Source organism: Grammomys surdaster, unplaced genomic scaffold (assembly GCF_004785775.1).
Source record: "Grammomys surdaster isolate TR1022 unplaced genomic scaffold, NIH_TR_1.0 125769, whole genome shotgun sequence".
Lineage (NCBI taxonomy): Eukaryota > Metazoa > Chordata > Mammalia > Rodentia > Muridae > Grammomys > Grammomys surdaster.
The window spans coordinates 289,214-424,676 of NW_021620600.1; the positions used below are offsets into that span (position 1 = coordinate 289,214).

The 135,463-nt window shown below is 51.5% G+C and overlaps 11 protein-coding genes across 26 annotated transcripts in view; 6 read left to right on the top strand and 5 right to left on the bottom strand.

The window, feature by feature from the left end:
* Nucleotides 1-1,039: 1,039 nt before the first annotated feature.
* On the bottom strand, nt 1,040-5,463 carry Atf5 (activating transcription factor 5). Its single transcript, XM_028788805.1, has 3 exons — nt 5,216-5,463; nt 3,826-4,119; nt 1,040-2,299 (listed from the first exon to the last, which is right to left on the bottom strand). Exons 2-3 carry the CDS (start codon nt 4,001-4,003, stop codon nt 1,632-1,634), a joined length of 846 nt encoding a protein of 281 aa, XP_028644638.1. The 5' UTR covers nt 4,004-4,119; nt 5,216-5,463; the 3' UTR covers nt 1,040-1,631.
* Nucleotides 4,846-20,814, top strand: Nup62 (nucleoporin 62). Of its 2 annotated transcripts, none has more exons than XM_028788804.1 (2): nt 4,846-4,864; nt 18,471-20,814. In XM_028788804.1, the coding sequence occupies exon 2, from the start codon at nt 18,547-18,549 to the stop codon at nt 20,116-20,118; it is 1,572 nt and encodes a 523-aa protein (XP_028644637.1). In that variant the 5' UTR covers nt 4,846-4,864; nt 18,471-18,546; the 3' UTR covers nt 20,119-20,814. The 2 variants fall into 2 exon arrangements, with proteins under 2 accessions (XP_028644637.1, XP_028644636.1); XM_028788803.1 differs by lacking the exon at nt 4,846-4,864 and adding an exon at nt 4,932-5,297.
* A 5,843-nt stretch (nt 20,815-26,657) lies between these two features.
* Nucleotides 26,658-31,236, top strand: Il4i1 (interleukin 4 induced 1). 2 transcript variants are annotated; one of them, XM_028788807.1, is made up of 8 exons: nt 26,658-26,686; nt 26,907-26,940; nt 27,034-27,269; nt 27,781-27,893; nt 28,412-28,613; nt 29,567-29,635; nt 29,740-29,876; nt 29,995-31,236. In XM_028788807.1, exons 2-8 carry the CDS (start codon nt 26,928-26,930, stop codon nt 31,127-31,129), a joined length of 1,905 nt encoding a protein of 634 aa, XP_028644640.1. In that variant the 5' UTR covers nt 26,658-26,686; nt 26,907-26,927; the 3' UTR covers nt 31,130-31,236. The 2 variants fall into 2 exon arrangements, with proteins under 2 accessions (XP_028644640.1, XP_028644641.1); XM_028788808.1 differs by having other exon boundaries at nt 26,676-26,686; nt 26,911-26,940.
* Nucleotides 31,237-31,447: 211 nt separating this feature from the next.
* Tbc1d17 (TBC1 domain family member 17) lies at nt 31,448-41,157 on the bottom strand. The gene is made up of 18 exons (XM_028788806.1): nt 41,013-41,157; nt 39,152-39,292; nt 38,743-38,841; nt 38,574-38,648; nt 37,308-37,431; nt 36,384-36,591; nt 35,726-35,837; nt 35,474-35,635; nt 34,674-34,802; nt 34,485-34,588; nt 33,843-33,937; nt 33,494-33,610; nt 33,315-33,415; nt 33,122-33,221; nt 32,700-32,797; nt 32,480-32,596; nt 31,994-32,080; nt 31,448-31,838 (listed from the first exon to the last, which is right to left on the bottom strand). Exons 2-18 carry the CDS (start codon nt 39,170-39,172, stop codon nt 31,647-31,649), a joined length of 1,941 nt encoding a protein of 646 aa, XP_028644639.1. The 5' UTR covers nt 39,173-39,292; nt 41,013-41,157; the 3' UTR covers nt 31,448-31,646.
* On the top strand, nt 39,522-45,679 carry Akt1s1 (AKT1 substrate 1). Of its 4 annotated transcripts, none has more exons than XM_028788809.1 (6): nt 39,522-39,650; nt 40,140-40,305; nt 42,863-43,251; nt 44,019-44,096; nt 44,178-44,347; nt 44,858-45,679. In XM_028788809.1, the coding sequence occupies exons 2-6, from the start codon at nt 40,289-40,291 to the stop codon at nt 44,999-45,001; spliced, it is 798 nt and encodes a 265-aa protein (XP_028644642.1). In that variant the 5' UTR covers nt 39,522-39,650; nt 40,140-40,288; the 3' UTR covers nt 45,002-45,679. The 4 variants fall into 4 exon arrangements, with proteins under 4 accessions (XP_028644642.1, XP_028644645.1, XP_028644644.1 ...); XM_028788811.1 differs by lacking the exon at nt 39,522-39,650 and adding an exon at nt 39,657-40,061 and having other exon boundaries at nt 40,178-40,305; XM_028788812.1 differs by lacking the exon at nt 40,140-40,305 and having other exon boundaries at nt 39,528-39,650.
* Nucleotides 45,680-47,525: 1,846 nt separating this feature from the next.
* Nucleotides 47,526-52,277, top strand: Pnkp (polynucleotide kinase 3'-phosphatase). Of its 2 annotated transcripts, XM_028788904.1 has the most exons (16): nt 47,526-47,739; nt 48,307-48,353; nt 48,615-48,911; nt 49,677-49,756; nt 49,840-49,897; nt 50,091-50,198; nt 50,364-50,435; nt 50,863-50,911; nt 50,983-51,053; nt 51,144-51,236; nt 51,312-51,408; nt 51,494-51,555; nt 51,644-51,753; nt 51,828-51,915; nt 51,987-52,048; nt 52,118-52,277. In XM_028788904.1, exons 1-16 carry the CDS (start codon nt 47,589-47,591, stop codon nt 52,239-52,241), a joined length of 1,569 nt encoding a protein of 522 aa, XP_028644737.1. In that variant the 5' UTR covers nt 47,526-47,588; the 3' UTR covers nt 52,242-52,277. The 2 variants fall into 2 exon arrangements, with proteins under 2 accessions (XP_028644737.1, XP_028644736.1); XM_028788903.1 differs by having other exon boundaries at nt 51,987-52,277.
* Nucleotides 52,278-52,636: 359 nt separating this feature from the next.
* Nucleotides 52,637-59,316, bottom strand: Ptov1 (PTOV1 extended AT-hook containing adaptor protein). 2 transcript variants are annotated; one of them, XR_003714097.1, is made up of 13 exons: nt 59,011-59,181; nt 56,969-57,106; nt 56,788-56,870; nt 56,655-56,712; nt 56,435-56,542; nt 55,109-55,264; nt 54,505-54,594; nt 54,355-54,428; nt 54,208-54,265; nt 53,979-54,083; nt 53,143-53,340; nt 52,962-53,027; nt 52,637-52,768 (listed from the first exon to the last, which is right to left on the bottom strand). XR_003714097.1 is itself a non-coding variant. In XM_028788888.1 (12 exons), the coding sequence occupies exons 1-12, from the start codon at nt 59,179-59,181 to the stop codon at nt 53,016-53,018; spliced, it is 1,251 nt and encodes a 416-aa protein (XP_028644721.1). In that variant the 5' UTR covers nt 59,182-59,316; the 3' UTR covers nt 52,637-53,015. The 2 variants fall into 2 exon arrangements, 1 of the variants encoding a protein (XP_028644721.1); XM_028788888.1 differs by having other exon boundaries at nt 52,637-53,027; nt 59,011-59,316.
* Nucleotides 59,317-64,955: 5,639 nt separating this feature from the next.
* Med25 (mediator complex subunit 25) lies at nt 64,956-81,004 on the bottom strand. 6 transcript variants are annotated; one of them, XM_028788943.1, is made up of 18 exons: nt 80,814-80,964; nt 80,690-80,735; nt 80,374-80,498; nt 74,481-74,579; nt 74,088-74,208; nt 73,670-73,832; nt 73,410-73,540; nt 73,124-73,211; nt 72,871-73,043; nt 72,416-72,544; nt 71,256-71,341; nt 71,126-71,183; nt 70,919-71,026; nt 69,147-69,335; nt 68,798-68,869; nt 68,489-68,701; nt 68,165-68,342; nt 64,956-66,487 (listed from the first exon to the last, which is right to left on the bottom strand). In XM_028788943.1, the coding sequence occupies exons 1-18, from the start codon at nt 80,945-80,947 to the stop codon at nt 66,222-66,224; spliced, it is 2,379 nt and encodes a 792-aa protein (XP_028644776.1). In that variant the 5' UTR covers nt 80,948-80,964; the 3' UTR covers nt 64,956-66,221. The 6 variants fall into 6 exon arrangements, with proteins under 6 accessions (XP_028644776.1, XP_028644775.1, XP_028644777.1 ...); XM_028788942.1 differs by having other exon boundaries at nt 72,416-72,547; XM_028788946.1 differs by lacking the exon at nt 64,956-66,487 and adding an exon at nt 67,614-67,743 and having other exon boundaries at nt 80,814-81,004.
* Nucleotides 81,005-83,911: 2,907 nt separating this feature from the next.
* Fuz (fuzzy planar cell polarity protein) lies at nt 83,912-88,351 on the top strand. 2 transcript variants are annotated; one of them, XM_028789002.1, is made up of 11 exons: nt 83,912-84,185; nt 84,398-84,519; nt 84,760-84,844; nt 85,103-85,171; nt 85,371-85,475; nt 86,215-86,412; nt 86,489-86,584; nt 86,719-86,825; nt 86,913-86,977; nt 87,051-87,125; nt 87,877-88,351. In XM_028789002.1, exons 1-11 carry the CDS (start codon nt 84,075-84,077, stop codon nt 88,089-88,091), a joined length of 1,248 nt encoding a protein of 415 aa, XP_028644835.1. In that variant the 5' UTR covers nt 83,912-84,074; the 3' UTR covers nt 88,092-88,351. The 2 variants fall into 2 exon arrangements, with proteins under 2 accessions (XP_028644835.1, XP_028644836.1); XM_028789003.1 differs by lacking the exon at nt 83,912-84,185 and having other exon boundaries at nt 84,404-84,571; nt 87,877-88,129.
* Ap2a1 (adaptor related protein complex 2 subunit alpha 1) lies at nt 88,117-118,634 on the bottom strand. The gene is made up of 23 exons (XM_028789001.1): nt 118,424-118,634; nt 105,162-105,230; nt 104,924-105,066; nt 104,573-104,766; nt 97,609-97,738; nt 97,132-97,233; nt 95,634-95,742; nt 94,665-94,815; nt 94,152-94,320; nt 93,912-94,049; nt 93,352-93,534; nt 92,368-92,465; nt 91,954-92,185; nt 91,706-91,873; nt 91,458-91,618; nt 90,831-90,887; nt 90,650-90,732; nt 90,427-90,516; nt 89,317-89,440; nt 89,110-89,226; nt 88,961-89,030; nt 88,702-88,836; nt 88,117-88,565 (listed from the first exon to the last, which is right to left on the bottom strand). Exons 1-23 carry the CDS (start codon nt 118,488-118,490, stop codon nt 88,488-88,490), a joined length of 2,868 nt encoding a protein of 955 aa, XP_028644834.1. The 5' UTR covers nt 118,491-118,634; the 3' UTR covers nt 88,117-88,487.
* An 11,719-nt stretch (nt 118,635-130,353) lies between these two features.
* Nucleotides 130,354-135,463, top strand: part of Tsks (testis specific serine kinase substrate) — a 15,711-nt gene continuing 10,601 nt past the window's right edge. For 2 of the 3 annotated variants that reach the window (XM_028789007.1, XM_028789009.1), the window contains exons 1-2: nt 130,354-130,567; nt 130,878-131,100. In XM_028789007.1, coding sequence (XP_028644840.1) covers nt 130,398-130,567; nt 130,878-131,100 — 393 coding nt within the window. In that variant the 5' untranslated portion in view covers nt 130,354-130,397. The remainder of the gene's footprint in view (nt 130,568-130,877; nt 131,101-135,463) is intronic. The other variant, XM_028789008.1, reaches the window with a different exon arrangement.

The window sequence follows — 135,463 nt, forward strand, 5'->3', positions numbered from 1 at the left end:
TTCCTTCCTTCCTTCCTTCCTTCCTTCCTTCCTTCCTTCCTTCCTTCAGATCTTGCTTTGGGGAACCCACTCTCAGGAACCTTTGTTTCTAATAGTACTACGTGCAGAATCTAATCTCAACCAGCTTTCTCAGGAAAGTCCTAGTAGGACACTTCTTTCTTCTGAGTCCCCCACCTCTCTTTCTCTCTCTCTCTTTGTTTTTTTCCGAGACAGGGTTTCTCTGTGTAGAACTCACTGTGTAGACCAGGCTGGCCTTGAACTCAGAAATCCGCCTGCCTATGCCTCCCAAGTGCTGGGATTAAAGGCGTGCGCCACCACTGCCCAGCCTGAGTCTTCTCAAAATGTCCTTAGATTGGGACTTCTAGCAGTCTTTGTCCCTCTAGACTGCTTTTTCAAGGCCATAAACTACCCAAGCATGGCTACCGAAGACCAAACTCAGGTCTTCTGTGAAAGCAATATACATTCTCAGCTGATAGCTTTTTATGCAGGATCTACCTTGGAGATTGAAGCCAGGTCCTATGCTCACTGGGCAAGCATTTTACCAATGGAGCTGTTTCCACAGGCCTCTCTGCCCACTACTGCAATGATCACGCTATTTTGGTGGTATTCTTCCTGGTGTGTGTGCTATATTACCTTTAGTTTGTCTTCTACTGCCAGTGTAAATATAACCAGCCTTAGTGCCAACATGGCCCTGTCTTTACTGATAGGATGGTCATGTGTCATGTTCTTGCCAAGTGGGTATACTTGACAATGAACAAATGTTACTAGTTACCTTTTGTTTGGCTTCACTGTTTTGTTTGAGATGGGCTCACTCTATAGCCCAGGCTGGCCTCAAACTTAGAGCAATCCTTCCTCCTCAGCCTCCCAAATGCTGAGACCGCATTCATGAGTCACCACACCCAACCTCTTTCTCTTATGCTGGGCATATGTGTACTGTCGAGCTTCAGCCCCAGCCCTTTGGTTTATTCTCCATTGTCTTTATGACTACTCTAAGACTCACTCTCCCCAGAATCTCCTCTTAAAGACAAGACACACAGGCCACAGGAAAGTCTGCATTTTATTTGTGCCCATAACCCCTGGAGGATCAGCCCCTACTAGATGCAACCCTTCCCCCACACCTTCACAAAACACTGATTCTTTCACAGAAGCTAAAATGACCCCCTAGTTACTGACTACAGCCACCCCTTCCTGTCCCTAGGACAGTATGTCCTTCTAGTCTGAGGGCGTGGCTCCCTTTACTTGGCTTCTCACTTGTGTTCCAAGTCCCCTCCTTAAAACCCTCCCTTCCTGACTAGGTTCTCATCTGCCCTATCACCAGAGTGGCTTTCTGCCTTACGTCCATGCCAGGCCTGGCAGCCTCCTCACTACACCCAACTAGGACTACCTGCAAAAACACACTTGTTTTAAGACTCCAGAGACCAGGGATCAGGCTGGCTCCTTGATTCCCTGAGGGGCTTGGTTTCTCAGTTGCACCGAAAGGGCACAGAAACTGACTAAGCCGAATAACCCATAATGGGAGTAGGCAGAGGGGAACCTAGACATGGATGGGATAGGAAAGTGAAATGAAGAGACAGTGTGAAGCTGGAGGCAGAGGTACAACAGACCTCCCTCCTCCAGCCTGGACCTGGACCCTAGGTGCTGCGGGTCCTCTGGCTTCGGGCCTTATACACCTCAATTAGCAGGTCCTTCACGTACTGGATCTCCCTCTCCACTGACTCGGCCCTTTCCCTCAGCTCCCGGTTCCGTGCCTCCAGCCCCTGGCATTCGCCCTCCAGGGCCTCGCCCTCTGCCCGCTTCCTCTGGCGGTACCTGAGAGCAGCTGACTTATTCTGGTCTCTCTTCTTTTGCTTGCGGTCCCCTCGGGTGCTGGCAGGACTAGGATAGGGGGCTGGGCGGGAGGGTGAAGGCAGAGGGGCCAGAGGAGGAGGCTGCTGGGGGACAGGCAGGGTTGACAAACCTGAATCCCCTGGCCCAGCCTCACTCCGGCAGTAAACAGCCAGAAGGTCCAGGGTATCCAGGGTAGGAGGCTGTGGGAGGCCAAGGGTGGGCAAGGGCAGGGGCAGAGAGGGGGCGGGGGGGGGGGGAGGTGGTGGTGGTGGGGAGAGCGGTGGGAGGAGTGGGGCATCAAGGAAGAAGTCTTCCATTTGTTCTAGCTCCTTCTTGAGTAGGGATGCCATGGCTTCCAGGTCAGGGGGGGCTGGAGAGGGTGGGGGGAGAGTGCCTGGGGGCAGAGGGGCCTCCAGAGGAAGGAGGGCTGTGAAGTCCACCCGCTCAGTCATCCAATCAGAGAAGCCGTCACCTGAGGATGGAGGATAACATAAAAGTCCCTGAGGTCTGTGCTTTATCCACTTGGTGTTCACTCATGTCCCATTTACTCAATGACAACTGACCAGCCAGCCAACCCTCAAATCTATAGGCCTGTCAGCAGACCAGTAAGTCAGGGAATAAACCAATCAAGCAACCAACCAACCAGCTAGCTAGTTTACTCTCCAAGCTACTAACCAATGAACTAATCATCCAATCAACCAGTCAGCCCGCCATAAAATTTACTAGCCAACCAATCAACCAGCCAATCATACCATTCACCAGCCAATTAACCAACAAATTCATTAATCAATGAAAAAGCCAGCCAGTCAATCAGCCAACTATAGTTTACAATCAACAAACAGACCCACCATCAATGAATGAGCCAACCAACCAATCAGCCAACCACACAGTTCAGTAGCCAACCAAGTAACCCATGAAGTAAGCAATGAACCAGCGAACCAAAGAGTTCACCAGCCAACAATCAGCTAAACCACCATCTAACCAATGATCCAGCCAACCAGCCAATCACCCAATCAGTTCACCAGGCCACCTGCTGATGAACTAATCAAGTCACTAACAAATCAATGAACAAGCCAATCAATGATTCAAATCAGTCAAGCAACCAATTTACCAACTAACCGATGAACTCACCAGCCAACCACTCAGTGAAGCATTCACCCAACTAATGATCCACCCAGCAAAGGTCGGCTCCCATTTCTGTAACCCTTCTCCTGGGCTGGTTGACTGCACCCACACCTATGTCTTCTCTCCTTTCCTACTTGTTTACTTATTTAGTACTTACTTATTGGCAATAGAGTCTTGTGTAGACTTGGTTGGCCTTGGACCTGCTTTGTAGTTTGTGACTGAGGACAATCTTAAACATCTGACTCTCCCAGAGTGCTAGGATTATACTCAACTCTCTCTCTCCTCCCTTTCCCGTGTGTGTGTGTATGTGTGTGTGTGTGTGTGTGTGACTCACTCCATCTTTATTTGTTCTTCTTTTCTATCTTTGAGATGTTTGATAGTTTACTATCTTAGATGTTTGAGAATTATGTTCTTCCTATGCTGCCTACACTGGCCTGGGCTCCAGAGAATGAGAAGCCTCTTGAACAGGGGGAGCTATGAGCATATGCCACCAGGTGCAGTCTGGGACGACCATCTGTTACACAGTCAAAAGAGACCGTCTGCCACAGAGTCTCTGAGATGGAGCACCCCTCCCCCCCCCCCCCGGCCTTATCATGGCTCCTTTTCTCCATCCCTTAGCCCTATGTTGTCTACTTGGAGAAGGCTGACTTCTCAACTATTTCTTTCATCACTTTCAGCTAAGTTTCGGTTTCCCACTTCCATCTTCTGATGTGCCAATGCGCTGAGGGACCCCTTGCTCTGAGCCCTGCACACGGAGAACAGTGCTGGGCACACTGCAGGCCCTCAGTACTGATCTTGTGAATGAATAAATTCTTCCTTTTCTGCCCACCCCCCCTCCAGCTCAACCCACCTCTCTTCTTTACCTGTTCTTACCTGCCAGGGGCTCTCCCCCCCCTGGAAGCCCGCCCTCCAGGGCTCCCCCAAGGACCTCATAGGGGCCCAGGGGGGCAGGGGCCAGGGGGAGTTTCCCATAGTCTACGAGCCAGCCCAGCCCGCTAGCTGGGAGCAGGGCCCTGTCCAGCTCCAGTCCCAGGGTCGCCAGGAGTGACATGGCTGAGGCACAGGCACAGGGCAGTGACAGCAATGAAGGCTGCACCAACAATTGGGGGGCAGCGTGGAAGATTGTTCAGCTGGGTGAAGACAGGCACCAAGGCGAAGGTGGAGGACCTGTGAGGACGATAAGGAGGCGTGGTGGGGTTGAGTCAAAGCTGCTTGATCCACAGGCTACACACACTTTCCTTCTTTCCACAAATTCCAGCACTCCACACATTCCCAAGGCAATTTTTTGAAACTCCCCAACCCCATCTCCTCCCTCAACACAAAAACCTAGTGTTTTCCCAGAGGAATTACCTCTAGTCCATTCTACCCACCTCATCTTATTCTCTTCATAAAAGTTTCAATCCCAAGGGAATTTTCTTCTAGCTGTGCCCCTCCCGCATCAATATTTTCTTTAGGCTACACCCCCTTTAGAGTCCACAGGGGTTCCCAAAATAATTCTGCATGCCTGGGCCCTTCATCAGTGTCACACACAGAAATTCCACTCTTCCCTTAAAATTTTAGGTGATTTCTAAAGAGCCTATGGGAAGCCCCGCCCACTCTTCAGTCCGTCACAGTCAGTTCCCGCCCCAATTAGCAAGTCCCTAGAGGCTCCGCCCCTGTGGTTCTAGCTCCAACTCTTTGTTAAAGTGTTTCTAAGCCTTCCCTGTCAATTTAAGCCAGTGCCCGCCCCAGCAGGTGCCTGATTGGAGGGAAGTTGGGCCTGAGTCAGAGCCTCGAGGAATACCACCCTTCCTCGCTGACTGCTCGCCTAGCGACAAGACGCAAGCTCAGACCCTGGACCCGACCCATTGTTACGCCACTACCCTCCTGGGGGACCAGTGTCGTGTGTTTAGCCAACTACCGGCCGCCCTCGGTAATTCAGACGGGGGAAAGGTAATGCGCATGCGCAACAGGGTGTATGCGTTGGAGCCGTATTCTCTGAAAAAGAGGCTGTGAGTTAGCGCGCAGGCGCAGAGGCGCGCGCGCGCCGACCTTAAAAGCCCCCAAACTTTCCGGAAGCACACCCTCCCCCACTGTTTGAGCCTAGTGCGCTTGCTCAGCGGATGCGCGGGTCACCAGCTTCCCTCTTCTGCGCCTGCGCGACCGTGGTTCTTCACTTCGTCTCCCCCCCCACCCCCCAAACGAGGCTGACCCGTGAAGCCCCGCGAGCTCTGGGAAAGGGCGGGAAAGGCGGTTGGAGAGGGAGGGGCGAGCGGTTACTTACTCCATGGCTGCGAAAAGGAAAGGAGGCGACGGCGGCGGCGGCCTCAGCTGAAGAGACGGTGTGAGCGGAGAGTGAAGGCGCGGTGAGCGCGGAAACGGGGCGGGGACACGACGGAGTCGCGGCTACAGAGCCATTGCGCGGGCAGAGGCGGCGTGGCCGGAGCGTTAAGGGAGACTGTGCTGAGAGGGTTGAGAATGAGGCGGCCCGGGAGCCTGGGGACAAATATACCGGGGCGGCGCAGCGCGGGCGCCCGGATCCCTCCGCGCCCCGCCCTCGCGGGGCCCCAGCGGGGCGGTGGCGACCCCGGGCCCGCCATGTCGCCCCTGCCCTCCCTCCACTGCTTCAGGCTGAGGGACTGGGCTCTGTCTCCTGAATCGGTCGGATCCTATTCGATCTCTGTTTCACAAACACAACCAGCTCATCTCGCTAACTCCCTGCTTCACGAATTTGCCCGGTCCCCAACCGATGTAGCCCCGGGAGACCTCGTGGGTTAAGCTCTTCGCAGAATGGCGCAAGCTAGCTTAGGCTTCATAGACGAGTTCAAGGTAGCGACAGCGAGATAATGTCTCCCAACTATTTACAGATCGCTGTATACACGCACTAATGTACCAGCTATGGAAAGTAGGCCACGAAGTCCTAACCACCATGTGGGTCCCAGGGATGGAACTCAGGTTCATTTGGCAGCCTTTATTTACCCACTGAGTCATTTTATATATTTAAAGTCATTGTATTTTAAAAGAAAACCCTGGGGACCTGATTTCACCTCTTTCAATCTTCCTACCTCAGATTCTTAGCCATCCAACATGTCCATATGATCGTTCTGTGTGTCCCACCTCCAAGGTTTCTGTTCCATCCATCCCTACTTGCCCTCGTTCTACATGCTAGTGCTCATCCCTGCCGACCTCTTAGGTTTTGCCCCTTGCTCTGACTTCCTGGCAGTTCTTGCTCTCTTGCTGGCCCCACTAGATAATTGTTTCTTGATCCTACCCAAAATAGGACATTTATATTCCATTTAAGAATCCCTCTTGTCCTACCCCCGAATGATACATAAACCCTGTTTCTCACCCGGTGTTCATGTATATAGCTGGCATTGCACGTGGAAGCCAGTCAGCCTATCATATTTGTAGCAGCTGAGAGACTGAATGGGTGGAGATGGAACTCAGTAGAATGCTTGCCTGTTTCACACAAGAACCTTGGGTTCTGACCTAGCACCACATGGACTGGGCTTGGTACTTGCCTGTATTCCCAGCATTTGGGAGATGGAGAAAAGGAATTGTGAGTTGGTCATACTAGCTGGCCTCAATGTATTTTTAAAAAGAAAAAGTTCAAAGGCCAGGCCTGGTATCTTAACCTGTTTAGGAGGCTACGGCAGGAGTATTGGAAGTCAAGGTCAGGGCTGGAGTTGCTTTGAGATGGCTTAGGTGGTAATCTCTAAACCCAGCCCTCTTGAGTTCTATTCCCAGAACCCGTGTGATAGAAGGACAAAAGCAACTCTATAGATAGTTGTCCTCTGACCTTCACCACGTGTGTGGTGACAGGTCTGCATACTGATTTAAGAGTGTAATTTAGGGCTGGAGAGAAGGCTCAGTGGTTAAGAGCACTGGCTGCTCTTCCAGAGGACCTGAGTTCAATTCCCAGCAACCACATGGTGGCTCACAGCTGTCTGTAATGGGATCTGATTCTCTTTTCTGGTGTGTCTGAAGACAGCTACAGTACTCAGATACATAAAATAGATAAATAAATCTTTTTTAAAAAAGTGTAATTAAAAAAAAAAGTTCAAGGCTTGTCTGGACTAGAAAGTGAGTTCTTGAGTTCTTAAAAGATCCTGATTTTAAAAAATTATATGGGCTGGGGTTGGAGGTTACCAGAGTGTTGGGTCTCAGCTGCTTTCCAGGCCCTGGTTTCTATCCCTGGTTCTGTAAAAGAAAAAAATCAGAGCGGGTGGGGAAAACTGATTTTGAAAGCTACAAGCAGGAAGTCCCTGCGATTTTTCCCTTGGAAAAGATTTATGTATGAGTACACTGTCGCTCTCTTCAGACACACCAGAAAAGGACACCTGATCCCATTACAGATGGTTGTGAGCCACCATGTCGTTGCTGGGAATTGAACTCAGAACCTCTGGAAGAGTGATCAGTGCTCTTTAACACTGAACCATCTTACCCGCCCGGAGTGGGCACTCTTATCTGCTGCCAGTGTTTGATCACAAGTAGCCACATGATCTGATGTGTTCAGACTCCAGCCCTTGTTTGCCAGCGTGGGCTGCCTTAAGTCTGTGTGGAGTCTGCTTAGGTTAGACAGTGACTTAAAGGCTGCCACTAAGACAGAAATGGGGTGGACTCTGCTAGACATTCTACCACCTGAGCTGTGTCTGGTCCCCACAGGTGCTGTTTTTATTTGAAACAGTATGCCATGTTGTGGTGCCTGTGATGCTCCTTTCATCAAATTTGGTATTTTAAAGTGAACGTTTGGAGTAATGAGGTTTCAAAGACAGTGCAGAGTGGGGTACCAGCCCATAGTCTTCCTCATGGCACTTCTGTCACAGCCAAAAGGTCTGTACACCCTTTTTCTGTCCTGGGGTGCTACCCAGATGCTTCCCCGCCCCCAAATCCACCTTGACTCAGTTGTGCTGAAGTGAGTGCTGGTTTTCACATTTAGCTGCCCCATTCTTCCCAGCATGTGTACAGCCATCACTTTATGGTAGTTGTGGTGGTGATCATCCATGGAGGCCTGCCACCCTGAGCCTTGGCCAGTACCCAGACTTGTGTTCTGTGTGTATCATGTGTGTCCCTAGCTCTTAACCAGTCTCAAATGGCAGCCTGGTCTCTTTCCTTTCAGAAAACAAACAAGTCCTGTGGGGAGTCAGAAGCTAGGGTGGAGCTGCTTGGAACTCTTTTCCAGTGCGGAGGGGCCTGAGCTGGGGAGTGAGGCGGCTGGTTGCAGGCAGTTGCATCAGCCGTGGCTCTCATGGTTAGGAAGGAGTGAGGGAATTCTCTGGGGACCACAGAGCACCTGGCAACAGCTCCTAGGTAGCAAAGACTTGGATAGAAGCTCCCTGGGCAGAACACAGAGAATCTGGGGCTTTGTGCTAAGAAGGGGCCTAGCATCCCAAAGGCCCCTAGCTTGGTTGTGAAAGACAAGACTGGGGTCTGGAAAGGGTAAGAAGAATTATTCATGGCCACAGTTGTCTTTGATAGAGCAGAGCTCCCCACCCTGTCCTGTGAGGCCTCAAACCTGGACTATTACCTAGGTTTTGTTGTTGCTGGTAAATTGTTTAGATTAGTACGCAAAGAGGTTTTGTTGTGACACTTCATATATATCTTTATTCTTGTTCATCCAGTTGCTTCTCATCGCCTGTACTGTTGTGGCAAGCCCTGGTTTCCCAGTTGAGAGAACAGCCCGATGTGATGGAAAAGGATTGGGCTTTATGGGTTCTTTCTGTGGCCAAGAGTTGGTCTGCCTACTTACATTTTGGTGGGGGTGGGCATGAACCTGCTAGTTGTCTTCCCAGTGTAAGTGCACTTGCCATCCTGTCTCTTCTCTTTTCCTAAGTAAAAGGTCTCATCTGGTATAGGGAGGGATGAGTCTTCATCGGCACTGTGTAATGCTTTCGGGTGGAAACTAAAGGTGTAGCTCAGGGAAAGCTCTTCTAGGAGCTCAGAATCTGGTGTAGCTTCTCTTCCTATCCTACCATACTTGTGTGTTCTGATCTGCCTAACAGGTGGATATCTGTGCCCATGACTATCTCCTCCAGCACATAGAGGACAAGGTCGAGACTTTGTTCTTTCCCAGAATCATATAGCCCCCAGCACTGTGCTACCCCCACCCAACCCCCTTGGGCAGCAGCACATTTCAGAGTCAGTTGCTTGTGTGAGGACAGAAAACTTGATAATCTGCACACAGTGCTAGGGATCGAGTAAAACTGGGTCACTAAGGCCAGTGGGGCAGGGGTTGGAGGTGTGGGTGTCCTGGCAAACAAGGACAGGAAGGCCAAGGTCAATTTGGCTGGGGAAAGGGCAATGCCACGTGGCCAGATGCTCAGAGTTCTCTGGAGCCCCTGCCCTTCCCTTACCCCCATTAGAAGTCACTGTTGTAACTTATCACAGAGTTGGCCTCATGCTTCTCTATACCAGCTCCCACATTTTGAGTGTCACCTGTACTGGTTCATCCCTCTTGCTGTTATGACAGGTTAAAACATACAGACAGCACACACTTGCAACCTTATTAGAATTCTGGAGTTCCCAAGGCACTGGGTTCCTAGCCATACCGGTATCTAGAAGCTGCCTCATTTTGAGGCTCCTTGTGTCCCCTCGGGCTTCTCTGCCTCCATCCAACTTGAAACTTCTTCCTTTGAGCTTCCTGCGTTCCTTACAGAAGCCCTGTGCTTGAGCATTGGGCTCTCCCAGATCATCCAGGATGGTTGAGTCTTGAAGGAGCCTGTATGTAACTTGTGCACACTGACTGCTTTGCCATGGAATAATGTTCACAGGCTGACGTGGGCACCGACTGATGTAGAGGAGTCTGGGTGGCCAGTATCCAGTCTGCCACGTGTGTTCTCTAATTCTTTGTCCTCTAGGAGGTATGCTGTTAGCCTGGATACAGGGAAGATAGTGGAGGGTTAGTCATGAAAGGGCTGAGTTGTTACAAAGAGACAGGAGGGCTGGGCAGCTGCTGCCTGGGAAGTCGAAGTCTAGATTTTGTCTGAAGTTCAAGTTTGAACTATGAATGAGTACTTCTTGATTCTTCTTTGTGCACAACTAACCCAACTGAGACCAACAGCACACCTCTAGGAACTTTAAAATACCAAATGTACCCTCTGAAAAGTCCCCCAAATTCTAAACATGCAACCACAAACTATCTGCAGCTGTCAAAATCAAGCCCCTGCTAGAGCATGAGGGCAAATCATAGGTGCTGTGGACAATCTGAAGCAGCCCCATATCCTACACCTGGAATTAAAACGAAAACTTATTTTTATATATTTCTGTGTTTTTTTAAGGAAACCAAAATTCTCGTACACCCAACAATTTGTGTCTAGCCCCTTAGAGCTTTAATCTGGGTGGTTTGGAGTCTGTATTCTCTCTGGCTGCACCTCAGCAGGGCTACATCCACAGCAGTTGGGAACAGGAGATGCTCTCTGTTCCTGCTCAGTTGTATTTGAGAGTAATGCTTAAGCAAGACATGGGAGTGATTTGGGATGTCATCTGAAACTAGGATTGGGAGACTAGAGGTGTCTTCTGGTGGGTGGAGTGGCAAGGGGGAGAGAATGGCTTGTAGGAGAGAGGTTCAGCAGGCAGCTACTGAAGTTCTCTTGGCTTCAGTGAAAAGATAGCAAGTTTCCACCTCATTTGCTGGGAGATAATCCAACAGATGAGGTGCCAGCCTGGTGGCACAGGCTCACAACCATGGTGCTCGGCGATGGAAACAAGCATTGGAAGTTCACTGCCAGCTCGAGTGACTTAGAGGCCTTGACAACTTTGAAACTCTGGGTCAAAAATAAAAATTTTAAATGGGCTTGAGGGTATGGCTTAGTTCAGTGATGGGCTCCTCTTGGTGTGCAAGGCACTGGTTCTCCCAAAACCATAGGAAGGAAGGGAGGGAGGCCACAGCTTGCTGTCACCTCTGATCCCCAGAGAAACCATTCCATACAGCCTAGGTGAGTCTTGCCTTCCCTCAATGCTGAGAGAAGGACCCAGAAAGTGCACAGTGACAGAGGAATCCTCTGGACACACTGTGGTGCCTCCTGGTGTTCAATCAGAAGAGCCTAGCCTGGCCTGGCCTGCCCAGCAATGGTCTTTTTGTCTTTTTTTTTTTTTTTTTTTTTTTTGGTTTTTCGAGACAGGGTCTCTCTGTGTAGCCCTGGCTGTCCTGGAACTCACTCTGTAGACCAGGCTGGCTTGAACTCAGAAATCCGCCTGCCTCTGCCTCCCAAGTGCTGGGATTAAAGGTGTGCGCCACCGCTGCCCGGCTTCTTTTTGTCTTTTGCTCTTGGTACTTGTACTGAGCTGTATGGTGTTGTGCTGTCTCTGCTCTTTTTTTTACCTTTTTTTTTTTTTTAACAGCCCAGTCATTACCCCCCTCCTGGTCCACCCTCCCACAGTTCCTCCTTCGTTCCCAAGAGGATCCTCACCCCTCACTTTTTAAATTTTTTTTTTTTAGAAAGATTTGTTTATCTTGTACATAGTGTTCTCCCTGCATATAAGCCTGAAGGGCAGAAGAGGGTACCAGATCAGATTACAGGTGGTTGTGGGCCACCTTGTGGTTGCTGAGAATTGAACTCAGGACCTCTGGAAGAACAGCCCCTCTTAACTTCTGAGCCATCTCTCCAGCCCCACTTACTTATTTTGAAACAGGGTCTTACTGTATAACTTAAGCTGGCCTCAGACTTTTATCAGCCCTCCTGCCTTGGCCTCCTAAATGCTGGAATTACATGTGTATATCACTAAGACAGGCTACCTTACTCTCTTTGAGGCTGACTTTCAGTCCATGAATGGATATGTCAAGTTTGTTTGACCCTTCATTGGTTTTGATGAACTGATGGTCATTGGTTGGGCTGTTTTTACCGTTTGGGCTGTTCTGGGGTGAGGTACATGTGTGAGGTAAGTTTGTGTTGTGGCACTGAGGCGTGGGTACTTCATTGAAAGAAACTAACTTCAAGGCATTTCCAGGTTTGTAAAGTGGCTACTACACTCTACAGCACCAATTCCTCTCTTCTCTGGCCACCCTAATGGTTGTGTAGTAGAGCATCTTTGTGGTCCAACTTGAATTTTCAGGAGGCTGTTGGTGATGAGCCTCCACAAGGAGCAGTCCTTTCTTAAAATGATATTGTGGCCTAAGGCCACCACCCCTTCCCACCCTGAGTAGGTAACTTCTCCATATGTCCTTAACAGTGGGCCCCTCTAGTAGCTTCCCTGAACCCTTCCCTAACAATCTCCTGGGGAAGCCTGACACTACCTCATGGGGCTTCTGGTACTATCAAGGCAGAGCTTGCTGTTGTCTGGTGTATTGTCCTGTGTAACTCACTTGTGTCTGCCTCTTGGCACTAAAGAACAAGTAGTTAGCTGGAGGAGTTGGTTTATTTTGCTTGCTTGGGAAAAACTTGCCTACTGGGTGGCATCTGAGGTCTGAAGTACTTGGGTTGCAAGACACATAGACTTGATGGATCAATGCCTTTATCACGTTTAACACTAGGTGTTGTAGACTGAGCCTGTGCCTTGCTGTTTTTGTTGGACACATGGATATGTTCTACTTACTGAGGTGGGTGCTGAATGGCAGCTCATGTTTATTGTTGTTTTGGTATGGTGGGTGTGGAAGTTCTGACCCCCTCCTCTGATGGGTGACGATAGATATCTGAGATCCTGATAACTAAAGCAGAAGAGTGCAGTTGCTGATCCTTGGGAGCAAGCTTGTGCTATATAACCAGTCAGTAGCTTCCTCCGAAAGAGGGCTTCCCAATCCTGTTGGAGGGGATATAATGTTTGTGACTTTAGCTTGAGCCACTATGTGTCATGTAGCAATATTCTGTCTCAAACAAAAAGGTACATCTTAGAACCCTACTTGAAAGCTAGATGGATGTTGTACCAAGTTCATTGTCCTAGCCCACTACAGGACTCAAAAAGCTGTTCTTTAACCCTCTCTGCTGTAGGCTCCTGGTTGAAGATGAGCTGATTAGGTTTTTGCAGGTGGTATCTGTTTGTCACCTGAGCTGGTGGAGGCCCTAGGGAGTAAGAAAGGATGTAATTGCTAATTAGCTGTGGACTGATTTCTGAGGTAAAGAATGTTTTCCACTGGAGGAAGGAGGGAGAAGACTGAGAACCTACAGGTACAATCATCAGACACACATGGACAGGATTTAGTCAGTACCTTTGAAAGCCTCATGCCCTTCCTCTATCCAGGGAGAGACTATGTCTGCTTCAAACAGTGTCTTCCTGTTGTTATTATTATTACTTGAGACAAGTCATTGACTGGGTAATTGGCGGGGGGGGGGGGGGGGGGGAGGCGTAGAGGGTGGATTAGCCACATGGAAGTTAGGAAGTGGCCCAGCCATTGAGTTGATTAAGGCATATCAAAATATAAAGGCTGTGTGTGTTTCTTTCAGGAACTCAGAACATTGGGATGGGTAGGGAGGAACATGCTGCCAGAATTTGATTATTTAATACTTCAATTGAATTTTGGATTCTCATAGCTTTTTTCTTTGCTTTGACATATGGGGGAAAGAAATATGGTGACGACTACGTGCCTGTTGCTAGGGGATGATGAAACAAAGGGAGCGATGGTTCTCCTTCCCCATTTCCAGAATCCAAACCAACCTTGTTTGCTTTGCACTGGAGAAAATGTGGAGCTGATTTGTTCCCCGAGGTCTAGAGGAGTTTCTTCCATGAGAGAAGCTGCTGTGGTGATTTGTTGGGGTTTGGGGTGTGGCCAAGGAATCAGGTTCCTCTTTTTCTTGCTTTGTCTTCTCTTCCTCTCACCTCTCCAGAGGTCTTCCATCCTACTGTGGCCCATTTTGTCTCAGCAAGGCCAAACTTTTGGTTAGAAGCTCACAAAAGCAGAAGAGCAAGTACCCTATTTTTTTTTTCTTTCTTTTTTTTTTTTTTTTAAGATTTTTTTTTTTTTTTAATGAGTACACTGTAGCCGTCTTCAGACACACCAGAAGAGGGCATCCAATCTCATTACAGATGGTTGTGAGCCACCATGTGGTTGCTGGGATTTGAACTCAGGACCTCTGGAAGAGCAGTCAGTGCTCTTAACCGCTGTGCCATCTCTCCAGCCCCCCTATTTTTTTTTTTTTTAAGACAGATCATATAGTCAGGCTGGTCTCAAATTCATTGTGTAGCTGACAGTCCTTGAACCTCCTATTCCGCATACTAAGTGCTGCAATTACAACATGTGCCACCATGTTCATCTTGTTGGCGTTCTTAAAAAAAACTATTAACTGCCTCACACTAAGAGTTTCCCCTCAGCTAGCTGATACTCAGTCTTTCCCTGGTTCTGCATTGTCACAGCACCACCTGGTGGCCATTGGCTGTATACCAGGGACAAACCCTAACAGATTGTTTCTCCAGCCAGCACCTGACAGAGGTCTGATTTCCATCCATTATTTAATTCAGATGGAGAACCTGAGGCAAGACTCACAGGTTTCAAGGCTGGGAGTGCTGGGTTTGAGATGGGCTGTGGGATCTGTTCCTTGTCCTTGTGCTATGTTGTGCTGCGGCAGACAACAGACAGGAAAGTTTTTATGTTCTCCTTTTGGACCTCCATGATAGGTTGAGCACTGTTTAAAAAAAAAAAAAAAAGTAGGGGCCTGGAGTAAGGATGCCATTGGGCTTCATCTCCATCAGGCTTGGGCAGGCCTCTGCTGAGTTGCCTTAAGGGGGTTACATCCCCTCTTTGATGCTGTTTTCCATTCAGGAACATTCCAGGGCTGGCTGAGTCTAGTGCTCTGTCTAGTGCTGTGTTGTAATATGGTAGTTATCTGTCTTGTTCAGACTAGCCATGAATACTTACATAGTGCCCAGAACAAAACAGACAGATGCCATCTATGGTCAACCTGACACAGGTGACTTGTTGCTGCTGAGGTCTCTTGGTAGATAGTGTTCACTGTACTCTTCACATATGGCATACACACCTTATTCTTGCACATTGGTCACGCACATACACACCTGTCTCCAGCCCTTCTTGACTCTACATTAGACCTCCCAGCCTCTTGATAAGTGAGCTCTGTTCTGCACATGGCTTTTGCCCAGTTCCCTCTAGTTGCTCACTGACCACTACAAATGCGGGTTTTCAACTAGCAAAGATAGGTTGACACCACTGTAACCCAGCTTTTGGCTTGTGATCTCTTCTGCATCCAAGGCTATGTAATGGCCTTGGGTTCACGTGGGTCATCCAGAGCCATCTCTATCTTGAGTCAGTTTTATGTCTGTCAAGCCTTCTAGCCACATAAGGCATACCCTTGTTTTTCCCCAGTCTCTTAAAATATGCTGGTTATATCTGTTGCTTTGTTGAGGACAGCAGTGCTACCACAAGTGCTCAGCTTTTATGTGGATGAATGTCCAGGTGGAGTTTGTTTGCACTCTGCCACTTGGTAATTCTCTGCCTGGTAGCCATCTCTAGTTCAGAGTAGTGTTCAGTGTGAAAAAATAGTTTATGTGACTTGGGCAGGCCAGTGGTGGTAGAATGCTTAGGTATTTGCAGGCTAGCTGTGACTAGGACACATGGATGATCAGGAAGTAGGAAGGACCTTCCATTGCTGTCCAGGCTCTCACATCAGAAATCCCAGCACTCAGGAGGCAGGAGCAAGGTGGCCAGCCTGGCTCAGAAAACTAACCAAGAGTTGGATGGAAGGACATTGTGGAGTGGGGAGAACACAGCAGCCTGGGTGACTCCTGTGGCCTCAGTGTGGCTGTCTAGCCCACATGCCATGTTGCAAGCCTGTTACTGTCTGCTTTCTCACCCATGGGCTCTGCTGTGGTGAGGATAGAAGGGCTATAGTTAAGGTAGCTGCAGCTGAAGAGCTCCCAGGCTTTAGGGAGTCATCACTTATTTACTGGGTCAGACCCTGCCTCTTCATCTCTGTCCCAGAGTTGAGTTAAAGCTTCTGACCTGGCTCATCACCCAACCTTCCTCCCAGCCACTTGCTTCCAGCTTCCTTTGCATTTAGCTCCCTATTTGTCAGTCCCCTGTAGCTGCTTCAGCAGAATCTGAGCCACCAGAATGTAGTGGTACCCTGGAGAGGCAGAGGTATAGGCAGATAGTCTTCAGAGCTAGTGTACATAGTCGGTTCTAGGCTATATGATGAGAATTTACTTATTTTTTAAATCTGGGTTGTTGGCATGGTGTTTGTGGCTATGCCAGCACTGTTGCCAGTAACTAAGACCATAGAGTCTCCTCAGTGTTTGGCAGGAAGGACTCTATTATCTCCAGACTCTTTCTCTCCCCAGCTCTGGCTGGCCGGATAGTTCACATCCTATAGCTGCACTACCAAAAGTCCTGACACTGTCGTCTGAGCTGGTGACTTAACAGTGGGTATCACAGCATCTCTTGGTACCATGGAAGCTTGACATATGGTTTTTGTTTGTTTTAAGTAATTTTTAGAACTCTCAACTGTAATTAATAGCAAAAGTTTTCCACTGAGTACTAAAAATTGAGATATGAAGTGTAGTTGATTGGATGATTGAGCAGCTATAACTCATTCAGTTCAGGTGCTCACCAGTGAGGAAGTCTCCGTCATGCCAGAGTTGTCTGAGTGCTGAGAAGGGCCATAGTGAACCTATTATGACCTTTTGAGATTAAAATAACTTTCCCCTGAAGTTCCTCTAAGCTTGACACTGCTAGACCACAGGAAGGAGGTGGCCAGAGAAAACAAGACTGAAGAGACAGGCACAGTATGTGGAGAGGGAGGACACCAGACACTTGACTTCTCAGTTGGGACCTTGTTGATTCTTCATAGAGGACATTGGGAAACAGTTGCTATGGGCTTCCAGACCCACACAAGTAAGAAAGGCAAGGCCAGAGGTCAAAGCAAGCTTTGGCTGACTTCAGCAAAGAAGGAAAATGGAATCTGATTTCGCTCCCTCCTAAAACTCTTTACTCTTCTGTCTATTGTCCACAAACTCATCTTTCCCAGGATATCTGGGGCCAGGACATGGTGCTGTCCCCACAGTGGAACAGAGTCTGCTGCCCAAAAGCCTCTGGACTACTTGTCACAACCCAATGACTCATTGAGCAGGGGACACAGACTAAATTCATAGTAAACCCGAGGTTAGCCACACCCTGGTCTTCTTAGGAAATTCACAGTTGGGTAGTGGTGTTACCCTGCAAACCACCTTCTTACCCTGAAAATACCAAGGGACAGAGAGTACCCCAAATCATGTCCTCATGTCAACAAGCATCTTTTGCTGGGGCAAAGGCTGAGCTCAGAGAGGCTAAATGTTCTTGTTAATATTGAAGGAAGGACAGGGTCACTCACATCTGCTACACTCCACGACTGTGTTTATTTCCTCTGGTTGTCACAGACTTAGGGCCTCAGAACATCAGACATGAGAAGGTGTGACAACCTGTGCCTGTAATATTTACATTTGAAAGATTGGTACAAAAATGATTGCAAGGTTGAAGCCGGCATGAGCTTCATACTGATACCCTGTACCAAAGAACAAAATGTCAATAGCTGGGGAGATAGCTTAGTCAATAAAGCCTGACCACACAAGCATGAAGTCCCCAGCATCCACATGAAAAAGCTGGACATAGTGGCCAGTGCCGTAATCTTGATGCAGGAGAGGTGTAGTAGGTGGGTCCCTGGGGCTCTCTAGTCAGCCAGCCTGTCTAGCTTAATTGGTGAGTTACAGGTCCCAGTGAGTGACTCCACCTCAAAAGATAATGGAGATAATAACTGAAAAGGACACAAGGATGACCTACACACACATACAGGGGTGTACAAGCAGTGAGGAAGCCACTGGTACTGCTTTTTCATTATGGAATGAGCCTTTCAGCAGTGCAGCCCACAGAAAGAATGCACCATCCCACCCTCATCGTCTCAGAAGCTCCAAGTAGAGGGCATCCTGCTCTGAAGGATGCGTTCTGACACACTCTCATTCCACATGCAGTGTGGTATGGGCTATTGAACTTTGCATCTTGGTCTCATTGTGCCACACCAGGATAGTGGAAGTGCCTGGTGACTCCATCAGGTCCACTGAGCATACTCCTGTCTCTCCACCTACTAGCTTGTGGTCCTAGGAAGATGATGCAGTGCTCCCTGTCACCTTCCTCTCCATATAAGCTTTGGGGAAAGTACCTGGATGGCTCTACCTAGAGCGGCTTCAGTCAAAACTTCTAGAAGTCTAGTGCTCTTACATGGGATGGACTGTGGCTGCTCTTGGCTTAGGGAGTGCTTGGTCTCGTTTCCCTTTGTCCTTCCCCCCCCCCCCCCATTACTGGTTTTCACCTACAGGAAAATCCCAAGTAACATCTGATTAGCTGACCTGGGTCGCCCCTTATCCCTAAGCACTGGGCTCTCCTGCCCACCCTTGTGGTTCTAACTGACTAGAGTGCCTTCTTGTGAACTGGCTCAGATCTCCTCCCTGATAGTGAGAGCTGCGCATGCCCAGGAGCACTCAACTCCCGTTGGTTTACTGGAGTTGGTCAGGTTAGGAAAGGAAGAAGCAGGGCTGCTGCCAACTCTGCATCCAGCCCACTACCCTCCATATCACTGAGCTTGCCTGTCCCAAACTGCCATCTGACCATGTCACTTCCTCTGCTCTAGAAACCTCCCCAAGGTTGCAGACGCTGACGGATTTGCCCCAGAGTCGAAGTAGCTGCCACCTGGAGATTCCACAGCCATGAGTGGGTTTAACTTTGGAGGCACCGGGGCTCCTGCTGGTGGTTTTACATTTGGGACCGCAAAGACTGCGACCACCACGCCTGCCACTGGCTTTTCCTTCTCTGCTTCTGGCACCGGCACCGGAGGGTTTAATTTTGGGACTCCCTCCCAGCCAGCTGCGACCACCCCTTCCACCAGCCTCTTCTCACTCACCACACAGACCCCAACCACACAGACCCCAGGATTCAACTTTGGAACAACGCCTGCTTCTGGAGGAGCGGGCTTCTCCCTGGGGATCAACACCCCAAAGCTCAGCCTGAGTAACACAGCTGCCACACCAGCCACAGCCAACACTGGCAGCTTTGGGCTTGGCAGCAGCACCCTCACCAACGCCATCTCAAGTGCCAGCACCTCCAGCCAGGGGCCAGCCCCCACTGGCTTTGTCTTTGGCTCTTCTACCACCTCTGCGCCATCCACTGGCTCCACGGGGTTCTCATTCACCAGTGGCAATGCATCCCAGCCCGGAGTCTCTGGCTTCAGCATTGGCTCTGTGGGTAGCTCAGCCCAGCCCACAGCACTGTCTGGCTCTCCCTTCACTCCAGCCACTCTGGTGACCACTACAGCAGGAGCGACACAGCCAGCTGCTGCTGCACCCACTGCTGCCACCACCAGTGCAGGGTCTACACTCTTTGCTTCCATAGCTGCTGCTCCTGCCTCATCCAGTGCTACAGTGCTCTCCCTCTCAGCTCCGGTGACAACTGCAGCCACTCCTAGTTCTGGGACTTTGGGCTTCAGCCTCAAGGCCCCTGGAGCAGCTCCTGGCGCTTCCACCACCAGCACCACCACCACCACCACCACCACTACTACCACTGCCGCCGCCTCTACCACGACCACTGGCTTTGCCTTGAGCCTGAAACCCCTGGTGCCAGCTGGCCCCAGCACTGTGGCAGCTACTGCTCTGCCTGCCTCCAGCACGGTGGCTGGGACTACCCCAGGGCCAGCCATGACCTATGCACAGCTGGAGAGCCTGATCAACAAGTGGAGCCTGGAGCTGGAGGACCAGGAGCGGCACTTCCTGCAGCAGGCCACACAGGTCAATGCCTGGGACCGCACGCTGATTGAGAATGGGGAGAAGATCACCAGCCTGCACCGAGAGGTGGAAAAGGTGAAGTTGGATCAGAAGCGTTTGGACCAGGAGCTAGACTTTATCCTGTCACAGCAGAAGGAGCTGGAAGACCTTCTGAGCCCGTTGGAGGAGTCAGTGAAGGAGCAAAGTGGCACCATCTACCTTCAGCACGCTGATGAGGAGCGTGAGAAGACCTACAAGCTGGCTGAGAACATTGATGCTCAGCTCAAGCGCATGGCACAGGACCTCAAAGACATAATCGAGCACCTGAACATGGCTGGTGGCCCTGCCGACACCAGTGACCCGCTGCAACAGATCTGCAAGATCCTCAATGCACACATGGACTCTCTTCAGTGGGTGGACCAGAGCTCTGCCCTGCTGCAGAGGAGGGTGGAGGAGGCCAGCCGTGTGTGTGAGGGCCGGCGCAAGGAACAGGAGCGCAGCCTGCGCATTGCCTTTGACTAGCCACACATGAATGGGGGGGAGGGGCTCTTGGGTTTCAGGGCTGCTGGCTTTCCCGGTGGTTGTGTTGTTGAGAAAAATGTTCTTTGGTTTGATTCCCTGTTTTCAGAAGTGTTTTGCAAAGGCATGATGTTCATGGCTATAGCCTGTGTGCTCTGGAGACAGGGGAAGGTCATTGCTCTGGGCCAGCATTTAAAGAACAAGGGCAAGTGGTGAGTCCAGTGCTCCCTTGTACCATCAGCTCTCTTGTTGGCCGCACTCCTCCTTCAGCCACTCCAGTATGACTTGTGACCGTGGGATAGGGTGCTCCAGAGGAGATGCTGGCCGAGACACTCGCCTGGGATGGAGACATGGCTTCTGTGCTTCTCAACACCTGTCTAACCCCTGGCCTCCAGAGCCTCTGCCACACAAAGCAGAGTTACCAAGGCACACTGAGCTTCTAACACTGTAGCAATGGCTACCTCTCACCCATATCTCGTGAGCTTCTGTTGCAGGAACTGACTGCTGATATGTCTTCGATGCCAAAGTGGCTACAGACTTGTTTCTGAATATCCCAGTGTCAAACCTATGTCAGATCCACAGTTTTGAAGACCAGCAGTCTTGTCTGGTCTATTTTATTTCTCTGCACTCTACTGTAGCCTCGGTGGTCCCTGATCGAAATGTTGCTTTTCTAAATAAAGAGAAATTTGTGAAAGGAGACTTGCTGTGAATGTGGGTAGTGGGACCAAGATTTGGTGGGACAGGGTAGGACACTTAGCGTGATGATACTCCTGTGCCACCCGGTTGGAAGCGCTGGCTGGGTGAGCCACAGGGCCCAGTCTACCTTCATGGGGCGGGCAGGCTGCAAGTGCAAGAAGAGAGTCCTGACTACCAGTGTGCATAAGTGGTAAGTCATCCATTACCCCAATGGGTGCAGGCGTCACTGTAATGTTGTCAGCAATGGGAAACGGAATACTGGATCCAGATGCTGGGCTCACTCGGCTATAGGACTGGGGAACCCTGGACCAACAGTGGAGCCACAAGTTGTTTTCTTGGATCACGTTGATGAATGAGAAAGCTGGTGGTGGGTTGACGGCTAAAGAGGTAGTAGCTTGGGGGCTAAGAACACTGGTTGACTACTTTTCCAAGGACCCTTGTTTGATTCACAGCACTCACATGGTAGCTGTAATTCCAGTCCCAGGTTATCTGGTATCCTCTTCTGGGCTTCTTGGGTACTGTATGCACATAGTGCAGAGATACACATGTAGGCAGAGTCATAAAGTCTCAAAGAGTAAAAAGAACCCTAGTACTCCAGAGTTCCAGGTCATCTTCAGCTACATTGCTACATAACCCATAACCATATAGAGGCAGGGCCAGTAAACTGGGGTGGCGGGGGGGGGGGGCAAGTCCTGAGGACCCCGGTGGCCTTTCTGCAATATGGGACATTTCATTGGTTTAAGACAGGGTCCCTTACTCTAGCCCAAGTTCTTGAACTGGTGTGAACTTCCCTTACTTAACCACCCAAGCACTGAGACTGGCAAGACCACTCCAGCCCAGCCCTGTGATACTCCATGTCTTGACTCCCAGTTGATGATAATGCTTAGGCCTCAGGTCCTCTCAAACACACATTGGTCTTACATGGGTGTCATTGGCAGGCTCAAACAATAAAGACGATCAGTGTGCATGTTAATGTGTGTGCTCACCCGGGATTGTATATTGGACATAACGCTGAATTCTTCCATTTTGGAGGTAGGGGCTGCATGCATGCTAAGGGTGCACTCTGTCCCTGCATTACTACATCCTAGTGGCCATGTAGTTTGAAAACATTGACATTAAGCCCTGTTGTCTGCCCCACTTTGAAGAAAACAGACTAGATGTCTGTGCTGGGGGAATTGGGGAGGGCTGCCCAGAATGGCAGTGTTGTTGGCACCCTGTCGGGCATTGTTGCCCAGGTTACACTTACAATTGCAGTTTCCTTCTCCAGGAAGAACACAGGCAGATGCCTTGCTGATTGATCTCATCATTAAATCACCATGGAGACAGCAAAGGTGACTACATGGGGAGCCTATTCCACACCTCTCCCAGGACAGCCAAGGGCCAGCCTGTGACCCAGCCTGGCCTAGTGGGAAACTCAAGAAAAGAGGGGGGAGGGAGTGTAAAATGTCAAATAAGAGGAAGTTATGTCCATGTCACACTAAGGGATGAAAAGGCCAAGAGGGAGCTCAAGTTCACATCTCCACTTCTCTGTCTTTCCCTGTTGTCGGCCTGTATTGAGCAGCATAGAAAACACGGGATGGGGAAGGAATGAGTGATATATTTTGTTTCTGAGACCTGGTCTATATAGACGAAAGATCCACCTACCTTGGCCTTCTGGGTGCTAGGATTAAAGGCAAGTGCCACTGCCACCACTACCCAGCTACTGATAACGTTTTTGGTTTGCTTTTTGTTTTTTAACAGTATTCTATAAGTTTTCTTTCTTTTCTTTCCTTTTTTTTTTAAAGATTTATTTATTTATTATACACTGTAGCTGTCTTCAGACACACCAGAAGAGGGCATCAGATCTCATTACAGATGGTTGTCAGCTAGCATGTGGTTGCTGGGATTTGAACTCAGGACCTCTGGAAGTGCAGTCAGTGCTCTTAACCACTGAGCCATCTCTCCAGCCCCTCCTTTCCTTTTTGACATAGGGTTTCTCTGTGTAGCTCTGGCTGTCCTGGAACTCACTCTGTAGACCAGGCTGGCCTCGAACTCAGAAATCCGCTTGCCTCTGCCTCCCAAGTGCTGGGATTAAAGGTGTGCACCACCACCGCCCGGCTTGCCCTTTTTTTTTCCCCTAAAAGTTTTCTAGGAAATGTCAGAACAGCACTTGAAAACTGCACAAGGATGTGACCAATCTATGCACAAGCTATTTGTAGAATTCCTGGGATGTTTTAAGGTTGTTTTGAACCAGAATCAAACCCAGTCAATCTGGGTCCCAGGCCTTAAAGAGAACAATAACGTGTAGCTAAGTGTGCTTAAGTGACAACTGATTGGGTGGGGGAGCATGTCTACACAGGAAGGCTGGTTATTTTACTATCTTTAAGGACCAGTCAAATTTGAAGAGGCTGAGGGCAGTTTTAAAGGTCTCAGGGCAGTTACTGATTTGATTAAAGGGTCTGGCAAAAGTTCGGCTTCTGAAGGAGAGGCACTCCCAGAACAAGTGGTCCCACAGAAAGGAAGCGCTTCAAATAGTCATTGGTAAAATTCAATTGTAAATACTTTTTATTGTTTTTTTGCTTTTCAAGGCAGAGTTTCTCTGTGTAGCCCTGGCTGTCCTGGAACTCACTCTGTAGACCAGGCTGGCCTCGAACTCAGAAATCCGCCTGCCTCTGCCTCCCATGTGCTGGGATTAAAGGCGTGCACCACCACTGCCTGGCAATACTTTTGAAATGAGGTGCTGGCATCATAACACTGCACCACCACAACTGGTTTATATGATGCTGGGAATGGAACCCAAGTTTCGTGCATGCTAGACAAACACTGCCAACTGAACTATATCCGTAGCCTGTAAGTCATCTATGTGATGCATGCCTCCCCCTCCCCATATTTTTTGAGACGTGGCATATAGCCCTGACTGGTCTGGAACTCTATGTAGACCAAGCTAGCCTTGAAATCAGAGATCTGCTTGCCCCTGCGTCCAAGTGCTGGGTAGTTCCTATCTTGGAGGCTAGAAGTTGGCTGTCTGTAGCCTTACCTTCTGTTTGTCAGTAAAACTTTTTTGGAACACAGCCACAATAGTCCCTTATCAGAAAAGACAAGGTGAGCAGGGGGTGTGGTGGCATACCTGTTAGCCATAGTTTTAAGAGGCAAGGGCAGAAGAATGACCTTAATTTTGAGGATATCCTAGGCTATAGAGTGAGACCCTGTCTCAAACACACACACACACACACACACACACGCACGCACGCACGCAAAACAAAAATAGGCATTCTCTAGAAAATTCTGCCACAGCCTACCAACTGCTCTTCCTATCAGGACCTGGCTTCTTTGGCCTAACAAGGCAGTAGGAGAAAGCTATCACTACTCATCCTGGTTCTGCCTGTGCTTGAGGATGACTTCTGTTCCAGGCTGACCACAAAGGCCATGGGCGCCAGGAGAGCCCCCCAAAGACCAACATGCAGTAAGTGTCCCCTTTCTAGGGTGGGGAGACAGGGTGGAGGCCACAGCTGTTCTGTTCCTGTCCAGGCTTGGGTCACCCTACCTCTTCCTTTGGTAACAGTGAATTCAACCCACTAGACTTCAGACTGAAAGCTATGTAGTTAGGTCCCAGGGCCCCTCCCACCATCCCTGTCCCTAGGATTCTTGAGAGCCACTGCCTACCAGGATGTGGCCCAGACCTCATAGCACTGTTCCTATGGATCAGAAGCATGCCACAATGAGCAGGGGCTCCCCAAAGACCATTTCCACCTAAAAAGCCCATAATGAAGCTGGGTTTCCCAAAGCCAGCAGCAGCTGACAGGTGTGTGGCTATAACACAAATTACACTAGTGTCTGGGGTCCTGCCTTTGCCATAGGACACTTAGCCTTGCTTGCGCCTAAGCTTCTGATTCCTTTCCACATGTCCTGCCTTGTTCCCAGGACCTCAGCACAGCCAGAGAAGGACAGTCTATTCCAACCGTGCCCCAGTCCTCAGCATTCCTAACTTAGGTTCAATAATTCTGTTGGTACTAACATGGGATTTGGGAGTTTTAAATACTTATATTTTTGAGATAGGATCTCACTGTAGCCCAAGCTGGCCTTGAACTCCTGATGATGGGACTAGACTGGGATGACAAACACATGCGTGGCCATATATACCACAGCACTGAATGACCACACCACTGAATGACCAGCTTGGGATTTGGCAACAATACCCATTGTTTGCTCCTCAGAGCTCCCTAGGGCAACAGGACTATCTCCAATCTCCTCTGACGAGGGACCCAACAACTGTTCTCATGAGGCTAGAGGTGCTTCAAGGGTTAAGAACACTGGCTGTTCTTTCAGAGAACCAGGTTCTAATTCCCAAGACCTTCCTGGGGGCTCACAGCCATTGGTCACTTCCATGCCAGCCATCCCAATGTCCTTCTCTAGCCTCTTTGGGCAACTGATAGACACACATGCTACACAGACATTCATGAAGGTCAAAGACTCAACCACATCAGTGAATTTTTTTTTATCTTTTTTTATATGTGAATTTTTTTTAAAAAAAATCAAAGCTATGGTCCCCGTGTGCCAGGCCCTACCTTTACTCTTACCATGGCAACTTAAGGTTCTCTTATTGATGCTGAATGGAATCCAGAAGCTGAAGAAGAGCACTGGCAACAGATGCTGTCATTCTTGCATTCAGGGCACAAAGGCAGGAGTATCATAGGGAGTTTGAGGCCAGCCTGGTAAACAGAATGAAACCCTGACTATAAATAAATAAGCTGAAACATAATGGCAAACACCTTTAATCAAACCAGCACTCTGGTGGAAGGGGCAGTCAGATCTCTGAGTACCAGGACAGCCAGGGATACACAAAGAAACCATGTCTCGAAAAGCCAAAAAAATTCCAGGCTGTGATGCCCTGTTGCCTACCCACCCCCTCCCAGGACTTTCATTTGTTACTATTAAAGTGGGGTTGTTATTATAGTGTCAATTCCCCTGTAAGGTTGAGACCAAGTACTGTGCCAGGGTTCTGCTGACCTGGGGCCTCCAGCCTGCATGGCTTTGCACTTCTGGCCAGTTTGGCCCAGGCCACAGAGCATACACATACACCGACTACCATCCCTTTAATGGGCTCTGGAGTTCCCCAGTCTGCTGTCTCTGTGATTTCCCGCCCTAGCTGTTCTCCTAACCCATCTTTCCCCAGCCCCAAGGAAAACCCCCTGCATCCTGTTGCCTCACCTCACCAGTTTTGGGTAACCCTGGTGTCATCTGCTCATGGCCTCCTGCAAGCCAGAGACAGAGGCTTCTAGGGTCATTTCTCTGAGGTGTCAGTCCAAAGTCTGCTGCCCAGCAGTTCTTAAGACAAAGCAAGAAGGACAGGTGGCCACTCAGCCATCACCAACTAGTCCTCCCCATGTTTCTACAGCTGCAGCAGCAGGTTCTGGACCTGGCCAGGTGCTATGTGCAAGCCCTGACCTGACTCCATTCCTGCCATTTTGTGCTGGACCATGTGACATTAGCAGACCTATATGGACTTTGAATGTGTAAGACCCTATCCCAAGAGCTGAGGGCCCAGGCTTGTGTGTGCCCATTTGATACAGTTGGAGACAGGCCTGGAGAGATGGGAGGGATGGGCAGACCCAAGACAAAAGTCCAAGAAGCCTAGAGCACCGGGTCCACCATCAACAATGCCACCTGGATGGGTAGTCCCCACCTCCAGCTTCCCCAAAGCTATTTGGAGCAGGAGGAAGAAAAGTAGACTGTGTTACTTCCTCCTGCCATCCTCTTCCACCACCTCCCCCAGCATCTGACCCTAGCTCAGGAAAGCACTTTTAATTCCCCAGGGAGGTGAGTGGGCGGGGCTGGCTGCTTTTAAGGGGAGAATTGCAGAGGTTCTGCTCTGCTGTCCTGTGCAAGAGAGCTGGAGGTAGAGCTACATGGAGGGTGGTGGCAGTCACTTTACCCCAGAACCCAGGGCTGGGAAGCAGGAGGGGGTGGGGAGAGTTAGGCCAGATGTTGGAAGAATGCTCCCAGGCTCTCTGAAGGATCAAGATTAGGTCTAGGGAAACACATGGCCAGAGAGGAAGGAGGGAGACAGGCTGGGGATCCCTGGCCCTACCACGTTGACCCCCAACTTCTTCACTCAGACAGCAGCTTCCACTTGAGCCATGGCTGGGCTGGGTAAGTGAGCAACCAACAGGAGGAGGGGGTGCTGGGATGAAAGCTGACTCCTGCAGTCCTGCTGCCAGAGCGCTGACCCTGTCCTTTTGCCAGCCCAGTGTCTTGTCCTGGCGGCCACCCTCCTTGGTCTGGCAGTCTCTCTGGACTGGAAGGCAGCCTCCAGCCTGAACCCCATCGAGAAGTGTATGGAGGACCACGATTATGAGCAGCTTCTCAAGGTGGTAACCTTGGGCCTCAATCGGACTTTGAAGCCCCTGAAGGTGATAGTGGTTGGCGCAGGCGTAGCTGGGCTCGTAGCAGCCAAGGTGCTCAGTGAGGCAGGACACAAGGTGAGAAGTGCTGCCTGCAGTCTACAGGGAGCCGTTCCTGCTGCCTGCCAGTGGGGAGTCCTGGGTAGTGGGAGGTGGAGAAGCTACTCTTCCTCAGAGCCCCCACTTCATTGACCCACTGCACTCCACTTCCCCCCATCCTGGAGGGAAGGCCTACTTCTTTTTCTTAATGTAATTGTCAAGAGTCAAGACAGGGATTTGGGGCAAGGGGACTGAGAAATCCTCAAGGGGAAGTATCCCCTTACCTAACCCCAAGAATGAGAATGGGCCAGCCCCAAGTTTTCTGTACAAACTAGGAAATCTCCTTCCTTAAGGTGGGAAGTCCCTCTACAGTCCATCTGGTAGTCTTCCTGTTACAGTCTTGAAATCTTACTTCCTGTTATCCTAGCAGCCCGTTGTACCCGGAAGAAAAGTCCTTCTAGTCTAGGTGTGCCTCACTATGAGAAGCAGGCCAGGAGCTAGCGTGAATGGAGTGAGGGTGCTGAGGTCCCTGTTTGCCCCTCATCTTTAGATCACCGTCCTGGAAGCAGATACCAGGATTGGGGGCCGTATCTTCACTTTCCGAGATGAGAAGACAGGCTGGATAGGGGAGCTTGGGGCCATGCGAATGCCCAGCTCCCACAGGTGAGGTCCCTCCCACCCAGGCAGCAGAGCCCCACCTCTGCACCAAGGTTTAGCCAGAGCCCAGTTCCATACCCACTCCCATATTCCACCAACTCCCATCCCAGATTCAGGATCAGCCAATTCCAGCCTCATTCTCGGTCTGGGCTCCACCAGAAGCCAGCTCTGTCCCCAGTCCAGGCACAAATATCTTTGTTTTGAGGTTCTGCTTCTGGAACCTTGGGCTTCAAACTACACCTCCAACTCATCTTGAGTGTCACCCATATTCCCACCCAGTCAAAAGTTGGGTCTAGACCTCACTCTCTCACATTCCTCAGTACTGCCTTCTGGAGGGCTGGGGTGATCACTCTCTACCTGATCAGTTCCCTAGCCTGCAGGCTGCCTGAGCTCTGCCCCTATTCCTACCACCAGCTCCTGAGCCAGCAGCCAGCAGGTCCCCAGTGAGTAGCTTGATGCCCATTTCCAGTGGCCCCTCCTGTGGTGCCAGGCCAGGCCTCTCTCAAGCAGCCTCCCACTTCCAGGATCTTGCACAAGCTCTGCAGGAGCCTGGGCCTCAACCTGACTCAGTTCACACAGTATGATGAGAACGCGTGGACGGAGGTGAATGGTGTGAAGCTGCGAAACTATGTGGTGGAGAAGATGCCAGAAAAGTTGGGCTACAACCTGAGCCACAGAGAAAGGGGTCATTCCCCAGAAGACATCTACCAGATGGCACTCATCAAGGTGGCCACCAGCTTTCCTGCTGTGCTCAGCCCTGCCCCCAAGAGTCTTGCCTCTATTCTACACATCTGCTGATGGCTAGCTGGTGTTTTCTACATCCCTCCAGCTCACCCACTACTGTAGCCCCTGGCACTTGCAGAACCCTCCAGCAATAGTGCTAATCTGTGTCCCCATCTGGTTGCCTCAGACAGTGCTGTCAGATATCAGCCTCTTCCTATCCCGAAGGGATCTTTCCAACCAGATGACCCTGCCCACAACTCCATGTAGCTCCCAAGTGCCTCTCAGGCCCATGGGCCAGACCTGCCAAATAGCTTCCCCTCCCCTTAGTCCAGCTGGCGATCCAGGCATACCCTCCTCTGCTCCTGGAACCCGACCTTCCTCATCCATCACCCCTAAGTGTGTATCCTCGATGTCTCTCTACCTTCCACCTCACCCATGACAAGGAGGTCTGGGTAAAGAGGCTGGAGGTCATGTTTGGAGCTCAAAGATCACTAATTGACAGGAGAGCCTGCATGCCGTGGGGGAGGTGGCCCTGCTCTCCATACTTTACAACTACAACTGCCTTCTGCAAGAAAGGGTGACTGAGGCCGCCAGAGGGTCGGGGTGGGGCTCTAGTGTTTCCTCCTGGGGCTGGGGAGGGAGCTAAGGAAAGCTATGGATGAAAGGGGACTTTGCTGAGTAGGCTCTGCTAGTAGCAGCGCCCTCTTGTGGTGTAAGATGCCCTCACCTGCTTGTGTCCACAGTGGTCTAGACACAATGATCTCTACCGGCTCACACTCACTGGTCTGCACAAAAACACAGGCTCCTGCTGACTGGGTGGGCAGACAGGGAAATCCAGTATTTGGAGGACTCGCAGCTTCAGAGGAGGTGCATGTATCATGAGCGAATACCTGGGACTTGAAGTGAGGTGAATTGCTGTTCCTGCTGCAGCCAGGGTCCTCTGATTGTCCCCACAGGCCTACAAAGACCTCAAGGCCTTGGGCTGCAAGAAAGCCATGCATAAATTCAACAAGCATACGCTCCTGGTGAGTGAGGCAAGGCAGTCTCCCTCTCCAGTCACAAAAGACAGTTGTGATACAGGGCTCAGCAGGAAAGAAGGGTCTGATTAGTGCCCCTGCCTACTGTACAGGAGTACCTCCTCAAGGAGGGCAACCTGTCCCGGCCGGCTGTGCAGCTCTTGGGAGATGTGATGTCCAAGGAGGGCTTCTTCTACCTCAGCTTTGCAGAGGCATTACGTGCGCATGCTTGCCTGAGCGATCGACTACGGTGAGGGCGCACGGATAGGGGAAGCTACAAGGCGGGGCATCCTGGGAGGGGACAGGGCCTTAAGAGCTGGAGCTCGGCTGGGGTCAGCGTGCCCGCCCTTCTTTTCCCTGCCCTGTAGGTACAGCCGAATCGTGGGTGGCTGGGACCTGCTTCCGCGAGCGCTCCTGAGCTCGCTGTCGGGGCCGGTGCTGCTGAACGCGCCTGTGGTGTCGATCACTCAGGGGAGGCACGATGTGCATGTGCACGTTGCCACCTCGCTGCGGCCTCACAGCTTGAAGACGCTGACGGCGGACGTGGTGCTGTTGACTGCCAGTGGGCCCGCGCTGCAGCGCATCACCTTCTCGCCGCCGCTGACTCGCAAGAGGCAGGAGGCACTACGCGCGCTTCACTACGTGGCAGCCAGCAAGGTTTTTCTAAGTTTCCGTCGGCCTTTCTGGCACGAGGACCACATCGAGGGCGGCCACTCCAACACTGACCGCCCATCGCGCCTCATATTCTATCCGGCGCGGGGCGAGGGCTCACTGCTTCTGGCCTCGTACACGTGGTCGGACGCTGCAGCCCCCTTCGCTGGACTGAGCACCGAGCAGACCCTGCGTTTGGTGCTCAAGGACATGGCGGCCCTGCACGGGCCTGTGGTGTACCGGCTGTGGGACGGCAGGGGTGTGGTCAAGCGCTGGGCCGAGGACCCGCATAGCCAGGGAGGCTTCGTGGTGCAGCCGCCATCGTTTGGGCAAGGGGCCGAGAACTATGACTGGTCAGCCCCCTACGGCCGCATTTACTTCGCAGGCGAGCACACAGCTCTCCCTCATGGCTGGGTAGAGACCGCTGTCAAGTCCGGGTTGCGGGCCGCGGTGAGGATCAATAATAACTATGGGTACGGGGTGCTCGACCCCGAGATTTCAGAGTATGCACATGCAGAGGTCAGCTCCGCAAAAGACGGCTTCCAGTATCTGGAAGGAGACCAGCTGGAGGAGCAGCAGGTGCCGGAAGACGTCAGCCCCGAGGGGCAGGAGCCCTCAAAGAAGCACTTCTTGGTGGAAACAAGCCCCGAAGGGCAGCAACACGTGTTCATGGAGGCCATACCGGAGCTGCGGGGACACGTGTTCGTGGAGACTATCCCCCAGGAGATGGGGCATGTGCACCAGAATATATATCCTTCGGAGCGTGTGCATGGGGAAGTCATCCCAGAATTACAAGGGCATGTGGGACCTAGCACCCCGCAGCATATGCACCAAGAGGCGGACCACTCTTAATTTTGTGCAAAGGGGAATTGGGCACCCAGCTCCTAACCAGCCCTCTTCAGGGCAGACAGACCACCTACAATAATAGCCCACAATAAAGTTATTTTTGTTAAACCAGAGGCTCACTTCCCTCCCAACTGCTCTGGTTTCCTGAATATAGCTGCCCTGGGTGGGGCGACACGAGTAAACGAACACTACTGTGGTCAAGAGATCAGAAGTCATTGGAGGCTGGGGTGCTGACAGATCCTGACTAGAACAAAAACCTGGCAGCCTTGCGACAGGCCTGGGCTAAAAGCGAGACGGGAAAAGCAAAGCGTCCTGATGCCAGCATAGTCAACCAAGAACGGTTTATTGCCTCACATTGGCAGCAGCTGGTGGGCGGGCACTCGGGAATCCCGGACCTCCAGGAGGACCTTCCTCCATTTCATTGGCCGGCTCACGGTCTCACTTTCTCCAGGCCTCCTCCATGGACATGGAGCTCAGGACCTGGCAATCTGCGGGAACCGGGTCAGATGCACTGGGCAACGAGTCAGGCACCATCCTCGTCCTCAGGCAGAATCTCCAGACTGCTGTCAGGCTGCGGGACCACTTCCTCAGGTGGCGGCGGAGGCAATGGGGCCCGAGTGGGTGATAAGGGCATTGGAGATACCGGAGGAGATGGGCTACTAGGCTCTTCTGGCTGTGCCAGCCCCAGGATCTCCTGCACATTGTGTGGCAGCTCCTGTGGGGGGAGGGGTGGTCCAAGAGGCTAGTTGATGGGTGAGGGTAGAGTCAGGAGGAGGAGGAGGAGGAGGAGGAGGAGGAGGAGGAGGAGGAGGAGAAGGAGACCTTGGCTGGAGAGCCATGGGGTTTTTCGGGAAAGAACTAAAGACTCACTGGGCAGGCGCTCAGCTGCCTGTACAGAGCCTCTGCCCGGGTAAGCACATCCTCCACGCTCAACTTCATGGTCAGTTCATTGATGTGCTGTGGGAAAGGGAAGGTCAAGTCCATGCCTGTACTCTGGTGATGGACAGAAGCAGAGTGGTGCTAGGGGTATAGGGCCCAGCTAGGGGAGGCCTTCAGGAATCCCAGCCTGCCACAACAGCACTCCCTGCTAGCACTCCTGAATGCGGAGCACAGTAGGAAGAGCCCTCCGTAGGGGAGGGGCAGGGAGGGGCAGGCTCCACTACTTCACTGCTCTATAGGTACAGTGGGGAAAACAAATAGTTCCAACCCCACCCAAAGTGATCAACAGTCAATCCCAGGGCTAGCACTGCCCACTGCAGGTGGACAGACCTGGAGGTGGGAAGTGCCCTCACTCCCAGGGCTAGCACCGCCCACTGCAGGAGGACAGACTAGGAGGTGGGAAGTGCCCTCACCCACCTTAAGGATCTCGTTGGACCCAAAGCCAGACAGCATCAGAGTATCCCGTTCCATGTCCAAGATGGCACAGGCCACCAGCAGGTGCAGATTGGGGCCAGGAAGCCCAGTCCAGAGCACCTGGGGTGTCAGAAGGAACCCCTAAAGCCCCATCCTGACCTGCCCATCTGCCTTCAACCTCCCAGCCCTTCTACTAGCCCTCTGACCCCAACTGGCTGCCCACCTCCCACAGCCGAAGGACATCAGGAAAGGGAAATTCCCTCTTGAACCAGATGAGCAGCCACCGGAAACAGAAGCACAGCGAGCCTGAGTCCTGAGAATCTAGAAGAGGACCGCAGGCAGTCAGCCTTGCCCACAGCGAGTGACGGAGCTACAGCCCAGATGTGCCAAGCAGTGGGACAGGCATGACTACACACATGAATTTTCCTGCTATATGCAGTGCCACCATTCACTCCCTACCCACTGAGCCATAGCCCCTTCTGCATTTCTCATATTCAACAAGCAACAAGGAACTTAGCTAGAAAGCAGTGGCCCTACAAGGGTCTAGAGAAACCTCACCTGGCCCAAGATGGGCAGGTTTCCCCATCCCCTAGGCTTTGTATGCCAGGTTTCTTGGGATGTTTTTCTCATTTACACAGGACCTACCCAGGAAATCACAGAGTGGCTGATCCAGCACCCGCAGAAGCAGCAAGAGCTGCCCAAGTTGTCGCTTCATAGTCTCCTGACTCTCTTCAAAGTTCCCATGCTGCAGAGCAGGAGGTAAGCGTGAGGGCAAAGTGCAGACTGGACACCTTAGTGGCTGTCCCTGACCACTCCCTCTCTCCTATCCTCGCCTCACCACAAGTTCCATGAAGCCACAGAAACACCAGAAAGCATCTACTTCATTCTGAACAACGAAGAGGATCGGGGACAGGAGGTCACTCATGCCCTGAACGTAGCCTGAAGGAACACAGGGTCAGCTGCAACACCTTGAGCACCCGGAGCCCTTAGCCCGCTCCCCATCAGTGCAGTGCTCACCCAAGTCAAAGTGGTACATGCAGTAGGTAAGAAGAATGTCATGGAGCAGGCCCAGGCCTGGGTTCTCAGGGCCTTCGTAGAACTTGTTAGTCCTGTCAGTGCGGCTTACATCTCTCTCTGTGGGAGTCCATCATAGCAGGAACATGAAAAAGGTCAGTAGGCCTCCTGGCTAGTCAGAGGTAGCAGTGCTACTTCCCTGTATGCTGGCAGCCCTCAGCTGCAGGGCTCATGCTAGGGTGAGGATGGGGCTTCCCCCAATCTCCAAGTAAGAGCTGACAACGCCCCAAGACTTCTTCCCCTGCCCTGCCCTCCCCCACTGCAGCCCACCCGCACCCCAACTCCCACCCACCAATGAGGCTTCGGTATCCATGCAGCAGTGAGTTCCTCCGCTCCTGCTCAGGGCTCACAGACTTCCACTGCAGCTTCATCCGGAAGTACTCATCCCTGAGTAGCAAGGCACGCGGAAGCTGTGGCCCCTGCCATCACAGCACCCAGGGGACACCTGGAAACACTTGCCCACACCATCACTCCTCACACCCTGTTCTGCCCTCTCCCTTTCCTCTCTCCCCGATGTTTCTCTGCATAGAACACCCCGTGGCCTTCCGGTAATATGTGTCACCACCCCTCTCTCTGCTGGAAAAGCATGCCCAGGGCATTAAGGCACCTCAGGTCCTCACAAGGGGCCAGACACAGCATATGCATGACACCCACAGGAAGGATCCAACACCCACTGCAAAGCTGTAAGAACTGCAACAGTACATCACTGGAGTGAGGGGCACCTTGTCAGGAGGCAGCCACACGAATGGTCACTGCATATAGTGTCTCCAAACCAGCATTTGTGGAAGAAGCCCCAATACAGCGTACACTAGTCCTACAAAACAGTAGGGGGCTGGTGCTGGCTGCAGGACACCATGATCTTGAAGACTGGGAGAATGTCAAGCCCTAGGGCTGAGACAGCCAAAGGATGTAAGAGCCACACTTTCTCACTCACGTTTTCTTCCGCACGTGGGCTTTGTGTTCTTCAGCTGAACTGTCCCAGCTAAGGTACCCAAGAAGGAACTTCCAAGCCTCCCGCCGAAGGCCAGGGCTGAGACCCTGAAGGTATAGTGGAGCAACAGGTCAGAGGGCTTCCTCCTAGCCGTCTACCAACCCATCCTAGCCTACAGCCACTGACACTCACCCCTGAGAAGATTCTATTTTTCAACTCAGGGACATGCTGCAGGCGACCCTCAGGACCCACATGGCAGTTCCATTCTTCCTCTGTGACTGGAGGAGCACGCTCGACTGTGGGGCGCTGCCCTAGCTCCACCTGCAGGACACAGGGCAGGTGAGTCCTAACTGGGCAGGGGAGGAACCCTAAAGACCAAGGATAGATAACACCTTCTTCTCTGGCCAGCAGGAAGCTTCTAAGAAAGGCACCTGAAAGCCACAGCCTCAGCCAGGCCTGAGGCAAGAGGACCACACGGTAAGAGGCCAGGCTAGAAACTGGAGACATCCAGTCTCAGAAACGGCTGGGAAACTAGTTCAGTAGGGGAGTGCTGCTCCAGATCAACAGTACGGGGCTGGAGATGTGGCTCAGTGGTAGAGCATCTGCCTAGCATGAAAGATCCCCAAGGTTGGACATCCTCAGCAAGGAAAAACATCCCCCAGAAATACCAGGCAGCTGGCCCAGCATATAAAAGTGACTTCTTTTTTGGAGTTTTGGGGCTTTTTATGTTTTTCGAGACACAGTTTCTCTGTGTAGCACTGGCTGTCCTGAAACTCACTCTGTAGACCAGGCTGGCCTACACAGAACTCACAGAGATCCACCTGCCTCTGCCTCCCAAGTGCTGGGATTAAAGGATGTGCCACCTCAACCCTGTGTGAAGTCACTTGTTAAGCAGCTCCATATACTGCTTCCATGTCACCAAGGAGAAAACGGAGGCCTTGAAGCCTGTGAGGCACAACAGAAAGTCTCACACAGGATCACTTGACACTCACGCAAGAGATGACCTCAAAGCCAGGCTCTGGCTCATCATCTGGTAGAGGGGGTAGGTCAGGGGAGGAGGTGCCCTCAGGGTGCGGCTGTAGGGCTCCCCGGAAGAAGTTGGTCACTCGAGAGAAGCTACTGAAGGTGGTGGAGTAGGGGTCCTGAAGGAAACGCTGGGGACAGACAACAGGTATCAGAGCTGTTCCTCTGGATCTCACCCATCACACCCACACACGCCCTGCATCTGCTCCAGGGACACTCACAGACACTACATTGGAGCTGTCCTGATCGAAGAGCTGCAGGTGCTGGAAGGAGTCGGAGAGGGCGGAGGGGTCCTGGGGGAAGACCAAGTAGAGGCGGGCGTCCTGTGGAGAGCTAGGAGGAAGGTGGCACATAGGCAGCTACGGTGAAGGGCCCCGTTGTACTAGGCTAGCCTGGCGGCTGCAGTGAAAAGCCCCATTGTACTGGGCTAGCCTGGCCATGCTTACTCCTCCAGGTGCTGTAATCCCTTTCCTAATTAATGAAATGCTACTACAGGGAAAAGCCCAGACCAGAACTGGACCTTGGAGGCCAATGAGGCCTTTACACTTCTGGACCAGGTTGACTGACTCAGGGAGGTGCCAATGAGTGAGCTTCTAGGCATGAAAAGACACTTCCTGTGTATCAGGAGACTACTACTTAAGTCCCATAAAGATGGGTCAGTTCTTCCCTCTCTGTCCTCACTTTCAGTCTCATGTAGCCCACATTGGCCTTGAGAGCCCTCCTGTCCCAGCCCTCCAAGCACTGGGATTGCAAAGAGATGTCCCTGGATCTTCTTAGCACCTTCCACCAGAACTGTGCTTTGATCATTGTCCTGAAGTCTCCAGTTGCAGCTGCAGAAGAACATGCTGGCTCACAGGTCCAGCTCAGGCAGAAGCTTACCTGGCCAACAGCAGGTAGCGGCTAAGGACTCGGAGCAGGGCCCGGGTACCCCCTCTGTGGAAGTGCAAGGCAGGCAGGGAGCCTCCGGCCTGTGTCACAAGGACCAGGTAGGCCCAGCTGAGGCCTGGCTTGGATCTGCGGATGGACTTGAGCTCCCCCAGGCTCACAGAGAAGGCCCAGGAGCTCCGGGGGGAACTGGGCTCTGCACCTGGGAGGAAGCAGAGTTATTGGTGCAGTGAGAGAGATGAAGGGTGTGCAGGCCAACTCAGTGTAATCAACAGCCTTGTGTTCGGAGGCCTTGATGGAAGCTACATTCCCCCAGGCCTCTGAGGATTCTGGGTTACTTGGCACTTCCTTAGAAGTAAAACTGCCTATAATCGGAAAGAAGCCTGGTGGGCCATGTGTCTGTCCCAGAATGTTCCAGAACCTTCTGTCTGAAGACTATATTCCTCTGCTTGGCACTAAAAGACAAATCTGCCCCTAGTCCTCTGACTGTCTCACCTCTAGTGGCCTCTTTGCTCCAAGTTCCTACTTGAGCCACAACAAAAGGTTTAGAAGCTGAGCATGGTGACCCACACCTTTGAGCCCAGTACTTGACAGGAAGAGGCAGGCAAAACTGAATTCAAGGCCAGCTAAGGCTACAAAGTGAGGCTACAGAGTGAGACCACATCTTTAAAACAAGAAGGAAAAAGAAAGAAATTACCCTGTAGTTAGCTGTTTGTCAGCCCTTCCACAACCCACAAACCTGGAAACCTTTAGGAGGACAACTCACTGGAAACACCCAGAGCCAAGCCAAGCCATTCTTTCCTAGGCCAGAAAGGAAGTATTTGGAAGCCATGTTGACTATGGGCAAGAAAGCCATTGGAACCATGATCATGAAGGTTCAACTACGGTCCCCTAGACCACCATGGAAGTTTCACCTACCTCTCCTGGGCTCTGCCAGGTGGGGCCGTGACCGCACTGTGCTAATGACAGCCCAGTCAGGTTCATAGCCTGGATCAAAGGTAGGTTCCTCCTCTGAGGTGCTGGGCTCACCTCCACTTGCGTCCTTGGGAGAAGAAATAACAGAATGAAGATCTGTGGTCTCTAGGGTTTTCACTTTGGAGCCTGCAAGCCCCAGTGAGAAAGGGAGCTTCAGAACAAGGAGGGAAAGAGGCAAGAGGGGTAGAAAGCCTGCTCAGTGTCAGCTATGGTGGCTGACAGAGAGCCAGGCTAGAACCCTACATTCATGGGTTCAAGAGGCAACTGCTGCATAGGTAATTGCTCAGAGACCACCTGCAGTCACAAGACCAATAAATATTCAGTCCTGACTTCAGTGACAAAGGACAGGCTCACACCCCTGCTCTCAGCCCTTTCTGTGTTTTTGTCAGGGTTCCTTCTGTGTTTTTTTTGACTTTTCACTGTAAATGAATGAAGAGCTTCAAGTGGTGGCCATTGTCATTGTAACTAGCTGTGAGTCTCCAGGGGGGCACTGATGATGGACAGATAGGGGATACCATTGTGCAGGACCAGACAGATGGCTCAACAGGTAAGACAGATGACCCGAGCGCAGTCCACAGAACCCACAAGGAGAAGTGAATGACTCCTCCAAGTATGAATAAGTCAGTCAGATAAGGCCCGAAGGATAGTTTAGTGCTTAACAAGGTTTGCTGTACAATCCGAGACCAGATCCCGGCACCCACATAGCATCCCAAGCTCCAGCATGTCTGTAGTGCCGTCTTCTGCACGAGCTCACATGTAGTCCACACACATGATCAGACACTCATACCACCTCCACCCACCCCTCACAAACTAAATCTCTGAGCTTAGTGAGATGGCTCAGCACCTGCTGCCCAAACCGACAACCTGAGTTCAATCCCTGGGGCCCACTTGGTGGAAGGAGAGAACGGCTCCCACAGGTTATCCTCTGACCTCCACACACCCACACCATGGCATGTGAATGCACGCACACACAATAAATGGAACAAACGTGAAGCAAACCGTTGAAACTGTAGAACCAAGGGGAAAGAAAGCTACCTCAGACCAAAACTAGGCTATACCCCTTAAGAAATTTGAACCTAGTCTTTCACACAGCAGGGACCCCTAAGGAGCCAAGAGGATATGGGGTTAGATCATTTCACAAAGCAAACAGGCTTACAGGTCCCCCAAGTACTTCCCCACTAGGGTGGGGAAGAGGAGCTGGGCGCCTACCTTCTTGGAGAAGAGAATCTGCGTTGGGTCTCCAGCCTCCTCCACCGGAGCCCAGTGCAGGAGGACGTCGCTGTCCTGAGGGACATGGGGAAGACTTGGTAGAGTCATCCGAATGCCCCTTGGCCCTCAATTCGAAGTTCCCACACATGCCACCTCCATCCCCGCCCACCTTCTCCACCACTCGAATGATGCCTGCGATGAGCGAGTCCGGATCCTGGTGCTTCCGGGCGCTGGTGTGCAGGTACACGCCTCCCTTCTCAAACACCACCTGGAGAAAGCCAAGGGTCTAGGGAGGCGTTTCCCGAGCGGGCGGGGTCTAGAGACCCTGACTGACAAGCTAAGATGGGGCGTGGCAATCCTACAGTCCCGCCTCGCACTCCGGATGGGCGTGCATTTCCCCAGGGGGCGGGGCTAAGGTAGAAGCTCCCTAAGGACCGTGGAGAGTGACTTCTCTTTACTAGGAGACGGTGTTTGCCAAGTTGACTCTGCCTAGTCCCTGCACAGCAAAAGGTGGAAGCCGACCACCAGTGGGGGGCGTCTCCTATAGATAAGCGAGGGAATGATTTCCGAAGTCTTACCCTGTAGCTGGATCCTTCCATTGCCGCCGCGGAGGTTCCACTGCCCCGATCTCCTCCTTTTCCGGGTCAACTTGGTGTCATATCCGGAAAAGAACACTCCCTTCCAGGCCAGATAGTGGTAGGGTCCCTAAAGTTGTAGAGCTGCAGTGGGTGAAACCATCTGTTCTCAACAGGGTAGTTAAAATGCTAACATTTAGGTCACGTGTAGTAGACTGCATAGTTGGCAAGGGTCAGCGGGATGGCGCAGGCGCAGTGCGACATTCTCGCCACGAAGTAAACAAGTAGGCGGACCCATGTTCGCAACCCAACTCGTGATCGCTCGGGAACGCCTCCTTGGCCCTCTCCATATTTTATACTGGCATCGAAGCCAATACTATGCCGTTTTTCTCGAGGACAAACCATAGCGGCTTGGTGGAAGCCATGTTAATGCGGGGCACTACCATCTCTTTGCGGGGCACGACGGCGAGGTGTTGGAAAAGCGAAACGGAGAAAGGGAAAGGTGAGAGAAGCTGTCTAGCACCAGAGGCGCTGAGGGGCTCGGGATAAAACGTGAAGCCGGCAGTGCTTGTACTCCTGGAAACAAAGCTGCCCCAAATTCCTGAGTCACCGTGGAAAGAGGGCTGCACCACCATTTTGAAACTGGGCAAACCGAAGCAAGAAATGCTGCCATATTGAATCCTTGCCAGCTTTGTGCTAAAGGGAGCGAGCGAGGGCCTAGGGGAGGAGGTGTAGAGTTTGGACGGAAGGAAGAGTCCATATGCTTTATAGGCATATGAAGCCATACTGACTGCCACGTCGGGACGGAGCAGTTTTCCTCCACTTCTGTGTTAGAAGTTGATTACGAACGAGGGACGTCATGCCGCTTGCCTTCGCTTGTGTGAGCATGGGCATGCAGTCTTATTTGTTGCGGGTAAATTCCAAAGAGTAGCTAAAGTCTTTTGCCATATTTTCCATCCGTGAGCACTCTCGCTGTTGCTATTGCTCACAGCTCGCCGACGTAGCTTCTGGTTGCTATTTTGATTTGAGGCATACCGGATAAGGGAGGCGGAGTGTACACAATGGAGGAGGGGCTACCACACGGAAGTGACGCAAGAAGCCGCCATGCCTTTTGAGGGCGGTGACGGCGCCTAGCCGGCCATGCTGGCTACGGGCACGTGAGTGGAGGCGGCGTTGTGAGCTGGGGTTTGGGGAGGGTCTGGCCTTCCTGAGGTTGAGGGGCAGTGGGAGGGCGAGCTGCCATGGGAAGGGTATGGTCTGCATTAGTCAGGGGGCAGCGATCGTCCTGCGACCCTTGGCTGACTGCTGAAATGGCTAACGCTCAACCCCATGTGTCTGACTCGCGACGAATTGTAGACGAGCGTCAGTCCGGGGGTGCAGACGGGCTGGAATCCTCACACCGGCGGTGAACCATATCCATATGGCTGTGTGTGTTGGGGGTCGCGGATGGGCGAGGGGGCGCCCCGGGCGGGACTTCCGGTCCCGATCTTCACCGGGGGCGGGATTTCCTGTTTTCTTCCTAGAGAAGGGGCCTCGCTGGTCTGCGGGCGTGGTGTAGCCCGGGTCGGCGGCTTGACTTCGGTGGTAGGCTCCTTCTTGGACCCTTCCGTGTCCCGTGCTGCAGCCGTTTTCTTTTCTGTCTCCCTCCACACCAGTCCTGGGAGGCCTGCACCTTCCCGCTGGACAGCTCCCCCTTTCTGGTTTGCCCCCTGAGTCTCACCTCATAGGCGGCCACAGGCCTAGGAGGTTTGAGTAAGTTGCCCTCCTTTCAGCCGCCTTCACAAGCCACTCACACGGTAACACACTGCTGCTGTGGCTACCCCCGAGATCTAGTGCAAAGGAGCTAGGTCTTGCCATAACTTACCCTCTCATAGTCTCACGGAAGTGAGAACCGAAGCTGTGCCATCTTGGACCAGTCACTTTCTTGCCCTTAGCCATAACCGTAAACTTCCAGCCGTCTTCATTAGCTAGGAAAGGTGGAAGGTGTGTGTAGGAGTCGCTGGCCACCCTTTAAAGCTGTAGGTAGGACTTTGAGGCCCAGCAGACAACAGTGTCAAACCACTACAGCGGAAAGATAGGGTGGAGAATATAGTCTGCTGAGGTAGGCAGCATGGAGCTCAGGATTGGCAGAAGGCTCTAGACACAGACTACCCTTCTCAGTGGTCATTAGTAGAACAGTCAGGAGCCCATCTTCCTGGGTTCAGAGTTAAGACTGTAACATGGGGTGCCCATTGCTGATTCATGTTGGAAGTGAGAGGTTGCTTAGGAGTAGTGATCGTCTTCTGGTCCAGCATATGAGTAGTTCCCACTTCGGTGAGTCAGGTGAAGGGGAGGAGAGTTTAGAGTCTGTGAGCAGACTGGCTCTTTTAAGTGTGAGTGACAGGAGCTTGCAAATTGTGTTTGTATTTCTGTTTCTCTTCACTACGGTCCTGGTGGGTTTGAGTCCCTCTGGTGACGAGGTGCTCACTACTCTCAGTTGCCTAGAAGCTGTGATTCACACACTGCTTAACGGGGAAGACGGGCACAGAGAGCCAGTGAGTGTTCCAAGGTCACACTGAAGGCTGTCAGTCATGGTGGGGACCCAGAGCCTTGTGCTCCAGGAGTTCTGTCTGAGGAGGAGACAGGTAGCAGAATAGCTGTTAGAAGCTCTACCAGCAGCACAGAGGCCTGCACAGCAGGACTGAGGAGGTGTGTGCTGGTGCTGTGATTGTGGGCACGGAGCAGCTTGCATCCTCCTATGCCCACCTTCAGTCCAGAGCTCATCTCTCTCCTAAAAGATCGGTCCCAGGGAGACTCAGGGAAGGGGCCAGCTCCCTTCATCTGGTGATGGGAAAGTTGGCAGCGACCTGAGAACCAGTAAGCTGGGTGTGGGGTCCACCTGGTCCTGGTCACTCCACTGCAGTGGGAGAGGACCTGCTCGACCAAGTAAAAGGGGAAGGCATACCTCTGGCCAGTCAGCTGTGCTACAGAAGCCATGCAAATCTGGGTCTCTGTATCCCAGGCTGACTTCAAAGCAATAACAGTCTTGCTTCAGTCTCTTGAGTACTGTGATTTCAGGTATGTGCCACCATACCTGGTTACGTGTGTGTTAACATCCTACACACCGTGGGAAAGGTGCACATGAAATTTGTGTAAGTCTTCAAAGACTTCTGTTAGGCAGGGCGTATGGTGTTCACATCTCCAATTCCAGGTATTCAGGGAGTACAGGAAGGTTGTTGGATTTCAGTCCTATCTTAAAAACCTACATGGCTCAGTGCTTGCTGGCATTCACCAACTCTTGGGTTTGGTTCCCAGGACAACATAAACTAGGCGTGTGGTGTGCATATGTAACCCGAGCACTCAGGAATTGGATGCATGAGAATCGACTCCAGAGTTACTTTTATACATATAGTCAGTTTGGGGCCAACTTGAGTGTTTGATCCTGTCCCAAAAGTATTAGAACCCAAACTAAATAACCACAAACCAGTTTGACTCCAGTGTTCATAGCCAAAACAGACTCCCAAGACTTTGGGTCGTTCCCACGTGGAACAGTATGGGGCCAAGAAGAAAGTTAGGGCTGGGCAGGGTTCCAGGAGGAACAGGTTTGGGAATTGGGGGAGCCCAGCTAGGACAGCTTCATGCCATGGAAGGGAGTCGCTTTGTGGTAGTTGACCCTCAGGGTAGGTAGTGATGGTCGCAGCCTCCTCAGCCCCTCTGTCCTGCTCTGGCCCACAGGGCTCGGATGGCGTCTGGGCGGCCAGAGGAACTGTGGGAAGCCGTCGTGGGGGCCGCTGAGCGCTTTCGGGCCCGCACTGGCACAGAGCTGGTGTTACTGACTGCAGCACCGCCACCACCACCCCGCCCGGGGCCCTGTGCCTATGCTGCCCATGGCCGCGGAGCCCTGGCAGAGGCTGCCCGTCGCTGCCTCCACGACATTGCACAGGCTCACAGGGCTGCCACTGTCACTCGACCTCCTGGTCCCCCACCAGCACCACAGCCGCCCAGCCCCGCTCCTAGCCCACCACCTCGGCCAGCCTTGGCCAGGGAGGATGATGAGGAAGATGAGGACGAGCCCACTGAAACAGAGACATCTGGGGAGCGGCTGGGCGGTAGCGATAACGGAGGTGAGCTGATAGAGCTGGCACTGGAGTGGGGTTGCTGGTCCAGGGTGTTCTGGAGCGTTACTTACAGGCTTCACACAAGGGCCAGCCACTTGATGGGAGTAACAACACAGTATGTTGAGCAAATAGCACACCGGGGTTGGGAGATTTCCTTGAGGGCTTCTTGTCTAGCCAAGGAACTGGTAAGAAGTGCAGGCCTTTCTGGAAAGGGGTGGGGCTGCCATCCCACCAAGGGAGGCGGAGAAGCTTCCCAAGAGTGGAATATTGCTGTATCGGAAAAAGCCAGGCCAGAGACCCTTACCAGATCTCATTACATGGCATGTAAGGCTAAAGCCGGCATTTTCTATATCCTATGCTATCCCACTTTGGGCACCTGGATCTAGAGACTGATGTGTGGGGAAAGTAAGGAAGTTGGGTGTTTCTCAGAGAAAGGACTGTAACCACAGGACTTTGAGGAGTGAATAGGAATTACTCATTTGCCATCATTGCCTATGACTGGCAGCCTCATCCTTCCTAAAGAAGCCTGCCTATCAGAGCCAGCTATTCTGCTATCAGATCTTTAAAACTTCGGGCAAGTGACATGGTATTAGGGTCTTTTATTTGTCCCCACCAGACTTCATCTTTCTTTTGGAGCTATTTTTGAGCCATGTCCCAAGCACCATGTTGAATCTAGTAATCCCTGAAAGTGGAAGAGACCCTAAGTGACCAGGGAGGCAAATGAAAAAGTGTTGAGGCACAGGGACCAATTGCAGGGCCTGTCCCACCCACAGGTCTCTTCATGATGGATGAGGATGCCACCCTCCAGGACCTGCCCCCTTTCTGCGAGTCAGACCCGGAGAGCACAGATGGTGAGGATCCTGGGTTGTCCCAGCTCTAGGAGGCCAGGCAGAGGGTAGGGGGACAGAAGCTGAAGCTTCCTTGTATCACAGACGGCAGCCTGAGTGAGGAGACACCCGCCGGTCCCCCAGCCTGCCCCAAGCCCCCGGCCACAGCCCTGCCTACCCAGCAGTATGCCAAGTCTCTGCCCGTGTCGGTGCCAGTGTGGGCCTTCAAGGAGAAGAGGACAGAAGCCCGATCGTCAGATGAGGAGAATGGCCCGGTGAGGGGGGGAACGAGACAAGTGGGATGGCCCGGAGTGGTCTGCTGCGGGGAGACCCACTGCAGTTTAGAAGAAAGGCCCCTCATCTGTCCAGAATCGTTTGGGAGGGAGTCAGGGAAACTGAAGCTCCGGGTCAAAGTATCTCCCAGGATTCATTTCTCCAATACCATCCCGTGTTCTTGGCCTGACCTGGTCCCCGCAGAAAACTCCCTGAAGCAGAGGGGGAAACAGGGCATTGAATGACCATGTGACACACACCCACGCGGGGCGCCTGAGCCTTCCATAGCCACTATCCATATGGCGCCCCGCTGGATTCACGTGGGATGCCTGCTGTCTTGGCTGAAGTGTGCCCAGACCGGGGGTGTTGCACTGGGCCCCTGCTCGGCAGTGCTAGAGTTTTGAAGAAGGAGGCGGGATGTGGAACGCCTGGTTCACAGCCTGCAGGACGGTCCGGGTCAGAAGGCTTCCGGGACGCGGCCCCTGCACACTGACCATTTCCTTCTTCCACAGCCCTCCTCGCCCGACCTAGACCGAATAGCGGCTAGCATGCGCGCGCTGGTGCTGCGGGAGGCTGAGGACACCCAGGTCTTCGGGGACCTGCCGCGGCCGCGGCTCAACACCAGCGACTTCCAGAAGCTGAAGCGGAAATATTAGGCGTGGAGAAAGCCTCGGCGCCTCGGCGCGCGCGGGAGGCCACTGTCTGCTCTGCCCAGCAACAGAACAATTCTTTATGGGATTGGCTCGCTCCGGTTGGGCGGAGCTGGTTCTAGACGCTCAGAGGGTCAACTCCGTTTCTTGCCTAGCAACAGAAGCTTTGCCCGCACAGCCTTGACTCGCGGCCCCAGGGCGGAGCCCAGCTGCGGGAGCTGGCGCTGCTCAGCCAGTGTCCGAAGAGTTGCCAGCCGCCCTTCCAGGGTTCCCCTACCCAATCGGTCCCGGCCTCCTGGGAGTGTGGCCAAGCCCTCCCTAACCCAGAATTGGCCCGAGGCCTTGAATTTCTTACACTACTAGGGCTGTTAATGGATTCTTTTTGTTTTGTTTTTCTTTGCCTGGGTCCTGACACTTGTATCCCGGTCTCCCAGAGGACAGTCTCTGCGTCTGACGCCCCAATAGGTTCCACCGCACGACAGCCTGTCCATCAAAACTTGTCCTGTACCCAGGACGGTACCAGCTTCCTGACCCCGACCCTAACAGGTGCCTTAAAAGGCCCTCTCCCACCCAAGGTGGGGGGGCCAGGGGGCCTCACTTTCCGGCCCTGGACTTGGGTGCGGGAGAGTGGGAAGGGGATCGGGAGAGGCGCTCTGAAATTAAAGTTTTACCTCTGACAAGTGAGTCCGTGTTGTGTGGGTGTGATGCTATGAAACATTCATGGAAATTAAATGAAGTTCAGGGTTCGAGACCCTGTCTTGGGGACTTGACTGTGGGAGTCACAACCAGGGAATCTCCATCTCCCAACATCCAAAAATGAGAAAGGGGGACAGAGGACTGTCATCTTCAAAGTAGTAATATGGATTGCCTCCCTCTAGTTATTTTGCTTTTTGGGATGATTTCACTTTGTAGCCCAGGCTGTCTCCTCAGTCTTTGTGCTGGGATTTCCTATCTGCCCCATCATACCCACCTTTAGTCTATTTGTCCCAGGAGGAGAAGCGATTTTCCCACTTTATTGCAGTGACTGGCACTGTAGAAGCAAAGGAAGAGTGTATAGTGGCGCCACGTGCTTCGAATACTAAGGACAAATGCTGCTTGCTTTCTGCTGCTGCCCAAAGGAATAATAAAGGCACGCCTGTCATTCTATCTGCAGGGAGATGGGTAGGGGGCACAGGAGTTAATGTCACTCTAAACTTCTTGAGACCCTGCCTCAACAAAACGCCTTTAATTCTAGCACTTGGGAGACAGGGGCAGGTGAATCTCCTGGTATAAAAATAAAACAACCCCATCAATGGCCAGGTGTGGTGGTATTTTCCTCCTTCCTCCGCACCCCTCTTTTCTTTCTTTTGGCTTTTAGAGATAGTGTTTTTCAAGATAGGGTTTCTCTGTATAGCCCTGGTTGTCCTGGAACTCTTCTGTAGACCAAGCTGTCACCAAACTCGAGATCTGCCTGCCTCTGCCTTCGCTTCCCCAGTGTTAAAATTAAAAGCATGCACTGCCAACCACCAATCTGTAGAGCTCTATTTTAATACCAGCATTTGGGAGGCAGGCAGATCTCTTAAGTTTGAGCCCAGCTAGGGTGTTATGGTGGATTAACGTACAAGCCAAAAAACTTCTCTGGGCTGAAAGATAACTGCAGCTGGGCTTGTTGGCAGATTTCGCTCATAGGAGGAGGGACCGTTCCTCACAAACAACTATATGCAATTCTGCCCTAATCGCCTGTGGTCTGGGGAGGGGCTAGAGGATACTAGCGAGGAGGAAGTGTAGGGCAGGCTCTGTCTGTGAAGTATGGAAAAGGCTTCATTTTTGCTAGGTAAAACTGCCCGGTGGTTTTTGTTTTTTTTGTTTCTTTTTTTGTTTTGTTTTGTTTTTTGTTTTTTTGTTTTCGGGTAGCAACACGACCACCATGACCTATGCTCTGTAACCCCAATATAGTCAGGTTTCCCAGAATGATCTGTAGTGGAATCATATTTCGGGTTATCCTTCAGGCCTTTGGAGAAGGGTAGACATTTTTGAGATCTTCCCCTAGAGAGCAACTTCCTCTTTATTTGTATTTTATTTTTGCGGTGGGGTAGACCAGGCCAGACTCAAACACAACCGAGCTCTGCCTGCCTCTGCTTCCTAATATTCAACTCATGTGCCACCATGCCCGGGAAAGAATTTTAACACGGCTACATCCAGAGACCCTATCTCACTAAGACAAACACACAAGAAAAAAGAAAACAAAAACAAGTAACTCTAGCTTATGGATCAAGTGCCGATGGATACGTGTGACCGTTATCCGCACAGTCTCATAGCACCTCAAGCAAGTCAGGGCTGCGCATGCGCTGTGAGAGGAGCCAACTCTTTGGACAGACTTTTCCACTGCACAGATATGCTTTGGAATGAATTCAGAAGTGACTCTAACTCTATGCAATCCTCACTGCGCATTGAAACCGTTGTGGTAGCCTGGGAAACGTCGAACCCGCCCATAGAGAAGGGGCGGAGTTTCCGGTGTGACTCTATTGGGAAATCAGAACTTCCGGTGGCGGGTCCGTAGCTGGCTGCTGAGCGAGCGCCACAGTAATTTCATTCCCCTTCACAGCATCCGAGGATGTCACAGCTTGGATCCCGGGGCCGCCTGTGGCTGCAGAGCCCCACCGGTGGGCCACCCCCTATATTCCTGCCATCGGATGGCCAAGCCCTGGTCCTCGGTCGGGGACCCCTGACCCAAGTGACAGACCGGAAGTGCTCCCGAAACCAAGGTGGGCATGGGAGTGGAACTGCGGCAGCGAGTGGGACTGGGAGCAAGGGAGCTTATGCCTAACCAGGAGCAAGACGAGGCATTATGGGAGGGACAAAGAGGATCTGGGAGATTGTCGCGGGAGGTGGAGGGCGGGGAGGATACAACAGAGAGACTGTCGCTGAGCAGGATACATCAGGCCGTGATGCATCAGGCCATGCCCAAGACCTCGGTCTACGCAATGTATCTCATGGAACAAGCCGACCCTACAGATTAAAAACAAATTATCTGTTCTGGGCAAGTCCGGGTCTCTGGCAATCCTAAGGATTCCGAAGGACCGGTCTTATTGAGGCATAAATACCTCGGACCGAGGGTGACACGTCATTCAGTTGGGTGGTAGAGACCGGAGAATCAGTTCAAGCCCAGCCGTTAGTACGTGGCGCGTTCAAGACTATCCTGGGCTACCTGTGTTAGGGGATAGAGGAAGGAAGGGAGCAAGTGCCTCTTCTATTGAAGTCCAAGTAGTAGACTGTAGTTGGCCACGCCCCCATACGTGATGTAAACCCTGACTCCACCCCCTTACCCTCAGTGGAGCTGATTGCAGACCCTGAAACCCGGACAGTGGCAGTGAAACAGGTACCAGTGTCTCAGCGTCGGGTAGCAAGGACTTGGGAGAGGGGCCGGGTAGATCACAACCCTTCAGAAGGCTGGCCAGCTTTCCCCTTTTCCACCGTGCCAGGCTTGAAGCCTCTAACCTTTCAAAGTTCTGACTGGCCACATGAAGTGAATAGGTGGGAAGATTAAAGGTCTGGTTGGGAGATAAGGTATTGGACTTGGTGGGGAGGCAGGTGTCCCATGAGGGGTTGGTGCCAACCCTAGCTCCTCCTTTGTCTGCAGCTGGGTGTTAACCCATCAACCGTTGGGGTCCAGGAGTTGAAGCCAGGGCTGTCTGGCTCTTTAAGCTTAGGGGATGTCCTTTATCTGGTTAATGGCCTATATCCCCTGACCCTGCGTTGGGAAGAGATCAGCACACCAGGATCCCAGCCAGATACTCCACCATGCACTCCTGTGGAACCGGAGGAAGGGGAGGATACTGAACCTCAGAAAAAGCGAGTTCGGAAGTCCTCCCCTGGCTGGGAGAGCGTAAAGAAGTTACTGGTGTTCACAGCATCTGGAGTGAAGCCCCGGGGCAAGGTGAGGCCACTACCACAGCCTAGCCATTTAATTCAGAATTTCCTGTGCAGCCCTGAGCTAAAGTCTCTGAGCCTTAGCTGTTCTGTGAGGAGACTGCTGAGACACCAGTGGTGGCTGCTACCACTGAGGTACAGGGTGCAGAACAGCCCTGTAATGAGTGGTGACCAGACCTTTCTTGGATGTTTTCACGGGTCAGTCTGAAATGAGGCCACAGAAAAGCGTGTGGTCTGCTTCCCTGTGGCACTCAGCCAGCCGTGAGGTTTGTTTTTTATGCAATGATACCTGCTTGCATGATTTTATGTGTACTGTATGCACGCGGTGGCTGCAGAAGCCAGGGAGCACTGGGTCCCTGGAGCTGGAGTTACAGGAGAAGGAGCCATTTGGCATGTGCACTCTTAACCATTGAGCCTCTCCAGCTCCTCCAACAAAGCCATTTGCTCTTTCTGGGCTGTTAGTCCTCCGGGGAGATGCTCAGGGAAAAAGCGTTGGTGAGACTCTGGTCCCTTCTAAAACATGGAAATGGAGGGCAGAGGACACAGAAGGGTAATACTGGTATTAAAAGGCTGGTGTCGCCAGGTGGTGGTGATGGCACATGCCTTTAATCCCACCCAGTACCTGGGAGTCAGAGGCAGACAGATCTCTTAAGTTCAAAGCCAGTTTGGTCTATAGAGTGAGTCTTAAAGAAGAAGAAAAGGCCAGTGTTGATTAGCCTCTAAGGAAGGTCAGAGATGAGAGTATCGCTGTCCCTGTTTTTGGTGACACCAGGTGGCTGCCTTTGACCTAGATGGGACCCTCATCACCACCCGCTCCGGAAAGGTCTTTCCCACTAGTCCTAGTGACTGGAGGTGAGGTGGGACATGGGAAGAGGCTGGGATGGGAGCCTAAGTCCTTTACATCACAGTCACCTGTTACTTCCCATCAACCTTAGGATTCTGTACCCAGAGATTCCAAAGAAGCTCCAGGAGCTGGATGCTGAGGGCTACAAGGTGTGTGTTCACATGGATAGGTGTGGGAGCCTGTGCTTACCCTGTGCTTCCGTGTGCATGGACACAAGGTGTGTGTATGTGTGTGTGTGTGTGTGTGTGTGTGTGTGTGTGTGTGTGCATGGATAGGTGTGCGAGCCTGTGCTTCCACTGAGTTGTGGTGATGGGGCTCCAGCGTATCCCTGTCTATCCCCAGCTGGTAATCTTCACCAACCAAATGGGCATTGGGAGAGGCAAGCTGCCAGCAGAGGTTTTCAAGGCCAAGGTGGAAGCTGTATTGGAGAAGCTAGGGGTTTCATTTCAGGTACGGCCAGAAGGGACGCTTAGGGACTATGTGGGACAGGGACCCAGAGAGAACATGTCAATGTGTGGGGTGGAGGCCTTGGCTGGTATCATGCTGACAGGAACTGTCCTCTGAGGTCTTAAGGGGACAGACACTAAGGACACTGTGTCCTGGCCATCTCCATAGGTGCTGGTCGCAACGCATGCAGGTCTAAACCGAAAGCCAGTGAGTGGCATGTGGGACCATTTGCAGGACCAGGTAAGCACTCTCCTGTCTTTTATGCTGTCCTTCCCAGCCCTGCACCTCACTGCACAGGTGGCCACAGGAAACACCTAGAGGTGCTGGGGGCATCGGGTAACCAGGTCCAGCCTCTGAGAGGTCTGAGGCAGTGTTAGGTAAACAGAGATGCTCAGGCTAAGGGGGAAAGCCTGGTAGGTAGCAAGGACATGGGAAACAGGGTGAGAAGGACGTGGCCTGTAGTTAGAGGCATACAGATCCAGGAAGGCCCACCTTGATTAGGGGTACAAGTTGGAAGAGCAGTGAGTCTAGGCTGCTATGGGATGTGCGCCCTCTGGAGGTCACTGGGGGAGCAGGCGAAACACTCAGCAACAGTGCCTCTGTGTGTGGTCCAGCCAGCCCCTCTGCTGTCCCATATGGTGGGACTTCTCACTGCCTCTCTTTGCAGGCCAACGAGGGCATCCCCATCACTGTTGGGGACAGTGTCTTCGTGGGAGGTAAGAGGCACAGGCTTCTGGGGTTCAGGGACTCTCTCAGAGCTCAGTGTTGGACAGGGTTGTCCTTACAGATGCCGCAGGGCGTCCAGCCAACTGGGCCCCAGGGAGGAAGAAAAAGGATTTCTCCTGTGCAGACCGCCTGGTAAGCCTGGTGTCTGTCCCCTGTCCTGTCCATGTGACACCCACCCTCACTGTACTGCTGAACTCACCTGACCTCTGCTTTCCCTCCCAGTTCGCCCTTAACGTTGGCCTGCCCTTTGCCACTCCAGAAGAGTTTTTCCTTAAGTGGCCAGCAGCCCGCTTTGAGCTTCCAGCTTTCGACCCGGTGAGGCCCAAAAGGAAAGAGGGCGAGAGGCCCTTTTTGGCTCCCTGGGCTCACACCCCCTTTTTGCCCCCCTAGAGGACCATCTCCAGTGCTGGGCCTCTCTACCTCCCAGAGTCCAGCTTCCTCCTGAGCCCCAACCCAGAGGTGGTGGTCGCAGTAGGATTCCCTGGGGGTGAGATGCCACAGCCCGACCCCTGGCTTCCCCTGGCACTCATTTGGGTCCTAGGCATTAGCTGATGGCTACACTGCCCCCACAGCCGGCAAGTCCACTTTCATCCAGGAGCACCTGGTGTCGGCTGGATATGTCCATGTAAACAGAGTGAGTGGGGCTGCACCCTCCCCTTCCTCCCACCATTCCAAGGATGGAGGCTCCCCAGACTGACTGTTATCTGCCCTGGACCCCACAGGACACGCTGGGCTCATGGCAGCGCTGTGTGAGCTCATGCCAGGCAGCACTGAGGCAGGGGAAGCAAGTTGTGATTGATAACACCAACCCAGATGTCCCAAGTCGGGCCAGGTACAGGAAACCCATGGTGGGCATGGGGGCACTGAGTGTACCAGGCGGCAGTGACAGCAGTTTTCCCTCTACAGGTACATCCAGTGTGCCAAAGATGCAGGTGTGCCCTGCCGCTGCTTCAACTTCTGTGCTACAATAGAGCAGGCACGCCACAACAACAGGGTGAGCCACTCTCCACACCCAACCCCACTCTCATCTAAGCCCAGTGCCCTCTGACCTTTGCCATTTTGCAGTTCCGTGAGATGACCGACCCTTCGCATGCGCCGGTGTCAGACATGGTCATGTTTAGCTACAGGTACGGGGGTTCTGGGGTTCTGGAGGTGGGGAGGAAGGGTACTGAGCCTCACACACCCCCACCCCACAGGAAGCAATTTGAGCCACCCACGCTGGCTGAAGGCTTCCAGGAGATCCTCCAGATTCCATTCCGGTTACGGGAGCATCTGGACCCTGCACTGGGGCGACTATACTGCCAGTTTTCAGAGGGCTGAGTCCTCAATAAACACTGCTGCCACTCTGCTCACAGACATCTTGCTGGGGTTGTGAAGGCAAACCAGGTGCCACGGTGTTCTGCATTGAGCTCTGGCTTACAAGTGGGCTCTTGTGCACCCAGCATACTTGGCCCGGGGACTTGAGCAGCCACAGCCATTTTGTGGTGGGGGAAAACCATGGCCTGATGGTCAGCAACAGGTATCAGAACCCAGTTGTAGGACACTGGACCTGAGACTGGAGTCTCAGGATGTTAAGTTTGACCAGGTACCGGAAAGGCTGTCGTGTGGGTAACTAGCCTGATGAGCCTGCCTTTCCGTCTACTTAGATACATCCCCAAACTTTAAGACTTAGCACAACCATCTTGCACTGAGCACAGAACAAGCAGGCACAGATAGCATGTGGGTTAAAAGGCTTTATTAGGGAAACATAACAGGGCAAGGACCATCCTTGGGAGACCTCAGGACGATGTCCTCCAGGTTGCTGGGCAGGTACAGTCCCCAGGAGCCCCTGCTCAGAAGCATCTGACCTGGGAGGCAGTAGGGTGACTTCTACTAGTGAAACTGCAGCCTACCCCCTGGCCCCCCACCCCCCAGTACTTAAGCTGTGGCCCTGGCACCCATTCCTTGCCAGAGATACTGGTAACAGGAGGCAGTGAGTCATGCAGCAGGTCTCTGAGGCCAGGGCCACCCTGCTGCTTCCCACAGACACATGCTGCTCACCAGTCTCCATTGGGGCCTCGTCTGGGACTGTGGCCTGCCCAGCCTAGGAGTCCACTAGCCACCCATCTGCAGAGGAAGAAGCCAGGGAGGTTTCAGAAGTGGGCACCCAGGGGCAGGGCCCAGTGAGGCATGCATGGTGGGCCAGCCTCACCCCTCGCTATGCATGGTGGGCCAGCCTCACCCCACGCTGCTGCTGCTCCTGCTCCAGGCTTCGCTGCAGGACCTGCTGCTGGTTGGCAATGACACGACGAATACCGTTGACAAAGTTGCTCTGGTCATGCGGGATGAGGCCAATGAAGATCTTTTTCTCCGAGGAGTACAGGAGCATGAGCACGCGTACTTCACACGAGGCCTTATAGGAGAAGTGCACACAGCCCGCCTAACAGCAGGCCCGAGTCAGGACACGCATTCACCCTCAGCCATGAGCCGGCCAGCCCAGCTGTGAACAGCCAGACCCAAGACTACTGGCCCCCTAATGGCAGGTCCCAGAGGTCCAGGGCATCCCAGCTAGAGCTGCCAGGCATATGGTACCACCCTGGGCAAGTCTCATTCCTTTACACCGGACAAGACCTACAAGACCCTTCTTCAACTGTCAATAACCATGGGCTCCCCAAGGTCCTGAGGCACCTCACTAGCTCCAGCTCAGGTTACAGGGAAACTGAAGCTCCAGAGCTGGTGGATATGGATCTTGGGGGCTCCAGGCCTCCCAAGTTCCCTGGGAATTCTGGGCCAAGCTAAAACAACATGTGTAGGTTAGTAGCCTAACTCTGGGGCAGGTCTCTCTCCAGCTGGGGGCCTATCTGGTACACTGTCTCCAGGTAATGACAAGCCTGTGTCCTCAGTTCTCCACTGGAGGCCATAGTCACCACTGGGTGGGATGGCACATACAAACATAGGAGGCCCTGGCGTATAACAGGGCTCAGTGCATCCTATCTGCATAGGCATGGCAGAGGCCCCACCACTTTTTCCACAAGCAACTGCACTAGTCTGTCTCCTTGGCTGCTGCCCTCCACTCACGAAGCCATTGTCCATGATCCGGCACAGGCTCTTCAGAGTCTCCATGTCCTTAGTGAAGTGGAACTGTACCAGGCGTGAGTTCCGGAACAGTGGCACAAGGGTGGTCTGTGGGAAGGTCAAGGGTCACTTTAGGGGATCCTAGCTTGCTGTGGAAGCCAGGCAGCACTCTCGCACCAGTCCGCCACAGGGTCTCCTGGCCCACGCCCAGCCTGGCATCCTGAAGCCTCACCAGCAGCTGTTGTGGAATGAGTTGCATGTACAGCCTCCGAGGCCACTGGTCGGTTCTCCTGCCACACAGGACAGCAGACAGCAGTCAGAGAGTCCTCCCCCAGGGGCCTGCACTGCAAATGTGCCCACCCGGCACCCCACCACTCACAGGATCTCCCCTTGGTTCACGTAGACGTGGGATGGCAGCCACCGCTTGGACCGGCAATGGGGTTCAGGCCTGGGCTTTGGGGCAGAGCGAGAGGGCACTTCAGGAGAGGGCAGCTTAGGGCCAGCAGCCCATACAGCCCCCGCAGCTCACCTCCTGCCACTCCATGACACCACTCCATGCCAAGAATTTGTTGTTGACAATCTGAACAGGTCCAGAGTGTACACCTCCAGGGCCCACAACCTGTGGACAAGAAACCACCAGGCTGTCAGCAGCTTTAACTCCGAGTTCCCCACTAGCTGGCTTCAGCCATGACTTGAAACCCCAGGCAGGCAGAAGGCTGACTGGTCCCACCTTCGCTGCTGACATTTCATGCTCCCAAGTGGCTCAAGTCTCAGCCCCTGGGTGGTACTGAGGACCAAAGCTCTAAGCAAGTGGCAGGCTTCTGAGAAGGATGCCATCAACATCTGACAAGTGCCAGGATACATGGTCACCTGCCGGAGGCTTTGGGCCTCTTGCCAAACCTGCCACCCCGCTCCTGCTCTGCAGGTGACTCTACACCCAGGCCTCACCCTCTAGCTGTGCCTCTTCAAAGCCTATGAAGCTACGTTTCCCTCAAGCCCATCTGGGTATGGCACTGTCTCTTCATAGCTCCTTCAGTGCTCCTTCCTCTGCCTCGTGCCACTCTCCACACCCGTCAGACACAGTTGGTCTACCAATGGTAGGACCAGGACCAGGCTACCCTCAGCTGGCACACCTGTTTGCGGGTGGTGATGACCTGCCGGATAGCATTGACAAAGCCGCTCTGGTCGTAGGGGATGAGGCCCATGAAGATCTTCTTCTTAGACGAGTACAAGAGCATGAGCACGCGCACCTCGCATGGGGAAATGTGGGGGAAAAGCATACAGCCTGCCTGTGGGGACAGGGGCCAGGGCTGCAGGTCAGGGGACAAGCCCTTCACACTCAACAGTTTACCTGCCTGGGGAGGCCCAGACTCACCAAAACACAATCAAGGCTTTCCCCAGAGCAGGTGAACTGCTCTTGACCACCTAAGCACCTGACAACTTTCTAAGGCAGGGAGAGGTGTGAGCCAAGGACCATGTATGGCTGTGCCCTCCCTTCTCTGCCAACTGCAGCCCTGCTGCTGGGTTAAAGCAGGCACAGGGGCTGGAGAGGAGGCTCAGGAGTGAGAACTGGCTGCTCTTGTTTGGTAACCAGCACCCACATGGCAGATCACAACCTTGCATTCAATCCCATGAGATCTGACAGTTTCTTCTGGTCTCTGCAGCACCAAACACAGACACACACATACCATTTTAAAAAAAAAAAAATCCTTAAATTTTTAAAGAGCAGATGGTAGGCCAGGCCTCTGTGGCACCCAAGGCAAGCCACTTAGAATCCCAGTTTCCCCATCTGTAAGACACCGCAACGGCATAGGAACAACTATGTAGCCATGACTACGCTACACTAGCTAAGGTGCCAGTCCCTCTTCAGTGGGAAAACAGCTATCTGTAGGCTATCCTGTTCTGTGCCAGGATACATTAGCACCTATACCTAGCTGGCCCGCCTTTTGGACTAATTCTGCAGACCCTGGGCCCAGCTCTGGGACACTACTCCAGACGAGCTGCTACTGGCACAAGGTTGCAGCCACTCCATGTCCCCAGTCTGTGGGGCCCAGAAAAGGGACAAATCCTTGGAGGTGGCCAAGTAGGAGGAGTAGAACAGCCTAAGGCAGAGCTGGGGTTGAGCCTGGAGTCCAATCCTCTGCATGCACGGGCTGGTGACTTCCTCTCACCCTGTACCACCACCTGCTGCAGTCCAATGAGCCCAAACTAGGTCCCCAGCAGCAGAGGTCAGCCACCAAACGATACCACCACCCCACACACAGGGCCCAGAGAAACCATGCCTGCTGGGCTCCACTTCACAGGCCGGAGAAGGGAGCAGCATGCACTCTGACCAACCCACAGGCTCGTGTGCCTATTGTATTACAGTCCCACCCACCAGCACCTTGGAATGACCACTCTAGAGGCACAGGAAGACTCCCACTACAGGGCAGAACTAGGTCCCCCCCACCCCCACTCACGAAGCCATTGCCCATGATGCGACAGAGGCCCTTGAGGGAGTCACAGTCTCTGTTGGTGAAGTGGAACTGAGCCAGCTGAGAGTTTCGGAACAAGGGGCCCAGTGTGGCCTGTGGATGACAAGCGGGGCCACTGGTCACGGTAAGGCAAGTGTGGGGAGATTCCAGGGTGGAAGTCTGGCTCTGGGGGCAGGGTCTGGGGGCACAGCCCCACTAATCTCACCAGCAGCTGCTGAGGGACGAGCTGCATGATCAGCTTCTGGGGCCACTGGTCCGTCTCCCTGCGGTAGGGGGAGCATCAGAAGCCATTCCCTGCATCCTAGGCCGCCCCAGGCTCTGCCCACTCCCACACTCACAGGTTCTCGCCCTGGTTCACATAGGCCTGGCAGGGCAGCGTGCGCTTCAGTTTTGCTGTGGAGTCCGAGAAGGGTCTACGCTTCTGCAGGCGGGAGGTAGGGGTGGGGGACTCAGCAAAGTGCCCAGGCCACCCATGCCCTCCACCTACTCAGTGACTTGGGTGGGCCAAGCCAGGCTCACCTCCTGCCACTCCAGCACGCCACTCCAGGCCAGCAGTTTGTTGCTGAGCCGGTGCTCGTTCACTGCAAGTCCACCAAGAGTCAGCCCAGGTGAAGAGGGCCCGATAGGCCCCAGGGCCCCAAAGACTCGAGCACCTTCCTGCAGCAGAAGGGAGAATTCTTAGGTCATTCAAGGTTAGGCCATTCCACACATCCTGGAGGGATTGTCCTCAGGTCCAGACTCAGTCCCTGGGTACACACTTCAGGTCCTGATGCCTTCACCAGCAGTCCAGACCTCAAAGCTTGACTCTTAGACCAATCTGTCAGAAGACTGTTGGCAGCATTCCCAGTACTCAGAGCCACCCTAAGGCCACTGTCACCCCCTAAGAGGAGCCTCCCACTAAGGATGGCCTTCCCGGAGAACCTCAAGGTGGCAGCAACTAGAAACCAAGTAAAAAGAGCATCCTGGAGGAAAATGGAGAGTCTAAGGAAGCCCTGAGTCTACCCTGAACCAAAATGTTTGACCTGAACGAATGCTAACTAGTGGTGCCAAGCATGGCCACACACACCCTCTCCCCGCACCCCAGGGTGCAAGCTAAACTCTTTTCAGCCAAAACGTTTCCAAAAAACCAGTCAGCCTCCTGGCCCAGTCTTTAACCAGACAGACTTATGTATGCCTCCAGGCCGGAGACCCTTCTGATAGTCACCAACACATCTGCTGCTCACTGCTAAGCTTGTGAGGCCTTTCTACCCTGCATGATGACAAACCAGAAAGTGTTCTCCTGGTGATTTAAGTAGCAGAACAGCCTAGGTCTTCAGTTAACACTGCTGAGGGGGCCTTCATGATGAACATAGCCCTGCAGACCCAAGCCCTCAGGACTACAGCAAACAGACCCACTGGTGGGTGTGCCTTGAGACACCACAAGTGGCCACACGTGTCAGCATGTACACCACCACACAGTCGGGCCTAAATGAAAATCAGCAAACACACTTAGGAACCTAAACAAAATCCAAGACTATTCAAGCTTGGGATGAGGAATAACCATTAAGATGCTTACGATGTGTTTGCCTACACACCAAAAACCTGAATGCCCACAACAGCAGGGGAACACACTAGGAACAAGCAGCCCACTAAGCGCGGCTCCGAAGTTAAGTTCGTGTTAAGTTAGTGTCTACAGATGCCTGATTTGCTGTGCACTGCATGGCAAAGCCAAGTCACATTTGTGAGAAAGAGACACATCTGAGGACCCGCGGAGCAACTCTCAACACCAAGAGAAAAACTTCAAGCCTAGGCTGTGCTACAGCGAGGGGTGTGTCTGTGTTCCTCAGGTGATCCAAGTGGCAGACCTGTCTCAGCTCCTCTGAGAGCAACGTCGTCCTAAGTCTGAGGTGGTCAGAGCCACGCCAGGGAATAGCTCGCAGCAGGCCAAGCATGCGCAGGTGTGGCCACGAGTCAACCATCACAATGGGAAATTTTGTTGCCCCAAGAAAACCTCAATGTTTCTAGAAAGTGCGTGCACGTTTATTGAGCGGACAAAAAGGTGACAGCCCCATGAACCTATAGGACTGAATGTTTACCTTAAGCTTTACCTTAAGGCTTAAGGTCTGGGCTCGCTGCGGGGCGGGTGGGTATGCAAATAGAGGGACTGTCCACAGTCGCCATCTGGCCCCGGGGGACAACGCCCCCGCGAGCAACAGCTGGGCGCGCGTGTATGCGCCGGGCTCTTCCGCCCGCTGCCTCGCGCATTTCCAGACCCGGAGGCCGAGGACCAACTTTGCAATTAGAAAAACAAGCGTGCACCCCAGGCGCCCCCCGCGCGCGTGTGCAGCGGGCCGCGCAGTCAGCAGTAATTCGAGCCCGCCCCGCCTCCGTACCCCGCCCCCAGCCCAGCCCGCGGCGCAACAAAGGGGAGCGCCCAGAGCCGATCGGGGACTGCTCTCGGACCCCGGGGTGCGCCCTCCCGCGGGAGGCCCATGGACGCTGTGGACAAAGGCGCCCGCCAGGGGAGGGGTGGCGGGGCGGGGCGTGCGTGGAAGGCTCTGGAAACAGGCCGTGGGACTCACCATGGGAGGGGCCGAACGAGCCCGGATCCGCGGCGGCTGCGGGCCTCGAGGACCAGAGGGCCAGGAACGTGAGCGCACGGCGCGAACGACCAGGGGCCGCGGTGGCCGGCCACGACCTCCGAGGGGGCCCCCGGCGCCGGAGCGGTGCGGGGCACGGCGCGGGCGGACCATGACGGGCGGGAGGCCGTGGGCCTCACGGGGGGCTGCGGGGCCGCCGACCGACGGGCGCGCGGCTTCGGGGAGAAGCGGAGCGGGACCGCGGCGGGGGACGCGCCGCTGAGGGGTCGCCGCGGCTGAACCACTGCAGCGAACAGGGGAGCCCGGCACCAACCAACGCGAAGCAGGGGGGGAGGGGGGGGGGGGGGCCGGCGCCTACCAATGTGGACGAGGGAGAGCCCGGACCAACGCTGTGGAGAGGAGGAGCCGGCGCAAACCAACAGACTATGGAGCTGGGGAGCCAGCGCTGACAAACGGGGATGGAGGACTGTGAAGGGGTGTGGCTGGAGCGAACCAAGAAGGTCAGGGAGGGAGGATTTCAGACTTGGAAATGACTAGAGGGAAACTGTGCTACAGAGTTCGGGCTAGTGAGACAATACCAAGTCCCCACTACTGGAGGGACAGAAGGCGGTAGACAGGATAATGGGTGGCGCGACGGAACCTACCACCAGACTGTGGGGTAAATGGAGGAACCAGGCGTTCTTGCGTCTTGGAGGCGGTGACGTGGCAAGGTAGCAAAAAGACTACAACTTCCAGCGGGCCTCTCGCGGCCTGGGCGTGACCTAGAGGCCAGGCGTAGCTGCGAGCCCATTTGTCCAGGGTCTGCCCATTGTCCCTTGCGCCTTCCAGCAGTTGCCACTTCCAGATCACGTTCTTGATCTGAAAGGACTGTGCAGTGGTTTCTTGCTTCAGTTTGTTTTTCACCTGTGATATTATCAGGCCTTATAATACCTGAGCTCAATATAAGTGGCATTGTGTCTACTCAAATACTAGCTTATGTCCCCAGGCTGACCTGGAACTCCTGAGCCTCCTGTCTTCACTTTCTTTTATTTGGGTGGGCACTACTACACTTGGCTGTCGAACTATATATCGGGTACTGAGTTTTGAATTTAAAGCCCTTTGGATACTAGAAGTTCTCTCCTGCCTTCTTTTAAACTAGAAAACCTATTTGTACTCTACTGTGTTCTTCCTGGCTGATTCATACACTCCTTTGAACAAATTATATCCCTGACAGCACACCACAAGCTATGATGCCTGTCAACTGGAGCAAGTGTCCTGGGCAGTAAGCTGTTGTTTGTTTTGGTTTTTTTTTTTAAATCTTACGTTTTATAATTGATATTTAAAAAAAAAGATAATTCAGCGTCGTCTTGCACTTCAAAGTGAGCTCAAAACCTGATGGATGGCCTTGCCTCAGAATAAATAATAATAATAATAGAGACTGGAGAATCTAGGAGTAGTGGCATTAAAGGTGAGGGGAAAGGGTCAGGAGTTCAAGGTCATCCTCAGCAGCCTAGTGAGACTGAAGCCAGCCTGGGCTACACAAGAGTGTCTTAACAGCAACAACAGTAACGAATCCAGGCAGAGCCCAAGGCTGCAAATGGAGTTGGTGGCAGCAGTGGCAACAGCTGATTTTGAAGCTGAGCCCAAAGGATTTTGGAGGGTGACCGGGATAAAGGGTGAAGGACAAAGCCAGGACGTCGGAACTGTCAAGGACAAGCAGTTTTGATTTTTTGTTTTGTTTTGTTTTTTTGTTTTTGCTTTTTTATGACAGGGTTTGTCTGTGTAGTTCTGGCTATCCTAGAACTTGCTCTGTAGACCAGGCTGGCCTCGAACTCACAGAGATCCACTTGCCCCTGCCTCCCAAGTGCTAGAATTAAAAGCATGTACCACTACCTTCCAGACCCACTACCAATTTTATAATCTTTGCAAGTTTGTGGACAGCCAGGGCTATGTATTTGAGAGACTGTCTCAAAAAAGGGAGGTGCTGGAAAGACGACTCAGCAATTAAGAACATTTACTGTTCTTCCAGAGGATCCAAGTTGGATTCCCAGTACCCACATGGCAGCTTCACAAATATATATGATTCCAGTTCCAGCGGGTCAGATGCCCTCTTTTGGCCTCTACAGGCACCAAGCACATAGAGACATACATACGGGCAAAACAGCCACAACGTAAAGGAAACATTCAAAATAAGTAAAAGGAAAGAAAGCAAGGGAAAACCGGGTGTGATGGTGTAGTTACAATTTTGGAATTTTTTAAAACACTAATATAAGACTATGTTTTTGGTTTGGGGTTTGTTTGTTTGTTTGTTTGTTTTGAGACAGGGTTTCTCTGTGTAGCCCTGGCTGTCCGGGAACTCACTCTGTAGACCAGGCTGGCCTCAAACTCAGAAATCTGCCTCCCAAGTGCTGGGACTAAAGGTGTGGGCCACCACTGCCCAGCTTATGTTATGGAAATCAGATGGCAGAGTGCTTAACTGGCTTGCAGGGAGCCCTTGGTTTAATGTGAGCACCACATGAATCAGACGTGTTTGTGCAGGCTTCTAATCCCATCGCTTGAGAATAGAGGCAGGAAGATTAGATCAAGGTCATCCTCTGCTACATAAAGAGTTTCTAGGCCAGTCTAAACTACATTAGACTATCTCAAAAGAAACAGGGGTCTTGCCATGGAAACTGTACAGGAGTAAATCTGATCGCAGAGAATGTGTGTTGTGTGTAAACATTAAGTGGGTCGTTCTGTCGGTGTAGCCATGGCCATGAGGAACAAGGAGAAAGACAGGCATGGCCAGCTTCCACCCAGAATACATCCTGGACTAAGGCCAGATGACCGATAGGGATTTAAAGACCCCACCAGATGTTAAGGAGGTACCCCAAGGGTCTGTCATTAACCTGTGTTGTGAGCACCCCTCAACAGCAGCACTGAGGAGAAAAGCCTGACCTGGATCTCCTCAGCACCCCCTACTCCAGCCCTCGGGATTCCTAACCAGCCTCGCTGTTCTAATCAAAACCCAGAGACCTAGGAAGACTAGTCCTCATGAGTCTCATTCTTTTGTTCCTTTAAGACAAGATGTCATCCTCCCAAGTGTAATTACAAGCCAGCATCACTATGTCCAGCACAGTTCCCTTTATTCAGCATGAAACCCTGACTTCTCATTAAACTCTTAAAGGGCTCTTCAGGGGTCTGGCTGTATGGCCCATCTGGTAAAGGCGTTGGCTGCCAAGCCTGAGGACCCGAGTTGGACCCCCTGGAGCCCTATGACCACCACATGCATCTTGGCACACAAGCAAAAAAGGCACAAACAATGGTAAACAAAAGACTCCACCCTCAATCTCAGCTTAATGGCCTTCTACCTTGAGTTGACAGTAACAGGAGTCAAGTGCTGCTTCTGGCCATGCCTCTGTCCCTTCCAAAGCCCCTGTGGGCCAAGTGTCTTTGAATCATGCCTTACACACACCGTCATGGAGGAAATGCACCTGCTAATCTGAGAAAGGGTCACCATCTACAGCCTACCCTAGATCCTGGGAATGAGAGCAAAGCAGGCCTTCCATAGATATGCCCTAGACCTGGCTCCACTGGAGGGAGAGCTGGTGCCTGGTCAGCATCAGTATGTATATATGTATGTTTGTATACATTTTTTCTATCTGTCTGTCTGTCTGTCTGTCTGTCTATCTATCTATCTATCTATCTATCATCTATCTATTCCTTAGGAAAAAAAATAATTGCAAGTGGTGGAGGAACACCTTTAATCACACCACGGGAGGCAAAGACAGGTGGATCTCTGAGTTTGAGGCCAGCCTAGTCTACAGATTGAGTTCCAGGAAAGCTAGGGCTACACAGAGAAACTGTTTCTCCTTTCTCAAAAAAACAAAACAAACCAGTAACTAGCAAATAATACCTCCCAAACACCTCTAGAGCCACGAACTTGACAGTTGTTATGTTACCCGCTTCCCCATATCTTGATGTGGGTCCCCTGGAGATGGAAGCTAAGACCTTGTACAGACAGTTCAAACTACACAACCATGCCTTCAGCTCCTCAAGGGGGATCACAGGCAGTGGCTCTACACCCCTAACCTGAGACCTGATTGGTTGTTTGGGTAAGAGAAACTGAGGGGGGGAAGAAGCCATCACCTTTTTTGGTTTTGTTTTTTCTGTCGTCCTTCCCCACCCCAGGACAGGCATTCTCTGTGTAGCCCTGACTGTCCCCTGTAGCCCTTAATGCAGACCAGGCTGGCTTCAAACTCACACCAATCTGCCTGCCTTTGTCTCCTGAATACTGGGATTAAAGACATTTTCCACCACTATCTGGTGAGGCTGTCACTTTGACCCTTTTTTTTTTTTAGAAGAATTTTATCGGCACTTTATGCAACTTAAGACTTTTCCGATGAAAGAAAAACATGTTTTAGAGACTTGGAGTGTGTTAAAACAAACATTCCTCAAATCTCTCTCTCTCTTTTTTTTTTTTCCTTTTGTTTTTGAGACAGAGTCTCCTTGGCTGGCCTGGAACTATGTAGACTGGTCTTGCCTTAATCTACCTGATGCAGGAATTAGGACAGCACCAGGGACCCAACATGCCTTCTTTTTTTTTTTTATCTGTTTTCAAGTCAGGGTTTCTCTGTGTAGCCCTGGCTGTCTTGGAACTCACTCTGTAGATCAGGCAGGCCTCAAACTCAGAGATCTGCCGGCCTCTGTCTCACAAACGTCAGGATGTGTGCCACTCCATCTGTCCTGCTGGAGAGTCAAGGAGGCAGTGTAGGTAGAGGTCTAAGTTCAAGGTCAGCCTGGTCTACATACAGAATGAGACCACATCCAAACAAATCAAGCAATTGCAAGGCTCTACCAGGTCCCCTTCCCAGGCTGGCTCCCAGCTGGAACAAACTGGTTTGTGTTGTGAAGTCTGACCTCCATTTGCTTGAAGAGTGTGTTTTGGCCAGGGACCACAATCCCTTGTTCTCCTGTGTGGGGTGGTACAACCTTTATAGAGTTCTGGGGCAGGGAATGCTGACACATGGGAAGGGGACCCTGGGAGGCCAGACTGGGGAGCGGCTGGGAGGACAAGTCTGTGCCTCAAGTATTCTTTTCGTGTGTATGCACGTGTGCAGGTGTCCTTGGAGGCCAGAGGCTGTTCCTCCTGGAACTGAAGTTACAGGTGTTTGTGAGGCCCATGACATGGGCTCTGGGAACTGGACTGGAGTCCCCTGCAAGAGCAGCACCCACTCTGAACAGCCCAGCCCTTTCTCCAGCCCACCACAACCATGCTTCACTTGTTTTGAGGACAAATCTACATTTCCCTAGAACTTCTGCCTGGCCTACATATAAAATGCTGTCTCTCCTCTACTGATGACTTAATTCATCTTCAGAAAACCTGTCTGCTTCACCAGCCCCCCTCCCCGCCTACCCCTCACATATGGGTCTTCACCGGACCCCCTCCCCACCTACCCCTCACATATGGGTCTTCACCAGCCCCCCTTCCCGCATACCCCTCACATATGGGACTTCACCAGCCCCCCTCCTCGCCTACCCCTCACATATGGGTCTTCATTGAGGCTGTGTCTTGGTTCTGGAGTCTCCTTCTTCCAGAGGTCGCAAAATGGTGGCCTAATGGCCTCATGAGACCCACAGCAGATTTTGTTTGGTCCTCAGTGTGTGTGGTGGTTTTGGTTTGAAGGCCACCAGGCGGGGCACGCACTCTCCAGGTTCGCCACAGTCCCTAGCACCCCACGACTCAGAGCCACGGGCACACATTGTCTACATGGCCACAACACCACCTTGCCTTCATGTCTTCAGCTGCACCTGGGACCCTATTCCTCTTTTACTTTCTGAGAATCACCCAGGGGAGGGGCCTCCCAGCCAGGCCCCAGGGCAGGGGCAGAAGTGAACCAGAGAGCAGGGCCAGGCTGTCACACAAGTGGGTGGATCAGTCAGGGGGAAGGAAAGCCCACGGCCAGAAAGATAATCAAATTGGATCTTTACTGAGCTATGGTGAACGCATGGAACACAACACAAACATGTATGACACTAGAGTTCATACTGTAAATTCAAAATTGAAAAAATACAAATTGAAAAATAGAAATATTTAGTTATTAAAATTTCTCTCTTGTAATTCTCTTGTGCCTTTTGAGTGGAAGGTTGACACCTGCCCTTCTACACCCAGATGTCAGTGCTGGCACTGGCTGGGACAGAGAGACGGGCAGGTGAAATTTCAACCTTAATCCTTAAAACGGAGTTTTTGATTTAGGTATGTAACGGAAAACAGTGACTGTCACAACCATGGGCAGCCACACACTCAGGACACTGCTGGGCAGAGGCAAAGGAACCTCACCATCTTGCAGAATTGCAAGCACCCTGTTGCACTGCAACTTGGACCAGGGTCTGCGTTCACATCATCATAAGGGCGAGCTAGTCAGTGTTAGCTCAGGTTCAAGTAGAATATGGCCCTCGGGGGACTTGGTCATGGGTCTCACAGTGTGGGTGACTGGTCCTGGCCGCCTCTCATTTCCAGAAACCAGCTGCAGCAAAGGTAGGCAGTCCCACGGCTCCTCACAACGGAGCACATCTGCCGGACCACACCACTCACACATTCAGGAGCTGCGTGAATGTCCCTTCTGAGACAAAGTCCATGTTCACAGGGTGGGAACTTCATCCAAAGGTTTCTAACTGACCTCCAGAGAACCAGGGCATGGTTCTGCATGATTTGAAATGAACCAAACATGCCAGTTCAGACTCGCTGCATGTCCTGGTCTCAGGCAATTGGCTCAGTTCAAGGACAGGAATGCCAGAGTCAAGGCGTCATGGTGTTTCTTTGAGCATCTCAATTCCTGGTTACTGAGACTAGGACTTGACCTGGGCCCTTGCAAACAGGGATCGCGGTATGGGACAGCCCTCATGATGGACAGCCTGATGGGACTGTAGTTGTGCTTATGAATTCTGTGTTTGCATGCACAGGAGCAAGTCACTGCAAAGTCAGAGGCTGGCTTGGTGCCACCTCACAGACTGCCTCGGTTGCATGGAGATCACCACCACCACAAATAAATAAAGCTAACCATGTGCTCAGAGTTTCTGTGCAGCCACCAAAAGGCCACAGCTGTGCATCAGGCAACTGGATCTGTAAGGCCTCTGACACCTGTGCGCTTCAGCCTGCAAAAGCTTGTCAGACGCACAGGACAGCCTTGATGACAGTTCTTCAGAACACAGGAGTTCTTCACTGCACTGTATGGCTATTCCCGGCTCTCCAGCGCCTCGCTGGCTCTGAGGGCCCTTTTCAGTTCCTGCAGGAGCGTGTCGCGGCTCTGCGCGGTGTACTGATCGTAGCTCTTACTGTGCTGGGACTCATAGTGACGCTTCAGGTTGTACTCTTTCAGCACTGACACGTTTTTTTTGCATATTAAGCACGTAGGCATGCTCTTCACTTCCACAAAGAAATAGTCTCGCTCCCATTTTTCTCGAAACACGCGGCCCTCTCCTTCTCTCTTTCGTTTGGCCACTTTTGAAGGAGACATGGGTACAAGAAAGATTTCACTTTTCTCTGAATGCTACCACAGAACCACCATGGTGCCAGCCCCGTGACTGAGGCAGGACCCCTGCCTCACCGTGGAAGAGCAAGAGAGAGTAGTGGGGACTGTGGCGAACCCAAGAGCATGAGCCCCACTGACGGGGCTACTACTGCCAGGCAGAAGGGTGGGCCCAGTGTCAGTCTCTGACACATCAAGAGGAGGACTACACTGGGTGAGCTTCACTGGAGCTTTACAGCTAACACAGGGAAGGCCAAACAAAACCCATCTGTGCTGGCCCATGGGCCACTAGACTGCAGCCTCTCTCCTAGGATGGGTGGGTCACCTGCACATTAACCTGCGTCCTATACCCAGGCAGTGGTGGTCCAGGCACAGACCACACTCAGGGCAACATGTCCCTGTGTGACAAATACCTCACTCCATCTCCAGGGGAAAACACCTGCACACAAGCCTGAGGGCACCCTGCAAGACAGAAGCTACCCAATTTATCCACACCTGCCACTGAACCCAGGGCCTGCTCCTTGTGAACCTTGACTGCTATGGCTTCAAACACAGCACACAGTCCCATGGGGACATCCTGATTTCCTGGTGTGGCATGTGTCACCAAGACACTCCCATGACCTTGCCTTTTGCTTGCCCTGCTCCTACAAACCACCACGCCTTCCTGACACCTGCCCAGCTGGCAGTCTGCAGTCCTGCATCCCCAGGACAAATCTCCAGTTTCCCAGTCTGGACTCTCCAGCCTTGGCTCCTTCCTGAAATGCTCATGTTCCAGGAGCGTCCACCTCCTGGCCCTGCATGTCCCTTTGCTGTGGCTTTGGCTATCTGTACCTAGGTCCCTTCTGGCTCCCAATTACTGCTTCTCCTTCCAGGCTCCTCGGAACCCTGGCTGGGTCAGAGGCATTCTGGGCTCTGTAACCCCTTTAGTGCACATGAGCTGTACACTACCTACCCACTGGCCTCCAAGTTTCCCAGAACCAGGCACACCATGCTGCCTCAAACTCATCCCAGGGCCCAGCATCACCCAGCCGGGGCCTTGGGGAGTCTGCAAGGCGAAAGCAAAGACAGCCCTAAGGGCGTCAGTGACGGGAGCCGGGCATTGTTAAAAGGAACTTTATTGGGTGTTGGGTTCAGATGAGGTCCATGAGGATGTCGTCCTCCATGACGCTGGGCTGCAGGCCCGGCTGGGGGACCGGGCCCCGGGGACCCCCGCTCAGCAGCATCTGACCTGGGGGGCAGTGGGAAGGGACTGCATCTCCCAGTGGTCCCTGGGGTCATTGAGGACCCTGGGCCTCTCATTCCACTTCCTCTGGGAACCCAAGGCAGTAAGGTTTCTAGGAAGCTTCAGGGAACACCAGAGGTCCTTCTAAGCCCAACTGGATGCAGATACTTTCCTTTGACCCTTCCGGAGGCCCTTCCCCCACACGGGTAGCTTCACTGACCCTAAGACATCTTCCAGCACCCCAGAACAGAAGATAATGACCGTGGGACGTTTTCACCCACTGAGGTCTTGCTCCTATGGCTGAACTTCCCAATGACCCTTGAAGTCCCTTTAAGCTGTGGGAGGCCCTTTGGTAATAGGGTCCTTACCAGTGGCTTCAGGGACTCCCACTTTAGACCATTGCCCCTCCCCCCCCCAGCACCCTTACCTGGCAGTGGTGCCCGCTGGGGAAGCTGCGTGGGCCAAGACTGGGCAGGTGGAGGGTGCAGGAGTTGTGGCCCCAGCTGGGGCTGCCCCAGGCTCTGATGTGGTGGCAACAATGTAGGGGCCCCTGGAGGCTGTAGGTGGTGTAGGGAGGCCTGGGGTGGGGGTACCCCAGTCTGGGGCTGAGGAAGACAAAGAATGACTCAGAGGACCCAGTCTAAACTCCAGGAAGACCCTCTGCCCTGGGAGCCTTGTCCAGTCTACCACTTCCTCCCAGAAACACTGGGTCAGAACCTGCAATCCTTGTTGATTTAATCCCAAGTCTCACCGGTGCTGGGTTAAGGAGAAGGCTCCGCAGCTGGGGATTGGCCCCAGGGTTCTGAGGCCTCAGGATGGGTCCAGAAGGAGGTGGGCCAGGGGCTGCTCCAGGAGGACCTTGAGGTGCCCCTGTGGGGGCCTGGGTAGTACCCTGGGGCTGGGGCTGCCCTGTAGCCGCAGAAGCTCCCACAGCACCCTGAGGCTGAGGTGCACGGAGCTGTAGCTGGGGAACAGAAGCATGAGGAAGGACAGTAGGGTGGCTGCCCCAAGTCCACCCACCTCCATCCCCAACCCCATCAGTCCCCACCCCAGTCCTCACTAGATTCTGCGGGGGCCTCGCTTGCTCCTCCAGAATGGGGCCCAGGCCTGGAGGTGCCTGCTGTGCCCCCATCTGCACAGGGACAGAGAGGACAGGTCAGATGAAAGAAGGTGACTGATCCTGTCGGGAAGACCTGGTGTGCAGATGCAGGGTGCCTTTTTCTGAGGGCACACCATCTAGGAGGCACATCACACCCTGCCTGGCTGTAAGGTGGGCCCTGGGTCAGGGATTTGAGGTGGACACTGAAAGGGACTAGAGCTGCTCTGCTAGGACACAGGGGACATGGACTCAGGTGAGATGCCTGGAGACAGCAGGCCATGGTGACAAGCTGGCCGGGCCCCACACTCACCCCGCGCTGCTGCTCCAGCTTCTGCTGCTGGACCTGCTTGTGGTTGGTGATGACCTGGCGGATGCCGTTAACAAAGCCGCTCTGGTCGTAGGGGATGAGGCCCATGAAGATCTTCTTCTTAGAGGAGTACAGGAGCATGAGCACGCGCACCTCGCATGGGGCTGTATGTGGGAAGTGCACGCAGCCTGCCTGTGGACAGAGACTCTTCAGAACCTGCCTACCAGGAGGCCCCAGGATATCCCTCTTCATTCTATAACACTCTACAAGCCCTGTGGGCAAGAGGGAAGGAGGTCTCACTGCACAATGCCAAGGAAGGCAGGTCTGCTTGGCATCTACCCCAGAAACAAAAACTGAGAGCGACAGGCAATGAACTGGGCATTCAAAGGGCATAGCAAGATCAAAGCACCTGCTGACCACTGAGGAGAGGGAAAGACAGTGGCCATATCAGAAGCCCATGGTGACCCTGACTGAGCACCTCCACCTCCTTGTCTCACTAATGCACAGCACGGGATCACCTCCCCAGATCACACTGGAAAGGGCTCTGCTGTGGGGATGCCAGAAAGATGTAGTTAGACCCCTAAGGGTGGCTATATCTCTCTGCTACAGTGTGCGCCAAAATGAACCAGGGAACAGCAACATCGTAAGATACCCATTTTGAGAGTTAGAGTGCCCCTCAGATACTCAGGGAACTGGCTTTGACTACCTGGGTTTACTTCTCAGGACCGGGGTTCCCTCAGCCTGCAGCTGCTACTCATCAACACACACCCTCTCCTGCTCACTGTCCAGTACAGAATAGGGCAGTGCCACCAGAGCCAGCGTGCTGGTGAATGCCCTCCCCTACAAGGGATGCAGCCTAGTGACCCAACTCTGGCCCAGATTAAAGGAGACCTGGCCCCAAGTTGTGGACATTTCTCATTTTCTAAAGAAGGAGATCCCAGCCATTGCCTCTTCCACATGCTTAAAGGGTACCCAGAAGCTGAGGTAACTATCTTGTACCTACAAGGGGTCTAGGCATGATGTCTCTGAGGTCCCTGCTTCGTCCTGTTCTACAGCAAAACATAAGCTCTGCTACACTATTGGAGCATTAACTCAGAACTCAGCGTCGGCACTGATGGGCCACAGAACTGAGGGCTCTGTGCCCAGCTCAGCTTCTTTCTGACAGCCCAAGCAGAATTCCCAAGTGTTTGACCCACACGCCTGAGAGAGAAGACATCAGACAACAATGCTCACTAAGGGGAAAAGGGCCATGAGGCTGATCCGACGACCAACAGAATCTCCTGCCTGGGAAAAGGCAGGCACAGAAGCCACTGTGCTAACCCCATGTGCACAGGCACTTGCGTCTTCCCCAGACACAAATTTCACCCAACTGGCACCCAGGAAGGTGAGATGATTCAGGAAGATACCTCTACGACAGGTCGGATGAGTCAGGAGGGCAGGCCCTATCCAACAGAGAACAAGAGGGGCAGAGAAGCCAGGCTTGACCGCACAATTCTACAAATGTGGCCTCAGGAGCCTGAGGCAGCAGGACATCCACGGGGAGGTATTATTCCACAGCAAGACTTGCCTGAAATCATCATCAACAACAACAAGCCAGCACCACGGAACAGGGACTCAGCAGGCCCTAGGATACCTGTAGTTTTAAACAAGGACTCGGTGCCATCTGCAGCATCACAAATAAGGCACAGGAGTATCAGCAGCCCCTGGGGCCTAGGAACCCGGGGTCCTCATCAAGTTGGCAGAAAAGGGAAGAGGAACTAGTGCCCACCACTCACAAAGCCATTGCCCATGATACGGTAGAGGCCTTTGAGGGACTCCAGGTCCTTGTTGGTGAAGTGAAACTGAACCATTCTCGAGTTCCGGAACAGCGGGCCCAGGGTGGTCTGCAAACATACGGGCATTACATGGGGCAACACGGAAGGGAAGCATCACGTGGGGAGCACATCTGAGAATCAGGCCGGCCTTGGCCCGGCAGGACGCACCAGCAGCTGCTGAGGGATGAGCTGCATGATCAGTTTCTGCGGCCACTGCTCGGTCTTCCTGGAAGCCAACACAGGGAGAGGAGAGTCAGGGCGGTCAGGCTGAGCCTGGCCCACCCTAACAAATACCTACAGGTTTTCTCCATGGTTCACGTAGACCTGGCAAGGCAGAGACCTCGTCAGCTTGGTGTTGGCATCCACGGACGCAGGCTTGGGTTTCTGAAACAAAAAGGGTGTGTCAGCCAAGTCCTGGTGACTCAACCCTCACTACCTCCTACAGCCCCACGACTCTCCCATCTTCCCAACAACCCCACACTCAGGTGCCCTAATCCCACAAACTTTGGGTCCCTCGTCTGAGCCCCAAATCTTATAGTCACTATCCTCCAGGGTCCAATATTCAGAAACCTGTTAAGAGCCCAAATTCTGGTTTTGGCTACGTGTGTGTGTGTGTGTGTGTGTCAGAGAGAGAGAGACAGAGAGACACTGGTTGATTGACTGGGGATGGAGGCCTGTGCCCAGTAGGCAACTGCTTAACCAATATAATTTTTTGTTTTTTTTTGAAACAGGGTCTTGCCAGGTGGTGGTGGCGCACGCTTTTAATCCCAGCACTTGGGAGGCAGAGGCAGGCGGATTTCTGAGTTCGAGGCCAGCCTGATCTACAGAGTGAGTTCCAGGACAGCCAGGGCTACACAGAGAAACCCTGTCTGGAAAAACCAAAAAAAAAAAAAAAAAAAAAAAAAGAAAAGAAAAAAAAGAAACAGGGTCTCTCTGTGTAACCCTGGCTGTCCTAGAACTCACTGTCTAGACTAGGCTGGCCTTGAACTCAAATCCACCTGCCTCCGTCTCTCCAGTACTGGGATTGAAGGCACATGCTACCATGCCTGGCTTCAACACAATTTTTTTTTTGTTTTTTTCGAGACAGGGTTTCTCTGTATAGCCCTGGCTGTCCTGGAACCAGGCTGGCCTTGAACTCAGAGAAATCCGCCTGCCTCTGCCTCCCAAGTGCTGGGATTAAAGGCGTGCGCCACCACTGCCCGGCTTTCAACACAATTCTTTTGTTTTTGTTTTTGTTTTTTTTTTCGAGACAGGGTCAACACAATTGTTAAACTCCAACTTGAGACCTGGGTCACACACCCCAGACTTCCTCTGGACCAACCGGCTGCACATCCTAAGTGCTCTGGGAGCCCCGGCTGCACATCCTAAGTGCTCTGGGAGCCCCACCCCCCCCACACCCAGAAAGCTCTCAAACACTCACCTCCTGCCCCCCCTCCCAGCAAGCTCTCAACCCCTCACCTCCTGCCACTCGAGGACGCCGCTCCAGGCTAGGAGCTTGTTGGATACGGACTGTTGCCCACCAAGTGCAGGACCTCCAAGCTGGGCTGGTGAAGGACCACTGACCCCACCTGGGGCCACAGTGCCTGCCTGCTGAGGAGAGACAACAATGAGGAGACCACGATCGGTCAGGAAGTGGACACCTTAAAGGGGCGGGACAAAGGTCCCATCCTTCACACCTCCACGACCACTAACCATGTCTGGGACGATCAATGCCAAGCATGAGGAACCAGACTCCCAAAATTACGGGATACCTGGGTTCCTCAGAAAAGCCCTGCCCCAGAGCTGCACATCACAGCTAGGAGCCTTCCTGTGGTGCTCAGGCCCCTTGCAGGTGACTGCATGCCTCCTTTCACCTGCTGTGAGCACACTGTGAGCAGTGCCATGAGGCTGGGTATGAGGACGGGGGCACCTACCATAGACGAGGCCCCAGGCTGTGCAGGGGCCACAGTGGAGACCAGGCTAGGCTGTGAGGCAGGAGGTGGCTTGGGAGCTCCAGGGGGCCCAGGAGCTAATGGGGGGGCTGGGGCCTGGCTGAAGGGGGGCCCCACTCCTGAAGCGGCTTGCTGGAGAGGGTTGACGGGTGAGACTGCGGGAGAGACACATGTGAGTGGAGCAGGGTCAGAAAGCCAGTGAAGCCCCGCCCCCTTCGCCAGCTCCAGGACTCACAGCGCGGGCCCAGCCCGGCCTTCTGGCTCTTGGCAGCCTCCACAGCATTCTGCGCAGCCACCTGAGCAGCACTGAGGTTCCCAGGGACCTGTCACCGGAGAGAAGACCTTGTACCCCTAGAACTATGTACTTCTGCCCGCATGAAGCAAACTATGTGGTTCTGACAACCCAGGAGCTTTGACTCCATTCCCAGAGGCCATTCCCTGGCCCCGATGTTTCATGAGGTCCTCCCATGAAGCCATGGCTCCACAAGGCCCCAGGAGCTGGCCCCTAACTCCATCCATACCTGGTACTGTGGAGGAACAGGGGGCAGAGCCTGCGGGGGGGCTGCTGAGAGTGGGGCAGCTGAAGCTGGAGCTGGAGGCAGGGGGACTGCTTGCTTGGGCTGCAGAGGGCCTGGGGCCGAGCTGCCACCAACTGAGCACAGGAGAGACAACCGAGGCCCAAGAGAAGAAGTTGGGGGTAGAAAAAGGAATATCCAAAAATCCATGTTAAGAGAGTACCAAAAGAGAAGTCCCCCTTCCGTGAATGGTACCCAGGCCTCACCAGGCAGCACTAGCCCACGCACAAGCACCATGTGCCTAGGGTCCTGACTGACAACTGCTGGTGGCTGCAAAGGCTCCAGTAGAGCAGGAGGAGCCGCCTTCTCAAAGAGAAGCCGAAGGGCTGGCAGCTTCCTTGGGGAAACGATGGAGAAGTGGATACCTCGCTGCAGAAGGAAAAAGCAATAGTGGGCCTCCATGAGTGTGCTGGAGCGAGTCTCCTCCCTGCTGCTGGTGGGACATCAAAACCCGGCCTTAATTTACCCAGAATTCTGAGTATGGACAGTCATGAGTAAACACAGAGATTTTGGCTATTTTCTGCCTTGGGTTTTCAGACCCCAGCCAGCTTCCTAGGATCCAGGTGTGGGCCCATCCCCTCCCTCACACGCAGGGGCGCAGGCCTACTCAACAGTCTACCTCACCTCTCCTATCTTCTGCACCAGGCTCTCCGTTGTACAGCCTGAGTACGTGGTGCTCTCCACAGCAGGCAGTAGGTATGGGGGCGAGTTGCAGATGAGGAGACAGACTCGGTGGGTCTGGCCACTGCCAGGGACAAAGTCATGGTATAGCAGGTACTCCAAGGGAGTGGCAACTGAGTGTCATGTCCTCACCCTCTGAGATCATTTACAGCCGACAACACTGAGGCTCTCAGATTTAGTGACAACTTTAGCTACTGGGCAAGGGGCATAGGAGGGAGGATCCCACCTAGTGTCTGGTCAGGCACTGGCCTGCCCTGGCCTACACAGGGACCTGTTTCCTGTCCCCCATCCAGGGTGAGGATTGAGGAGGACTTTCCAGGAGGCAGGCACACTCACATCTGTTCACGCATCTTCTTGAAGTCATCAAAGAGCTGCAGGGCAGTGCTGAGCCCTTCAGCAATGAGACTGCAGCTCTCACCACCCCCGCCTGTGAACCTGTGGGGGGACAGTCAGTTAGACCCAGAGCAGACCCCACAGGCAGCCAGCCAGCACTCTTCCTGACCCCTCTTACACTGCACTGGATCCTCTGACAGGACACTGTCCCTAGAGTTTTACTTGGTGACAAGCGAGTACCAGGCAGGGAGAGACGCTAAGAAGGGAGGACATCAAGAGGGAGCAGGGGCCAGGGCCCTGAGCATGGCCCCTGTGCCTCCTAGTCCGGGTGGCCCAATGCCCTGACCATACTGATAGCTCCTCCTGAATGGGCCATCTGCCTCATTGGTTTGCTTTATTTTTTTCTCTTTTTCTTTTGTTTTGTCAAGGTATCATTTACTATATAACCTGGGCTGCCTTATGACTCACTGTGTAAACCTGGCTGACCTTGAATTCACAGACCTCTGCCTGCTTTTGCTTCTCAAGTGCTGGGATTACAGTGTGTGTCACTAGATTTTCTTTGTATTTTATGCGCATGGTGTTTTGTCTGAATGTGTATGCGTACACCACACATGTGCCTGGTACCCTTAAAGGCCAGGAAAGGGAATCAGATTCCCAGAAACTGGAGTGACAAGTGGTTGTGAGCCTCCATGTGAGTGCCTGAAATCAAACCTGGGTCCTTTAATCCCAGCACCTGGGAGGCAGAGGCAGGGGGATTTCTGAGTATGAGGCCAGCCTGGTCTACAGAGTAAGTTCCAGGGCAGCCACGGCTATATAGAGAAACCCTGTCTCCAAAAACAAACAAACATACAAACAAACAAACAAACAAACCCAAACCTGGGTCCTCTGGAAAAGCAGCCAGTGAGTGTTAACTATTGAGCCATCTCTCCAGCCTCTTTTAGACACAGGCTGGCAATCCTCCTGCCTCAATCTCCTAGTGCTAGGAGAAGCACTATCATGAGACTCCTGCTTCCTCCATAGTGCCATGGGTGAACTGTACTTCAGATCAACATGTCAGGTGGAAGCACGGGAGTCACCTTCCTAGAAACAGGCTCTCTACACAAGTCATGAAGAGACAGAAGGGAACTATTGACCCCAACCCACAGACACCCCATGTCTATGAAAAAGGGGAAGGTGGCAAGCAGATGTGGACAGGCCACAGGAAGGTCAAGCCACAGGGCTCCAGGCCACTTGCAGCTGGAGAGGTCAGGGAGGAGCCTTTCCCCAGAGTTTCAGGCCCCTCCCACTTGGCCAGCACTGTGACCTTGGACTTGCAGCTGTCATATTGGTTCAACTTTGGTTGCTAGTACTTGTCCATGGCAGCCTAGGAACCCACGAGATGCCCTCTGCATGGCGTCCTGGGAAAGGCTTCTGTTCTAGCACAAGTGATGCTACCACAACCTCTGGGCTGTCGTGTGTAGTTGCCACCGCTAAACTGTGACCATCTCATGTCTGCCCCCATTTCCCACACAGGCAGGGACAGGGGCTGGGCCCTCTCATTTCTTGTCCCCAGGATGGGCCAGACAGGTGTCCCACCTGTCTGGCCCATAAGAGGTGTATGGTAGAAAAAAATTGGTAAATGAATAAAATGGCTGTCCAGCCAGCAAAGCCTTTAGCTGGGCCTACCCTCCTGCTCCTGTCCTCTGCCTGTCAGGCTTGCTGAGGAGCTGATGTACCTATCTCTGCCCAGACTCCCCCAAAGCTACTACACTTTGGACTAGGTCAAAATACAACTGACCCATCCTGACATGTGCCCAGCATGCCCTCCTCCAGGAAGTCCACCTGCTTGACACCACCAACTCAAACCTTGGCTGCTGGGTCTAAACATGGCTCAGCAGTTAAGAGCACCTGCTACTCTTCTAGAGATCCCAGGTTCCATTACCACACAGCAGTTCACAGCCATCGTTAACTCCAGATCCAGAGAATCTGATGTAGAAGGCAGAGATAACAGTGACTCTGAGGCCAGGTACATGTGTAGTACATGGGCACACACAAGCAAAACAACCATAAACTTAAATTTAAAAACAAAACAAAAAAACCTAGGTGGGGGCACAGCCTGTACTGGAGAGGCAAAGGGGTTTGGAGCCAGCTTGATTGGTTCTCCAGCCTGCAGCTCAATGCAAAGTGGCTGCTTAGCCACTCAATGCACGCACAAAGCAAATGAGTGGTAACACACTGAGCTTCCCAGCACAGCAAGATGAAATCAGGGCTGCCAGGCCTGATAACCCGAGTCTAAACCCTAGAACCCACAGCATTAAATCAGAGCCAACTCCTATAGGACGGGAAGTGGTACACACACACACACATGCGCACTCCCACGCACACATTTAAAGAGCACCCAGGTGATTCACCTGCCTTTGCCCGCCATCACACCCTGCCCCAGAGGCCCTGTCCTGGTGAATGTGACCAGCAGCTCCACAGGGGCCAGAACAGTGCCTGAACCTCATGACCACTCAGCATCTGTGCCACACACCTTCTTGAGTGAGTAAATGAACTGTCAGCTGAGGAACCGTAGGACAGACACCCTGTTCTTTCTGACTCAAGACCACTAGCTGTGAAGATTGGCTCCTGGCAGGAAGGAGATGTAACAGGAGCAGCAGGCTTCTCAGCAGTCTTAACTGTCTTGCACACCCCGCCCAGTCTCATCAACAGCAGGTGAGATTTCTCAAGCAGGGCCAAGCCTGGCTGGCCACTGTCACTCCCATTCCTGCCCTGCCCAGAACATCCTGAACATGGGTCACAGGCCCTGATCAGCACAGCCATCCTGGCAGAGACAAATGATGCTGACGTGCCGAGCAGCAGCAGCAGAGGCCTCCAAAATGGGGGCACTTGTGTTTACCAGGGTTCTAGGTGCAGAAGTGGGAGCCACTGGCTGAAGCTTTCCCCCATAGCTATCACTCATGGCTCACACAGCTAAGATCGCCGGAAGCCTTAGGTCACAGAAGCAGAGGACAACTGGCTGATAAGAAAAGTCACAGAAGGTTCCGCACAAGGAAACATGCCCAGAAGATTTACCAGCCAACAAGAACGGAGCTGGCTGGCACTGGCTCCCAGCTTGCATCTGACCAAATGTGGTGTAAGCCTCATATGCACCAACCCTGACGTACAGCAATGAGGACCTTGGGGCTTCACAGAACTCCAAACGGGGGATCCTCTGTCTAGCTCAGTAATTCTCAACGAAACTGCCACTGGCCTTCTAGAAGCCGCCTGCAATGCCTGAAGAAAACTTTCTAGGGGTGCCATTGGCAGCCAGCAGGTAAAGGCTGTTAGACATTCTCCAAGGGTCAGGATGTGGCTCAACACCCAGGACAGGCCTTCCAACAAGATGGCTCAGAGGTTAAGAGAGCAGCTGGCAGCTGAGAACTGTCTGTAACTCCAGTTACAGCGTCTGGCACCCTCACACAGACATACATGCAAACAAAAACATCAAGACACTGTTTTTTTATTTTGGAAGGGAGGTTGCAAATGTTGAAGGTGGATATGAGGGGACAGAGAGATGAGTGGTATTAAAGTCACAAAGAATCAATAAAAACTAAAAAAAAAAAAAATGTATATATATATATATACAGTGGTGGTGCACGCCTTTAATTCCAGCACTTGGGAGGCAGACGCAGGCGGATTTCTGAGTTCAAGGTCAGCCTGGTCTACAGAGTGAGTTCCAGGACAGCCAGGGCTATACAGAGAAACCCTGTCTCAAAAAACAAAAACAAAAACAAACAAGCAAAAACAAAAAAACAAAAAAAAAAACCAAAAAACCCTAAGACAAAAAAACCAATGCACATAAAAACAAAAATCTTTAAAAAATAAAAGCCTGGTATAATCTGGGCTGGAGAGACGGCTCAGCAGTTAAGATCACTTAACTTAAGACCTCTTCCAGAGGTCCTGAGTTCAATTCCCAGCAACCACATGGTGGCTCACAACCATCTGTAATGGGATCCGATGCCCTCTTCTGGTGTGTCTGACAACTGCAATGTACTCATATACATAAAAGAAATAAATCTTAGAAAAAAAAATGTATAATCCAAACTAGGTATAGCAGCTTAGACAAGAAAACCTAACACTGATAAGGCCGAGGCAGGAGGATGGAAAGGACTGTGTGGCTAGCCTGGAAAATCTGACAAGACACTGTCAGGTGGTTTTGTTTTTGTTTTGTTTTGTTTTGTTTGTTTGTTTGTTTGAGAGAGGGTTTCTCTGTGTAGCCCCTGTTTGTTTGTTTGTTTGTTTGAGAGAGGGTTTCTCTGTGTAGCCCTGGCTGTCCTGGAACTAGCTCTGTAGACCAGGCTGTCAGGTTTTTAAACTGGATTGGGAGTCTAGAAATGGACCAGTGTTCAGAGCATTGGCTGCTCTTCCAGAAGACCGAGGTTGGGGTCCCAGCATCTGCATTGTAGCTGACACTGTTTAACTCCAGTTCCAGAAGATCTGATAGTCTCTTTTGGTCTCCAAGGGCACCAGGCACAAGTGTTGTACACACATGCATACAGACAAAACCTCATACACATTAAATTTAAAAAAAAAAATCTGTTTTAAAAACTTGAGTGCAAAGTATCAACAATGTCAAGAATGGGAAAGCATGCTTTACATTAACCCTAATCCTAACAACTTCTGGGGAAGAGGGGCGGTGCTTTCCATGCCACCTACCATGTGTCACACACACAGACACACACCTGGAACACAGCAGACAAGCAGACATTCAACACACACCTGCTTCATCAAAGCAGGAAGAACCAGCAGGAACTAGATCGTCACCGATAAATGAACCTTGACCACAACCAGCCAGTAGAATCCACATGGAGAGATTAGCATCAGCGACCCTTCTGGCGCCCACCAGTCTACACTGTTACTCATTTGCAAACCAAGAACAGGATTAGAACAAGCAGTAACAGCAGGCACTGGCACTCTGCTTACTGTGTGCCAGCCACCAGCACCCTACAAGGCTCTGGTGGTCTGTCCCCAGGGATTCCACTGGTCACCCATTCTTGTCTGGAACAGGACAGACTCACCTACCAAACGAGTGGTGACAAAAGTGATGGGGTGTCACTTGGTTATCAAAAAGCCTGGTGGCTTCCTCTTTGGCCTCAGGGTTCACTCATTCCCTCTGGGCAGAGCCAGCTGCCAGTCTGGGCATCAATCTGCCATGTGCCAGGGCATGATGGCAGATAGCAAGGAACTAAGGCTCTGACCTCAGCCACAGAGCAAGCCATCATGGCTGTGGCTCTTTCAGGCATGCCAGGGAGTGGATGACCACAGCCCTGTGAGACCAGACCAAACACACATGGCCCCACTTATCCTCCCGAGTTCCTGACATAGAGATGGCTTCACAAGGAACAACTGTTCAGTCTGAAATCCTTAAAGTGGTGTGGGGGGGGAAGGTGGGTTACAGCAACAGACATCCAAGAGCACAAAGAACAAATACAAGTGCTACAGATTTCTCCCTTTCAGAAAGGAATGGACAACGCAAAGGATCCTGGGACCCAGCAGTCGGAGAGTTGTCTGGGAAGGAGCCATGACTCTACTCCAGGCTGTCTGGCTCCACAAGCTGGCAATGGTGGCAGGCATCTGTAATCTCAGCAACCAGAAAGTAAAAGCAGTTGGATCAGAAATTCAAGGCTAGCCTCAGCTACACTATAAACTATGACCCAACCCACATAAGGAACCTTCAAGGCTCAGACCCATCCTGCAGACTCCTCTGGAGTAAGTAGGCAGACAAGGAGAGAGTTAGAAAGATGAGGAAGCCGGTGGTATGGCATACTCGGGCACAGACTGTGGGGACCCAAGGAGTTCCACTGAGCACAGACCACCATGCCCACAGTCTTTCCTGGGGTCCCCCCATCCTGCCACAGATGGAAGCAAAGCTCACTTGATGCCATCGAGCCAGGTGACAAACTCGTAGGCACTGCTGGTAGGAGCATGACACTGTACATAGGACTCGGGAGCGCAGTCCACTGTGTTGAACACCACAAGGCTGTACTGGGTTCCACCATACTGGGAAGACAGGACAAAAGAACTTTAAAACTGAGATCTTTGGCAAGGAACAGACTCTCCCAACCTCAGATCATTTCAGAAATAAACTGTGAGTCCCTCTTCCCTCAAACCCAAGACTAAGGACCCCATCTTTCCTCCCTCAGACATAGGGGTCTACCAGCTTCCTCCCCGTGACTCGGCCGCACACTCACGTCTCCTCCGAAGTCCGTCTCTGCAGGTGGTCCCCCGTTGAAGTACCTGCAAAGACGGAGGAAAGGCGGGGTCGGCACAAGCCTCAGGTTAGGGCAGCGGGAGGCGACGTGGGGTCTCACTCACTCTATGGCGGGCAGCAGGTAGTGCTTGCGGAGCTCCTCGAAGTACGGCCCCAGGTTTGCTGTCCCCTCGATCACAAACACCACATCGGCGACCAGGCCCCCGGCCCGAGCCGGGCCTTCGGATCCGGGGACCATGCCCCGCGCCGCCGCCGCCAGCGCTGCCGCCGCCGCCGCCGCCTTCCCGGGACGAACAGAAGTGCGCTTGCGCGGTGCGCGCACCCCCGCCGGACGTCTGGCAGCTTCAGCTGATGCTGATACGGCCATGTTTGTGCGGGGCATCCTGGGAGCGGTGGTCTTATCTCTACCCTGGCGCATGCCAACAACAGGAAACTCTCAGAATAGGCACAACGAGCTCCTTTAAGGGCCTCTTCAGATCGAGCAAACTTTTGTGCACAACATCAAGCACGAAATAAATCGAAAAACGGCATATCCGGCCACCATCTTGGAGTCGAAATCTAGTTTCCGACTCCGGGCTAAAGGGAGGTTCGGGAACCCGGTTGCTAGGCAACGCGTACCCAGCCGTTGTGGTCTCACACAGAGATTAAGTTAATAAATTCTGCTCTTTCTGACCGGGAATCGATGAGAGAGAAAGTGGTCCAATCATCTCATCGGAAATGACGTTGCTAGGCAACACTGTAAAGTTGCCCATGACTTGGTAGCAAGGTAGTTGTTTTCGCTGGGAAAGAAGGGAATTCCAATTTAAGTGGAGGTTGCTAGGCAACATCTAATCTCTGTTTTCTGGGAAAGAAGCCAGAAATCCAAAGAAAATACATTCCTTTTAGAAAGAAAGAAAGAAAGAAAAAAAGAAAGAAAGAAAGAAAGAAAGAAAGAAAGAAAGAGAGAAAGAAAGAAAGAGAGAAAGAAAGAGGAAGGAAGAGAAGGAAAGAAAAGCAATAACAAAATAACAATAAATATATTTAAAAATGTAATAGGAATATGTGGTATAGTCTAGGAAACTGAGTCTCAGCATTGCAGCTAATGGTATAAACCAAAATGAATATAAAATGATCTGGAGATGTGTGTGGACAGAAATTTACTAAATAAACCTTACTAATGTAGAAAGATACAAAGCCGTGATGGTACACGCCTTAAATTCCAGTTCACAGCAGTTGCAAGCGGATCTGAGTTACGGTCCCATTCGAAGAGAGAGTTCCAGGACAGACAGGGCTGCACAGAGAAACCTTGTCTCGAAAAACAAAATAAGAAAAAAAAAAAGACACAAGCATTTTTTCAAAACGTAGGTGGTGGGGATCCGAACTCAGCCTACATACTTGCACTGCAAGCACGTTAGTAACTGAGACATTGTCCCATACCTTGATTTTTGGTGTGTCTCTTCCCCACCCCCCACTCCCAAAGCAGGCTTTCTCTGTGTTAGCCCTGGCTGTCTTGCTCTGTAAATTAGTGGAGCCTCCCGGAACTGAGAGATCTACCTGCATCTACCTCTGGAGTGCTGGGATTAATGGCACAGGCCACCCAACCACTTGGCATAAACAAGCTTTTTTTTTTAGGTTGTTTGTTTGTTTGTTTGTTTTTTCTAGACAGGGTTTCTCCGTGTAGCCCTGGCTGTCCTGGAACTCACTCTGTAGACCAGGCTGGCCTCGAACTCAGAAATCCGCCTGCCTCTGCCTCCCAAGTGCTGGGATTAAATTTAGGCGTGTGCCACCACTGCCCGGCACACAGCAAGATTTTTGTCTCAAAAAAAATTCTTTTGTTTTACTGTATCATTTGAAATTCACCAGGAGAAATCTAATATTTGTCAATGGAAAATTGTTCAATTCCTTGCACTAGTAGAAATTGATTATGAAAAGACATTAGAAAGGTTGAGATGAGCCGGGCAGTGGTGGCGCACGCCTTTAATCCCAGCACTTGGGAGGCAGAGGCAGGTGGATTTCTGAGTTCGAGGCCAGCCTGGTCTACAGAGTGAGTTCCAGGACAGCCAGGGCTACACGGAGAAACCCTGTCTTGAAAAACCAAAAAAAAAGAAAGGTTGAGACGCTGGAAAAGGAATCAGAAGTTCAAGGCCACATACCAAGTCCCAGGACTGCAATGGGCTACATGAAACCACACCTTGAAAATACACTAAACAGAGAAAAAACAAAAAAGAGAAAGGAAGACAAAGAATGAAAACAGCTGGCGTTTGGCATTCCAGGCCAAACAACTGTTATGAGTTCTATGCCAACCTGGCCTATAGATCGCAACTCTCCCAGAAAATAGAAAATAAAGACATAAAGCTGTAGACATACTATTTTAATTAGAAAATAAAATTTGATTATTCTAGCGAGTGTGCCATGCACGTGCATGAAGGCCCGTGTACGGAGTGGGTTCTCTACTTCTACCATGAAGATTCCAGGGATTACAGGCAAGGTTCTCAGGCCTTCGTGGCAAGCTCTGTGATGTGCCGAGCCACCTCTCTGGCTCCCAGCCATCCTCTGGAGGAAGAAAGCTTTGGAAGTGATAGTACCGGATCATACTTGTGAAAATCTGTCCTGGTACTGCGGTGCTAACTTGTATTGTTGCATGGAATGAGGTTTTCCGTGCCTTAACTTTCCACACGATACACCATCATAGGCATGAATTCGGTACAGAAATTATGTGGTTTTCATAATTTTGGAAAAGAAAGGGTCTCTTTTCTTCTGCCTTTCACTAATAACAAAAACAATCAGCTCATTTGGTAGTTACTAGGCAACACTGCCTGGATCGAACCACTCTGAAAAAATGATAGGGAGACCGTGGCAGTTTTGAAACAGAAATCATTGTGTATGGTGGTTGCTAGGCAATGCCTGAGCACACCGCCATCTTTGACCAGGGCAAGGTATTTACCACTATGGAATGAAAAAGCCACGCTGACGTTGCCAGGCAGTGTCTTAGCACTGTCCCCGTCTTCAACCAGTTGTTAAAAAAAAAATAGTACGTAAATTATTACAGCACACAAGAAGGTTGGTAGAAAACACCTTGGCAACATCACCATCTTCAAGCTTGATTCTTCATTCTCCTTATACAAAAGATGTGAAGCTGTCCGGCAACAACTTTAACGTTTGGCAAGCAGTACGTGCCGCCATCTTTGTTACGGTCATGATAACTTCCGGCCGGGGCGGAAAAGAATCCTGTTGGCCGGGCTGAGTTGATGAAGGCAGGATTTACTCATCCCGCTTCTCGCCCACTGGCGGCTCCAGACAGCACAGACTTACTCTGACTACTCGCATGCTCCCAGATCCACACCGAGAGTCTCCAGGGAGGTGACTTATCGTGCGCGGGCTTCCAGATGGGAGATGAGGGGCCAGGAAGCACGGTGCATCTGCTGTGCCTCGCAGCCTCTAGCGGGGTTCCCCTGTTCTGTCGCAGCAGCGGCGGCGGCGCCCCCTCCCGTCAACAGGTGGGGGCATTAGACTCCTCAGTAAGGTTTGGGAAGCTGGGACTGCGTATCATGTAGGGAGTAGAGGTTCGGGGCCTATTAGCTGATATGGGGGACTAATAAGCCTGGTTTCCTGAAGAACTTTGGAGGAATATGAGACTGCCAAGTGGGGCAGCAGGGTCTCAGTGGGGAGGTCTTGAGAGCCACTGCAATGCTTCCCCACTCTTTCTCAGCTCCCTTTCTCTGTCATCGGCTCTCTCAACGGAGTCCACATGTTTGGCCAAAATTTGGATGTGCAACTGAACTCTGCAAGAACGGAAGACACAACCGTGGTGTGGAAGAACTTCCATGACAGGTCCCCTGGCAGGAGCAAGGGAACAAGATCCGGGCAATGGTTCCTGACTTAGGTGATCCCAGAGTCCTGCCAGTGATAACTTGGCTGTGGGAATCTTCTATAATCCTCACCCTCTCTGATCCCTGATTTCCCCTGTCAGGATGTAGCCAACAGTATAGGAATAGCTGGGAGACCGGGAAGCGGGTGGCTCCGTTTCCTGGGCCTGACCTCATTCTTGCTTCTCATCTTTCACCCCCACAGCATCACCCTCATCGCTATGTCATCTGAGGAGGGCACCTCTGAGCTGAGGCTGGAAAGAATGCTCCACATGGTGTTTGGGGCCATGGTGAGACTGGGCCCTCTTCTCTCCAAAACTCAAGAGAGTTGCACTCCCATCCCATTCTCCTCAGACCTCTGCATTTTTTTCTCACACCCAGGCATCCAAACCTCACCCCTCCTTCCTCATACCTAGGAATCCAGGAACCAGCCCTCCTCCTTCAAATACAGGGATCCAGACTTGGCCTTCCTCTCGACACCCATCCAAGTACTGTCCTCTCTGACTAGATCCTGTTAAGGATTGCACTATCCTATGTGACTCTTCTAGGTTCTCATTGTGGGACTTGAGGAGCTGACCAACATCCGGAATGTAGAGAGACTGAAGAAAGAATTGAGGGTGAGGCTGTGGGACGTGAGTGCAGTTAGGATCCCTAAACCGTGCCTGTTTGTCTGGAACTACAATTCCCAGTAGGCACTGGGAAAGCATGGGCCCATGGGTTCTTGGAGAGCTTGTTTAACCCTGGAGCTAGCCCCAGTTTTCTCTGGACTGATCTGGGCCCACTTGGGTCCTAGACACCTCCCTTTTCTTCTGCCAGGCCAGCTACTGTCTCATTGACAGCTTCCTGGGAAACTCAGAGCTCATCGGGGACCTGACCCAGTGTGTGGACTGTGTCATTCCTCCAGAGGGGTCTGTCATGCAGGTATTGGGGCAGCTATAGAAATAACTGTCCCCATGGTTCTGCTCAGCCTTCCTTTGTTTTCTCGCTCTGGACATTGTCCTAGCACTGTCTTATCGTCCTGGAATCACGGTTTACCTGAAACTCTTTCTAAAAGAACGTTCCTCACCAGGAACTGGAGTACTGGGATTAAAGGCACACCCTGCCACAACCACCTACTCTTCCTTTCTTAACGTTATGCCTCCCCTGGCAGTATGTCCTGACCTCAGAGCTTCCATAGGTCAGGATTGTCCCTTCTCAACAAGAAGGGGATCGAGTTGTAGATGGTGTTGTTTAAACTATGGCATTGCAGGGCCTCCTAGTGCAGGCCTGGGGCTCCAGCTACTCTGGAGGCTGAGGCTTAAAATTTAAGGCCAGTTTAGGCAGCTCAGTGAACACATGACTCAAAAATTCACTGTGGCTCGGTAGGAGAGTTGCCTAGCTAGCATACCCAAAGCCTTAGTTCTCATTTCCATAACTGAAGGAGAAATAAAATTTTAAAAAATAAACAGATCAAATAAGTAAGCACTGTATGGAGAATTGAGAATGCTGACCAAACAGGAAAGTTAAAGCATTCCCATTCACCGAGAGGGTGTGAAACAGGAGCTTGGCAGCCTTGTATGCTGGATGGAGTGTCTCTGGTCTCATGGCTGCTCTTCCCCTCCATGCCTAGGCGGGAAGGTCCCTCCTTGCACTATGACATCTAGTTTGACCTTTTCACCAGGAAACCCTCTCGGGGTTCTCAGAGGCCACTGGGACGGCCTTTGTCAGCCTGCTGGTATCAGGCCGAGTGGTGGCAGCGACCGAGGGCTGGTGGCGCCTAGGCATGCCTGAAGCTGTGCTACTCCCCTGGCTGGTGGGGTCCTTGCCTCCACAAGCTGCTCGTGACTACCCGGTGTACCTGCCACACGGGAGCCCCACGGTGAGTGGGCGGGACCGGGGTGGGGCTTCCAGCGTAGCGGGGTCCATGCTTAGTCCTCTGTTGCACCCCTGTACAGGTCCCGCACCGGCTGTTGACCTTGACGCTGCTGCGGGGCCTGGAGCTGTGTCTGCTGTGCGGGCCGCGCCCGCCCCTCGGCCAGCTGGACCCACAGGTGAGGCGAACTGTTGCTGTGCTGCCCCTGCACGTCCCCTCCCTGAGCGCCACCTGCTGCATGCAGGCTCCACCAGGGACCGGCCCTGATCTCGCCCCTCCCACCCCCCCCCCCCCCCCCCCCCCGCCCCGTAGTTGCTGGAACGCTGGTGGCAGCCTCTGCTGGAGCCCCTCCGGGCCTGTCTGCCACTGGGCCCTAGGGCGCTACCCGAAGGGTTCCCGCTGCACAGCGATATTCTTGGGTAAGGTTCGGTTCGATGGTTGGGCCCAGGGCTGGGATGGCCATTTGCTCTGCCGGTTCCCCACAGCCTAATAGTGCTTTCCCCCAGTCTGTTGTTACTCCACTTGGAACTGAGACGCTGCCTCTTTACTGTGGAGCCCTCGAAGGACAAAGGTGCGTGGGGAAGCAGTGAGTGGGAGAGTCTTGAGCCCGAGGCCACCTAGTCAAGGTGCTCACTTTTCTCTAGAGCCTTCCCCTGAGCAGCGCAGACGCCTCCTTAGAAACTTCTACACGCTGGTGGCCACCACCCACTTCTCACCAGGTGAGTGATAGGCACGGATCCCACATGGCATGTACACCCTGAAGCAGAGAACCCATCACATGCCTGAGTTGCCCCTGTCAGTTTTACTACTTAATTCCGACTTCTTCTCCAGCCAGTGTTTTTACAGTAAGCACTGGTTCTGGGCTGGGTAGTTTATCCCACACCTGGAAGTTCAGCCTTACGGTGGCCAAGGCAGAATGACCACGCGTTTCAGGCCAGCTTTGGCTATCCAGTACCTCAAAAGAGCTGAGAACTTACTGCGCCATCCTAGGCAAGGACTATCAGTTCCGTCCATCCTAAATGCTGAGCAATGCTAAGTGGCAGCACTCAACCAGCCACTCCTGTCACCCTCCACAGTGCTGGACAGAGCCTTGCTCAAGCTGAGGCAAGTGAGGAGCTTGCAGACTCCACATTGGGAAGCTGTCCCAAGTCTCTAAGGCCCCAAGAGACACAGGCAGGGACCTAATAGTGCCCAGCTGGATAAAGACCTCACAAGTGTGCAAAACCTGGAGGTTCACACTTTCGAGTAGGGTGTGATCCTCAGGAGGGTGACACCAGTGCTGGTGAGGCACTTGGTGTCAACTACATGTTAGGTCTGTCTGAGTACACATAGGGATCATAGGACAGCAAGACTAGGCAGGAAGAGGCTGAGCTGGGAGTTACTGTGAATGAATGGCCTGGGCTGAGGGGGGTACTGGGCCCTGACGAGGACGCTGTGCTGCTCATCACAGTCCTCCCTGTCCTTCCTCAGAACCAGGGACTGCAGAGAAACAAGAGGATACAGTCCACCCAACCCAGACGCCCAGAGCCTGCTATCTTGTGCTAGGGCCAGACATGGGGTGGCAGCTGGTGGCTGTGCAGCTAGGGCTACGGCTGCTGCTGTTGCTGCTGTCCCCTCAGAGCCCCACCCATGGGCTGCGACACCTGGCCACCCACACTCTACAATCCCTCAGCCCCCTACTTTGATCACTAAGGGTGAGCAGTCAATAGATTGGGTAATATTAGCGTCTCTCTGTTTATTCGCTCACAATAATACACAGCCCCTGGATGGGGAAAGGGAGGGAGGGGGAGGGGGACAAGGTGGGAAGGGGAGGGGAAGAGGTACCTACTTCCCCAGCCCCTCTCCCCTCTGTGCTTCAGGGGACAAGGGAGGGAGGGTGCTTCCCTTGACCCCCCTAGAATGTAAACAGCAGCAGATGAACAAAAATAAAATACAAAAGGCCAGAGGAAGCTCCCAGGCATGCCCCCACCCCAGGGTCTTTGCTGTCGCCGCTGGAGGTCCCCTCGCTGCCCCCCTCCACCACAGCTGCCTCCATCCCAGGGCTGCCTGGCACTGGCCATTTCCCAGGGCAAGTCCAGGGCTCAGAACTGCTGGGCCAGCAGCTCACACAAGTGACGGGAGACAGGCTCTTTGCTGGTGCGCAGGGTTAGGCGGTACATCTGTGGAGAGGAGAGAGCCAACAAGGGGACAAAGTCAGAGGGGTGAGGTAGGTAAAGAGAAGCTAATGAGAGACACAGGAGAGGGGCTGGGTGCAAGGAACGTGGAGTCACAGGGAGGTCCACGCTCAGCACTCACTTGGGCCTGGGCATTGGGCTCCAGCCGAAGCAGACACCCCACCTGCAGGGCTTTCGTCTGGATGATTCCAGCACCCACAAAGTTCTCAGGGTTGGGATCCACATTGTCCAGAAGAGCAGAGCCAAACCCCAGAAGCTAGAACAGAGTGGGTATTAGAGAAGCAGAGGTGAGAAGCCTCCAGCCTACTGCAGGCTAAATTCTCATGTGAGAACTGGTCCATCCAGTGGCCAGCACCCCTTAAACACCCAGTCTCTCTCACCTTAGCCTTAGTAACTTCAGCATCCATGGGGTGGTTGGCTTTGAAGATTTTCTGTGCCTCCTGCAGGGGGCTGGGAGGTTGAAAGCACTTGTCAGGCATTTGGAGCCCTGCCCCTCAGCCCCGCCCCGCCTCTCAGCCCCGCCCCTCACAGGCTCAGCTGCTTCCAGCGCTGGAAAAAGTCTTGGGCCGCCATCTCTGTGGGCTGGAAGAATTTGTTGATGGTCACTGGGAGCTTCAGAGTGAGGGACTGGGCAGTGCCACCGTACCTGAGCAGATGAGGAGCAGCTCAGGCAGGCCCCATCCCTGAAGCGCCTGCCTCACTGCCCCACACCCCACACTGTGTTGCTCCCACTCACCGGAAGCGCACGGACAGCAATGGTGGCGTCAAGAAGTCTCGCAGACACTCAATGTTGAGTACTTGCTGCACCTGTGCGCCACCGTCCACTTGTGCAGCCACACGCTTGGTCTGCACCGCCAGCTGTGGCCCCATAGTCAAGGAAGCCAGGGACAGCCAGCAGTGGCACAACTGAGGCAGCATGGGGCAGCACAAGCCCGAGTCCGCTAGAGGCTCTGGGCCAACTGCAGACTCACCTACCCCTCCTTCCTCCTGTGAGATGTGGGACACTAAGGAATATCCTCCAGCCTCCACTCCTGGCTCCAATGGGCAACGAGCCACATGGATCCTGGTGGGCAAGCTGGTATTTTCTTAGCCTCTAGTGTAAAGTAGGTACATGAAAACGTCCAGAGGGCTGGATGACGTCATCCAGCACCGCACCGGAACATGTCTGTTAGAGGTGGTCATGCAGCCAGAGGGAAGCAAGTACTGTCACCATCTGTACACAGGCCTGACTTCACTGGGACGGCTGGTATCTATATACTCACCTACCCTGTCCTACTTCAGACCAAGTTGTCTAGCCTGGACTTAGGCCCATATAAGGGAGAGGGGCCTGGCTCTGCCACACACCTTCCAGGACATCTCAACTGCTCTTTCAAAAGGCCTAGGAAGCCAGACTCACTGCTGCACACCTATTCTCACAGCACCTGGGAGGCAGACAGAAGACTCACCTTGACTCAAAGCTAGCCTAGTCTGTAGAGTGAGCGGAGGACAGCCTAGGCTATATTAACCAAAAGATCCTCATCAGCAGAGAGGGAGAACCTACTTCTTAGAAGGCAAGTCACTCAGCGGATGCACTGCAGGGCCAACACTGGGCATCCCTAGTTAACCTGAGTGCAAGATCCCCAAACAGAAGCACATCAGCAAAGGTAAGGTGCCTGGTGTGCTGGGAGTCATACATCCTGTATACTGGGTTGCTGTCACCTGTGCCAGAGGAAAGAGGCCTACCTACTATGCATACAGCTTTATGAGTGACGTGCCTAACTCAGTGAGGGCTCAACAGCTGTGGACCTGCTGAGTCTGTTTCCCAGTGGCCTACACGGGTGGGTTGGGGCTCAAGAGCACAGGATATGAGTCTGGAGGTCCCCAGGGTGGACCACAGTGGGCAAGAAGCTCTGGAACTGCACGGAAGTCTTGTTGCCATAGAAGAGATACATGCGGCCTGCAGCGGGTGGGTGAGGGCTCCATTCAAGCTCCTCTGATCCCATACCCTGCCACCAGCCCAGCCAGGGGATGCTGCCAACAACCCCACCCCTTCAGTACCCCCATTCCACCTCTGGGCCACCAGGACACACCCAGGTTCTGCCGGAACTCAGACTTGACTCCAATCTGCAGCAGCTGGTTCTCAAACAAGACCCCACTGTTCTTGCACACGAACCTAGGTGGGGTGGTGGGAGTCAGAAGGGGGAGCCCTGCCCACCCATCTCTGGGCTCCCTTCCGTTCCCCACTCCCTGCCCACCTCACCCAGAACTCACTTATTCAACAGTTCATCCGCTTCTGGAATGGGAGGGCCTATGTCCTCAGGACCTGGGCTGGGGGAAAGGAAGAAGTGAGGTGTGTAGGGATTGGGACTGGAGGAGAGAGGCACAGGCAATACTCTCTTTGAAGGCCGATCCCCAGAACCTATAGGCCAAGCTTCCCCAGAGATCCTCAGTTATGGGAGTGGGACCCCAGCAGAGGTCTCCTAAGAACCCCAACTTTCACTATTTTCTAACCCTGCATTTGCCAGCCATCAGGAACCCCTAAAGCCCACCCTGGGGATATCCATCAACCCAAAGCCAGAGGCCACCCCTTACTCAGCAGCTGGAGCTGGGTCAGCCAACAAAGCCATGGGGCTCTCAGGGGCAGGGGGCTCCAGCTCGCTGGGCCATCCAATCCCAGGGTAGACAGAGAAGACAGGTGTGGCAGGCAGCCAATCCCAGAGAGGCAGCAAGAGGGCCAGGGAAAGAGAGGCAAGAGGAAGGAGAGAAGGAAGAGTGGACTGAGACACAGCTATGGGAAAAGGACAGCAAGAGTAGCTAGGGCAGCGGAGTCCAGAGTGGCAACCAGAGCAGGAGGGAGACGGAAGGGGTGGGACTGAGTAGGACAAAGACAGGAGGTACCTGAGGAAGGCCTCCTCAGGAGTGGGCCCCAGGCTGGGCTGTGCAGTGGGGCCGTCAGAGAAGACATCCACCAGGAGGTTCCCGCCTACAGGAGCCGGGGGTACAGCAGGGGGAGGGGCTGCCCGCAGCCCCAAGAGGTCCGCGGAGGGTGAGGGGGTTGACTGCAATCAAGGTAAGACAGGGTATAGGTGAGACAGGGCAAGGCAGAGTGGACCCAGCCTGGGCACATGGTCCATAACTGGGCTCACCACAGTACTGGGGGTGGGCTCCACGCCTCCATTGATGTCATTGCTACTGGTGTCCCTGCGGCTGTCATCCAGGGCACTGGCTGCCCCAGGGCCCTTCTTGCGCTTCAGTTTGGCCAAGATGGACGACTCCCGCTCAGGAAATGGGGGCATTTCTTCTAGCACCGTGGCCTGTGGGCAGGATAGGAGGTCAGGGGCACTTCTGGCCCTAGAGGGTGGGTGGTCCCAAGGACGGGGGCATTGGCTCTGACCAGAACATCGGTGCTGGCTACGGAGCTGAGGGTGAGGTACTCCACTGCCCGCTGCTGTAGCTCCACGTCAGCGTTGCGCAGCTGGGAGCCGGCACGCAGGACACCTTGAATGGTGGCCTTGGTCTCAGGGAAGAGGTTGATGAACTTGATGTAGGTGGAGAGCAGCAGAGCGCGCGTAGCCACGCTGCACAGGTGGAACTTGGAGTGCAGCAGCGAGAACTGCACGGGCGGGCTGTGAGGGAGAGGCGTCAGCAGGCGTGCCTGTTACCCACACTCCCAGATGAGGCTGTGTCCTCATGCAGGGGTAACTGGGATGTGTGTTGAGAGGGTCCCTAGGAATCCCATCTTTCCCAGCTCCCAGGCTCTTGGTTTCCCCAGGCCCCTCAGAGGTCCCCCAGAATGAGGCTCTCTCACCTGGAACGTGGGTCCCCAGCAATCAAGTTCCCAAACTCCCCAAGGATGTAGCCACCGACCTTCACCATGTTCTCATGACAGGCTGGGGCCTGGAGGGCCTGTGAGGGGGCAAGAGAGGGCAGTGTGAGGACAAGGATAGGAGAGATAGGAGAGTCCTTATGAAACCAGCAAATGTACACAGGGAGACTGAGGCCCGGGGAGCTGAGGCGTGATTAGCCCAACTCAGTGTTACAGTGTGATTGAGACCTCCCACACGGACCACATGTCTAGTGTTGGTCCCCAGCCGCTGGCACTGTTTAGGAAGGTCCTAAAAACTGTGTGAAGTGGAACCTACCTGGAAAACGGAGGGCACTAGGGGGTGCATTACCCTTGATTACTTCCTGGACAGCCATGAGTAGCTTTCACCCCATGCTCTGTGTGTACACGTGGGCACACACGACTGCATGCCCATGTGCAAGGATACGAAGGCCAGAAGGTGTCAGGCGTCTTCCTCAATCACTCCCTACCTTATTTTTTGAGACAGGGTCTCTCACTGAACACAGAGTTCCCATTCTGGCTAGCCTCACTGGCCAGCCAGCTCCCAGAACCTACCTGTCTCTGCCGCACAGTGCTGGAGTTACACACGCACACACACAAACGCGCACACACACACTCAGCTTCTACATGAATACTTGCACAGCGGGCACTTTACCCTCTTAAGCACTGCCGCCCGTGCCCTGTCACGACTGACTGCGACCCTCTGAGCCTGGGGAGCACTGCAGAGGGAGGAGTGTGGGGCAGCTCTCCTGCAGAGACTCGACACACATGCTGTGTATGCTTCACACCCGGGAAGGTCCCAAAGCTGCAGCTCCCCTGTTCCCTGGGTAACTGAGCCAAGGCTGGAGCTAAGCAGATGCTGGCCCCTGCCAGTAGGGCATAGGATTGCCCAGCTGCGCTTGACTGGCAGCCAAGCTCCATGATAGGGTCAAAGTGAAGGCTGCTCACCTCAAACACTGTCTTGGCGGCATAGCCCTGGACATCGTCACGGTTGGTGACGATCTGCAGCACTCGGTACCACACCTCCTCGCTCACATAGTCACCCGCAATGCGGATGAGGTTAAGGATGGTGTCCACATACCAGCTGTAGTCCACGGCGTACTTCTCAGCCAGAATGGCCACCTTCAGCACCTGTGATGGGACGTGGCAATGTGTGTGTGAGTGAGTGGACAATTATGCCCATGGGAGGCTGACTATGATCTATGGCTGGCCCCATCTTAACAACCAGAGGCCCTCCCTCCCCAAGCCCCTCCCTCCCCAGGCCCCTCCCTCCCCAGGCCCCTCCCTCCACAGACCCTTCCCTCCACAGACCGTTCCCTCCACAGACCCCTCCCTGAGATCCAGGATTCCTAACTCTTAGTCTTCTTCCCTTAGACCTAGAGGTTCAGTCTCCACACTCCTCCTTCGACCTAAGGGGCCAGAGCCCAGCCCTTCTCCCTTATACTGTGGTCCAAGTGCTAGCCCTCCTCCCTAACACTCAGGGGTGTAGCCCTGTCCTCTAGGCTCACAATCTCTTCTCGGATGGCATAGTCGGCAGTCTCCAGGTACCGCAGCATCTCTGACACAATCTGCTTGGCGTTGCTCCGGTCACACATGGCATACAGGAGGTCAGCTGCTCGCTGCCTCACACTGACGTCACGTTCCGTCTGAGGAAAGGAGAGCAGGAACAAGCTGGGATCTATGCCACATTGGGCCCAGTGTAGGGCCACCAAGCACCAGGCCACACGGAGTGGGGCAGAGGGCTGTACCTTGAGGGCATTAATAACAGTATCAATGTGGGTCTTGACGGCCTCGTGGGAGAACTCAGAACTAGCCAGTGTGCACATGCTCTCCAGGGCCAGGTAGCGCAGGTTCGTCTCCCGGTGCTGCAGGAACTGGCCCAGCTGGTTGCAGGCACGGACCAGGAGGTTGGGCTCACTGGCAGGCACAAGTGGAGTATAGACGGAGATGAGATGTGAGCCTAAGAACCAGGCGCCTCACTTCCGCCCACCCCAGCAACCTACTGTGTCCCTCCAAGGACCCTCGGGAGCCCAGATAGAGATAAGCACTAGAGTTGGGATATGGCCAGTAGAATCCAGCCCTGACCTCAGTCCTCTGCATGCAGGACTGAACAACAAGATACATGGCGATTCAGCATCCACCTCAGGGGACCATCTCACACCTGTCCTCTCCCAGGCCTGCTGTCCCTCAGACCAGGTGTTAGACGTCAGCCTCCCTCCCTCAGGCCAGGGCCCCACCTGCCCACGCTCTGCCCACAGCACCTGTCATAGTGAATAATGAGACTAATGGTCTCAAAGAGGATAGCGTTCTTGGCATTGGAGTGCTGCACCTTCTTGGACTTGGGAGGCTCCTGAGCCTTGTTGAGCACAGTCTCAAGACACTCCACTAACCGCCCTTTCACAGCCGCATCCTCTGGGGGGAAGGGAGAGGTAAGGGGCTGAGCCCTCTGCTCAGTGGGCTCCAAAGACTGCAGCCTGTGCTCATCCTCCTTGGGAGGGCCCAGTGCCCTCAAGCCTGGCAGGCCCGGGCTGGGCTCCCCCCGCCCCCAGTACTGACTCTGCTGGAAATGAGTCTCCACTCTCATGAGCCTCAGTTTCCCCTTCTGCTGCACTGATGTTCCTTAGGTTTCTCACAGAAGTATGGAGAACCCAGGAGCCTATCCCAGAGCCACCATGGAGCTCGAGCGTTCCCACAGAGCTATCCACAGAGGTCAAGAGACTGGACTACCAGCCTCGAAGGCCACTGCACACTACTTGGAACCAGGGGTTCTGAGTTTCACAGCAAACAAGGTGATCGGCGTCTCCAGAGCGCCTCACTACTGTGGTAGAGGGGTCCTGTCCCCAGAGCGCCTCACTACTGTGGTAGAGGGATCCAGTCCCCAGAGCGCCTCACTACTGTAGTAGAGGGGTCCCGTCCCTAGAGCGCCTCACTACTGTGGTAGAGGGATCCCAGCCAGACCCCAGCTGCACAGGCAGCTGCCAGGCAGAGTGAGGCAATGGACCTCCTCTGTAAAGCAGGCATGGTAACCAGCTCACTCCACAGGATGGAGGCTATGAAAAATTGCTGGGCCTAAGACAGGACGAGCTATGCCACCCCAGGTGCACACAGGGCAGGGCATCAGGTTGAACCCCCCCCCCCAACACACACACACTCATCCAAGGCCTCCCATGAGTCTGGAGGCATAGAGTTGCTCAGGAGAAGAGGGAATGCTGGCATTCCACAGACCTTACCTGGCGGTGGGTAACACTGTAGCAGCCGCAGTAACTTCACAGAGAGCCAGGGTGCAGGAACGAAGTAATACGTGTAGTCCTGGAGGTCGGTGGAGGCTGAGGAGACAATCTGTAGAAGGAAGGAATGATGGGTGGAAGCAGCAGAGAAGCCTGTCCCCTGAAGGACACATGGTCACACCAAGACATAGAGTAGCCTGAGGATGGGACCAGAACTAAGCCTGATGGTCTCAAAGATCCTCCTGCTTCAGCCTCCTCAGTGCACTGTGCCCCAGCACCTCACTCTGAATTTTCCAAGCAATGCTGGTAACAGTGGAGAGAACAAAAGTCTGTACTAGTTCCCTGTGTGACAGTCGCTAGGACAGGCAGAGCCTCTCTACTTACTCCTGGGCTCTGCCTCTTACAGCCTTAACCACCATGGTTCCTGCATCCTCAGCACAGAGAACTACTGAAGGGTCAGGAGCTGGGTCTGATCCTTCCTCCGTCCCTGGTCCAGTACAGGTCAGAAGATCGTATGACAATCACTCCTCAGGGTAACTTCCGACTCCACCTCGAAAATCCTTCTGCAAGCTGGGCAGTGGTGGCAAAAGCCTTTAGTCCCAGCACTCCAGAGGCAGAAGCAGGCAGATCTCTATGAGTTTCAGGCCAACCCAGATCTACAGTGCTAGTTCCAGGATAGCCGGGACTACACAAAGAAACCCTGCTTCTGACAAAAAAAAAAAAAAAAACAAAAAAACAAAAAACAAAAACCCAACAACCTTCAGGAAGCCTTCCCCACAGTGCTCTGTGCCAGTGGCATGACCACGTGTCCTACGCAACAGTGACCTCATCTCTGTACCCTGTCGGGCCTGGCACCTAATACATTCAGATGTGTGGTAACAAGAGGCTGGGGACAGAATGAATGGTAGGCATACGTGTTCCTTCTCCCTAAAGACCTGAAACACTTATGGCCTCCCCAGACAGTATTTTCATTTTTTTTTTTTTCTGAGTCTCCATTGGATTGCCATTCCCAGAAGCTCTCCTGCTTCCCAAACTAGACCAGGGCCTCCACAAGGTGCGCATGGTGCTGAGCTCAATCCACGGTCCACAGCCCTTCTTGGCAGTCTGTGACTGAGTCACCATCCCTGTCACACTCCCTCTCAGCAGGACAGGGCCGCCTTAAGGTCTGACTCAGACATAGAGAGCCAGGCACACAGAAGGTTTGGGTGCTCTGAGGACAGGGATGGAGGCGGTGGGAGGCAGAGGAGGGGTGTGTAGACAGACAAAGACAGAAGAGGAGCAGGCAGGGAGCTCTCAGCATCTTAGCCACAGTAACTATGCTGCACACCACACTGACACTAGCCCGAGCCAGGCAGGGAAAACAGCACAAAGAAGTGAAACCAATGCAGAGCCTTAGCTTTTAAGCACAGACTGGCTTGCCTTTTAGGGAAGGGAGGAGAGACAGATACCACAGACACAGGGGAGCCTGACCCTCCCACGGCCAGTGTGACAGCACACTCACCCGGCTTAAGCGAGACACGGCCAGGGAGATACAGGTCTTGAAGTCATCCGGATTCTTCTTGCAGAGACAGGTGATGAGGCTGACAGCAGCTGTGACCACTCCCTGCAAGGAGCTCAGGCATGAGGGACTTCATGCTGGGTGTCACTGGGAAGGCCCTGGCATCAGGGTAAGCACCTCGGGAGTCAGTAGCAGGTGGGCTACTGGGAGCCTTGGGTGGGATAAGTCTTTGTAAGACAGTCAACTTGCTATGGGATCTCTAGGCTCAGAAATATGCAAATCTTTTTAAGGTGCTGCATCAGAGATGAGGACAGTCCTAGGCAGCCAAGGAGTTATCAAGGAAGGAGGAAGGTTTCTTGAAAACCAGGCAGGGCATACACACTAAGAACATGAGATCTGGGTTGGAACGTCAGGAGAGAGATGGGGCAGAAGTCAAGACAGGGGCTTCAGGCATGCGGGCGGGGCAGCCGGGCACCTCACCATGTGCTGATCATTGAGCAAATGCACCACACGTGCTGTCCACTCGCCCATGGGCACCAGGTCAGGCGAGGCCTTGTAGAGCCTCAGTAGGCACAGGGCTGCACTCTGCTTCACGCTGTCCATGCTGTCTCTGTGGGGACACCGAGGGGCAGTCAGGGCTACATGGCCCTGGGGCACCCATCATCCTACCTGTTGCCATGTGACCAGGATAGAACACAGGCAGCCAGGGCAACCCCAAAGCACCTGGACACTACCCTGACTGCTCCAGGGACTGTCTCCTCATCTACAAAACAATTGGCAAGGCCAGGCAAAATGTGCAGGCTAGCTCGGCCCTGCGTCTTGAGCCCCTTCATGTTACCTGCATTGCTGTAGATTATGAAGAGACTAGCAGACACATTATGGAACACATCTGAGCTCTAAGACCTTGCCGACAACCGATGAGTCGGGAACAGAACAAATCAGAGGAGATGGGGAAAACCGTTCTCCTTGAAGTCTTAGAGGTCCTGTCCTTCCCATCCAGTATTCTAGGCTGACAATTTTGAACTTTAGCCTCTTGCACTGCAATCAGGGCCTCAAGAGCCAAGGTTGCCCTTCAACTTCTGACCCTTTGGCTGAGATTACAGGTGTGCACAATTTATAAGAAGCTGAGGCTGGAACCCAGGCAAGTCCTCTGCCACCTTCCAGCTACACCTCAGCTCTGCGGCTTTCTCTTTAACTTATTTATTAGTTGACTGATTGGGTCTTTTAATCCATGCTAGTCTTGATCCCTCCCCCCTTTTTTTGTTTCTTGAGATAGGGTTTCTCTGTATAGCCCCGACTATCCTGGAACTGACTCTGTAGACCAGACTGGCCTTGGACTCACAGAGATCTGCCTGCCACCCGAGTGCTGGGATTAAAGGCGTGTGCCTCCAGGCCTGGCTTGGAACTCACTCTTTAGCCAAGGAGCACCTTCAACTCCTGACCCCTTCTCTACATTCAGACTGAGACATGCACTCTCACACAGGTTTATACGGTGCTGTGGGTAGAAACCAGGGCTTTAGGTTTGCAAGGCAAGCACTTAGCCAACGGAGCTCAGCCCCAGCCTGCTTCCTGTATCAACTCTCCAGTGAAGAGGTGGGCTTCTTTGTCTTCCTGTACACTTCCTGCTCAGTAACTGTGAAACTACACAGGAGAAGACAGACCAATGTGCTGCAGCCAGGTAGGAAAGATGGACACAACTGTGAATCCAGACGATGATGACTTCAGGGAAGCAGGAAGGGAGAGGGCAAAGTCAGAGGACATGCAATAGTCTCTGTGGTGTCCTGTACATATCCAGTACACATAAGCACACATTCACAGAAAAATAAATATGTTTTAAAGTTGGGATAAGTTGGGGCTGGTAACACATATCTGTGATTCAAGCCCTAAGGAGGCTGAGGAAGGATGACAGTTAAATTCAAAGGCAGTCTAGACAACAGAGAGTTCAGGCTCCGGCTGGCAATAAAGCAAGCCCTTCGCCCCACCCATTTTGAGACAGTCTCTTACCATGGAGCCCTGGCTAGCCTAGAACCCACTGTGTGTTTTAGAGTAGTGTCACATTCACGTAAATCTGTCCTGAGTGCTGAGTAACAGCACATGCCCCCATGCCCAGTAAGACCTTGTCTTAAAATAAAAATAGAAGGGTCAAGGCAAGAGTGGAGGCGGCTCAGTGGTTAATACACACTGCTCAGGACCCAAGTTGGCAGTTCATAGCCAACTTGTTAACTCCCAACAGTGGGGATCTTATTCCCTCTTCTGACCTCTAAGAGCATCTCTACTCAAATGCATGAACTCAAACAGACACACACACACACACACAGACACACACACACAGACACACACACACACAGACACACACACACACAGACACACACACACAGACACAGACACACACAGACACACAGACATAGACACACACACACACGGTTGCTATGTATTGTAATGCTAAATACAGGACCCCAAGATCGGGTTACCACCTATGAGGAGATCCTCACATACATCAAGTAATGATGCTATGTAACCTTGCCCTCCAAGTTATCCCTGATTGTTAATAAAGATGCCTACAGCCGTAGCTGGGCAGAAGAGAGACATAGGCAAGATTTTGATTCCCAGGGCTTGGGTAGGAGTCTTAAGCAGAGGCCATGAGGAGAGGGGAGAGAGAAAGACAAAGTAGGGGTAGGTGGTTCATGAGCGCATGGCCACGAGGGATGGCCCCTTGGAGTAGGAGTGGCCCAGGCAGAACATGGAGAGTCCTATCTCAGAGTTATTGACAGAAGTGGACAAAGTAGCATAGAGGACTGACGTCTGCCCAGCTGCAGTGCTTTAAGGCTCATTGTAAATATAAAGGTTTTGTGTCTTTTATTTGGGAACTAAATGATCTGAGGTAGGTGGGAACCCCCAAATAATATTTACTGCAACACAAATCTTTAAAATAAGGTAAGAGGAGAGTCTGCAGATAGGTTTGGTAGCTGAGCCAAACAAACAACTATAACACTTGTGAGACTGGGGCAGAGGCTTTAAAGATAATTATGGGCCACACAGTGGCTTCAAGGTCAGCCCAGGGTCTATGAGACTGTGTCTCCCCCACCCAAACAAACAAACAAACAAACAAAATTCTGTCTCAAAACAAAATCAACCCAGGCCAGGCATGGTGGCACATACCATTAATCCCAGCACTCAGGAAGCAGAGGCAGGTGGATTTTTGTGAATTTGAGGTCATCCTGGTCTACAGAGTGAGTTCGAAGACAGCCAGGACTCCACAGAGAAACGCAGTCTTAAAAACCTTGACCTAGCAGTTTCACAGCTAGGAGCCAACACAAGAGTACTAAAGACGCCACTCAGAAGAGAGCAGCATGTCTGCCAAAAGGTAGAGTTTTGTGACAATGGACACATAGAACATACTCTGTCAAGCTAGTGTGTGTGTCCCTGCCCATGTGTGTATGTGTGTATATATAGTATATATGTCTGTATAGTGTGCATGTTTATAGTGTGTGCAGTGTATGTGTATGCTGTGCAGGTTTTGTGTATGTATGTGTGTGCGTATGCACATGAAAACCAGAAATCAACACCAGAAACCTCCTCTGTAGCTGTCTATCTTATTTTTAGATAGGCTCTCTCACTGACCTGAAGCTCACTGAGAAGGTGGCTGGGCAGGCCTCAGCACCCTTCCGTCCTGGCAGCCCATGGTTGGGATTATAAGTAAAGATGCTGAGCTGTCGTATGTGTGCTTGTGGATTCCAAACACAAGGTCCTCATGCCTGTACCACGAGCACTCTACCAACTGAGCCATCTCCCCAGCACCAGACATCAAGTCTGACAGCCACCACAGATGAACAAACTCAAACACACCTTACTGAGAGAAAGCCACAGACCTGGTCACTTCACATTTCACGTCACTTGAGACAAAGCCTCAGCATGGACCAGTGGGCTCCAAGGCGTGAGGGAGTGACGGAGTGACAGACCTGCCCACAGCACAAGGCCCGCTCCCTCGAGGAGTGACAACAGTGCCCTGGAATTGGGTAGTGGTTAATGGTCGCACATAAGAGTACATAAAAAACCAGTGCCTCGTGCACAGTTAACAGATGTGAGCTAGGCATGGCGGTCCATGGCTGTCTGGCAACACTCAGGAAGCAGGACTCACCACAAGTCCACACCAGCTATGGCTGTACAGTAGATCCTACCTCACAACAAACAAACAGATAATAGACACTGTATGTCTGTCTGAATTCAGAGGCTAAGGAGCAGGAGGAACTGCTGAAGGTCACGCTCAGCTACTAAGTGAGTTCAAGGCCAGACCGGGTCACACTGGACAATCTCAACAAGCAAATCAAACCACAAGCAGCTAGCAACCAGCCTGTGCTCCTAGTCAGAGCCTAGCTCAAACTTCAAGTTTTAAACTATTACCTTCGTAAATTCTTAAACCTCCTACCTCAGTTTCCCCAGTGCTGCACTCATAATGGCCTTTTAATCCTTTTCCTCCTGGATGCAAGCCCATCCTCTAGCCCTGCCTGGACATAGCACATTGGGTCACCTCAGGGCTCACCTTCGTGCTGCTTCTCTTTTCTGTTCACAGCCTTCCTCCTTGGGCACTACATACATGTACATGGGGCATATACATATGTAGGCAAAACACCCATACACATAGAATAAAAATAACAGATCTTTGAAGGACCCTCTGGGACAGCAGGTGCTTAGCCTTGCCTGGTTACATCACTCCAAAGGTGAACTTGGGGGTGTTTGGTGACCCAGGCAGGATGAGACAGCTGTGGAGGTGTGAGCCTGCAATCCCAGCATTAAGTCTGAGGAAGCTGGAGGATCAGCTCAAGGCCAACCTGGGCTACATGATACCCTATTTCAAACAAAACACACAGAGCAGGCTGGCAGCCAACTCTGGCTGCTCTGTGACAAGGATGGAGACAGGTAATTTTGCATACAGTTCCCAGGGGCGTTTATTTCTAGGACACCTACACTTTGATGTGTGGTGTCCCACGGCCTCTACTAGGACAAGCTTTTCTCTACTCCCAGAGGCTACATTCCTCCCTTACCCAAAATACAACACTCAGCTCCCCCAGATCACAAAAGGCCTTAGAAGCCCAGGCTGCCACCTCTGTCAGGGTCGGCTGCTCCTGGCTGGGCCTTCATGCACCTCACTTACTGGCTACCTTAAGACTCCATTAACTAATATTAACTCTTGCTCCTCTGTTCAAATCAAAATAAAGTCTTTCTTTTCTTTCTGACATAGGGTCTTCCTGTGGAGCCCAGGCTGGCCTCAGATTTGTCACAGTCCTTCCACTTCCGACAGGCTTCACTGCACCCAGATCAGCCTCCCTGTCCAGAACGGCAGCAGTGCCTCGTCTACTGCCAGGATAGAAATCTCACCTCTGGGCATGGCAGCCACAGTGATTCTTCTAAAAAACAACACTGCTCCTGTTATTCACCTGCCTGACAGACAGGCAGACCCCTCAGCCTCTCGCACGCTCACACTCCTCCACCCAGAGAATCCCTGGTGGACAACACACCTACATCCAGAGCCTTGGAACCTGCTGGGCCTTTTGCAGAAGGCCCCCAGATCCTCAGGTGATCACTGACTCTTGACTGTTCTAGAACATTATCTATCAAATCCTGAAAAATCCCTTCTAATTTGTTAAAGAAAGCCTTTTTTTTTCCCCCAGAACTGGAGAGATGGCCCAGTAGTTAAGAGCACTTGCTGCTCTTCCAAGGATCCAACTTTGGTTCCCAGCACCCATGTCAGGTAGCTCTCAACTTCCTGTGACTCCAGGTCCAGAGAGAATCCTTTGGCGCTGGCCACCTGCACCGATGTGCACCTGCACACAGACACACACACCTACACATGATTTAAAATGATAAAAATAAGCCTAGGGGGCTGGAGAGATAGCTCAGTAGTTAAAAACACTTGCTACTTTTCCAGAGGACCCAGGTTCAATTCCCAGAACCCACACCTGTCTGTAACTCTGGTTCCAGAGGATCTGACATCCGACCACAGACATGCATGCAGGCAAAGCACCAATCGATGTTCATAAAATAAATTATTTAGAGGGAGAGAGAGGAAAAGAGAGTGTGTGTGTTAGAGAAAGACTGCCTCAGAAAATGTTTGTTCTGGCACACACACTTAATATTAAATTAAGATGATGCATTTATCTTTATTTTTCACTTTATGTGCCTGGTGTTTTGTCCACATATATGTCTGTGTGAGGGCATCCAATCTCCTGGAACCAGAATTACAGACAGTTTTGAGCTGTCATGTGGGTGCTGGGAATTGAACCCTGGTCCTGTGGAAGAGCAGCCAGTGCTCTTAACCACTGAGCCAGCTCTCCAGTTTCATAAATAAGTTTAAAACCTAGAAAAGGCTGGGTGTGGTGGTGCACACTTTAACCCCAGCACTTTAGATGCAAAAGCAGGTGGATCTCTAAGTTCAAGGCCAGCTCAGTCTACATAAGTGAGTTCCAAGATAGCCAGGGCTATACAGAGAAACCCTGTCTTAAAAACAAAACAAAAACAAACAAACAAAAAGAAGAGTTTGTTTCCACACAGTATCTTATGTAGCTCAGGCTAGCCTAGAAACTACTGACTACCAGAATATGACCTTGAACTTCTGTTCCTCTTGCTTCCATATGTGGTTTACAGGCACCAAGGTGAAAGGACCCCACGGTCCTTTGCATGCCAGGCCAGGGCTCTATCAGCAGAGCTACAGCTGCAGTCCGCCTGTGCATCTCCAGGTACCCTGGCACTTGGGAACACAGGGTCTCCTGCCACCGCTGCTTTGAGAATCAGAGCCATGTTACAAACAGATGGAAATGCTCAGCAAACACCAGCTGAGAAGCTTCCTGAGGTAGTCAGACAATGCAGGGCCCAGCTGACCCAGCTAGTTTAAAAGCCCTGCCTTTCCTCCCCCAGCAGACACTGTAACCACAGGACACTTTCCTGGTGGTGACACTAAGACTGTCCACCTCTGTTGGTGGCACCAGTGTCAGCCATCAGTGCTGCAGGCACAGGACAGATGCTGTCTCTTGAATAAGATGAGGAAATAAGTCATTGTTTCCACAGGAGATACTTTGGGTTTTTTGTTTTGTTTTTTGTTTTTTGTTTTTCAAGACAGGGTTTCTCTGTATAGCCCTGGCTGTCCTGGAACTCACTCTGTAGACCACGCTGGCCTCGAACTCAGAAATCCGCCTGCCTCTGCCTCCCAAGTGCTGGGATTAAAGGCATGCGCCACCACCGCCCGGCCCCACCGGAGATAATAATGCTGTGTCTCAGACACACGACCACTGGGTGGGTGGGTCCTTACACCCTCTAGGCAGCCTGGTGACATGAGGGACAGACACACCGTGGTCTAAAGCCCAGGTGGGAGGACATAGGCTGGTGCCATAAACAAAGCTGGCTCTCATCTCCTGCTTTTACCCTTTCGCTGTGGCTCCTAGTGTCTTACCCAGCCACCAGGATTCGGGGGATGTCCGCGGCAAAGGCCTCGCCCATCTCACGGCTGCCCACATTGGCAATACAGTGCAAGGCCAGGCACATGAAGGTGGGGTTGCGACTGGCCAGGTCATTCTTGATAGCGTTGTTGATCAGCCGGATCAGCTCAGAGTTCGAGTTCACCAGGACTGAGATGAACAGGTACCCCTGTAGGGCAGAGAGGAGACAGCTGGGCACCTGTGACTAAAGGACACTAGACCAGCATGCAGTGGTGTAGACCGGAGTCCTCCTTCCTGCAGATCCAGGGGTCCAGACCTTAGCCTCCTCCCTCTGCCCCAGCGCCCACCCGGTCTCCTGCACTCACTATCTGCTTCTCCGTGTACTTGTTGGAGCTTAGCAAGTTCACAGCCTCCATATGTCCAAAGTCAATGTCATGGCCGAGCAGGAATATGAAGAGCAGCTTACACACATACTTCTTTTTACTATAGCCATCCAAGGCCTTGTCCCCTGAGGCAAAGGAAGGGACAAGGAGCAGTGTGAGGAAGCTTCTACTAAGCACCTTGGGCCCTGGATCCCCCCCAGACCCTGGGCCAGCTGCCTGCCTTTGAACTTGGAGCGGATGTTGGCCAGTTCCTTGTTGATCCTCTTGATCTCAGCCTCTTTGCTCTTGCCTGTGGAGAGAGGGCAAGGCACACAAGGCCACAGGGAACCACCAGCGACAAGGTTATAAGCTTTCTACCACCCCTTCCTCCTCCCGGTGGCCCATGAGCTGCAGGGTGCTGGGGCTGGTTTTGGAGGGGTCTACACCCTGCCATGGGAGCCCAAAGGCCCACGTCTCATGTTCTGCCTGAGTACCACATGGTAGAAGCTGTGACCAACCAATCACTGAAGAGCTCTGCTGGCTCCTGTTGCCTCCCTCAGCAACAGCAACTAAAAGCACCCTTTCCCACCCTTTCCTTCCTCATGTCCTAGCTCACCTAACCCTTATGTCTACACTATCCCTAAACCTCTGCTATGACAGAAGATTCCCTTTGTGATACCAGGCCCGGCTGTCTGCTGCCCCATGTCTGTATGCTACCTGTTTCTGACCATTCTCACTGCCCACTGGAGCCTCCAGGCCACACCTCCAGACTCCACTGTCCACTCACCTTGCCCTACACGTGCCCCTCCTCAGAGATGTCCCTGCACTGCAACACACCATCACCACCTCACCTGAACACAACCTGCACACAACGGTTCCTCTGGCAGTCTTTTCTCTGCTTCTCTGCTCCTTCCTATCCCTGGACATCGGCCTTGGCCTCTGGCCACTCCTGTGCTCTAGCCCTTTGGTCCTGGCGCCTGTAACTTCCTTAGAGAAGTGCTTTCCACTCACTTTTGTCCAAGAAACTCAGTATTGTTATAACTATAATGTTTTTCATGGGTATGCTATGAGAGCCTTCAGGGGCTGCAGCCCATGCCTGGCATACAGCAGGCACTCTATTAACAGTTGGTCAGTTCCAGGATTCACTAAGTGAATGAGGAGGGTCTGAGAAGATAAACGTTCACACCATTCTCCTCCACAAATCCCCTCACCTCTGCCCTTAATTCCCAAGCAGTTCTACAAACTCCACTCAGACAGTGACTCTAACAGGAAGTCCCTGGAATTAGCACTCTGATCTCAGAGCTACACTATGGCTGGCAATGGCAGACAGGCAGCTCCTGAGCAACCAGGCCAAGGTTACTGCAAACTGAAATAGGTGGTAAGAAACAGGAACACACGGGGCTAGAATGCTATGGAGTGTCCATCATGCGGGCACACCTGTGACTCCAGCATTGGGGATACGGACGCAGATGGACCTGGAGTATGAAGCCAGCCTGGGCCACAAAGCTAGTGAGGTCCTATCTCAAAGAGCCGACAAACCAAAACCAACCAATCCCCAAAGGGATAGGGGCAGGCTCAGTGTGGGCAAGCTTGCCTAGCACACCCAAGTCTTGGGCTCCATCATTAGCACTGGAACCAGAGGAAGAATTTTAAGTCACTGACTCCAATGACAGTATTCTGAATGTGTTGGGTTATATAAACAAATAGCTAAAATTAATTTTGGGGGTGGAGAGATGGCTCCACGGGCAAAGTGCTTGCTGTGTAAACACAAGAACCTGAGCCTCAGTGTCTAGCACATACACTGCTGGGCACAGAAGCACACATCCACAACTGCAGTGCTGGGTAGTGGAGGGCAGATCCCCCAGACAGGCTCCAGGATCAGTGAGACCATTTGCATCAAGTAAGGTACAGAGCAACCGAGGAAATACCTCTGGCCTTGATATGTGTACCCATGTGTGCATGTGCACATGGCCAGAAACACACACACACACACAGAGAAAATAAATTTGACTGCTTCTTTCTATCAGAAACATGTAGCTAGCAAGTCACATCAGCAGCAGCTATCATGCCTGCCTGTGTCCAGCCCTTCGAGGGAGGCCTCCAAGGTAAGGTAAACCTCTTCCCTAGACAGAGCCTTCTCTAGTAAGAGCTCAGTAAGGCACCAGGACAGCATTGACTGCCACTGGCACAGGCCTGCCATCCCAGGCTTTGGTTAGTTTTTTATTTGTTTTCTTTTCCTCTGAGACACCTTTTCTCCATGTATCCCTGACTGTCCTGGAACTTACTCTGCAGACAAGGCTGGTCTTGAACCCAAGAGATCCACCTGCCTCTGCCTTCTGAGTACTGGAATTAAAGGCGTGTGCCACTACCACCAGGCTTTGGTTACTTTCTTAAATAGGGTCTTGCTAGGCACTGGTGGCACAGATAGTGGCATTTTGGAGGCAGAGGCAGGTGGATCTTGGAGTTCAAGGCCAGCCTGGTCTAGAAAGTGAGTTCCAGGACACCCTGGTCTATCCAGAGAAGCCCCATCTCAAGAATCCCTCAAAAATATAAGAATAAAAATAAAAATAAACAGGGTCTTGTATAGCCCAACCTAGGATCAAATCAGCTCCATATCTGAGGACCCTTTGAACTTGTGATCCTCCAGCTTTCAACTCCCCAGGGCCAGGCCTAGATCCACAGATTCCCACCATGCCCAGTTTAGTCAGGGTTGGGGGCGGAACCCTGGGCTTTGTGCACACTAGGCAAGCACTCTACTAAGGCACAGACCAGTCTCTTCCCATTTTTGCAGGAACAAGGTAGGAGGATCTAGACTTCAAGACCAGCCTGGACAACTTATTAAGACCCTATCTCAAAAGAATAAAACAAATTAAAATTAAAAGTGGAAAGGGCTGGAGAGATGGCTCAGCATGTAAGAGCATTTGCTACATTCACAGAGGAGCTGGGTTCAATCCGCCACCTTGGCAGTTCACAATAGTCCGTAACCCCAGCAACAAGAGATCCTGAGCACTCTCGTTTCCTAATCAGTCTCCTGAGTTCTGTGGGTCAGCACTTCTCATACATGCCACGGGAACTCCTGACCTGGTAAGGGAGGGTAGGGACTCAGCCACCCCTGAAAGGCTACCTGGGCTCCACTGGGGCTCTGAAGAAGCAGCCAGAAGAGGGGACATTGGAGGAGGAGCTGGAGAGATGAATACGGTTCACCCAGGAGGCTTGAGTCAGACCACCAGCAACTGAGCCAGGCAGAGTTGCCTTGAGGGTGCTAAGAGGGTGGGCAGTGCCTCTCTCAGCGGCAGTGAATGCTGGTGACCAAGATGGTGCCAGGTGAACAGCAGAGTGTAGGCACTTCTGTTCCTGACCCTGTGGAACTCCTGACATCACTCAAGTGCACTGGCACACAACTGGGGTCGGGCACTAGGAAAAAGCAGGCAATCAAACTCTGCCTAACTCACAGACAACCAGACAAACTACCCAGCTCCAGAAGGCAGGAAACAGACTCTGTGGCAGAGCCCTTGGCTGGCAGGCATCAACACCGAGCCCCTGGATACACACACACACACACACACACACACACACATACACAACTTGTAAATCTCCCTAAAATGTTCCTAGAGGGTATGGGCAGGGCTCATTGATGAAATGCTTGCTGCCCAAGCAGGACTTGAGTTCAGATCCACAGAATGTGATGCACACACACCCTAGCCCAGGTGAGCTCCACCAAGAAATGAATGAGTGGTGAAGCTGGGCTAACTGCCTGAAGCTCACAAACCAGGGAGCTTGGAGACTGTAGTGGTGAGCAAGAGAGCCTGTCACACACAAGGGGAGAGTGAGGACTCACACCCAAGGGTGGCCTCTGACCTCAACACACTCAAATACACACCGGCGCGCGCGCACACATGCGAGCGAGCGCGCACACACACACACACACACACAGAGTGGATTTAGATATAGACATAAATATACCCCATGTACTAGTTTTCTTTTGCAACAGTATCTTACTGTTACTAATTCCAATTCCTATCCCCACAAATGAAGAACAAACACGTGCATTTAAGTGCTGACCTACTTCTCTATGTAGGCACCCACTGATCTGTAAATTAATACGTGTATTTGTGTTTCTGAGTTCTGTAAGGAACTAAACCCAGGGCTTTCCCAGCCCCTCAAATGGATTCTAGGCAGGGGCTCTACCACGGAGCCACGCCCCCAGCTCCTCACAGAGTGACGCTAAGCAAGCTCGCCACACTGAGTCACAGCATCTGTCCTAGATAACAGTTTTGCAGGGAAGGGAGAATGTTTTTGGTCTATAGCTGGTTGAATTCACAGATCTGAACCTCACCAATACAGAGGGTCATCTCTCTGTGTGAGTGTATGTCTTTCTTTAAGCTTTAGTCCACAGCTATCAGATAGTGGTGTTGGCGTAACTGATACACTCTGCTCTTAAAAGGAACTCACAGGGGCTAGAGAGATGGCTCAGTGGTGAAGAACATTTGCTGTTCTTCCTGAGGGTCCAGGTTCAGTTCCCAGAATCCACATGGTAGCCCACAACCAACTGTAACTGCAGTTCCAGGGGATGCAATACCCTCCTCTGTCCTTTGCAGACACCAGACATGCACACTGCGTACATACATACATGCAGGGAAACCTTGCATGCACATCAAGCCTGGTCTACACGGTGAGCTCCAGGGCAGCCAGTACTACACAGATCAACCCTGCCTCAAACAAACATAGCAAAGATAGATATACCTTTTATTTAAGAAAAGAGGGGTTAGGGAAGCCAACAGTTAGAACACCGACTGCTCTTCAATTCCCAGCACCCACATGACAGCTCCTACCATCTGCAACCTTGGTCCTGATGCCCTCCTCTGAAGTCCAGAAGCACCAGGCAAAGTGCTGCAGACACACATGCAGGCAAAACACTCAAACCCAAACATTTTCAAAAAGATTTATTTATTTATTTATTTATTTATTTATTTATTTATGTACATTAGTGTTCTGCCTGCATGTCTGTGATGGGGATGGAATTCTGGGCCTCTGGAAAAGCAGCCAGTGCTCTTAAATGCTGAGCCATCTCTCCAGCCCTGTTAAATATACATACATACATACATACCTACATACATACATGCGTATGTGTGTGTGTGTATATATATATATATATATATATATATGTATTTTTTTTTAATTTAAAGAGTGAAGTATGGAGTCTCCAAAATAGCCGTGCCTCGCAGTGGAGGCATATCATCCTTGCTACCTGGGAGAGTAAGCAAAGGCAATCACAAGCTCAGATCCCAGCGGGCAGTGGTGTTGCATGCATTTAATCCCAGCACACAGGCAGGTGATCTCTGAGTTCAAGGCCAGCCTGGTCTACATAGAGCCATAGTTATATAGAGAGACCCTGTCTGGAAACAAACAAACTAACTAACAAACTAACTAACTTACTAAATTAAAAAAACAACAACAAGTTCAAGACCAACTAGGGTCAGAGTGAGTTCAAGGCTAGCCTGGAATAGTTAGTGATGCTCTATCTCAAAATCAAAAGAAAAAAACAGCCGCCGCTAAGTAGAGCTCAGCGCAGTGGTTCCAGCCTATAATCCTAGCACTTTGGAGGCTGAGGCAGAGGGATAGATATAAGCTCTAAGCTAAACCGGACTACAGAGTGAGACTCTATTTCTAAAAAGTTAAACCCAAAAGGCTGGGAGTATAGTTCACTTGGTAGAAAGCTTCCCCAGCACAAAGCTCCTAGCTCAATCTCAGCACTGCAGAGGACAGGTGCAGCATCCCTGTAATCCCTGCAGACAGTGAGTGGAGACAACTAAGAGTTCACTGCCATCGGGCTAAATCTACGCTATAAGAGACTGTCTGGGGGCTGGGGAGGGGGGCTTGATTGTGCTTGGGAGCAGGGCTCAGTAGAGACCCCTTGCCTAAGACCCTGGTTTCCATTCCCAGTACAAGGGGGAAAATAAAAGCAAAAGGCAGTCCTACAAAGAGCATTCAGCATTTAGCACCGAGGCTCTACAGGAGGAATTGCCCAAGGCCACCTGACAGACTGAGCACTGGTTAGCTTGCCCATGCAGCCTCAGGATAGACAGGCAGTCATCTCACCATCACAGGATGCAAGGTGAGCCTTAAAGCAAATCTCTCATTCATAAAGGGATGGATTCCTTCCTCCCTTCCCCGCGCCCCTTCAGACGGTCTATGGGAGGGAATCAGCACTCAAAGCTATGTAGTCTTGGTTGTCCTGGAACAACTCATTATGTAAAGGAGGGTAGCCTTGAACCCATAAAAGATCTGCCTGGCTCTCCCTCCAAAGTGCCACATCTGGCACGGAGGGGTTTCTGAGTGGGCGTGGGAATGAGCCACTCCTGGTCCTGCAGAGCTTTGGCAGAGGGGTAGACAAGGAGAACAGTGGGTGTTTTGACTGAGGCAAGCCTTGGGGAGACTGGAACTCCAAGAGGGGAGGAAGGCCTTCTGGTTAGGAGCAGAGACAAGGCAATGGAAGCAGCAAAGAGACTTGCAGGGGGCCAGGCAGGTAGCTGGGAAGATGGAGGGCAGAACAGATCCGTGCTCAAGCTATCCAAGGGCTGGAGTATGAAGAGGGTCAAGAGTGAGGGCCGTTTCCCCAGGAACGGATGCCTGAGGTTATCTTCCTTCATGACAGAGACCTACTCTAGCATGAAGTTTCCAGCTCAGAGGTACGCGGGGTTGATGACTTCTGTAAGCAGCTACAGAAGCATCAGCATCAGGGTGAGTCTGTAATTACCCTCAAAGGAATTTGGGCCAGCTTGGCCCTGCCCTGGAGGACCCTGTGGGCTTTCATGGAGAAAGTGCAGAGGCCCGAGCCCTGACACCTGTGGACCCTGACCAAAGCGCCATCAGCCATTACTTTCAGAACCTGGATTGCCACGAGATGGATTGTCCTGATCCTTTCATGGCCAAAATATATGGTGTGAGGCACTAGAACCAGGACAGTTTTTTGTGTGTGTGTGTGTGTGTGTGTGTGTGTGTGTGTGTGTGTGTGTGTTGTAGAGTCAGTTCTCTCTTCTCTCCTTCAGGCCCAGGACTGAGGTAAAAGTCACTGCCAGAGTAGATCTAATTTGGGGCAGGATGTGCTTCTTCCCATGCTGTAGCTTTAGGCAGAGGGAGTCAGCTCTCCAACCCCAAGGTCTTCTTCAAGGATCTGCTCCAGAGGAACAAGACTTTAGATAGGAGACAGCCCTAGCCTGCAGCTCCCCTGATAAGGCTTCCCTGCTCAGGGAGGGAGCACTATGCCTTCACAAAGCCCAAGCTCATTAGCTGTTATCCACAGAATCTGCACTTTCCTACTCACAGGCTGTTTCCTGTGCACCATGGAGCTCCCAGAGAGAGGGCTTCCTTCTCCTGAACCTGACTCTATCCTTTCGTTGCCCATAATTCTACCTGCACCCCTGCCACGCTCTCAGGACACACAGCAGCCTGACCCCTGCCACAACCCCCTGATCTCAGGACCTTTGCACCACCCTTGGCTTGACTCACCCGTACTTCTACACCCCACTGCAGCGTGTTCTGAAGCAGAGCCCAGACAGAACCCCACAGACCTCTCCCCTACTGGGCTTACAATGTTGCACATGTATCTTAGTTTGAAATAAATAAATACTAAGATATGAATCACAAATCCGTCATCTCAGTACTTGGGAGGTAGAGGCAGACAGGTCAGATGTTGAAGGTTATCTTTATCTACATAATGAGTTCAAGGCCAGTTTTAGTTAGTAAATGAATCCCTGTCCCCAAAAACCAAAAGCTAAGATAAACTTCAGTTAAAAAGCAGTAAGAGATTAAATTTACAAGAAGCAATGTCTACAGTGAATTTCTCCTCAAAATGGGCAACTGGAGGCAGGTGGTGAGTTAAGAGTAGTTCAGATTATACATGCAGTTTTTAGTATCTGATAATCTGACCCAGGATGCTTATGGACTATCCAGAACTGAGTGAAAGAATAAGATAAATTGAAATAATAATGTCCACGTATTTCAACTAGAATTTTGAAGTTGATAACAAAAAGAATACTAGCCAGGCAGTGGTGGTACACACCCTTAATCTCAGCACTCAGAAGGCAGAGGCAGGCAGCTCTCTGTGAGTTCGAGGCTAGCCTGGTCTACAGAGCCAAGTTCCAGGATAGCCAGGGCTGCATAGAGAAACCCTGTCTCAAAAAAACAAAAAACAAGCAGAGAGCTGCACACTGTGAAACTCTCTTAAACTCTCTGTTCACAGAACCGTGCAATCAGCATCAGCATCTAATCCCAGAATATTCTCTTTTACAAGGAATCTAGAATTGAACTCTGGTCTCCAGGCTAGCCCAGCAAGTGCCTCTACAACTATGAGTCTCAGCAGTTCTACTTTGTTTTGTTGGAGACAAGGACTCCCAAAGCCCCGGCTTGCAATGAACTCGCTTTGAGCCAAGGGTAACCTCAGACTTTTGATCCCCTTGCCTCTACTTCTCGAGTGCTAGGATAACAGGCTGGCCCCAAGACACCCGGTTTTCAATATTCCTTCTCGAAACCCAGCACTAGTTGGGGGGCAAGGACTGGCTTATTTGTTCACCCACTCACTTCCACCTTCATCAGACACCTGCTGAAGGCCTGACCCTTGAGCAATGGCTCCCCATTCCCTCCCAGCCCTGACCTCAAAGCCCCACTCTTCTCTGGCTTCCTCTGTGGTCCAGCTCTTCTAATATTCCATCCACATAGAATCCTAGATCTTGTTGTTCTCACTTCAGACAGTTCTATCCATGGCTACCTTTCTGAATGTATTACATGTGTTATGTATGTATAAGCACAAGTGTGGTAGTCAGAAGACAGTTTGTGGCAGTCAGTTCTCTCCTTCTACCATGTGGGTCCCCAGGATCAAATTCAGGCCCTCAGGCTTGGCAGCAATCACCTTTATCCACTGAACCACCTTACCAGCCCTGTTACGGTTTTGTTTGTTGGTTTGTTTTGAAGCAAATTCTCACTGTGTTGCTTAGGGTAACTTCAAATCTAAAATTGTCCTACCTAGCAGATCTCAATGAGTTTGAGGCTAGCCTAGTCTACAAAGTGAGTTCCAGGATAGCCAGGACTACAGAGAGAAACCCCATCTCAGGAAAAGAGACAAGGGGGGTGGGAGGGGGAGAAAATCATCCTGCTTCAGTGATGACAAGTGTGAGCCATCATGTCTGGCTCTTTGGAGATGGAACCCAGGACTCAACAGTGTGAAAAAGTACTCTACCTCTCAATTAAGCACTAGCCTTTTTTTTTTTCTTTCTTTCTTCCTTTCAAGACAGGGTCTCACTATGTAGCCATGTAGTTTTGGCTGTCCTGGAACTCATTATGTAGACCTGACTGGCCTCAAACTCATAGACACTGCCTGCCTCTGCCATCCAAGTGCTGGGACTAAAGGCATGTGCCAACACTCCTGGTATATGTGTATGGGTGTTTTACCTGCACATATGTCTGTGTGTTCAGTACCTACAGAGGCCAGTAGGTGTCCCCTGGAACTGGAGTTACAGATGGCTGTAAGCTGCCATTTGGTGCTAGGAATGGAAGCCAGGTTGTCTGGAAGAGCATCCATGCTAAGCCATTCCTCTAGACCCTACAGAGTTTCTATATGTAGTCACTTTAGTCCTGGAACTGGCTCAGTACATCAGGCTGCCCTTAAACTCAGAGATCTGCCTGTCTCTGCCTCAGTGCTGTGATTAAAGATGTGCACTACCACTGCTTGGCTCAGTGGCTCAGTGGTTGTTTTGTTTTGTTTTTTGAGCAAAGTCTTGGCTACTTCTCATTTTAAGTTGTTTTTAACTCACTCTATAACACAAGGTAGCTTTTTTTTTTTTTTTTTTTTTTTTTTGGTTTTTCGAGACAGGGTTTCTCTGTGTAGCCCGGGCTGTCCTGGAACTCACTCTGTAGACCAGGCTGGCCTCGAACTCAGAAATCCTCCTGCCTCTGCCTCCCAAGTGCTGGGATTAAAGGCGTGCGCCACCACCACCCGGCTCACAAGGTAGCTTTTAAAAATTGGTATTAATACATTTATTACATATGTGTATGCATGTGTGTGGTGCACGTACCATGGTACGCTCATAGCAGACACAAGGCAACTGGAAGAGTCGACTCTCTCCTTCCACCATGTGATTTCAGGAATTGAACCCATGTCAGGTTGGGCAGCAAGTGTCTCTACCTCCTGAAATATCCAGCCAGGGCCAGGTTCACTGTGAACTTGAAGTCCTCCTGTCTCAGCCACTGGAATAGCTGTCATGCCAGCTATTCCTTGACAGGCCTGAGCTCTAGTCGTGGTTCTGTTTGCATTTTTTGTCTGATTTGCATCAAGCTACAGAGACAGCTGTCCTCACAGCTGTATTTCTGTGGGGACAGCCGTGATCTGCTCGAAGTGCCACCCCTCCATGGAGTCTCAGCGGCACAGGAGCACACACTCCTCTGTTATTTGTCACTGTGTTCCATGCTGTCACAGGGCTTGAAACACACCAGCCACTCAGCAGCTGGCTGCCAAGGCAAGGGCAGGGCAATGCTAGGTGCTCCAGCCACTAAACCACCCCAAGGTCTACACTTGTGTCTTTACTGTCCCTGGCTGTTCTCTAGGGTCATACGATGTAGTACCTACCTATCTTCTCTTCCTTCCCCAATCCATAAATTCTCTTTGCCAATCCTTCAAAACTGACCTAAGACCTGGCCAGTCTGTTTATTTTGTTTGAATTATTTATGTGTATGCCTGAATATGTGAATGCACATGTCCTTGGAGACCATCAGAGAGTGTGAAATCCCACAGAGCTAGAGTTATAGGCATTTGTAAGATAACTGATGTGGGTTCCAAGAACCAAACATTGGTTCTCTATAAGTATTTTTAACTGCTGAGCCATCTTCTCTCATCATCTGAGCCCCCTTGGGGTTGTTTTGTTTTGTTTTTTGAGCGAAGTCTTGCTATGGAGCCCAGACTGTCTTTATACTCACCATCCTGGCACTGTGGCCTTCCAAACGCTATGCTGACAGTTCTGAGCAATCTTGTTCACACACTTGCCCTAAACGTCTGTGCTACCTTTGCTTTGGTTCCCGGCTGCTATCCTAACTTCTCAAGTCTATCCTCACAGTAGACAGCAATCATTCAACAGTTTAGACTTTTTCCTTGACTGGCCTAAGCCAACCTAAGCTCACCAGCCTCCTGTCAGCCGGACCATGCCTGGTTCTAGAGGAATCCAGTGAGCCACCTCCTGCCTCTGCTCAAAAGCATTCTACAGCTCTTAGTTTAGCCTCAGAAAAGCTACAGTGCCCAGAGCCCTTCAGCCTTCATGTCTCCTCAGTCCTCACTCAGGTCCAACACTTACATGTACTTGGCCTAAGCATGCTGCATTTGCAGCACCTCTGAACACGTTACCTCCCTGCATGGACCCTGCTCCTCTCAAACCCAGGACTTACGAACTTTCCAGTCCTGACACTCCCCACAGCATCAGCCCTGTCTACTCTCTCTCTCTTAAGGAATAAATACCCAACCATGGAGTTTTGTTTTGTCTTTGTGGTGCTAGGGATGGAACCCAGGACCTTGTTCACCCGAGGCAGATGCTCTAACATCAAGCTATGGCCTCAGCCCTTCACTGAGAGCTGCTGGGCAGGTGCTCTACTGCTGGACACCAGTCCCAGGTCCAAGGGTAGGAATTCTACAGAGCTGTAACCCCAGTACTTCAAATAGGGACTGATATACAGGAGGAATCAAACAGTATTCAACACATAAATGAGCCATCAAATCTCTGTGGGTGACATACTATTAGGAATGGAATTAGCCAAAGGGGCTAAGCGTGGTGCAGAGGGTGATCCTACCAGTAGTTAACAGAGATAAAATATACCCATTTTTAACAGGTACCCATGCCAAAGTCTACAACCCTTTCTAGATCTATCTCTTCACACTGGGTCCGAAGCATCTGTCATGTAGGGGAGCACATAGCTTCCCACTGTCCTCCTGCTGACACCTACTGAGCTCAAGACCCTCCCCTGAGCAGTGTGGAGTCATTCTTTAGATCTTAGCCAATGCCAACAGCAGCTACTAAGACCTGGCCTCAGGCCTCACCCCACATCAGCCCAGCCACCCCTCATTAAGAAGTCAGCAGCAGCCTCTCCTGACATGAATAAACTGAGAGGTGAGGTCCCTTGTTCAAGGTCACACAGTGATAGAGTTCTATAACACAAAGATGATCACATCCATGCATGGAACCTCTGAAGGATCCTGACAGCTCCAGATACAGCATCTGCTCCCTGGAGTTGTGAGTGACAGCAGCCAGGTCATCCCGTCATTATAGTCCTTCCTAGAAGGGATCATGGCCTCAATATTGTCAATACTGCCATGATATGCAAAGGAAAGCTTGGATCGAGGTCTCCCCTGTTCCCTTCCTCAGGGTACAAACTTCCCCTACCCCCGGCCTGCTAGATCTCTTCCCACAGAGCGTTAAGATGACTTGCTTCCTCCTAGGAGTCTGGTTCCATCAGAAACACTCAATTCATAATCCCTTCCCAGGTCCTGCTGATATCTAGGGTACCCCCAAGACTTTATGTCTATATTCCCTCTTTTCTTGTACGTAGCCTCTTCAATGCCTTCCATGTTTGGGGAGAGGGAGTGGTTAGGGAGGCATTGGCTTTTCCAGACAGGGTCTCTCTGTGTAACCCTGGCTGTCATGGAACTCGATTTGTAGACCAGGCTGGACTTGAACTCACAGAGATCATCCTACCTGTGTCTCTTGAGGTGCTAGGATTAAAGGCCTGCACACGCACACCTGGTGCCTTCCATGTCTTTTAACCAATCTTCCATATAGAGTCTTTTCATACATCACCCTCTGGTCCTCTGTCCCCAACCTCTTCATCTCTGATCCTTCTGCTGTCCCCTCCCTTATCTTCTCTCATTTCTCTGCTATGCCCTCACCTTATCACCTCTGGGCCCTATGGCGGTGTTCCCACCTTATCACCTCTGCTTCCTCTGCAGTTTCCCCGCTTCCATCACTGATCCCTCTGCTGTCCCCTCCCTTATCTTCTCTATCCTTCTGCTGTCACCTCATTTCTATTTCTGATTCCTCTGGTATCTCCCCACTTCATCATTTCTAGTTACGCTGATGTCCCCACACTTCCATCTCTAGTCGCTCGGCTGTCCCCCACCACCACCACCTTTATCATCTCCAGTCTTTGCTGTCCTCCCACTTTATTATCTCTTGTCTTTCTGCTGTCCCCCAATTTTATCATCTCTGGTTCCTGGCCTGTTCCCCAACTTCTGGCCCCTGGCCCTAGGTGGCTGCCCGCCTCCCACCTATTCTGCGTCCCTGATTTCCTCCATCTAGGCTACAGATGGCACTGAATGACCTACCTAACCCGTCGTTGCCCTATTCTATCCACCTCCTCCCGCCACGTCCGCCCGCGCCATCCTGGTCCTTCCCGGGAGGACACCCCCGCGCTTCCCTGCTCCCTCCACCCGGTCCCCGCGTGACCCCCGGGCCCCGGTCATGAGCTCACAGTTCCGGATGTCGGAGATGAACACGGCAAGCCCACGCATGCCATCGCCTTTGGACACGGCCGGCATGATGGCGAAGGGCTCGGATCCAGGCCTGGCCAAACGGGAGAGGTGCTGGCTGGCAGCACCGGTCGGAAAGGACCCCAGACGGCGCCGAGGAGCCGGCCGGAGGAGGGCGGGCTAGAGGCGGGCTGGCTGCAGGCCGACGCCCCGCCTCAGACCCGCCCCTACGGATTGTCATCCGGGAACCTACGCCACTTGTTAGCTGAAAGCCCTGCCGCTCACAATAGAACGCCCGCCCTCCTCTCGCTCTGATTGGCTAAATAGTAAAGATACCCGGCAATGATTGGTGCAGTACTGGACTATTTCCGTTCCGAGAAGGGTGGCAGGGGGCGTTGCCCTAGAGACAGGCGGAGTTCGATGACACACTCTGGGACCGCCCCCTGAACGGCCGAGACCAACGCTAATTGGATGGACCACCCGCTCCGCGCCAGTAGGGCGGGATGTAAGAGGCCGAAGGAGGCGGAACTTTGGGAAAAGAAGACCAATGGGTGAGGAGATTGCACTCCGCAAAGCTCTGCCGATTCGCCGGAAGCGTCATACTTCCGCCCTCGAAGGGGCGGTTGTGGAGGGCGGGCAAAAGGGCGAAGACCCGTAGAAAAGGAAGGAGAAAGAAGGCCTGTCAGTCAGCTGAGCTGCGATAGGTGGAGCGATGCCTGCAATTCTCTGCTGCAGAGAGGGGCTGGGCGAGGCGATAGACCGTGAGGTGTCCACTACGCAGGCGCTTCCCTATACCCACTCTGTCTCCACTCCTGTGCCCAGCCTCGGGAGCGTTCCTCTTCCCTCTTCCTTCCCTAAAAACAACACCTGGAAATTTGACTTGTCTAAAAACCTATTATCCGCCGGGCGGTGGTGGCGCACGCCTTTAATCCCAGCACTCGGGAGGCAGAGGCAGGCGGATTTCTGAGTTCGAGGCCAGCCTGGTCTACAGAGTGAGTTCCAGGACAGCCCGGGCTATACAGAGAAACCCTGTCTCGAAAAAAAAAAAAAAAACCAAAAAAAAAAAAAAAACCTATTATCCATGAGAGGAGGTACTGCCAGTCAAGGGTTATTACCATAAACATTGAGGTCCATAGAAATCGAATGGCTTCCCCAAGACTACACAGTTCAAAAATGGAAAACTGTGGGATTACTATTTTGGTTTTTAAACATTTTTCAATATAGGTTGCTTTTTTTTTTTAGCTCCCTAAATCCCAGTACTGAAGACAATCTGCATATAATGGTCATAAGACCAAAATTGCTTCCTCCATCAGTTCTGGAGAGCCACCCTGGGTAAAGCCAGTTAAAGCCACAGCTGAGGACCGGATCAGTTTGTTCGACCTCCAACTCCCTAGGTTCTTTGGTTCATTGGTTGTAGAGAAGTCAAAGGCTCCAGGTCGCCAATGCCCAGGGCTATTGAAAAATCTGGGGCAAAGGGACTTGGAAGAGTCATGTCTGTTATCTCCTTGAACAAAACGGCACCCCAGGCTTTTCTAATTTCTGACACCCCCAGAATGGGTCTAGAAGGTGTGTCCTGGGACCTAGGAAGGGGCAACACTGAGTCCTTGTGAATAGAAGGCACTTTTCTGTGTTTGAGGCCAGCCTGATCTATGTAGAAAGTTCCAGGATAGCCACGACTACATAGAGTTCCTGTAGGCTAAAGATGTAACCTTTAATTCCCCAGTGAGGGACTGGGTGTAGGTATAGCTCAGAGGTAGAGCCTCTGCCTAGAATCCCCCATCGAGGGGCTTAGGTGTGGCTCAGACATAAAGCTCCTGCCTTGAATCCTCCAGTGAGAGGCTGGGGCCTGGTTCATTGGAAGAATACTTGCCTAATACATCCAAATACAGGGTTCAATCCTGAGCACTGAAAAAAAAATCACAAAATCAGATGTTTATTTCCTGGAGAGTTTCTAAGTATTAGAGACATCCATAAAATACTTAAGGATACAGATTACCAGTGGTGTTTGAACTAATCATCCATGGAGGGATGTGGAAAAAGAGACATAAAATGTATCAAGGATATTTACAAAGTCTGTCTCTGATTAGCCTAGTAGGACATCTCTTCCTCGTCTCTACTCATACAACCTGGTATGGACAAGAGGAGTTACTGAGTTCTGGGTGAAAAGAAAGGCCTTTTATCCATGTCCCTCACTCACAAGTAGCCGGGAACCTCAGTGTTCCCCACGTGTCCAGGCTGTGTGTCCAGGCTGTTTGTGTAGCTGTTGCTCTTAAATTGCTTGTTTGTTTTGAGACAGAGGCACACTATGTACACCAGACTGGCCTGGAATCACAGAGATCCTTCCACCTCTGACTCCATAGTGTTAGGGCTAATGGTGTGTACTACTATGCCCAGTTCACAGGTTTTTGGTTTTTTAAGATTTTTTTATTATTATTATTATTATGTATATAGCATTCTGCCTACATGTATGCCTACAGCCCAGAAGAGGGCACCAGATCTCATGATAGAGGTGGTTACTGGGAATTGAACTCAGGATCTCTGGAAGAGCAGACAGTGCTCTTAACCTCTGAACCATCTCTCCAGCCCTCACAGGTTTATTTTTAAGCCCAGACCTAAAGCAAAAGCTTTTTGAAATGAAGCAAGTATCAGAGGAAGGAACTCAGATTGCCTTCTGCCAAGCCCAGCAGTGTCGTCTGTGGGAAGCACAGCTTAGAGTAAGCATTGGAGAAACCAGACCTGTTTTCTTCAACAAAAGGAAAGGAATGATTTCTGGCTACTTGGACGTAGTCAAAAAACCTAGTCCCTCCAATAGCTTGAGCTTTATGTATCAGTGGCTAGAACACATCCCTGTGAAACCTGGAGCCTGGAATGGACAAGCGGAGTTACTGAGTTCTGGATGAAAAGAAAGGCCTTTTATTCTGGGTCCCTCCCTCACAGTGACGGACCGATGTACTTTGCATCTTCAACAGTTAGAATCTATCCCTGTGCTCATCACAGACCCTGCCTCTAGGAGAGAGCTGTCTTTGGCTACTTTGTAAGTTCTTCTTTCTTCCACTGTTCTCTACCACTTTTCTGTCCACAAGATAAGAGAGAAACAAAGGATAAAGAGAAAAGGAAAAGGTTTCTGAATAGAGCTGGGGTAGGAAGGGGGGCACGTTTCATCGTCTCCATCGGGATCTCTAAATTCATCTTCTTGTTTCTTCTTTGCCCACAACTACTTAACAAACCATGACAAACAACAACAACAACCAACAATCACCCAACCACCCACAGCACCTCTCAGGGCTCTAGCATTTATATACCTTCTCAAAAGTCCCCAGAGTTCCATACATCATGCACTTGCGAAACAGCACGAGGCAAATCCTAGTCAGCTGCTGTGGACAATCTGAAGGAGCCCCATATCCCACACCTGGGATTAAAACAAACAAACAAATATATACATATATGTATATATTTGTGTTTTTTTTTAAAGAAACCAAAGTTCCAAAATTCTCACTACATTTCTCACTTTCTGCTTTAACCCATGAATTAAGCTGTATGACTGTGTGCAATGGGTAACTTTAAACAGAGACGTTTTCAATGAAGTAAGCGCTTTTTAGATCAGTGGCCAAGGTTTTCAGGAACCTTCTCCCGCTCAGCTCTAGTCTTTGTCAGCTTTGATGGCACCCACAGCTTTTCATTTTCTGTGGATATATAAACAAATCTGCATCCTCAATGCAAAACTTTCCCTTCCAGTCTAATAACACATCCTTATAGTATATAAACCGATTTAATTTCCCTTTTCTCTATAACCCAGTGTCTCCTAGCTGCTGTTGTTCCTTTCTCATTAAAATTCAGAAAATTTAAACTTAACACAGCACTATTTAGCCCATCCCTAGGGGTCTTTATTCATCCTTTTTTTGTGTAAGCATTTCTTTTAAGGTATGATTAGATCTTTCTACAGCTGCTTGTCCTGTAGGGTTGTGTGGTATATTGTAATGTGCTCCACATTGTAACATGCAGAGTTGCTTCACTGGAAACAAATGCATGGCATTGTCAGTCTTAGTCTGCTATTCTCACAGCAGGCATTGCTTCCAGTGAACATGTAACTATAGAGCCAGCCTTTGCAGAACTCAGAGCAGTTGCCCATGGAAACCCTGAGCATGTATCAATGGGATGGTGTACAAACTTTGGTTTTCCAAATTCTGCAAAATGAAACACAAATATCTGCCAGATTTTAATTTCTTTTGGTACCCCTAGGGTTACTTCTGGCAGTTAAAGGAGTTTGGTTACACAAAGAACCAGTAGGACATTTTCTTATAATTTCCTTGGCTTGTTTCTAAGTGGTATACAATTTTTTCAATAAACCTTCCTGCTGTTAACGTGGTGCTTCTCATGAAATGTTTAGTCTTCTCACACATCCCATTAATAACTGGTTGTCTCCTCATTTCCTTGTGGTAATAGAACTGGCAAGCATGTACGAGGCTGAATATGGGTGATATGTAATGGATACTTTCTATTTCTGATTGGCTGTTGTAGCTGTATAAATAACAAGGTTCGTTCTCAATTATCCAGAATAAATTCAGCATATGCAAAACAGCTCTTTCTGCATAGTAAGAGTTAGTAACTATATTAAGAGATTCAGGAAAATATAATACCGTAACAATTTCATGCAACTCTGTTTTTTTTTGGGGGGGGGGGGGTTAGTTTGTTGTTGGTGGTGGTGGTGGTTTTTTTTTGTTTGTTTGGTTTTTTCCAGACAGGGTTTCTCTGTGTAGCCCTGGCTGTCCTGGAACTCACTCTGTAGACCAGGCTGGCCTCGAACTCAGAAATCCGCCTGCCTCTGCCTCCCAAGTGCTGGGATTAAAGGCGAGCGCCACCATTGCCTGGCGCAACTCTGATTTTTGAACTGAAGTTTATGGGTTTTGAATTACTTTGCTTCTTTTGTCTGACTTACAGCCTGCCACTCCCAACTTCTTTGTATCAGTATAGAATGTAGGTGCTTCAGGAATTGGTGTTTTTTACAATACATGGGAGAATCCAATTAGCTCTTTTAATAAACTGAAGACGCTTGCTTTTATTATACTTGCTGATAATTTCTCCCAAAAGTTGCTACAAACTCTTTGCCAATTCTCATTGATTATTGATGATCACACAATCTCAGCATCAGTATAAGGTACTACAGTTTCTGCCAGGTCTGTTCCAACAATTGACATAGTCTTATTCTACACTTCATGAGTAAATCAGAAACCTTTTCTGTATAAGTTTTAATTTTTTGCCAGGCAGTGGTGGCGCACGCTTTTAATCCGAGCACTTGGGAGGCAGAGGCAGGCGATTTCTGAGTTCGAGAGTTTGAGGCTAGCCTGGTCTACAGAGTGAGTTCCAGGACAGCCAGGGCTACACAGAGAAACCCTGTCTCGATAAAAACCAAAAAAACAAACAAAAAAAAAGTTTTAATTTTTTACTTTGTTTGTGTACTAAGAAAATCCATCCACTAATACTATCATTCTTTTGCATAATGAGCCCCATAGGAGAACAGGAGAATGAGTTGAAGGTAAAATAGCCACATATATATCTTTGCAGTCTCTGTTCTACTAGAGTTAACTTTCTCTGCTTCAGCTGCTAACCATCTTGGACCTTTTAAGTCTGAATCTTCTTGTAACAACATTTGAAACAACTTACTTAGCTCTTGAGTAATTAATCCAATATTAGCCTGCAGCCAATTAATAACTCCCATTAATTTTTGAAAATCATTAAGAGTTTGTAACCAGACCATGCTGTGGTAGTGCCCACCTTTAATCCCAGCACTCAGAAGGCAGAGGCAAGAAGATCTCTGTGAGTTCAAGGCCAATATAGTCTACAGGGAGTTCCAGGAAAGAGAAGGTTGCACAGAGAAAGTCTGCCTTGAAACACTTAAAGTAGGGGAAAAAAAGTTTGCAATTAATCTCTTCTGATCTGTACCTTTTGTGGTTGAATTTTTTTGTTTTATTTTTATAAACGAAATAGTTAATAGACTCTCCTCTCTGTAGCTTTTTAGGAGTAATCTGTGGTATTATTTTGGGGTTTTTTTTTTTTGGTTTGGTTTTTTTTTTGTTCTTTGTTTGTTTGTTTTGTATTGTTTTGAGACAGGATTTCTCTGTGTAGCCCTGGCTGTCCTGGAACTCACTCTGTAGACCTGGCTGGCCTCGAACTCAGAAATCTGCCTGCCTCTGCCTCCCAAGTGCTGGGATTAAATGCACCACCATTGCCCAGCCAGGAGTAATCTATAACCCCCAGCATGACAGAATTCTTTGTTTCCTTAAATAGTTTCTGTAAAATATTTGCAACATAACCAGCCAACAAATATTACCCGTGTAATGATAAGTAACGGATTGAGGAAATTGCCTACAAGTTATTTCTAGCAGTTGTTCCATAAACTATTGACATAGAGTTGGACTATGTAGCATGCCTTGTGGAAGAACTTCCCACTGATACCTTTGTATAGGTTGAGCATTATTATGGGTAGGTACTGTGAAACCAAACCTTTCCCTATCCTGCACTTACAAGAAGATAGAAAAAGAAAGCAAAACAAAAAAACCACAATTTTTTAAATCAATTACTATCATAGGCCATGACTTAGGTAATAAAGGAAGTGAAGGCATTCCGGGCTTCAACAGACCCATTGATTGGCTGACTCTGTTCACTGCTCGTCAATATGTTAACATTATCCATTTGCATGATTTCTTTTTGATGACAAATACAGGGGAATTCCATGGGCTGGGAGACTCTTCCATACATTGAGCTTCCAGCTGCTCTTGTACCAATTGTTCAAGTACCTGTAATTTTTCCTTAGTTAAGAGCCACTGATCTAGCTTCACAGGCTTCTCAGTCAACCATATTAAGGGAGGACCATTGGTACTTTACCACCACCTCCAATATGAATTTGGAAATTAAATCTCCGTTATGACCTGTGTTTGTTCAATTGGCATAGGCACTGTCTAGGTTTGCTTTTGATGACATATAGCAGTACCCTCCCCAGGAGCATCTACCATTTCACCCCTTATTTCATCATAGGCTGGAATTTCAGGAATGTTAATCTGAATGTCCCACTGTTGTAAAAGATCCATTCGCCATAAATTTGTGGAATACATCAAAAAGATTTATTTATTTTCTGAATGTGAGTACACAGTTACTATGATCAGAAACACCAGAAGAGGGCATCAGGTCCTATTACAGATGGTTGTGAGCCACCATGTAGTTGCTGGGAATTGAACTCAGGATCTCTGGAAGAGCAATCAATGCTCTTAAACACGGAGCCATCTCTCCAGCCCTTTTGCCTGCTTGTTATTTCCTGGTTGACAAGAGGCAAATGGCTCACACTTTTTGCTGCAGAGCCTCAAGTCAGGCCGTGAAGGCTGTTTCCTCCTGTGTGACATTGCCTTCTCTAACTCTCTTGGACATACATTCATCAGTCCAGTGGGAGCACTTGCCACGTCACCTGCACACCCTGAGAGCCTACATGGCTCATATTTAGAAAAACCATCCCCCTTAAAGATGTCCTGTTCACAAATCTGTTGCATATAACCAAATTTTCCACAACTAAAGCACCGAGCATTTTGAGATCTGAGACCTTTAGTGGCTTGGTCACGGTCTTTTTGCAAATGACTGTATTTCCTGCAATTGAAACACCAGACATTTTGAGATCTGAGACCTCTAACTATAGCTCGAACTGATATTCACATGGTACACATTAGAACCAATATCGGTCATTTCCCTTATCCATTCATACATTGTGCTGCCCATGGCTTTAATGGTCTAACTTTTCTACATTCAGTATTTACATTTTCATATGCCAAGGTCTTTCTCAAAACCTGTCCTCTGTCAGGGTCTGGTATGTCTTTGTTCACAGCTGAGACTAATCTTTGTAAAAAAAAAAAAAAAAAAAAATTTGCTGGGAGGTGGTGGCGCACACCTTTAATCCCAGCACTTGGGAGGCAGAGGCAGGTGGATTTCTGAGTTCGAGGCCAGCCTGGTCTACAGAGTGAGTTCCAGGACTAAGCCTTTTTGTTCTCCCTTTTCGCAGTGCGCCTCACTTCCCCAGCGCTTTCTTTTTCCACTCACAGTTTTCTCAGGTGCACAGCCAATTAATTCTGCAACAGTTTCAGAAAAGAGAAAGCAAAGCTACACCTTTTGTTTTCTCATTTCAGCCAATTTTTTTTTTGTTGTTTCTCAGCCCCCTCCATTTCAATCTTCAACTTTTCCAACTGCACAGTCATTCTCCCAACCTTTTTTGAAACGATATAGAAAGAAGAAAAAGAAAATAACAAACAAAAAACAGAACCCCCCCCCCAAACAAAGTAGGGAACATTCCAGCAGTAGCAGCCACAATAAACTTTTTTGCTGACCTCTTGAAAAAAAATTTCCAGGGGCTAGAGAAATGGCTCAGCGGTTAAGAGAACTGACTGCTCTTCCAGAGGACCTGAGTTCAATGTCCAGCACCCACATGGTGGCTCACAACCATCTGTAATGGGATGCCCTCTTCTGATTCTGAAGACAGTGACAGCACAATAAAATAGATAAAATAGATAAGTCTTTAAAAATATATTTATTATATGTATATAGCAGTCCATGGTGTGGAGGCCAGAGAACTAGTAAGAACTGATTCTCTTCTTCTACCATCTAGGTTGTTGTTGTTGTTGTCAAACACAGGTGATTGGCCTTGACAGCAAACACCTATATACCTACTAAGCCATCTTGCTGGCCTGTTTGTTTGGAGAAAAGGTCTCATACATAGCCTAGAATGGACTCAAACTCATTGCGATCCTCCAGCCACAATTTCCAGAGTAGCTGAGAAGGCAGCTCTGTCATACCACAGCTAGCTCTACTTAGAATTTTGAGTCTAGTTCCTTTCCCAGGCTTGAGAACCTCTCTGGCTGTTTCTTGCAACCCTACCCCCCCTCCCCAATCTGGGAGGTCCACTAGTATGTAGAGTGGTTGCTTTGGGGTGGTAGAGTGTGCTAATGTCTTCTCAAAGTATTTCCATAGCTGGGACAGGACCTCATAGTATATGGCAGGTATAGATAGAAATATATGTGTGCCTCTTATTATACTTCGATTGGACAGCCCTACTGTCACTTAACAGGGGTCAGTCAATGAACCCCTGTAACCAGTACTGTAACTCTAATTCTGAGGATGACCCTCAGGGACACCTCTGACACACACACACACACACACACACACACACGATTCACTGGCCACTGGAGAGACAATCTGTGAGGTGAAGAATGAGACTCAAGACAATACCATCTTTGCAGGTGCTCATGCCATTTGGGACTGACCTTCTTACAGTTTACTCTTCTTACAGGTTTAAGCAGAGTAAAACTTTAGGAAGGGGTTTTTGCATGGCAATTCTCATAAGAAAGCTATTGGGATGGCTACATTGAAATTCCCTTGAAAAGTACCAATGCATCTGTGAACTTTACGATAAGAATGAATTCTTAGGCCAGGCGGTGTTGGTACATGCCATTAATCCCAGGACCCCTGAAGCAGAGACAGAGGCAGAGTGAGTTGTGAGTTCCAGGCCAGCCAGGGCTAAACAGAGAAACCCTGTCTTGAAAAACAAAACAAAACAAAACAAAACAAAAGAAAACAAAACAAAAATCAAGCAAACTGACTGGAGAGAGATGTTTCTGTTTTTAAGGGCACTGACTGCCTTTTCAGAGGACTAGGTTTTGATTCCCAGCACCCACATAGCAGCTAACACCCAACTGCAACTCCAGTCACAGGGTGTCTAACACCTTCATCTGACCCTCCCAGGCACTAGGCACACATGCTATGCACATATATATACATGCAGGAAAAACACCCATGCATAAAAATAACTAATTTATTTTTTGTTTGTTTGTTTGTTTGTTTGTTTGTTTGTTTTGTTTTTTGAGACAGGGTTTCTCTGTGTAGCCCTGGCTGTCCTGGAACTCACTCTGTAGACCAGGCTAGCCTCAAACTCTCGAACTCAGAAATCTGCCTGCCTCTGCCTCCCAAGTGCTGGGATTAAAGGCGTGCGCCACCACCGCCCGGCCAAAAATAATTAATTTAAAAGCTAGATATCACAATAACCATCTATACGCTTTATTTAATCTTAAAAACTTGGTTTCATGAAGTTCAGGCTGGCCTCCAACTCTCTTTGTAGCTGAGGATGGCCTTGAACTCACAGTCTTCCTGCCTCCATCTCCCAGAGCTGGGATGGAACCCAGCGCTTACTAAAAGAGCCTAAGCAGGGGACTCTGTCAGCTGAGTCCCAGCTGCAGCCTTTCTGAGCTTTCTGTGTTGTTTGACATGGGGTCTAACTCAGCCTGTGTGAGGCTGGAACTCACTGCAAAGCTGAGGTCACTCGAACTTTATAAAGCAGGCTGCCTTCCATTTTTGTTTCTGCGAGTTGATCTTGTGTAGCTCAGACGGGACCCAGACTTGCTGTGTGGCCAGGGCCAACCTTAAACTCACGATCTTCCTGATTCCACCTCTCAAGTATGGGACTGTACCCCTAAGATACCGGTATTCCTCTGTGTGAGCACATATGTGTTTACATTCCTCAGGCACTGTCCACCTCTTTGGGGGTTTTGTTGTTGTGTTTGTTTGTTTGAGATGGAGTGTCTCTCATGACCTGAAGCTCCCTGATTTAGCCAAAAACCCCAGGTATCCACCTGTCTGCCAACATATCACAATGATTAGCTCTCCTCCTTGAAACGTGGGTCCAGGAGAATTGAACTCAGCATGTCAGGCTTGGTGGCAGACCTCTTTACACAGTGAGTAGTCTCCCAGCCCTAGATATTCATTCTCTACCCCCCAACTTCTTACATTTTTTTTTTGTTTTTTGTTTTGTTTTTTGTTGTTATTTGTTTCTTGGGTTTTCTGGCTTTTTGAGACAGAATTATACTCTGTGTAACTCTGGCTATCCTGGAACTCACTCCATAGACCAGGCTGGCCTTGAACTGGAAGATCTACCTGCTTCTGTCTCTAAGTGCTGGGATTAAAGGCATGTACCACTACCACCCAGCTATTTTTCTTTGAGATTTCATTATTTTTGTTTCACGTATATAAGTGTTTTGCTTGTATATATGTCTGTGTACTACCTTGTGTGCCTGGTGCTCTTAGAGGCCAGAAGAGGTCATCAAAGTCCCAAATACTCCGTGACTGGAGTTATAGATGTTTGTGAGCTGTCATTTTAGGCAGGAAATTGAATTCTAGGAATTCTAGAAGAGCAGCAAGTGATCTTAAGACATGGAGCCAATGCTACAGGACTATGGATTCTTTTCTTAGCAGGTAAAATTATTGGGTGCAGTGGCACACGCCTTTAATCCCAGCACTCTAGAGGCAGAGGCAGCCGGATCTCTGTGAGTTCGAGGCCAGCCTGGTCTACAAAGGGAGTCCAGGACAGCCAGCGCTACACAGAGAAACCATGTCTTGAAAAGCCAAATAATAATAATAATAATAAGTAAAGTTCATACATAGTATGAAGACTAAGTCCCAGCACATATTGAGAAACCGTGCCATATTGCCATGACTTCTTACTCTCCCTGGGGCGTGTCCAATGCTGGGATCTTTTCTTTTGAGTGTCTCTCTTCTCAACTTTGCCTCCCAGATGCTCACAGAGCACTAAGTCCTCCAGGGAAGGCCTTGGAAATGATCCTGTTCTGTTTCTCAGATCCTAGGCAAGGCACAGAGCAAGATAGATGACCTGGGACTGGATCTCAGAGCTGGCTGCAGGGTTAGGGCCCAGTCCACTGTGTGCTCTAGACAGGAGTGAGGGAGCTGTACAATCAAAGCCGGGCCGGAAGAGTCCACTGAGGTCTACAGGGGACAGCCGAGCCACCACCTGTTCTCACCCATACTCTCTGTGACTCAGTGGTTAGGCCCTTTGTGACCCAGGCCAGGAGCTAGGGGACCCTGAGCGCCGGGGGGGTAGGGGGCAGCGGGCAGAGTAGATGGTGAGTCTCCCCCTGGGAGCAGGCCCCCCGAGCCATGGCAAGCGTGGTGGTGAAGACAATCTGGCAATCCAAAGAGATCCACGAAGCGGGGGACCCACCTGCGGGGGTTGAGAGCCGCGCCCAGCTGGTCCCCGAGGCTCCCGGGGGGGTGACCAGCCCTGCCAAAGGGATAACGAAGAAAAAGAAGGCCGTGTCCTTCCATGAGTGGGTTTCCTGCACCCTGTTGGTGACAACACTTCCTACAGCAAAGCATGGATGCTTAGGGCAAGGAGGGACGAAGAAGAGGGCATTACAGAGGCAGTGGGGGAAAAAGGTGGTGGGTTGAAGGGAGTCAGGAGAAGTGATGGAAGGAAGGAGGTGGGGGGGGCGGGGCTGAAAGGCAACAGGGAAAGGGTAGATGAAGAAATCCAGGAAGCAGGAGGTCAACGGCATCAGAGGGTGCAGGAGCTGTGTCAAGGACATAAGGCCCGCCCCTCTGGGCCCCCATCCCCACTGTCTCCTGGGTCATCTGCAGGGTGGAGCCCCGGATGTCCCACGAGCCGATGCACTGGTGCCTGAACCTCAAGCGGTCCTCTGCCTGCACCAACGTGTCCTTGCTCAACCTGGCTGCCATGGAACCCGACTCCTCGGGCACAGACTCGACCACAGAGGACAGTGGTCCACTGGCACTGCCAGGGCCACCTGCTTCCCCTACAACACCCTGGGCTCCAGAGGACCCTGACATCACAGAACTACTGGTGAGCGGCTGACATGGGGTGGGGGCCACAGTCTACTCAATGGAAGTAGGGAGATCAGAGGAGGGGCCGATCTACTGTAGAAGGAGAAGTTATAGCACTAGGACCAGAAAATAGGCTTTAATAACAGGATCAGGAAAAGTCTCCTGGGGGTAGGGGTATAGCTCAGCGGTAGAGCACTTGGCTAGCAAACGCAAGCCCTGGATTTCATCCTAAACAACACAAGAGAGAACACACTAGGCCATGGCCTCAGGCCCTCACTGGAGGATTCTAGGCAGGCTCTACCACTGGGCCCCACCAAGCTTGTCCTTTATCTTTAGACAGGGTCTCACTCCTTAGTCAGTCTGACCTTGAATTTGCAGGGCTCCTGCCTCGGCCTTCCACATACCTGGGATGAGAGGCATGAATCCATACACCCAGCTTTTGATAAATATTCCCTTGAAAGCCTAAGATGAGATGCCAGGAGACAGGAACAGAGACGACTCCAGGCTGTCACCTCAGCTGCTTGAGGCATTATTTTTGTTGTTGACCTAGTTTTTGAGGCAGGATCTCACTATGTAGCTCTGGCTGGTCTGGAATTCTCTATGTAGACCAGACTGGCCTGGAACTCACAGAGATCTTCCTGCCTCTGCCACTGGCTGGAATTAAAGACATGTACCACCACACCCTGAGGTATTAACTTAGTCTCCCAGGGTCCTAACTCAGGCCAAACTGAGGTTTGAGGATTCTGTGTAGAAAAAAAAAAAATGGAACTAGTGGGTTCATACTGCAGAGCTGGAGATTTAGTATAGACTTTAACCACGCCAGTTAGAAGTTGGGGTGCTCAGAGGGAAAACAAGATCCACTCAAGTGTGAGTATTGCCTTACCAAGGGAGAATCCCAGTGAAATGTTTTCACATCAGCTGTAGACTCCATTCTGGTGGTTCTCAGGTTCTCTCTCTAAAGGTTGCTAAGAAAGGTTTTTTTCTGTTTTCCAAATTGATTCTTTGGGTGGTTTAGGGAGGGACATGCCCCACGGTGCACTTGTGGAGATTAGAGGATAACTTGAGTCAGTATACTCTTTCCTTCCATGATGTGGAGCCCAAGGACAGAACTCTCGTAATCAGGCTTGGGGCTTCACCCTTTACCTGCTAGGCCAGCTCGCCTGCCCCGCCCCCTCCTGATTTTTTCAGACAGGAGTTCTTTGTGTAGCCTTGGCTATCCCGGAACTCATTCTGTAGATCAGGCTGGCCTTGAACTCTCAGAAATTGCCTGCCTTTGCCTCCTAAGTGCTGGGCCTAAAGGCATGCACCACCACCATCCAGGCTGTATTGGGATTTCAAAAAACATTTTAAAAAATTTTATGTGTATGAATGTTCTGCCTGCATGTATGTAAGAGCATTGTATATGTGTCTGTTGCCCAGAGATACCAGAAGAGGATGTCAGATCCTCCTGAAACTGGAGTTACACATGATTTTGCACTGCTAAGTGGATTCTGGGAACCAAACCTTGTCCTCTGCAAAAGCAGCTAATGCTCTTAGCTACTAAGCATTTTTTTTTAAGTTACATTTATGTTTTTGTGTGAGATGGGGTACATGTATGCCACAGCACAAATGAGGAGACCAGAGGGCATCTTAGTGAAGCTCCCCTTCATTGAATGGGTTTGGGATCAGACTCAGGTCATATTCAACCAACAGGCATCTCATCAACCCAGATCTGCTTCCCATAGCTTCTGCCTTACTGAACAGGGCCATAGACTTCATCTGTCTAAGTTCAAAAGCCTCAGCCTATCTTGCTAGGGGAGGGAGGTGTACAAGAAGGCCTGACCTGGGAGATTGGGCGGTCATCTTGTGAAGGAGACCAAAAGAAGATGGTGTCATTGTTTGAGATATTAAACACTGTATAAGGGCCAGTGTGATGGTTCAGTGGATGCTTCAAGGCTTGACAGCCTGAGTTCAGTCCCAGAAATCTACATGGTAGAGAGAACCAACTCCTTCAAGGTATCCTCTGATCACATACAAACTCTGGCATCTAGGTGCTAAGATAAGGAATACATGAAGAAAATATATAAATGTGTCTCAAACCTTGAATCCCCCAGCATTTGGGAGACAAATCCAGGCTGATCTCCATAACCTGGAGGCTAGCCTGGGCTTGTATTAAAAAAAAAAATCTAAAGCAGGATCTGTTAGAGATTCAGGTGTGGTCTGTGAGTCTCGGAGAGCAGAGACCACGTCCCACTGTGAGGGGCTTGTGTATACAGCTTTAATAATGACTGAAATAGGGCATAGGAAATAGCAGATTCCAAGACAGAAAGCTAGACCCATCTCCAAAGGTTGTCCTTAGGAGGAAGGGAAGTCTACTCTCTCATGTCTGATCCTTGGTGTGGCAGCCAGCCAACAGCTCCAAATACTATCAGCAGTAGTAGTTATTTCTGTCAGTATTGAGCTTCATTCTCTGTTGGTGACGCTGTGGAGGGCCAGAGAGGTTAGGTAGCACAAGCAAGGTCACAGAGCTTGGAAGTAGCAGAAGCTGCTTAGGGAGTCACGAAGAGGTTTGGTGTGATGATAGCCTGCACTGCCAGCAACAGTACAGGACACTGGACATCCTGAAGAAGAGTAGTCAGCATGGCTTTGCAGAAAAGAGAACACACAGGCCGGGCAGTGGTGGCGCATGCCTTTAATCCCAGCACTTGAGAGGCAGAGGCAGGCAGATTTCTGAGTTCGAGGCCAGCCTGGTCTACAGAGTGAGTTCCAGGACAGCCAGGACTATACAGAGAAACCCTGTCTCAAAAAAAAAAAAAAAAAAAAAAAAACCCACACAGGCTGGATCCTGAAGCTGAAATAATGTATTATTCATGAAGAAAAACCGGGAAAGGTATTGCAGACACCAGGAATAGCATGTGCAAAGAGACAGGGCTGAAAAGAGTCTGGGAAAGAAGGGACAGGGTTGTGGCATACGGGAAAGATGGGGGCTGGAGGGAGAACAGGGCACTACCCACCCAGGCTGCAAAACATGGGTATTGTCCCAAGGGCCATAGAGAGCCATTGTGGATTCAGTAGGGAAGGGGGAAGCAACCCATTTACTGCTATCCTATTGTGTGCCACATCTGGTGATGTCACTTCCTCTTTTTAGAGCATCTATAAGGGAGTTGGTATATTGACCCAGTTTAAAAATGAAGAGAAAATTAACCAAGTTACAGGAGGCAGGGTCATTCCCAAGGTCACAAGGCTGTGGAGTGTTGGTTAAGAACCAGAGGCTAGATTAGAAGGCTTCTGGGTGTGGTACCAAAGAAAAGTTCTTTCTTCCCTGAGACTCCTTTAGAAAGGGAGGGCAGTATGCGCAGGGGAGAGGAGGCAAAGAGGCCAGACCCGGGGGGTTGTGGGGGCGAGGCTAGTGCTGGATGGGAAACTAGGCATGGGATAGACTCAGACCTCCCTCCACCTTCACCCCAGTGCCTTCCAGTGGTTCATGTGTGAACCTGGAGCTGGATGCCTTTCTGCAGAGCTATGAACATGTGCCCAAGGACTGATGACACCCATGCAGCTCTGGGCTGTGGGATTTTAAGGCCCTGACGATGAAAGCTTTGTGACATGTGTGGGCCTCAAGCATCTTACTGCAGCTGCCTCCTCTCTGACACGAAACCATGAAACCTGTGATCACATGAGGGGTTGGGGTGAAGTAATGAGGGGGGTGCCCAGTATTTGAGCGAGCTGCAGAGAGGAGAGAGAAAAAGACAGAGAGAGAGAGAGGAGAGAGAGAAAGAGAGAGAGAGAGAGAGAGAGAGAGAGAGAGAGAGAGAGAGAGAGAAAATGATAGAGACCAAGACCCAGAGACACAGGTAGACAGCTGAGCCCCAGTGGGCCATGGTGACTGGTCATCATCGGTGTCCACTCTCAGCTTCCCTGGAGGCAGAGAAGCCATGTGGAGACAGTGTTGCTCTTGGGTGGTCATGAGCAGTCGCCACCAGGGTCTCCCCTGCTAAGGGCACACTGACACACTTATCCCATTCTATGGTGGCTCCTTAGTCCTTCCTGGATACACTATGTCACATTTATTATTTTACTTTGGGGCAGAGATCTCAATATAGAGCCCGGTCTGGCCTGGAATTCACACGGTCGGTCCTCTTTGCAGTCTCCTAAGCGCTGGGGCCACAGGCATGTGCCACCATTGCCAAGTTTGCTGTATTGTGGCCCTTGATTTTTTTTTTTTTTCAGATAGAGCCTCATGCATCCTAGGTTGGCTTCAAACTCTCTTTGTAGCCAAGGATGGCCTTGAACCCCTATCTCGCTGCCTCCACCTCGGAGAGTTGCAGGTGTGCACCACCACACCAGGTCTGTACAAGGCTGGGGATGGAACCCAGACCCTTGTGTGTGCTTGACTCCAACTG

What these genes read in the sequence shown, in the direction of transcription:
- Atf5 (XM_028788805.1), bottom strand. Translation starts at nt 4,003, where the DNA reads ATGTCACTCCTGGCGACCCTGGGACTGGAGCTGGACAGGGCCCTGCTC. An exon ending in GGGGGGAGAGCCCCTGGCAG is followed by an intron (nt 2,300 to 3,825) that starts GTAAGAACAGGT and finishes CTCCATCCTCAG; the next exon opens with GTGACGGCTTCTCTGATTGG.
- Nup62 (XM_028788804.1), top strand. Translation starts at nt 18,547, where the DNA reads ATGAGTGGGTTTAACTTTGGAGGCACCGGGGCTCCTGCTGGTGGTTTT.
- Il4i1 (XM_028788807.1), top strand. An exon ending in TCAGTGAGGCAGGACACAAG is followed by an intron (nt 27,270 to 27,780) that starts GTGAGAAGTGCT and finishes CCTCATCTTTAG; the next exon opens with ATCACCGTCCTGGAAGCAGA. An exon ending in CGAATGCCCAGCTCCCACAG is followed by an intron (nt 27,894 to 28,411) that starts GTGAGGTCCCTC and finishes TCCCACTTCCAG; the next exon opens with GATCTTGCACAAGCTCTGCA.
- Tbc1d17 (XM_028788806.1), bottom strand. Translation starts at nt 39,172, where the DNA reads ATGGAAGGATCCAGCTACAGG. An exon ending in AGATTCTCTTCTCCAAGAAG is followed by an intron (nt 37,432 to 38,573) that starts GTAGGCGCCCAG and finishes TCTTCTCCCAAG; the next exon opens with GACGCAAGTGGAGGTGAGCC. An exon ending in ACAGCTCCAATGTAGTGTCT is followed by an intron (nt 35,636 to 35,725) that starts GTGAGTGTCCCT and finishes GTCTGTCCCCAG; the next exon opens with CGTTTCCTTCAGGACCCCTA.
- Akt1s1 (XM_028788809.1), top strand. An exon ending in GGGCGGTAGCGATAACGGAG is followed by an intron (nt 43,252 to 44,018) that starts GTGAGCTGATAG and finishes TCCCACCCACAG; the next exon opens with GTCTCTTCATGATGGATGAG. An exon ending in CAGATGAGGAGAATGGCCCG is followed by an intron (nt 44,348 to 44,857) that starts GTGAGGGGGGGA and finishes CTTCTTCCACAG; the next exon opens with CCCTCCTCGCCCGACCTAGA.
- Pnkp (XM_028788903.1), top strand. Translation starts at nt 47,589, where the DNA reads ATGTCACAGCTTGGATCCCGGGGCCGCCTGTGGCTGCAGAGCCCCACC. An exon ending in GAAGTGCTCCCGAAACCAAG is followed by an intron (nt 47,740 to 48,306) that starts GTGGGCATGGGA and finishes CCTTACCCTCAG; the next exon opens with TGGAGCTGATTGCAGACCCT. An exon ending in ACTAGTCCTAGTGACTGGAG is followed by an intron (nt 49,757 to 49,839) that starts GTGAGGTGGGAC and finishes CATCAACCTTAG; the next exon opens with GATTCTGTACCCAGAGATTC.
- Ptov1 (XM_028788888.1), bottom strand. Translation starts at nt 59,181, where the DNA reads ATGGTCCGCCCGCGCCGTGCCCCGCACCGCTCCGGCGCCGGGGGCCCC. An exon ending in TCATCACCACCCGCAAACAG is followed by an intron (nt 54,595 to 55,108) that starts GTGTGCCAGCTG and finishes TCTTGTCCACAG; the next exon opens with GTTGTGGGCCCTGGAGGTGT. An exon ending in GGATCATGGACAATGGCTTC is followed by an intron (nt 53,341 to 53,978) that starts GTGAGTGGAGGG and finishes GCCTGCTGTTAG; the next exon opens with GCGGGCTGTGTGCACTTCTC.
- Med25 (XM_028788942.1), bottom strand. Translation starts at nt 80,947, where the DNA reads ATGGTCCCCGGATCCGAAGGCCCGGCTCGGGCCGGGGGCCTGGTCGCC. An exon ending in GTATCATGGGCAATGGCTTT is followed by an intron (nt 69,336 to 70,918) that starts GTGAGTGGTGGG and finishes CTCTGTCCACAG; the next exon opens with GCAGGCTGCGTGCACTTCCC. An exon ending in CGAGGCCCCCGCAGAATCTA is followed by an intron (nt 68,702 to 68,797) that starts GTGAGGACTGGG and finishes TCTGTTCCCCAG; the next exon opens with CTACAGCTCCGTGCACCTCA.
- Fuz (XM_028789002.1), top strand. Translation starts at nt 84,075, where the DNA reads ATGGGAGATGAGGGGCCAGGAAGCACGGTGCATCTGCTGTGCCTCGCA. An exon ending in GACTGAAGAAAGAATTGAGG is followed by an intron (nt 85,172 to 85,370) that starts GTGAGGCTGTGG and finishes TTCTTCTGCCAG; the next exon opens with GCCAGCTACTGTCTCATTGA. An exon ending in TCGGCCAGCTGGACCCACAG is followed by an intron (nt 86,585 to 86,718) that starts GTGAGGCGAACT and finishes CCCGCCCCGTAG; the next exon opens with TTGCTGGAACGCTGGTGGCA.
- Ap2a1 (XM_028789001.1), bottom strand. Translation starts at nt 118,490, where the DNA reads ATGCCGGCCGTGTCCAAAGGCGATGGCATGCGTGGGCTTGCCGTGTTC. An exon ending in CATCCGCTCCAAGTTCAAAG is followed by an intron (nt 105,067 to 105,161) that starts GCAGGCAGCTGG and finishes CCTTTGCCTCAG; the next exon opens with GGGACAAGGCCTTGGATGGC. An exon ending in TAGCCAGCACCGATGTTCTG is followed by an intron (nt 91,874 to 91,953) that starts GTCAGAGCCAAT and finishes TCCTGCCCACAG; the next exon opens with GCCACGGTGCTAGAAGAAAT.